Source organism: Labrus mixtus, chromosome 12 (assembly GCF_963584025.1).
Source record: "Labrus mixtus chromosome 12, fLabMix1.1, whole genome shotgun sequence".
Lineage (NCBI taxonomy): Eukaryota > Metazoa > Chordata > Actinopteri > Labriformes > Labridae > Labrus > Labrus mixtus.
Genome location: NC_083623.1, coordinates 8,263,126 through 8,405,999, shown reverse-complemented (window position 1 = coordinate 8,405,999; position 142,874 = coordinate 8,263,126). Strand labels below are relative to the sequence as shown.

The window sequence follows — 142,874 nt, the reverse complement described above, 5'->3', positions numbered from 1 at the left end:
ACTTATGAATCAAAAGGACCTCTTGTATTGTCTGCGGACGTTTGAATCAGCTGTTATTTTTTTTATTTCAGGTCGTTGATGCGGCGAAAGACTGGAAGATTCTCCTTCTCTTTGTTCAGGTGGATCAGCTCTGTCCCTGTGAGCAGCAGCAGGTAAGAAAGATACATGTGCTGTGTAAATCAAATCACTCGTTCTGCGTTTTTTAACTTTCACCAGTCAAATAATGTGCACATGAAGGCAAGTCATGACGGAAAAAGAACGCTTAGTAGCTATTTTATCTCCTTCTTCAAACATTTATCAGTAAACCAAAACTCTGCTTTTGGAGACAGAGAAAACGTATAGAAACTTTGACAACTGAGAGGTGATCTGAAAGGTTGTGTTAGTCACAGACTGTTCTTTGTGTGCAGGTTCAGTCTGTAGTCCGAGCCGTGGTTAAAGACGTGGATGAGGCTCTGCAGCTGTTGCACTCTCAGGTAGACTTAGAGTGACACAAAAATATTTCAGTCACGACTGCTGTGTTTGACATATATTAACACATTCCTCCACATTTTGTTTCACTCCCCTGTGCCACAGCTGAAGAGGACCATCGTCAGTGTTGCATTGTGGGATGGAGAGCACGACAGTTGCCAGAAAAAGTGAGTTTATACATAAATTATCTTGTTATCTGGCTTAACATCAATCCATCAATCATTATTTGTATACACCACAATTCATAACAAATGTTCTCTCGAGGCGCTTTACAAAAAGCAAGTAAAAGACCTTACTCTTTTGTAATTTAATATTACAAAAGAGCAGGTAGAAAATAAAGAGTGTCTCACTTACATCTTTAGCTTTTCGATGAAACGAGGCTTTTACAACAAGCCTTTTAGTTTATGACATTAAATATATGTTTTATATGTGACACAAGTCTGTCTCTATTATTTAGGCAGGTAGGTTTTTTAGCCCCCCAAAAAAAGAAAAAAATCACAAGACAAGCAAAAAACAACAAATGAGTCTCCTACATACATATGCCTTCAGGGACTACAGATGCTAAATCAGCTCATAGCTAACTGTGGTTCAGCTAATTATCTGAACACTGTCCCTGTCAAAATAAACAAAACAAAAAAATGATTTTAACAAAATAAAGAGATTTATAAAAGGTGCAATTTACCTGAAGCTACAGTAAAATCAGAGTTTAAGCGAAGATGAAGATGAAGATGTGTTTCTCTAAACATGAACGTATTGCGTTGTTAACTCTTTCTAACTGACAGGATGTGTCCCTGCATGGAGACGAACAGTGAAGGAGAAGTCAGACTGCTCAGGGCCATGCTGAGTCAGGCTCTGCAGGTTTGTGTGTGCTTTTATTTTTACATAATAAAATATCTGTCTGATGCATTGAGGGCGTTGGTTTTTTTATTTTTACTCTTTGAAACTTTCTGGTGACTTTCCCTCTCGACTGCAGGAGTCCTTGGATGAGCTGCTGGTGAAGAGGAGCTGGTTCAGTGACAGAGATGACTTCACTGTGATCCTGCAGGACACGCCGTTCATCCCAGACATTTCATCTGTCTCTGTGAGTCACAGGCACAAACTATCTCTCTACACCTTTAATTCATTCGTTCATCTTATCTCCACTTAAATGTAATGCTTAATTGTGGTAAATCATTTTTCCACAATGAAAGTGCATAGCTTTAACTCTTACAGTATTTGATTGTTGATCTATTTTCCTTTTTTTTTTTTTTATCATTTGCCTTTTCTTATTATTTATCTCTTTATGCAACAACCCAGACATTACAAAGAAAAGGCGGAAACTAAGATGTTCCCAAATTTAAAAAAAAGACCTATTTCCAGAGACTAAGGCGGGAAAGTGTTCACATTTCTGTAGCAGTCTCGTATCCTCTAGCTGGGAAAGCAAAAAGTGAAAACTGGTTTGATTGTTACTGTTGTGGTGCACCTAGCAGTCTTATCTTTCGCATTTCCCCCGGACACAGAGTTTACTAATTAACCTGGGTGATGTTGGAAAAAGACACAAGCTTCTCTACAATTCTACAATTCTACAATTCACTTAGCAGACGCTTTTATCTAAAGCGACGTACATCAGAGAGTAAGTACAACACAAGCAAGGATCTAGAAAAAAGGGAACAATGTCAGTAAGAGCAAATGATCAGCTTTGAGTCCGATTGGACACACAGGTGCTGACAGGAAGTGACCAGAGGCAGAGCACAACATTGAGGGCAGTTCTTGAGAGCTCTAATCAGTATAGAAACCATCTTATAAGTCATCGTTATCAAACAAAAACCATCATCATTACCATCATCATCATCAATGATATGGAGACCATCATCATTAAGTTAGTAGGTATTCATAAAAGAGCTGGGTCTTTAGCTTTTTCTTAAAGGTGCAGAGGGACTCTTCGTTCCACCACCGGGGGGCGACAGAGGAGAAGAGTCTATTCAGAGACTTAGGACCCTGTTGTGAAGGTTGGATCAGACGCTTTTCATTGGCAGAGCGTAGTGGGGCGGGAGGGAGTGTAGACCTGGATGAGAGAGTTAAAGTAAGGAGGAGCCGTTTCTGTCGCTGTTTTGTAAGCGAGCAGCAGAGTTTTAAATTTGATGCGAGCAGTAACTGCTTCTCAAATAAAGAAAACAGTGTGCTCTACTAAGGTCTCTGCACACTAAAAGTCAAACTGTTGAAGTTGAGACACAAATCACAAAGATTCAAAACAGGGAGTACTTACAGTATTCCATGTGCGCCCCCCCCCCTGGGGGGGACGGATAGCCTAGCGGTCATGTTGCCCACCCCATGAACAGAGGCTATAGTCCTCGTCTCAGTGGGCCGTGGGCTCAGATCTGACCTCTTTGCTGCATGTCACTAACCCTTCTCTCCTCCAAATGTTTCCTGTCTCTTCAGCTGTCCTATCCAATTAAGGCAAAAAATATCTTGTTTTTACTTTTGATACCTGAGTAAAGTTTATTTTAAAGGTGCACTATGGAGTTTCGGTAGAGAAATGTGAAAGCCAGAGAGGTGTACAGATTCTGTGGTATATGTTCATAACTCTATACACAAACTGTCCTCAGAGGAACATTTGGTCTTGCATGATTACAGGGATGTCAATTGGCAAGTTCAATAAAGTTCACAGTGCAAAGTTTATACTGTATAATCAGAGCGTGTTTAGTCTGTTGCTTGGAATCAAGACAAATGCCAAAAAGATAAAAAAGATTGCCTCTTACGAGAGATGAAAACACCCTCATCATCTGAGATAATTCTACATGAGTGTTTGTGACGCTGACAGATGCAGAGATTTGGTTATCGTACTGTAGATGTACTTTCTGTATCTAACTTACGTTTCTTTTTTTTCTACAGAGTGGGAAGCCTCTTTCTGAGTCACAAGTGTCACAACAAACTGATAAACTGCTGGTGCAGATGTGGACAAACCTGGTGAGAAGAACTCTCTCTCTCTCACACACACACACACACACACACACACACACACACACACAAACCAAACGACATACAGAGTTGTTGTTCTCTGTGTTGCAAACATGAAAACAAAGGGTTTTCTGTCTTTCAGCTGCAGCCCACAAATGGCCAACATAACACAGATGACAATGGAAAGATCATCGCACTGCCGTGTCCAACCGAGGTGAGAAACCATCTGTGCCAGACCGTACACACATGCTGTCCAATCAGCACGTCGAAGCCTGAAGTTACACAAAACATCCTTGGAAAATAGATCCCACCTTTCCATGCTAATATTCCACCCTAACTTCTTTCCAATTCAACACCCAACGCTCTCGTTCCTCCTCCTCCTCCTCCTCTCGGTTATCTTCCTCCCTCCCCAAAGGACCGACCCTTCCTGAGGACGGAGGGGAACTCTCCCTCGTATCACCACCATGATGAATCGCCTCTCGACCTTCCAGTGAGTATAGTGTCATAGTGAGCCTGATGGAGGCTTTAGTGTTGTGCGTCTCCTGTTTGGTTCTCAGCGTGGATGTGCTGTGTGTGTGCGCTCAGTTTACAGGCACAGAGATGCCCTGTGAGGACTTCAGCCCCTCGCCCTCCATACCTGCCACAGGTAAGCTGGTTTAGACATGACATGTTTGCTTCTAACAGGCGATAGGGCGACTTTTAGTTGACAGAAAAGGTCAAATCATGCTTTCAGGGAGGCCTTAAATGTACAAAGGTAGACATTAGAGAATTAGGGTTAATTTGTCACGCATAGGTTTTTTATATTCCAAGATCAGCAAATTTATGATAACTGATGAGATTTTTAAAATAACAAACTTATATTATAACAAACTTTACTCTGTTTCATCCTTGTGTTTGTTTCTTGTCTATCACTTCTTATCATTTCATAAATCGTCTTTAAGTCTGTGTTTTCCTCTGCAAACGTTACTTTTTATGTCATTTTATGATGATGAGTTATCCCATAACGAATAATTTCTTCATCCTTTCAAAGACTTTCACTGAACTACTACTTTAAAGTATTACTAGCTAGTATTATTGATAAATCATTACAGTGACAGGCGTTTTATTATCTACTTGTGCAGCCATTTGAATGTCCTGCCATCATATTAATTCTTCTTTGTGTGTCCTCTTTCATTTTCACAGTCCATGAACTGCGACCCGGAGATATCAAAGTGGTTGCTGCTGTGGGAGACTCTCTGACTGTACGTAGATTTGTTATTACTTTCAGTGAATAGAAAACACAGAGGAAGGTGAACAAGAAACAGTTCGTATTGTGTGAGATATCAAATATAAAGTACAATGTTGAAATCAAACATTTACTAATTACTTATCGTATACTGACACTGGTCAGAAAATGCTGTTTATTATTGAATAGAACAAGTGGAAACATAAGGTCATACTCTGTACTGTGAGATGAAGGACTATAGTTCCATAGCAACCAAACATAACTGTACGTTGTATATATTTATACCTACAGTCTTTACTGTATATGTATAAGAGAGTAGATACATGTGGTAACAGAGCGTCTGAAAAGTGATATCGAACAACATACATTTTGAACACAGACACCTTTATTTGATAGGACAGTGGATAGAGTAGGAAACCAGGAAGAGAGAGAGAGAGAGAGAGAGAGTGGGGAATGACATGCAGGAAAGGAGCCACAGGTTGGACTTGAACCTGGGCCACCCGCTTGATGGACTACAGCCTCTTAAAGGTCCCATATTTTCTGGTTTTATATGCTCTTTAGTGTGTTTTCCAAGTGTCCTGTGCATGTTTAGGCACATCTATGTGCAAAAATTCAAAGTCAGCGGAAACGCAGCTTCTCATACGTCCACCTGTTAGCTGTAGCATTAGCTGCATGTAACGCTCGGTTCTAGCCCCCCTCGATAAAAAATTTGTCAGTGCGGCGTCATTGTCAGTGTGAGATCACTGATCTGAGCCCATTGGCTCGTTGTGGCAAGCCCAGCAGCTCATGTTGAAATTTCCGAGACGCTTGCTGAGCAACTGACCAATAACGACAGAGCGGATCGGCAGACCAATCAGAGCAGACTTGGTCCACGTGGGGTCTAACAGTGTGGGCTCAGCAGAGTGCAGCTGACGGATTCAGAGCGTAGAGGGAGCAAGGAGGAGCAGTACATGAAAACAGACACTTTTTTCGGACTTTAGCTATTGTGAACGTACAAAAGATTAAATATACGAACCCCAAAAAGGGCATAATATGGGCTCTTTAAATGGGGCGAAACATAACCGCTAGGCCATCTGCGCCCCACCCAGACACACATTCTTACCACATTAAATTTGAATTTCTATTTATTTTATTTGTTCAAGTTTTTTTTAAGACTGAGCTTCTCGTGATTGAAAGAGAACCAGCACATGAACCAATAGTGAAAATAGTTTAATAAAAGTCCAAAGACTATTTCCTGTAAACTTCCTGTAAATATTACAGAAATGAAAAGAATCACATTTTTCATATCTACAGTAATTTGTCTGATAGAGGTCATAGAAGGTCATGTTCCTAAAACTCTGTCCTGTTCTGTGTGTCAGGCAGGGAACGGGATCCCAACCAGCCCCAACAACATCCTGGGGGTCCTGCAGCAGTACAGAGGATTGTCCTGGAGGTCAGGCAGCACAGATACTGCAGAACAGAGCTCATATATATGTTTTAGCGTTTGTCTAATTATATAGTCTTATTTTAGTTTGAAACAAATGTGATCATCATTTTAACGCTGCTCGTGTGTTTGTACTTTTTGCAGTATTGGTGGAGATGAAAACCTCACAAGTGTCACCACGCTGCCCAGTGAGTCTCTTTGATGATTGATTAATGGTTTAGATCACGTTAAAATAAGTTTCTTTATAATGGGAAAAAAAACCAACATGTGTATTTCTCTTCTCTTCCTCTGCTATCATAGATATCTTGAGGTATTTTAACCAGAACCTGACAGGCTATTCTCTTGGCATTGGTAAACAGAACACTCCTCAGGCTTCCCTCAACCAGGCTGTGACTGGAGCTAAGAGCAAGTATGTTGAGACAGACGTTGTTTATTTTTTGGTTTTGGCAGCTTTTTAAAAGTTTATTAATCAAATAATACAGTTTGTTGAGTTCAGAAACATGGAAACATACATCACATTTGTTAGCAGGCCGGAGGCGCCAGTAGCCTAGTGTTTAGTGCGCACGCCTCATGTACGGAGGCCATAGTCCTCCAAGCGGCCCAGGTTCTTACCTTACCTGTTTCTGACTGACTGGCATAAAAAGCCCAAAAATAAATCTTTTTAAAAAAAAAAAGTTAGCAGGCCAAGACATTAAAAAATCAAATAATAAGAATGCTATTTTAAAATATTCATATCAGGTTTTACTTCAACATAAACAGGAAGGGAAAAACATTGATACTCATGACTTTTAAGAATAGTGTCATCTATATATTTTAAAAAAGTGTGAAAATGAAAGTGCGCACTTTGATTTGGAATCAAAGTTATTCTGTTTGTATAAAATAAACAGAGTTTTTTTGTGTCTGTTTTTGTGACTGTTGATTTTATCTTATTTGTATTTTTGATTTCAGGGATATACCAGAACAGGTGCGAGCCTTAGTGGCAAGGATGAAGAATGACTCAGTAAGTTTATATGTTTATACAGATTCTTTACATATCGCTTATTAAAATCATCTTGCATAACTTATATCCACCTTTGAAAACGACATAGTAAGTCATTTTTGCCCCTAAGACGGCATTTGATTCAGACTTCCAACAAGCAACACCTTATTCATCATTCACTTCTAGCTGGAAAAAACTAAAACTAAACACGACTCACATTTGCTCACAATCTCGTGTCTTTTGCAGACAATCAATTTTGAGTCCGACTGGAAGGTGATCACCCTTTTTATTGGAGGGAATGACATCTGTGACCACTGCTACAACTCTGTGAGTACTAATGTGGAGTAATTACAAATTCATTAGTCATTTTCTTCCAGGGTTAAAAAAAAAAAGGAACACCTAAAGATGCTTTCCTTTTCTCTACAGCTGTTCTACTCTGTGGATAATTATCTTCGTAATATCCGTAACAGCCTGGATTATCTACATAAAGAGGTAAAATTTAACGGACATGCTGCTACCCTCTCAGACACACACTGTTCAGTTTTTTTTTTTTTTTTAATCATCTTGGCCTGTCTCTGCCAGGTCCCCCGTGCTCTGGTGAACTTAATAGAGCCTCTTCATATTCTCCCGCTGAGAGAAATGCACACGGACGCTTCACTTAAATGTCCAACTTGGCTCGTAAAGTAAGTATCAGTTTTTCTCTCAGCCTTTCTGTAAAGCTTTCTGAAATATAAAACATTTTTAAAAGTTTTACAACAGCACAGAAAGGCATCATGGCTATCCATTAACTGTCATCTCATTTATAATCATAAGCTGTGATGTAACAACCTTTTTTTTAATCTCTCCGGTGATTTATAGCATTCTGTGTCCTTGCGTTATCTTACCAAAGACCAACTCTCAAGCTCTGCAAATGTTGGAGGACCTGAACAGAGGCTATCAGGTAGGAAAGACCAAAATATTCAATAAAAACTATGATCATTGAGATACCGCTTTATCTTCAGACACAGACACCTCTCCTTCATTTTTCTTTAAGCATGCACTGTCTGAGCTGGTGGAGTCAGGCCGCTACGATACTCGCTCAGACTTCACTGTGGTCATCCAGCCTTTCTTCAGAGAAATCATCGTTCCCAGACTGCCGGTCAGTAACAAAACTACGTCTCTCACTAAGATGTTGTACATTTCATCAATGAGATGCTGTAGCCAACATATAACCATTAGTTATAGTGGCAGGATTATAAGAGTATCTTGCTCTTGATGTATTTTCCAAACTCTTACAGACTTTTATTAGAACCAGGACATTCACTGATTGGGAAAAAAAGGTGGGTCCATTGGTTCTTTTTTTTGATCATACCTTTTGTCACAGGATGGCCGTCCTGATCGCTCCTACTTCAGCGCCGACTGTTTCCATCTCAGCCAGAAAGCTCACACGCTGATGGCCCGCTCCCTCTGGAACAACATGGTAAGAATCAGACTAGAAGGAGATCTTTCAGTTTAACTTTTGTGTCATAATTTGCGGAGGCGCTTAATTTAACAAGCTTTTGGTTGGTGTTGACTTTGGCGCCCCCTGTGGACATATTTTGTCCTGCCCATGTAAAAACAGTGTTTATCAAATCAGATATCAAGTTTTTTTTTTTTTTTAGTTAGTTAATTATAAAACGGATATTCAGCCATCATGCTCACTTTTTGTTTTCCCAGTTGGAACCTCTAGGAAATAAAACTTCCAAACAGGATTTTTCTGCAGACATTGACATCAGCTGTCCAACCAAGGTAGGAAATCCATTCAAGTAGAGATTTAGTTATAACAATAAAGGGGTTTGTAAATTCTGTGATGACTCGATTAAGCGAGGGAATGTACAACGTCTAAGTGTACAATTCATTTGCGTGTGTTCCTTGGCTTCATCACTTCATCAAAGTGACTTACTGTTTGGTCTGTAGACTTCACCTTACATTCGGACCTACAACAACAGTGATTACTCATATGCTGGCCCCCCTCCAACACCTGGACCTATCCAGGTAAGCACATAATCTGATATCTCACGTCTATGACAAAATAAAAAAATCCATTATCTGTTTTAAAATGATTAAAAACTGAACCTTGTTTGGCTGTGGATTCATGCTTGCACAAACTAAGATGTATAGATGTTGCCTTTCCTTCAAGGAGCATGTTGTTCTCTATTTTGTGACGTTTTATGAACTCAACTATTTACACAATGTGATTTGATGTTTCTTTCACCTTAGGACTGGGGAAGTGACTTCTCATGCGTGGACCTTGCTCCATCTGACTCTGTGCCAACTTCGGGTGAGTTGGAAAGTTCATTTGCGGTTCAATTTCCTCTTTCATTTAACTCATGTCTGATGAAACGTTACAGGCGGTCACTTTTTCCATTCAATTTAATTTAATTGGAGCAACTTCTGGTGTGCGGACTATTCTTTCTCCTCTTGGATGTTTTTCTGTTCACCACCCAGAACTTCAGTTTTTGGATGTGCATGCTTTTTGATATTTTTGTATGAACTTTCATATAACTGCAAAGATAAAAACACCACTGTACACCTTTCCACTTTGAAACCAAAAGTGACGCAGAGGATGAAAGTGCTCCAGATGACATTAAGATTTGCACAATTTTCGACAGACATCAAACTAATTTGAAGATGCTGTAATTACATTCAAAATACACAGATAGTGACTTCAAGTGAGGGGGGAAATGACTACAGGAAGGTGGGGGTGATGGGGGGGGGGGGCAATCAGTGTCAAATATTGCAAAGTAGAGCGAGGATGTTTGTAGTGTACCTTGATTTCAGCAGCATCGTCTCTTTCTTTTATCTGAAGTTCACCAGCTGAGACCAGCAGACATCAAGGTGGTGGCAGCACTGGGAGACTCATCAACGGTCAGTGTCCTGCACAAAAAGATATCCAGATTATTTCTGGGTCAACTGTGAGACGCATATAAGAAAAGTGCACATCTTTCACCCATGTTAGTAATAAAGGACAATGAGTAATTGACAGATAATAATCACGCACATACTAACATATTATACTGCATGTACTGTATGTGTCTGGGAAAGGGGGAAGTAAGAATTGCAACTCAGCCCTTACTGTAAACCTGTAGGTATCAGCTATTTACTGCCATTGAACTATGAACTATCTAATCCATTTGTTATCAGCCAGATAACAAATTGCACCATTGATGATTACACCTTTTATGTAGTGCTGTTCCATCTTTGATACCATAATTATCTTAATCTCACTTTCTACTGCAGCACTTTCATTTGATTTTTTTTTTGTCTTCCAATGTGTCCTCTTTGCTCCCCCTGTGTTCACAGGCAGGCACAGGCGCGAAAGCAAAGACTGTGTTTAACCTCAATAAGGAGTATAAAGGAGTATCATGGAGGTATGAGCTGCCTGCACAATACGTTAGGTTTAAGTGACTCTAACATTAGTTCACATTGTATGTTCCAGGCTGATATGTTGTGGCTTTTTCTTCTAGCATTGGAGGGGATAAATCTCTGGAGACTGTCACAACACTACCAAGTGAGTTTGCTTGGCAAGGAATAGTTTCTCTGAGTCACTTTATCTCACAAGAATTAAAAAATCTCTCCAACATAATTCTGGGGATTTGTGTTTGTTATCTGCAGAGGAGCAGTATTTGTAGTATTGGAGATCTCTCAGCCAGTTGTAATCTTAATTGGGGGACGTTTTTCCAAAACACTGGGCCTCAGGGGAAGAAAAACACACACACACTTGGAAATTGATTAAAAGAAGTGGAAAAAAATATGTTAATGAAGGGAAGCACTTTCGCCGCTTCCATCTGTCTCAACCTGGCTCTACAGTATGCGACAAAAGAGGGAGACCACACACAGTCATATATTTTAATTAGACTATTCTGTTACATGGTTTTGAGCCATGAGAGAAGTCAGTGTGCATGCAGTGTTGAGTGTGTGCGTGTGTGTGTGTGTGCGTGTGTGTGTGTGTGTGTGTGTGTGTGAATGAGTACATGTCTTCAACACAATACAATACAAACACATACTGACAGCAGTCTGCAGGTCAGGGAAGAGAGCGAGAGGACTGAGCAGGTCTGCTTTAGGTTGGGGCGGCTGTGGCTCAGTTGGTAGAATCACCACCTCTCAACCAGAAGGTCGAGGGTTCGATCCCCAGCTGGGCAACATGTCCGATGTGGCCTTGGGCAAGACATTTAACCCCAAATTGCTCCCTCTGCTTCGGTGGTGGTGTATGAATGGCATTAGTTACTTCTGATACATAGCGACCACTACCATCAGTGTGTGAATGGGTGGGTGTGACATGTGATATAAAAGCGCTTTGAGTAGTCAGAAGACTAGAAAAGCGCTATATAAGCTCAAGTCCATTCACTTTATGGCCTCCTGAAATCAGCCTGCTCACGTGTGTCAATTACAAAGTCCTCTCAGACTCCGCCCACATTTCCTGCAACAAGGGAAACAAAGCCAGCAAAGGGGAAGAACAGACAGGTAGAGAGGCAAACCCTGAGGCCGTCACACCTAATAAAGAGAACTTTCTTTTAGGGTACAGATCTGTCACACAAGTTACATTCATATGGGCGTAATCAACACGTTCAACATATAAGTATCTTAATCCAAATGACTAACGAGTTAAAACGACTTACTGTCAAATAATTTGTCTTCATTTCTATATACGGCGCACCACTGAAAGCTGTGTCTTAGATTACTAGTTCAAAAATCTATCCGTTGCAGGAGCAGAAACTTTACCTGCTACAGCGAAAGAAACCAATAGTGTGCTATCTTTTAAGTTGGTCCTCCATACCTTCTTTCCCTTTCTTGTTGTAGACATCTTGAGGAAGTTCAACGAAGCCTTAAAGGGCTTCTCCAAAGGCGTCGGCCCAAGACAGAAGGCCTTCAACATGGCTGTACCTGGAGCTAAAAGCTTGTATGTACATTTTGCTTTAGTTCCTCTTCCTGAGTGAAATGTTTCAACAACCCTGTCTTCCCTCTTACGCCTGCTGTATGTGCATGCTGTGTTACAGAGAGATCCCAGCACAGGCCCAAGCTCTCATCAAGGCCATGCGGGAAAATAAGGTAAAACTGAAACCTACAAGAGACTGAATGGTTTTGATGGTTGCTGCTCTAACAGTTGAAATGCCAACCTTTTAGAAGATGTTTTTCAAAGGTGTCTACCTCCTCCATGCTCATGTTCTGTACACTTATTACACAGGCCATGAACTTTGAAAAGGACTGGAAACTTGTCACCATATTAGTTGGCGGAAATGATCTTTGCAGTTACTGCATAGACCAAGTAGGTGTTCCTTAAACGTCACATCTCGTACATAAATAGCCCTATTGATTTTGTAATGAAACTCAGTAACACCATACTTTTTCATCTCTGCAGAATAATCTGTCACCTCAGAATTATAGTCACAACATCATGCTCGGTTTGGACATGTTACACAAAGAGGTGAGACATTATAAACATGAAGTTATTGTCATCTGCCTTCCTTTGGAGTGCATGGGGGCCATGTTTACTATTTCACCCTCTTCCCCCTCCTCTCCTCGTTTCTTTAGGTACCGAGGCTGCTGGTTAATGTTGTGCAGCTCTTCCAGATAGATACTTTGAAATCAGTTAAGGAGAACACACTTGGCTGCTCTCTCCTGCAGAGGTTTGTTTGAGCTGTTTTTGTGTGTTTTTCATCCTCCTCTCGTTTTTTCATGTGAAACATCAGAAGCCATAGGATATTCAAATCAACATATTTATATTAACATTCACATTATTTTATAACGTTCAACAAGTCAACAGATGTTTGCAGTCCCCTTCAGCTTTCCAGACCATTTAAAGACCTCATGAAACTGAACTCTTAACTGGGGCGTTGGGGCGTATTTCCAACTAAAATGGAATATAACCAGTCACAAGATAGAAGGCGGGACATAAAGTTGGTATTCATGTGATTGGATCTTTAGTGTTGACAAAACTCTTTCATTGGTCCAAACATTAGTAAACGCCCCTGAGTGCAGGATGAGTCATCAGTCCTTTGAAACGTTTCACAGGGAAGAGAAAATACAGTTATTTTGATGCAAAAAATATTCTTTTGCTTTTTTGGAAATGTATTTGGCAGATTATGGCAGACCGGGAACATTTTTTTTTTCCTTTCATGGGGACTTTTAGCTTATTGTTTTTGTTGGTCTGTCTAACATTATGATTTTGGTTTGCTATGTGTTAGTGTTTTAAGCTGCAGCGAGTAGACAACAGAGAGCTCTAAAAATCCACCAGACAGCACACAGAAAAGTGAATCAACTAGTTAAGATGCATAAACTGAAGAGCCCAATGTTTCCTTCAGGAATTAATGAATACCCAAAACAATTGAAAGGAGAGCTGAATACTGGACTCAATACAAGACCAAAAACATCTCCGAATGAAGGACTTCTTGCTTTGTGATTGCTGAAAGAAGCTATTCAATAACAACTATAAAGGTCAAATGTTAAGTCAGGTTAATATTTGTTTGTGCTGCCCTCAGGTGGTTAAAAAAGGAGGAATGTGTTTAACCCACCAAATGTTAAGATGAATTCAATTGGTTTAGTTTGCCCTTAAAGACTTGAAACGAGTAGAGACAAATGTTATCTCATTCACACTTCAATGAGCTTCAGTGGACGTAAAGTCGACATTGCTGTGTTTCTGGAAACACAAGAGTTGCTGCAAGTATCTCTGATTCAACCATTTTTATGCATCGACCTTAGCTCATTAAAGCTCTCATGACTTTTAACCCCTAGAACGGTTTCTTTTAACTTGCTTTCAAGGAAGGTCTTTGCACTTTGACCTTGATTTGAGATCTGATTCCTCTTTGTTTCTTAGAAAAATTGAATAAATGGGAGTTTTTCTTTTACAGGATCAGCTGTCCCTGCGTCATCAACCCAGCTGAAAACTCCCCAGAGCTTGAAGTGATAAAACGCGTCAACTACAAGTATCAGGTACAAGCAAAGAGCTCCTTTAACCATCTTTTTAAATTACAGCGTTCTCTCTGTTATTCTTCTAATTTTCCTCTCTCTTTCCTCCCCAGGCTGAGATCCAGCAACTTATTTCTGGAAATCGTTACGAGGGAAAAGAAGACTTTGCTGTTGTCCTTCAACCCTTTTTACAGAATTCCTTTATCCCTCAAATCGGGGTAAGTTACAAAAATATCCAGATTTATCCAAGCAATTACTTCACATAAATATTAAAGGCATCTATTTTTTTAAATGTGATCTCTTAACAGGCAGGAGAGGCTGACTCCAGTTTCTTCTCCGTGGACTGTTTCCACATCAGCGAGCGAGCTCATGCTGAGATGGCCATTGCCCTCTGGAATAATATGGTGAGCGTGGAGGAATAATGGACCAAACTACAGCTCATTGATAGTTTTTTTTTAGGTTTTACATCATTGATCTTTCTGTCTACACAGTTGGAGCCAGTGGGCAGAAAGCAGGCGTACAATAACTTCACATATGACCGCTCAAAAATCCATTGTCCCTCTGAGGTATGTGTGGAGAGAAGTATCAGCTCGCAACTCTTTTTGTTACAACAACTAATTCATTTTATTTGATCGCCTAAAGTTTTCAATATCACATAATAAAGTATGAGAAGAAATGTATAATGATGGAAGTATAACAGGGCCATTTTGATAATAAGTTACTTGAACTTTTATCGTATCTCAAGTCATGCTGAAATGTAATTTTGCAGTAGCTCTGCTTTATATATTTTTATGTTTTTTTGGCTTTTATGTTTGTGATTTTTTTTTAAACTTTGGATTGCATATTTGCAGAATGCTTTTTTTATTTTTTTATTTTTTTTTGGGGTGGGGGGGGGGGGGGGGGGGGGGGGGGGCATGGGAAAAGGGCGCGATGCTTTAAAACCGAACCAAAAACAAACCAAGACTTTATGAATGCTTTCATCCTGTTTTTTTTTCGACTTTTATGACATAAAGAAAATAAGAAAATATGTTTAAAAAAAATCAATTTTGCATTAACGAATGGTCATATGATCAATCAAATAAACATTTTATTATTGCAGCCCTGATGTTTAAAAGACATTGGATAGCTCTAAAATATTTTTTTTTATAGGCTATTTTAATTCTTTTAATTAATTATTATTTAATAATGAACACTTTGAGTCTTGTAAATACTAAACCTTTATCTGAACAATAATTTCACATACTTGTCTGCTCTGTTGTTTGTTTCCCTTTAGGCTAATCCCTTCATCTTCACTAAAGTCAACAGTCTACCAAGTCCACCAGTGACCATCACCACCACAGCCACCAGCTTTACCAGCCCTGCATCAACAGTCATTGTGCCTTTATGTCCCCGCTCTTTGCCTGTGTGGGTGCCAGTGATTGTGGGACTCCTCTGTTCAATGGCTGGCATTATTTTTGCTTGGCTTCTTCTCTCCAGTCGGAGCAGTCGGAAAAACAAAGTGGAGAAAGCAGTGGAACTGAAGGGAACTGGTTTTTAATTGTTCCTACAACGCTGTATTTATTGTCATCATGATATTGAAGCCTTAAAGCTGCCTCGTAAAGTTTTTGACCACAAGCGGGCACAATGTCCAGAAGAAATACTTAGGGGCAATGCAGCGGCCTTCTTTCTTGCCAATTGTTGACAACTTGACAAATTCCTCTGGGTCTCTTTATCTCTCAAAGAAAACAGTTCTCGCTTGTGAAAAGTCAGTTCTGGTGTTTTCATGTGGGAGTAGCTGTTGTGATTTTGTGCTGGTGTTATAAGCTTTTGAAACCAAACACTTGGGTTAACCCTAACCCAAAAATCTTGAAATTATATGAACAACTAACTTAAAAAAAACACTAAGAGATGCATAGAGTGGCATACTGGGGTGTACATTCGTTTTAGTTGAAGTGCAAATCGCACTATGATCACATTTTAGAGAATAATGTGGTTTGTCTTGAAAATACAAATTTATTGTGCCTCAGGTATGTGAAAAGTTATTTTTTTTACCTTTATAGAATGGTGTAGAATATTCAATACTGTACTGACCTTGATGAATCTGATCTTTTTTTTTTCCATTTCTCTTTACAAATTTTTATTTATTTAGAAAATAAAACTAATTAAACATTGAAGCCATAGTTTACTGGTGTATACTTTGTGAACTGAAAAAGCAAGGAGTCGTGTGCCTTAAACTGTTTCTGGATATCTGATGTCATCATTTTCTAGGTGATGAAAAACCCTCGATACAGGTCACAAATACACACAAGTTGTCTGTAAGCTTAATGTGCAGGAAACAAGGAGATATAGTTTTATACTGAATGATTGTTGCAAATCCAAAGTAGATTACATCGGATATGTCAACAAACCGTGACAAGAAATTATTCAATAAAACCTAAAAAAAAAAAAAAAAAAAAAAAAGGAAAAGATTACCAACCTTTTATTTATCTTCATACTCAAGAGCAGGGGTGGGCAACTGGCGGCCCCCATCAACCCTCAATGTGGCCCTCAGGTCAATTTTTACATATCGATGAATTGGAAACATGAAGAAAATGTGACAAAATCTGCCATGAAATCATGAAAACCAGAAATACGTCCATAATAATATTTGATCACTGGTATATGTTGAGTTAAATTTGAGACATAATTGATTTTTTTTTTTTATAATTGATTCATAATTGATCGTTTTTGTATACTACAATTTGGCCCTTTGGCAGGGAGAATTAATTGAATGTGGCCCTTGCCGTGACCAAAAGTTGCCCATCCCTGCTCAAGAGCATGTCCATCTGGTTTCTTTTAAATTCAGGATCTCAGTTTAACTGTAACATAAAGACAAACAGGAAAAATTCAGCCAACAGATTAAGTTTCCTAGTTCCTGTTTCCTCTAAAATGAAAAGGCCCTCAGATTAAAATAGCTACTTAATGTACATGACTAATAATAATAATAATAATAATAATAATAAAAACTTAGTTAGATCCGACGCTGCTGATAACTTGGGTGATCTTTTAACATTAAAGTCTGTGTTTATTGGCTCCTTATAGGAGGGCCTGTCCTCTTTAAGCCTTACAGCCCGTGTTCAGGGCTCAGTTAGCCTGTTAGCCTGCTAGCCTGTGTGAGCATCAGAAACATGGCGGAGAGCGAACTGAACGTTGACAGCATCATCTCTCGATTGCTGGAAGGTAGGATAGCATTGTTATTTGTGGTCTTTCTGGGTCCTTATTGAACAAATCGACTGAGCTATGTGTTCTTGTTTACATCTAATAACTTCACAAGTTGTTAAAATTCCATTTTAACATTTTATTCCATGGTCTAGAATCACCTGAATGTTAAGCTAACCGTGGCGTTGAAAGCTTGTTGCTAAAGCTTGTTGCTATGCACGTTAATAATGTCCTAGTACATTATAGTTAGATTGTTTTTATTAGTGGTTGATTGTTAGTTAGTTATGCTTATTGAAAGAGAAACAATTCCCATAACGGCACCTGATAGAGAGCTAACTTGGTTAAGTTAGTTGGTCGGGTAACTTACCAGTAAAAAACGAAACTAGCCTAGAAGCACATCATGGTGTCGGTGAGTATTAAAACTGAATATTGTGGAACGGGTCAGAACATTCGAACGTGGTGGTTGCTTAGGAACGTCGAATGTGGTGGTTGCTTAGGAACGTTAAATGTTCTCGTTGGCAAAGGCAGGTAGTTAGCTTAGCTAGCTGCTCGAGCTACCGCCTCGGACACACCCCCCCCCCCCCCCCATTACGCAGGACATCGGTAAATCCTGTGTAATACAGGGGGGGGGGGCAAACTTGTCACCTTTCGGTCAAATTCAGTTTTGGATCCCAAATTTGTGTGATTCATTTAGATCTGCAATAAAAATATTTGGAGGAAGGGGGGGAGGGGGGGCATTTCTAAAAAAGGACTAAAGGTTGCGAGCAAAAAGTTAAAACAGAACATAGATATAGACAAGCAATTGTGTTTTTCTTATTGTTTTGTCACTGCTTCTGTATGCCTAAATAGTTTGTAAATTCACTCTTCAATTCATTTTTAAAGCTGATATTTAAAAAAGAAAAAAAAAAAAACCTGCACCCCTCATAATATGGACATTTTGAAATTCATCAATAGTGTAGTCATGCGGCGAATTCCTTCCAACCCTAGTGCCTCTGTCCCCATCAAAATCTAATTTTAAAAAAATGTATGTGTAAATATCACCTTTTACTTTTTTTAAAATATATTCTATGTTTTTGTTTATTGCTACTTAGACAAATGCACAAGGTCTGCTATTATGATACTTCTCTGAGGTACTTTAATCACCAACATGCAGTCATGCAGCCAAAGTTAATAATACATTACTAAACAAGCATGTGGTTAATTCTTTATAAACAATGCTGACATTAGACTTTTTGTCCTGCTCGGACCACACCGCCCTCACACAGTCACAAACTTCCAGCTGAGCCAACAAGCTGTTCATTCCTGTACTTGTTGCCAGTTCACAACAACTCAAAAGCAAACGCGAGTGCCATCTCTTCTTAATAGAAGCACCATGACGCAATTGTAAACAGAGTGGGAGCTAACCACTGCCGAAAGAGCAACACATGCTCTGACATTAAAGAATCACTTATGTCTTTGAAAGATTTAGATTGTTATGCATCAGTTAGCTTCTTTAAAGTCATTGTGAATCAGGCCTGAAAATGCAGTTATACAGCTGTTATTCAGACTCCTTAAATATACATTTGAGTGTTCTGACAATCTTTCTGGGTCAGGATAAGACTAATCTGTGCTCTTGATCTCCAGTGCGAGGATGTCGTCCAGGGAAGGTGGTACAGATGACGGAGGCTGAGGTGCGAGGACTCTGCATCAAGTCCAGAGAAATTTTCCTCAGTCAGCCAATCCTGCTAGAACTAGAGGCGCCACTCAAGATTTGTGGTGAGAACAGCCCCTATCAACAAAAACACCTCTTTCTTTTGGTTTACATTTCTATGTCCTAGTTTATCATGTGACTGTTGAAGCTGTAAGATGATGAGGTAACATGTAGTAATAATGGTAAGAACCAGCCTTTAGGTATGTGGTTTCCCTCTCACAGTTATGTATGTTACAGCACAATTTTACAGCATGGAGCCATTATTATAAAGCAACATTAAATATATTCCTTATTCAAGTAATATAATGTTTCATCACTTTAATAATTTAGACTGTTAAGATTCAACAATGTTGTGAAATGAGCCGTACATACCTTCCAGGTGATATCCATGGACAGTACACAGATTTGCTGAGGCTGTTCGAGTATGGAGGCTTCCCTCCAGAGGCCAACTATCTGTTCCTGGGGGACTATGTGGACCGGGGGAAGCAGTCGCTGGAAACCATCTGCCTGCTGCTCGCCTACAAGATCAAATACCCAGAAAACTTCTTCTTGCTCAGGGGGAACCACGAGTGTGCCTCCATCAATCGCATTTACGGCTTCTATGATGAGTGTAAGTTAAGGAACAGTTTGCCTCCTGAGTGTTTTGCGTTCGACCAAAGAGAGGCAAATCTGAAACATTCCCTTAAAATCCTTATGTAGCATTAATATTACTCTTGTTTTCTCAGGCAAGCGCAGGTTCAACATAAAGCTCTGGAAGACCTTCACAGACTGTTTTAATTGTCTGCCCATTGCTGCAATTATTGATGAGAAGATTTTCTGCTGCCATGGAGGTTTGTGAAACATTTCTGTCATGTAGCTTTACTGCTGACTAATGTGGATAAGATGCCTGTCATTGTGTAATTAATGTGTGATTGTGTGTGGGTTTAGAATATCAGATTATGTAACTTTAAATGAAATATTCATGAGCATTTAGTATTGAATGTTGGCTATCATTCTGTACGGGGATTATCAGTGTGTGATCTTGTGTCCATATTCCTACAACATTGCTTAACAATTATTTAGACTATGTAGGGAAACATGCAGTTTTATTGAATGTGATGTAAAGTAATTTGTTACATGTTAGAGCTTTGTAAAAAGTACATTTCATTCAATTCAGAACATTTTATAACACTTTGAGCACATCAGATTACAACACGCAAGTCAAGCAACGCCATGTTGCTTTAGGATGAAGAAAGATCTTGTTGTATGGTGAGTCACCGTTAACACAACAACCTGTATTCCTCAGGGCTCTCACCTGATCTACAGTCCATGGAACAGATTCGACGCATTATGAGACCCACTGATGTCCCAGACACAGGTGCAGTGCTTCATTATAAAAGTTTACTCTATAAGATAGAAGATGATCAAACATGCTGTTATCGTCTGTATTCGTGGTTGTGTCATTATTATTTTACAATTAGTTTGTGCTGAAGTTCTTTTGTGTTTTTTTTTTCTGAAAGTTTTTCATTGAGGCTGCAATTGAAAATGAGCCCCCTTGGCTAAATCTGGCACAATGACATCACACCCTAGTGCATGCTCAATTACCTGAACATTAACAGAAAATTCAAAATGAAAATTGAATTCATGCACATTTCTTAAATATTGGTCTGACTTGCCCATCTTGTAGTCTCAGAAAAATAAATGAAATGACAAAGAAGGTCAGAATTTCACAGAGCCGCCAGAAAGAAACTCCTACATTACTCCCCCCTGAGTGACTTCGTTGTGTAACATCTTCACAACAGGGTTTCTGAGTATCACCACAACATGTTTACTCCTCTTACTGTTTTGTTTCTGACTGCTCCATGCTTTTATCTTTGCTGCAGGCCTCCTGTGCGACCTGCTGTGGTCAGACCCCGACAAAGACGTGCAGGGCTGGGGGGAGAACGATCGCGGAGTTTCCTTCACTTTTGGGGCCGACGTTGTCAGCAAGTTTCTCAACCGTCACGACCTGGACCTCATCTGCCGAGCGCATCAGGTAACACGTGTACCGCTAAATTCAAGATATTACTTTAGACAAAACACAGGACACTGATTCCAACAAGAAAAACGACTTATTATGGATGCGGTTTTCAAAAGGTTCAGCTTTGATCGTCTGAAAGCTGAGGCAGAAATTCTTGTTAGTGAAAACAAATAAATACTTACTAAGAATCAAACACACAACAACAGTGAATTTTTGCCAAATTTGTGGGGGGGCGGGAAGACTCCAAGGATTAGTCGTTATCAAAGTTAGTGTGAAAGTTCTATATAAATAATAAAATCCTCTGTTTTCATCTCAGGTTGTTGAAGACGGCTATGAGTTCTTTGCCAAGCGACAGCTGGTCACCCTGTTCTCTGCCCCAAACTACTGCGGCGAGTTTGACAACGCGGGCGGCATGATGAGTGTGGACGAGTCTCTTATGTGCTCCTTTCAGGTACAAAACTTACGGCTACTTCTACCCTACCATGAAGTAATGATTCATGTGTTTGAGTATGGATCACCACCTTTAACCTTTCTTTTTAGATCCTGAAGCCGTCAGAAAAAAAAGCCAAGTACCAGTACGGAGGGGTGAATGTAGGACGCCCAGTGACCCCTCCACGCACAGCTCAGGCCCCTAAAAAGAGGTGAGCAGCTGGTCCTGACTCTCCTCCTCCTCCCCCCCTCCCCCGGCGGGTCACTGGCCCACGTCCCTGCAGGCTGCCTCAAACACTCCAGCCCTCTCTCGGTCAGCTTGTTCATGTGTTTTCAGAAACTTCAGGAGTGTTTTTTGCTTGTTCTGTGGGTATTTTTAATGAACATGTGAGTGGTATCTTTTCTCCATATTTTTCATGCCATGGTATGTATTAACTCGGCCCTCACTTCTAATATCGGTCCATTTAGCAATATGAGAACCAAACCTCTTGTGGAGTGGACAAGATGTATATACAATGCTTCTCTGCTGTCAGAGTAACAATTTCCATAGTGGTTTTGTGAATGCATGCTCGCTTGTTAATTGAGACGGGTTCTTGGACCTAGCCGTTGTACAATCCATACTTACCCTCAGACAAGAGTTGTTTCTTGTCTCTCCTTGATTAATGTTCATGTAATCAACCTTATTAGTGCCATTGCCCCCCCTTGTATATTTGCTAAAGTAGTGCTCTGCAAAAGGGAATACTTTGACATTTCCTGTTTGCTTTCATGCAAAAAGTTTGATGAGAAGATCGAGACAACTCTCGTCTGTCAAATATGAACCTACCACTCGGAGCAGGCTAATTTTAGCTTAGCATTGGCAAAGACTCGAAACGGGGGCAGAAAGCTAGCCTCCTTTTACAAAGGTCACTGCGTTTGACTGTTTCTGTAAGTACCCATCTTTCTCTTAGGTTTACTGTAAGTTATAACACGTTCATCAGATGGTGTTCGAGGTTCTTGAAGGTTTTTTTTTTTTTTGTTACTCTTAGATGAAGCCAGTCTTATCAGTATTTCTTGACGCTAGTAAAAGTGGGCTAGCTTCTTGCTGTCGCTTCCTATTTAACAGACATGTATATCAATCTTCTCATGTAACTCTTGAAACTTTGTGAAATATGCTTAAGTTTCTTTTTACCATATTTTTCCATCAACAACCAACTAGAGGACATAGCTTTTACATTCCCCGTGACTCAAGAATGTTTTTCTCTCCTTGGAGGTACACATATCCTGAGGTTTTAACAAAACAAGTGCAATAACTTGCTCAAAAAAACGTTTCATATGCAGAAGGGAATAAATGCCTATTCCAGCTAAAAACAGAGGACACAGCCGACCTAACGCTGTACCTTTTAATGGGGCGTTCACATTTAGTAGATGCTCTACATCAGATCAGTGTTTTCAGCCTCTTCCATGAAAAGCTCTCAAACTGGTTTTCACCCCTCACATCACTTCGAGAGCATAATTTCATTGAGCAAATAATCAGTGTAAAAAGTTTCATTTTTCAGTTTTGATGTAAATTGTGTGTAAAGCAGAAAAAAAAAGAGTGGAGCCAAAACACCAGGAAGCATTTTGAGTTTGTGTGTTAAAGTCACAGCAGGTGTGAAGAAAAGAAAAGGAAGGACGTGTCCGTGTGAGGGAGGAAGATACTAACTAACTAACTAACGGTACAGGAATCACTTTTCATAAGTTGTTTGTCTTCACATTGAACATGAATGCACTTCAGGTCATCGCCCGACGTTATATAGAAGTCAAACTCATCCAGTTAAGATGATGGCATTTTGTGTGTTGTTGGCATAATGCTAGTTATAATACATTGTTCCCACTAAACGAACAGTTAACCGATGTATTTTTATTTATTGAAATCTTGCCTTTTGCCTTGTTCATCTTATTCGGTCTTCAAGTTGGAAACGGTATGTTACGATGTTTCGAGATTTGTACGAGTGTTTCAAACGAGTGAAATAAATGGAAGTGCTGTTGAGCCTGCTCTCTCTGGTTGATTTAATGTTCAGAAACGATGAACGACGCATGTTTGATGTGACCACTTCAACAAAATCACATGTTTTCAAACATTACAGTAATTTAACATTTTAAAAGTACAAAAAAAAAAAGATTTATTGAATTCTAACACAGAAGTTTTCTCTGCATGTGTGTACAGAACATAATCTCTGTGAAGGTTTGAAAGTATTTTAGAGAACTGAATTCTCTTCATGTACAGTCACAGTCTTTCTACCACAGAGAGACATTAGCGTGATTTGTGATGCAGATAGACCTCACTCAGACTTGAGGGCTTGCAGCACTGACTTTGGCACTCTGCTGATGTAGTACTCGTGGTTACGCAGTGTAGCAAGAACCCCGGCAGAATTCATGTGCTTTACATCAGCGTTGTAGCGGTATGCATTACCATGCATGTCGGTCAGTTTACCTGCATGAGAAATGAAATAATCAAGGGGAAAATTATAGAAAAGCTAGGAAACAAAGCCTAACTCTGAGTTTTCACATGCAGGGTTACATGTTAGTGTGGTTTAGTAACTCCTTCTAAATGTCCACAGGGGTACATTTTTGTTTTAATACACTCCTAACATCTTCTACTAAGACAGAAGTGAAGCTTATTTTACCTCCAACGGCGTGCAGAATGGCTTCAGGAGCGCAGGTGTCCCACTTCTTGCATCCTGGACTTGCGAAGACGTAAGCAGAAGCTTTGCCCTCAACGAGCTGGATGATCTGCACGCAAAGAAATGAACTCATCAACAGGTGTACTGATGATGTCATGATTTAAAGCAGCTTCACTTCCTGTGTTGTGAATGAACGCCAGGTCCACTGTCCACTTTGACGGAATGACAAACGTAGGACTGAAGTGTAACTAATGTACATCGATTATATTGTGACCACCTGTGCAATCTAATGTAATCCAGTACAGGAGTTCTATCACAAATTCTACTTTTGGGACGCTGGCTGGCATAGCGGTTAGGTCCAATCCAATGTACAGCCTCTGAGCGAGCAGCCCAGATTCAAGCCATGTCCACACGTCATGTCCAACTTTCTCTCTCCCTCATTTCCTGCTCTATCCCCCCTCCTCTTATATAACAGCCCCAAAACAAATCTGAACAAAATAATTTTATTTAGACAAAGTTTCTACATTTTCATCTTTCGTTGACATTGTCAGAAAGGGGATAATTCTACTTTATATGAATTATTTTTAAAAAGAGAGAGAAATGTTGTTATTTTAGCTTTACTACATATTTCCATCTACATGAATCCATCTCACCTTGTTTCCTGCACCACCCACTCGTATGACTTCATGGGGCTCCATGGCGTCCACGCAGTCCGTTACCAGCTTGTTACTATGAGAACGTGTGGTGGTAACAATTCGGTTGTCTCCTGGGACCTCCTGCAGCTGAAATCCAAAGGCGCCCAATCCCAGTATCCCCCACATGGTCCTTCCTAAGTCCTCTCCTCCTCCGAGCTGATGGAGGAAACGGTCTAGATTTGAATTTCCCTCGGGATCAATAAAGTATCTATCTAGATCAACCAGAGCATTTAGGAAACACACAGCGGGTCGTTTCGTTCGGTCTGTACCTGGTAGTTGTAGAAAGGCTGGTTGATGACGCCTGCAATAGCTCTGCCTCGGTATGCGATGCCAATGAGCACTGTGACATTATCCAGGAGCCCTTAAATCAGAGAACAGCAGGATGTTAGCCACTAAAAGACTGAAATGTTTCTCTTGTGTCTGACTAAAATGAAGAACAAAACATGCAGTAAGGAAAGGACTATAAGAGCTGTAGGTTTTTAAAGTCAAAGATTGCTTTCTTGTTGGTGCACAATAACAGTTTCTTTCTGTTGCCTTCCCATACAGAGAGCTGTGCTTTGAACTTGAGAGGTGTCCAACCCTTTGTGCGGTATCTGGGCGTCAGTTTGGTGACGGAGACACCTTGATGCTAAGGGCAGCAGGAGAAGAGAGAGAGAGAGAGATTTACAGCAGAAACAAGGACACACAAAGAAGGGAAAGAAAAAAGAAAAGTGATATTGAAGCCCTCGCAGTCTAAAAGCACAAAAGTCAGCGACAGACTAACAAATCAAAAGGAACTGAAGCAATCAGAAAGAAAGATTTCATACTACATAAACTGTGGCTACGTCCTGTTCTGACATTTACAGAAGCTCTCAGCAAACATGCATCCACACATTTTGTTCACTCCATCTCCCCTGTGATAGGGAGGAGTCATTTCAGGTTGTTTTCTCCAGATCTTAACTTGTTTTTTTATTGGGATCTGAGATAAAAATGCTCGTTTTTTTTCCATTATAATGGATTCATTTATCTTATCATCTTCATATAACAAAGCTTTTATTGTGATAAGAGGGCAACTTCCTGCAGATCAAGAAAACAAAACAATAGGCTCGTCCACAGTGATCGACCAGACAGTAATGTGCACTTTTTTAACGTGACTCTGACACCTCGGTGCATTAGCCTAATTGCTTTGCACCTTAGCAGTTGACAAACAAGAAAGACTTCAATATGTAACGGACAACAAACTAGTCCATGTCTCCTTTACAGTATCTGTTTAATTGGTAGTTTGTGAAGAACAGATGACTGTCATAAGAGCTTTTGATAATCAATATAAAATCTTAATTCCACAGCTGGTACTCACTGCACTATGGACATAAAGATTGCATTACTAGTGTGAGAAGCCTTTCACAACAAATCTCATTTTAATAATTAGCCAAATACTTTGTCTCCCAGGAAGCCATGCACATCACTGTTAACACACCCAGTCAGTTTCTGTCCCTTTATAATGTAGTTACTTGTCATAATGACAGATTTGATTTTAACCTTTTTTTTAAGGGTTTTGGTGCTATTGATGCTTTTCTTTAGAGATAGGACAGTGGATTTAATCAGAAATTGGGGCGAGAGAGAGAGTGGGGGGATGACATGAAAGGAGTCACAGGTCGGATTCAAACCCGGGTTGCCCCCCTGGAGGACTACATCCTCTGTACATGGGCCATGCACACCCTGATTTTAACCTTTTGATTTCTGTTTTACATTAGGACGGATCGAACTTCGACGTCGTGCCACTGCTGTTGACTGTACACATAAATGATTAATAAGAAAGCTTCAGGGTCTCGTGTTGCAACATGCTGCAAATCCAGACCGAGCAGATAATGATTGTTTCTTCAATGCCCTGATCAGAAGCAGGAGGAGTCTCTTTGTTGGTAAATGTATTTGTAGCGGGGCTCTCTTGAAGAAGAACTGTATCAGCCAAAACACTGCACTTAAAGCAGAAGAATTTGACGGGCAGTTCCGTAAATGGAGAAGCAAGGTAAGGTTTTCTGGCAACAACTGCACCAACTTCCCAGGTGCATGGAGAGTGAAAGGATTGAAGAGGTCAAAAAGCTCCATCAACACTTGAAGTATGGAGATCGTGTTAATGAACTTTATTAGAGCGACACGTTTCAGCTTGTAGCCTCCATCATGAGTTGAAGTTGATCTTCATACTATAAGTGTTGCGAGGGTACTTAAATTCACACACCCACGCGCATGTTGAGGTAACGCAGATTTTTGAATGTAAAGAGCATACCTTCAGTATATTCCTTTGTACCATCCAGAGGATCAACCCAAACAACGAGCTGAGATTCAGAGAGAAACAATCAGGACATGTTTGTGGACACAGTAAGACGAGACAGTGTGTAACCACTCAACAACACCATGCACACATTCCTCTATTGATACAGCCGTGTTACACATCTGTTAAGAATGTATGATACATATACAATACAAGATTATATTCTATTACTAATCCCAATAAGTTCATTGCATTTCTGATTCTCTGGTAGTTACCTCCTCCTCTTTCAGCCCGCTGTACTCTGCTGGACATGTCTTCTGAAGGATTTCCTCTGAGTGACCGTTTTCAATGAGATCTTCCTTGATCTCCTCCGCTGGAAGCTCCTAAACAAGTGATGCACATTGAACTTGAACTTTTCTTCAATTAAAACGGATACTAGAATTACTTCTACCAACACACTAACCACTGGAACTTTTGCTGCTTTGCTAAAGTGCTCATGATGGATAGGCCGGGTCTTTGTAATATAGCAATAAGTAAGGTCTTTTTACCTGCTCTTTTGTAATGTTAACAGACAAAGAGTAAGGTATTTTACCTGCTTTTTGTAAAGTGTCTCGAGATAACACTTTAATGAGTTGATTGATTGACTAAAGAAAAATCTCCAATACGCTCACCTCCTCTCCAATGATGGTGATTTTGGGGAAACGTCTGGAAAGTGATGCACAAATGCTCTGCTGTGCCAGTCTGTCTGCCAGTGTCTGCAGATCATTAGCTCCGGTCTGTTGATGGGGAAATGGATGAATTAGAAAAACATTGCAGTCAATTCACAGTTACAGCAGGCGATAGGTACATGCTGGTTCATTCATCCAACTAGGAGCAGTTAAATATTTGTTTAAACAACATCAGTACCACCTTTTCAACAATGCCAAGTTCTCCACTGTGAAGGACCTTCCTCACAATGGAGCCGGCCTTTTCAGCAACATTGTAGGCAGATGCCACCAGCCGCATAACCACAGCAGGACTTCCAGACATCGCTGATGGAGAAAACAATCATCTTTACTGGTTGGACAGACACGTTCAAAAAATCATGAATAAAAACAAACAAACAAACAAAAAAGAAGAATACTTGTGGAGTCGATAAAGATGCCTAAATTAGGATTGAGCTACAACAACAAAAAAGATGATCCGCAAACTTTATAACCATGTGACCTGCTTTTCCACATCTACTGTTATGTGAATGTTTTACAGAAAGTTAGAAATTAACAGCAAGTTTGCAACGAATGCATTCAGCTGGGGAACTGTATTGCCACTTGCTTGTATTGTCTAATATTCTTCTAAGTCTTACACTGCCACATTGGTAGGATGTAGGTTAGTCACAGAACTCAAAAGAACAAACAGTAAGAATAAACTACAATCCCCCTGCAAGTCATATGATTAGCTGATATGCTACCACTGAAATCAAAGATGATTAGGTCGGCTTTGTAGAGTTGTAGAAAGGTTTTGGCTTAATATTTACAGTCTATGTTACTTACTGATGTGAACACGCAGATGTAGCCGGCAAACTTGGTCAACTTGAATTTTGCAGATGAGCCAAGAAGAGCAGAAGACCTTTTACCCAAAGAGCTGAAATCAACGTCAGGATATCTACCTTTCCAATCAGAAGACAAGTAGTTAGCTATCACAGCTAGCGTCTGCTGAATATGAGTTTTAATGCATACAGAGGACTTTAACACGAACTTACATTCATGAATATTTTAAAATAAATACACTATATTGACAACAGAAGGATATATCAGCTTTGTGTTCCAAGCTAAACAGTCGAAACTGGTGTAAAAGCTAAAAGCAAACGCGGAAGTAGATTTCAGTGAAACATCTCGCGTTATCAACATACGATGTACTCTTTGGGGAAAAAGTCGTACTCCGGGTCCAAGCGACCGCCGTGTTTGTACAATTTTAAATGAGAGCAAAAGACGGAAAGAGGTCTTCAAAATTATAGGTTTTCTTAATTGTCAGGGTTTCTTTGCTCCTCTGATAATGATCCTCTTAATACATATATGACTGAGTCTGTCAGTAAAGAGAAAGATGGTAATGATTACACATTAGGAAGAGCGGAGGATTTCATGTTCTCAGTTTATTTCACCCATTCAACCTACAGCCTTCTTATCTTGTACTTGAATAAGAACAATTTTACAATTTAAGTGCATTGGAAACACTGTTCTTTCCATCTTTAAATGCAAAAATTGCTCTTATACATCTCTTACAATAAAAGTAAACGCAAGACCCGGGAACAAAGGGATGAACCCCACCAAAAGTCCTCATAAATAGATATTTAACTCTTGTTCCCCTAAAGCCTAATTCCCATCACCTTTAGTAAGACATTTCCTATGAAGAGTTGTAAGAAAAAAAATCTTCAATTTTAAATGAATGTGAAAATTTCATGTTGCACATAAAAAACATCCCTGGTGAAATCAATGTGCGATGACCCATAGTTTGGCAAAAGTCTGCGAATTATATTTTTATACCATGTTGTGTGAAGACAGGCATTGAACTTTGGAAACCATTTATTCAAAAGTTAACAATTTTCTCATGTGGATTAAGCTTTCTTATCTTTTTAAGTGACTGTATAAAGGCTGTTGTTTCCAACTTTCACACCGAAATGTTATTTCCATTTTTTTTTTAACCAAACTAACTTTCAGTAGGAAATTAAGTTTGAATGTCAAAAAATGATAGATGAATTTTAAATCTATAATCATATATTACAATCACTTTTTAGCATTACATCTGGAGTAAAGCTGTAAATAGACCAATCTGAAGTGAATGTGTTACACAGAGAAAATGAGCTGACATCATAGATCTTATTCCCTGGATAAAGTTTACGTCTTCAGAAAACAAAGTGCTTCATCTGTTGGCCAGAGGTCTGTAGCCCATCTCTCCCTCCAGCTGCTCTGCAGTGAGAGAACCTAGCAGAGGCTGACAGTCCGGGTTGAAGACGGAGTAAGCGCTCAGTTCTCCGGGCTCGCGGGCAGCTGGGCTGCGGAGTCCTTCATAGAGCCAGTAGAAGAGGGAGATGATGAAGAAAGGCAGGCCGAACTCCAGTTCAACGAACAGACCGAGCAGCACCAGCCACAGCAGCACTTTAAGCAACGTGAGGTTTGACAAGACTAAGTGTCTCGAAGCCAGCCACCTCCCAAAAGCACTGTCCGCTATCCAGTCAGCGCTGTCCTGTAGGGAGACACAACAGAATGTTTAGTAAGTCCAATAACTTTTTTTTAATAACATAACTTTGTACTATTGCTGTGTTGTGGAAACCAAGCTGATAAAAACTAAAGGTGATTCTGGAGCCGGTGTCCGCTGAGGATTAATAAAGTATTACTGATTCTGAGGTAAGATCAGGTATTTTATACTAAAGTATAGATGAAATACTACCATTATATTATGTATGTTGTTTATAAACTGTTGTTTTATATTTATCTAATAGAGAAGTGTAGTCATCTACAGTTAAACCTGTTCAAGTCAAGTTTCTAAACATATGACTTGATGCATTGTTCAAATATGAATCACGCAGGTGCTCAAACACAGACAGATGTCTCACCTTTTTTGCAGAAGTCAGAGTTGAGTCTCTGTTTTCTTCACTCTGTGTTGTGTCCTGACTGTCTGATGTTTCCTTTGTGTCAGTCTTAGATGTCTCCATTTCTGTCTCTGCTGTGCACTCCAGGTCAGCACTGTTATCCTTTTTAGCAGCCTGGCGTCTGGCTCTGAAATCCGCCAGCTTCTGCTCCATTGATAAAGCAAACTAATGTGTTAACCCTCCTGTTGTTAAGCGTACGTGGCAAAAAAAAAAAAACCTCCTAGTACAACTATTTAAAAACTTCTTGATGGCAGCTTTGTCTTGTTAAACCCTTAAACGATGTATAATACGTTTCCACGCACTGTCCTTAACTTCCACTCCCACTTAAACTACATTTTGGTGAGATTTCACGGCGCTACTAGCTCAGCACAGCTTCTGTTTACCTTTTACATCCGCGTTGGACAGAAAGGAGGAAGTCCTGTCGCAAAACAAGCTTCTAACTGTCGTAAAAGGGTGTGGTGGTTTTCTGGCAAAGAAAATACAGGTCTGCCACTAGCTAGGTTATTTCATTGCTGGTGAGTGTTTAAACCTTTACACGTTCATTTTAAGTTGTTAATGGATTAACGCATCTTTGTTTTTTATCTGTTGTTGCTATTGGTAACCTAACGTTGGCCCTGAGTTTAAAAAAACAACGTCGCTTTACGTTTTTTTTTTTTAAGCTCTCGACGATGTTTCAAACCTCGAAACCTTAATCGATTTAAAAACATAATTCCTCCATCATAGCTCTTGTTTTATGTTGCTGTTTCATCGTGTTACATGTTAGTTAATGTTATCCTGCACTGATTTCAGGTGGTTTTAAACGACAGAGAGCATATTACTGATGTTTAATGGTTCAACTTTTGCATTATTGCACCATTATTCCTACAAAACCTGCAACCAACCACACTGTACAAATCTTAAATCACACAATGACATCTGTTTGTGCATAAATGATCAAGGTACAGTTGCCTATATCAGAATGTACCCCTGAATCTCTTATATAAAGTGGAAAAGAAGGGTAGGCTATTCTAACTATTGCCGATAAAATTCTCGATAAATAAAATAAAATTCCCTTTATTATTTATTTGGGAGTTTAAAATTACGTCTGAAGTTTGAATGCTTTTTAAAAAAAAAAAAAAAACAATGTTCCAAAACAATAAAGAAAAAAAAAACACTTTAACTGTAATATGCAAAACCTACCAAGCATGAAACAAAATCAGTGTTTCAGGTTTATCATAGCAAAGAAGCAAATTAAAACAGTAAATAAAAACTAGGGCTGGGCGATACGGACCAAAACTCATATCTTGATATTGTTTAGCTGAATGGTGATACTCAATATATATCTATATGTATTTTATTAACAGTGAAAACACGTGGAAAAATAAACTACCTGGTTGTGAATTAAAAAAGTAATATTATAAAATAAAAATGTTCCTTAAATACAATAAAAAAGAGAGAGAGGAGGAGCAGGGTTAAGAGGGACAGACAGTCAGTCATCATCAGTGAGATGAGAAAAAGGTGACCTGGCACCTCTACAACGTTATTTTAATGCAACATAAACTATATCGATATTAACGATATTGTCTTACCATATATCTTGTTTGAAAATATATCGATATATCTTAAAAACTCGATATATTTTCCAGCCCTACTAGAAACTAGTTAATGTTTGGGGTTAGATAATCAACAGCCTTTAACAGTTTAAAAAAAAGCTTTTGTTCTGTCCTGTTAGTGTTACTGTAAATATCTCAGTACACATTGTCTTGATGTGTCATGACTGTGGTTTATGTTTCATGTTTTGCAGAACAGGAACCTGCTGGAAACCAGTTTTTTAAACTGAGTCAGGCCCGTTAAACTGTAACTTAATGTATGTTACTTTTAAACTTTCCTGTATAATAAATGAAATGAAAAATTTCCTATTTTCTCTGCAGACATGGCCTCAGCTCCAGCACAGCAGCCCACCCTGACTGTTGAGCAGACCAGAGGTGACAAAGCTAGATTTCATATAATTAAACTGCATGAAAACCTTTATCTCAGACATCCCTGCCTTAGAAGCCTTGAAACTGTTAACACTTTGTTTATGTTACAGTGGTACTGAGTGAGGTGATCCAGGCTTTCTCGGTACCAGATAATGCAGCGAGGATGGAGGAGGCTCGAGAAAGTGCCTGCAACGACATGGGAAAGATGCTGCAGCTTGTGCTCCCTGTGGCCACTCAGATTCAACAAGAGGTCATCAAAGCGTACGGCTTCAACAACGAAGGAGAAGGTAAGCATAACGCAGCATTTTCTACCCCTCGAGTAGAGATTAACTTCAGAGATAGACGCCCAAAAGTATTTTGGGCACATTCACAAATTTGGATTTACTACATGAGGGCATGAGTGTTTTATTCAGGCCTTACCACGCTGTTATAAAATTATGTATGAGAACCTGAGGGTGGCAAAAATCAACCTCGGTGTTTCAGAGCAGATGACACATCTTCCTCATAATGATCTCGGCGCTCCACTTACAGGTGTCCTAAAATTTGCCAGATTGGTGAAGATGTATGAAACTCAGGACCCTGAAATTGCAGCCATGTCAGCTAAATTGAAGTCTCTCCTCCTGCCGCCGCTGTCAACACCTCCTATAGGAGGCGCCATTCCAGCTTCATAGGAAATATTTACATTCACTCAATTGTTCAACTGCAAGGTTACTTTTCAAGTAATGCTTTAGGGATCAACATTTAAGTACTGTTATTCCTTTTTAATTTGTCAGTTACATTACTTTTCTTGAGGAACTAATAGAAAAATACTCAAAACACTAAAACGTTCCAAGAAAGTCAGTCAATTTATTTTATTCAGAGCATTCTTGCAGACTTGTTAAATTATTGCTTTTTTAATGTTTTCATATTTATTCGTTACATGTTACACTTTGACCATACTCTTACGTCATTCAACCTTAAACAATTCCTTTAATGCCTTTTTTTTTTTATCATTAAACCATTTTTATATGCTGTCAAATGTATAAAATGTCATTATTTTGTCTTGTATTAAAAGATTTTACGTGAAACTCTTGTGTAGTAATGGTGTGGTAAAGAAAACAATAACTTGCATATATACATAACTTTATTATTGCAATAAGGCTTTAGCAACAACATACTCATATGTTTACAATGTTTTAAAAAAAAATCTGAAGCGCTAACACATGTACATATATACATTTCTGTAATGATTTTATCTTCCTTAGACAGGTGCAGCAAAATATAAAGTTAAAAGATCCCTAGTCTCATATATAAAATCTGGGATCAGGCCTCTCTCCATCCTTTGTTCAGTGGGCTTTAAGTTAAGGTGCATGCAGACATCATAGCAGAAGAGGTTCATGATAAAACTTGCACGGTAAGTAAAGACAAATAAAGTGCCCCATATTCTTAAACATCTATACAAAAACAAACATGTTCCTAAAGTGCTCCTTATTTATTAAAAAGAAGGCAAACAGTGCAAAACCAGTGCACCCTGCACCTTGTAACAAATGTGAAAGGAACTCATATTCTGTACTTGTGCTGATTCTTCTTGTGTCTTGTACCTTATTACCCAGCAGCTTTTTGGATCTGAACAGATGGTATGTAGACAATAAGATGACTACAAGGTGCAGTTTCTTCCATCTGGGCGTCAGAAAACAATCCTGTTTGTGTGTGATACATAAAAACCATGTCATAAAATCGAATATTGCTTACATTTTCAATCCTGGCTGAGTTCATTATGTGGAGAGCTCCCTCTAGTGTTGAACACTGTTTCAGTCCTTCAGTTGCAACAGGCTGAGAAGAAAGAAGAGATAGACCGAGCTCACATCTCAAAGTGGCGGAAAATGTTTTCAACATAACCCAGGACCTTCTGCCAGTCTGGCCCGTCCGATTTCAGCATCTCCTCAACTGTCTGATACAAAGTAAACAGGGAGAGATCATATTAGACGAACAGTCCGTCGGTGCCAGGGAGTTTTAATGACATTTCTGAATAGGCTTATTAGAATAGAACCAAACATCAGAAGGTAATCTCGTGAATAACTCACCAGTGTAGCTGTGATTCCTACACTCTCTCCTGTCTTAAAAGCCAGGTCGAGATTTTCTTTCTGAAAGAGAAATCTGAGTCAAAACTTTTTTCTATAATCAAGTGTGAATTTGTAATTCTGGTAAAACATCAAAATCACTTTTCTTCACTGTTACCAAATATCTTTCATTCCTTAGACCATCAGATGAAACACAATCTGAGGACTGAAATGTTTTGGAAATATGAAGAATTGATCAATAAAAGGTAAACAGACTTGAGCTTGTATCGTGCTTTTCTAGTTGTCTTCATTACTCAAACTCTTTTTAAACCAAATGTCACATTCACCCCATAATACCACGTTCACACACTGATGGCAGAGGCTGCTTAGTATAGTGTCCATCAGTATAAATAATCCCATTCATACACATTCAGCAGCAGGACTAATTTGGGGCTCAGTGTCTTTCCCAAAGACACTTTGACATGTGCCTGCAGGAGCTGGGGATCAAACCCCCGCTCATCAGGTTGAGAGACAACAAACTATCACTGAGCCACAGCCACCTCAATAGCATGAGGTACTTTTGGTGAAACACACTGGAGGCTAAGTTTGATGTAAATGATGGATTCTTGAGTCACTAGAAATCATTGTTAACTTGTAGGAATAATTTAGCAAAATGAAAAATTATCAATATTTGTGTCTGGATAGCCGTTATATTCATTTATTCACTTGTGCCTTTTTCAAAAGTATTTTTTAAATGCACTTATTACAATTTAAATTCCAATTTACCTTGTCCACCAGGTTGAGGGTGTCATACGGGATGCGATTTGGTAAAAACGTGTGATAAACTGCACAGAACGCCAAGCCGTCCTCCCAGCTGCTGCTGAAGTTTGTGATCTCAATATTCTGCCATAAAAACATACAGAATAAAGACAATACATAGTCATTAATTTTTTTTTTTGACCACCCTGATTTTAACTTAATTTCCTTGATTTCCCTCAATATGAAAAATAACCTTCCCCTCACCTTATAACCCTGGGTACGACTCTGGCACCAGCGCAGCAGGGAGTTTCTTCTGGAGCCGCCATAACGCCTCAACAGAGCGCTGAAACCATCCTGAGGTCTAAGAGGGCGAGAAAATGTTTGATAATGACTTAAACAGAGTTGCAAGTTTTCAAAATAAAGTTAAGACGCTAAGAAAAGTAAAACGACAAATAAGGTTTAAAAAGTGATATACAATGTAAAAAGTTTAAATACAATTTAGCGGATGTGCCAAAGGAGCATGGTGGCTTGATTACTGCATAACGACATGAACGTAGTAGGATATCATGTTTTTTTTTAATCTCCCTAATGCATTTGAAATACAGGACACGCTTAATCCTTTTCTGTTGAACTAATTAAAATATAGGGGGGGGGGGGTATTGAAATGTAGCCTGTCTGAGTCAAATAAGAAAAAGCCATTTAGTTACTTACCTGGTAGAATCTGAGCTTTGGTCCTCATCCTGTTTTCCTGAGAGACAAAGAAAGACTCTGCAATTGCAACACAGTTTCTGACTAAGCTTTCAAACAACATAAAGGCCATTTAAATATTTACATTTAAGCTCACCTGTGTAAAAGCTGGACCAGCTGTCCTGCCTATGAAAAACACGGTCCATCCTTCTTCGGTTCGGAAGCTCTTCTTTCTGGAAAAAGTTAGAAATGACAAGATGTTTTGGTTCTGCCAATGCCTTCTTTGGTTTTCCCCTCGCTAATCATTGAGGTATTTGTCCATGTAATCAAGCTAAATTAAATAACCTTTTAAAATAACTTTAAAAACTGTTATACCTTGGATAGAGGCAATGTTGAGCTTGTCTTTTTGGGGGTCCCATTTTCACTGGAAGGGTCACATGGGAGCGGGAGACGAGAGAGACTCCTGGAAGACATTTTAAAAAAATGTTTTTTTAGCTATCTATTTATAGTTGTGTCTGTGAGTGTGAACTTTCATATAGACTCACCAAGATCTTTCAGACAACATAACAATCCTCCTTGGATCCTTCTGCCCACGTCCCTCGTCTTTCCTCTTTTCCTGCACAGCCAAACTGCGAAGGTATCCCTCCGCAACTCCTTTCCCTTTCAGCAGCTCGCTCCCTGATTCGTTTGCCTCCTCAAGATCTTGATCAACAACTTTAGCATCCAACTCTTTATCTGTTCCGTTCTCCTCTTTCTTTTCAATGTTTTTAGCTTCCACCTCGTCTTTATCTCCCCTGCGATTTTCCTCTTTTACTTTTTGTATTTCCCCCCCCTGCCCCTCATCAGAGTCTTGTCTTTCAGCCTGTTTGTCACAGTTTGCCACATCTTTCACTCTGCTGGTGTTCCTCAGGGCTTTAAGCTCGGCCCACTCCTGTTGCTGCTGCTTTGAGAGTTCAGTCAGTTTGAGGCGAACGTCTCTCTGCTCAGCTCTCAGAATCTCCAGCTCTTGCTCCTTTTCCTGCTGTCTGCTGAGGGCCTGATCCAGCTGCTCCTTCACAGCCCTGTGGCTTTCCTGAAGCAATTCCATGGCCTGCTCCGACTCAGCACGCAGCCGGTCGGCCACAGACACTGCTACCTGCAGGTCACTCTGGAACTGACGCCACTCCAGCCTCTCTGTCTGTCACAGAGGACAAAACAAAGACAAAAAAAGATGAGAAAACTGTGAAACAATGTTCTTAATATAACTCTTAATGCTCTCTTAGAACAACGTTGGCTATTAGAATAATTAGCCTGCAGTGACATATCAGAAGAATTCTTATATAGTTAGGAATAAAATGAAAAATAAAAAGTCACTAAAAAATAATTAATATTAAAAATATAAATTAGTTATCATTATCATTGGAACTTCAGTTTCAACTCACCCTGAGTGTCTCTCTCAGTGCGTCCACCTCATCAACCAGGTCATCCTTTTCTGATATCAGGCGCCTGAGCAGCTCTTGGAGAAGAGTCAAACACAAGTTGAACACAAAGTTGAGTAAAAAAGGATTCAAGATTATGACAACAGCAATAACTTTCCTGTGATACCTGTTCTTATTTAGTTGTGGAGGGTGCTTTTAAGCCTGGTAAGTGTCATTCTGATGTCATCAGGGTTTCCCCAGTTAAGGCTTGAAAATGGCAATTTTGGTATAGAAATCCTGGGCTATCAAGGGAGGCATAGAGCTGGGAGAATATAGGTATTCATCAAACAAGCGTGGTAAGAAGCTGCAATCTACTCCATAGTTCTAAATTGGTATTACGTAATTCCATACGTACCCTGATCATCTGCTTGGAAAATTATGGACGCCCACAGTAAACTGACGTTAGAATGGGAAGTTGTTTCAAATATTATCACCAAATAACCTCACTTTTTTTAATCATCTTACTAATTTCATATTCCTTGTCCTCCATATAGACTGCATATAAATATGGACAATGCATCTCCATCTCAATGGGCACTAACATATTTGGCTGGTCATGTAAAACGGACAGGCTGGTGGGGCCGGGGTATGGACGCTCCACTTCTTTGCTAATTAAAACAGTGTACAGCAGAACAGAAACTTGTGTAGGTTTGAAGCAGACACTTCTAGTGATAAAGTCTAAAGACTCCAGTATTAGTAGTCACTTCATTCCTCTTGCTATTCCTCCTTACTCTACTAATCTGGTAAATAATGATAATGAGCTCTTTTTCACATAAAGTAACTAAATTTAAAGTTGTCAGAAAAGTGAACACTAGGGACATAAATCGCCATGAAAAGAACTTACTATAATGACAGAAATCATGTTTGAGACATTTTTTGTCATGTTTTTATTTTATTTTACTACTCTACTGTAGTCTTTCAGCAGAGGGCGCTCTAAATATTTTGGCTTCACTTCTCTCCCGACCATCTTTATACAGTCCAAACACATTAGTAACAATAAATGCCTTTATACATTTCCATTACTTCAAATTTCTTTCCATTCTCTCATTTCCCTTTTTTCTGTGCAGTTATTACCATCATTATTATTTTACTTTTTTTTCCTCTGAAGTATCTCCCCCCTCTGACTTAGCCTACAGCAGCCAGCCATAAATTTTTGTTATTGTCATTGTTGGTATTCTGTCAACTATCTCACTCTTCGGTTTTGTTTTTTCTCACTGTTTTGTCTTTAGTGTCAATATTTTTCAGGCAATTTCAGTGATAAAAATAAAGTTAAAATTAAACATAGCAGATAGAGGACCTACCTACTGCTCCTGTGGTTACATCAGTGTTGGTGCTCAGGCCTAGAGAGACTCTATAGTGCTCCATCAGACTGAGTAAAACCAGGGTCATCTCTTCTCCAGCTCTCTCTACTGCAGCCTGCGGCTCCACTCCGCTGTCCTGATCCTGCCAGCTCTGCCCTGATGGCGATGCTCTGGACGAATGCAGAGACGAGGGGCTGCCCGGGCTGAGCTCTGCCTTCGTGTGCCTCACTTCTGCATTGCTCACGGCCGCTTCTGAGCTGGTGATGCTGTCCTCGCTTATAACGGCCCATTCTGAGGGAGCAGCCAGCTTCTGTGTCCAGTCTGCAATTGGAGAAGTGGAGGAGGGGGTGGTGCTGCTGCCGGCTGGTGACGGCGTCTGTGCCTTATTAGAGGCGGCTGTAGAGGACAAGGCCATGGCAGACAGATCGGAATCTGAGGGTGTGGTGGGAGGCGTGTGGAAGAAATCTAGGGGAGAGCCTAAGAGGGGGGAATAATTTGTAAAACAGACAGGGAGAGAAAAAGAGACATCAGAGAAGCCTGAAAAATCATCTAATATAGGATGAAAAATGTGCTAACTGCAGAGCCTCTCTCTTCTTTTCCTTGATGCAGATGTAAGCACTCAGTGTCTGCTCGCTTATTTACCGTCCTGGGCTGACTGATGCAGCAAAAAAATCTCTCCTCTCCAAGTCTTGGCAGGCTAATACTCACACACTGTTCCCCCATGTGGCAAGATCCAGGAAGAGAGGTGATTTCACCCTTATCTGCTATCAAACAGCTGCTGTCACTGCAGTCACAAGGCGATTACATGTATCATCTTACTGCAAGTATTATGCATGAAAGCATATACCTTTGAAATACATTTTTGAAAGACATTTAGAGTGAATTTGTTGATTTTATTTGCTTGTTTTTCCATGTCCTAAGAAGTATGAGTATCATCTGTTTATGTGATTTTTAAACTCTGTTTATGGTGTGCAATGGACATAAACGTCATGCTACAGGGTCCTCCACCTGTTCATTTCAGATCTTTTTCTACTCCTTCATCCTCCTTGCCCTTGCGTCGTACTGCAGGATTCTGCAGACTCATCATTTCCCTGCAAGCAGCAGCAGCAGCATCATGATGTAGTCTGTCGGGCCACAGCTGCAGGGGAGCTATTCTCATCCTCTAGCCTGAGCATACTTCCTGCATGCTGACAGCCAAGAGAGGAAAACAAGGACTAGCATTTTGAACAGCTGTAAGTTGGAGTTTAACTGAACAACAACACGCCGAATGTCTACACAACACGGCAAGTAAGGCTGCGCAGGGGAAATTTCACACATTAGCTGAGCTAAATGACAGCTGGCTGTGATCTGAAGGATGCTGAAGGCACGAGAGAGGCTAAATACAGAATCATCTGGGATACTGTTTTTTATTTAACACCAAACTGACTCATCTCCTTATTTGTCTGCCAAGTGATATTTCAGTGTTCGCACAGTAGTCAGCACCAGAAATTCATTCGCACACAGTAGCATCATCTTTGTTCACAAAAACTTGAATTAACATTTTTGTTTTACTTGGTTGAAAAAAAATATTTCTGATTATGTTTTTCTCACTATTTTCTTATTCTTGGTTTAGTGTCATACTTTTGTTACAAAAATGCCTTTGTATTCTATTAGTGTACTTAAGGTAGATATCAGAAGGATATATTGAATGGCCTTTGTGATTACATGTTCTCATAATTCAAGGAACACAATGAATATCACTGCACTCACTGTTAACTCAAGGGTGTTAAAGCCAGCAAAATCTGAAACTGTTATACACAATAATCCTCTGAACTTCTCTTCTTTTGTGTTGACTCTGTATGTTTGTATTCTACAGATTTGTTTCTTCTGATGCACAGAGGAGTTACAACCTCACAGCTTTTCTCAGAATAAAGGATCCTCTGTTACATGTCTGCATAACCAAAGAAGAACTTCAAACATTTTTCTTCTTCTGAGTGTAAAAAGCTTAATTTCACCTGGAGTAGGAAGGAAAAGACAGACACTTAAAAAAAAAAAAGAAACACACACAGCACACCGTCTCCGAAGCAGGGAAACAATAGTCTAAGAATAGACCGTCAGTCCTATGGTATGTACAAATTAAGGGTATCGATTCAAACATGAGTGAAAAACAGACCATATTCACTGCAGCAACCCCAAAAAAACAGATTTTTTCCCCCCCTCTATCATATGTGGAAACATGTAAAATACTTGGGTTTTTTTCAGTTTCTAGTACCTGTAGTGCTGTGGCCGTCTTTGCCATGTTGGTTACCCATGATCCAGCAAGGGCGGGTTATCTGGACAGGCGACCCCTGTGTCCTTCACTGTGTCCCTCTGTTTTGTGAGGCTCCCAGCTGTCTCTGGACAGGAGGGAATAAAATACAAATCTTCAATGATAATCATAACTCAGAGCTGAATCAGCCTACAAAATGAGTGCAACGTGTCAAAACAAACATGACCATTGCTCAGGGAGTGTTGAATAATCTTACAAATATTTTCTCAAACACAGTAAGATAATGGTTTGTCACTGAACAGTACAAAAGTCAATGTGCCAGGAGTGTCACCTGGCTGTCAGACAGCTGTCAGATTTGTCCTCCTCATGAATGAAGTGACTCAGGTTACACAGCATGTTTTAAACTTCACTCAACCTCAGTGTGTCACTACAAGAAGCCACAGATTTGCAGACATCCTTTCCAACAACGTTCACTGAGGATCTCTTGCAGAGCTGGATTTACAACACATGGCCGATGCCTCGTAAAATCAACCAAACTCCATCGTAAATCCCAACAAATTATAACAACTAATATTATTAAGAAAAGACAAATACACCAATCACCACAACACGCTTCTGGAACACATCGGCACAATCTCTAGAAGACATCGGCGTAGATATGATTCTTGTGAAGCAATAGGTGTCAAAATGATCTGGGGTTTTTTTTAACACCACACTTGTTACTGACCAACGCAGATCACGTCAGGTTCAGGTGTCAGGATGACCAACTCGCCAAATCATTAAGCTACTTAATAAACGTGTTGCTTAAAATATTGTAAGCCGTAATAAATAAAAAAATCAAATGTATCAAGATGTGAAATGTTTCCATTTCTTGGCCGTGCTTCAAGCCCCTGTCTTCAATTAGCCTTGAATATTAAAATACCCGTTTGGTGAATGAAGTTTGCGTTCACATTTTCATCCCAAAATTGTCTCCCCCGTCTCGTGGTTGCAGATTCATTTCTGACATACGATTTATCCAACCGACGACACTGCTCGACTCCGACACCCTGCAGTTTCATCCTACCTGATCAGCCGGACAGGGGGACGAGTTCCAGCTTGGTCCCCGACTGTGCGACGGTTTCCTATCCGGGATGTGTCGATCTTAAATTCAGCCTAGGACACTGTCGAGTCACCGAAAGTCATGCCTTTCCGATGGACCATACAGCTACCGTGTGTAAGGCAGCAACCATGTATCACTTGGGGTCTAAACTCAGATTTATGTTCAACTCTGCTTTGCCTTTAAATCCAATGCGACAAAAAGCAGAGAAGGAAGCAGAAAGAAACTGGTTGCGTAGAAGCTGCACGTTGAGACGACGACATAAGTGAATTCAATGACATTATTAATATAATTTATCAGAAATAATGAATAAAACAAATCAAAATAATGTGCTGGTGTAGACCTACTCTAATGGACAGAAATGTGTTGTGTTGCTGGTGTGAAACAGGGTGCGCGAGAAAGCAGCTCAACCGGCTGGAGGCTAATTATTACTGCAGGTGTGGCTGCACGTGGGTGGGTAGGCTAACAGGTAACATCTCGGGCTGGCTTACGTCACAATCATTCTGAAATATTTTGGATGACATAACCAGCATGTATAGGTCCAAACATTAGATTAAACCATTTCAGTTTTAGCTGCAGATATTCAGAGGTCCACCTCTCTTTTCCTGACGCACCAATAGGCTACTGAATTAAAAAACAGTTATTATTACACCAGGAATATTAGATAAGATATTCTTTATTTTCTTATTCCACATAGCCAGAATCATAATAATAATAATAATAATAATAATAATAATAATGCATTTTATTTATAAGCGCCTTCCAAGACACACAAGGACACTGTACAACAATCAACATTTGAAAAACAACGATGGATAAAATCAGCACACAATAAAAGAAATGAAATGTAGGACAGTGTAATTGCAGTTTAAAATGTTAAGAGTGAGTAGGCGATTTTGAACAGATGGGTTTTGAGTCTGGATTTGAAGATGGGGAGAGAGTCAATGTTGTGAATGTCAGGTGGCAGAGTGTTCCAGAGCTGGGTAGCAGACCATGGTGCTGAGGCGGGCAAAGGGCACGGTGAGGTGGAACAGGAATAAACATGTCCCTGTAGTATGACGACATTATAATTACACTGATGATGCCATGTCTGTATCTTTAAACCAATACAATCACACAACAGACACTGCAGCCTGGCTATGGTTTTAAATTATGTAATAAAATGTATAAATAGAAGTTAGTCTACTTCAGAAGCTATACAGCTGACATGATGATCGGGTCTAAACCCCAACAGTGCAGATGCTCTCAGAACCTGTATTAAATAGATTAAAATAAATAAGAGCCACATAAACAAGAATAGGCAAAACAAAAATATACAGTCGTTCAAGACCTTCCTCAGGTATATTTCCTTTGTGTGTGTTGTTTGATTTATTTGATACACAGAAAAGTTGGATGACTTCAGCATAGCATAGAGACATCAAGGATGAAGGAATACAAAGAATGGGAAACTGAAGGCTGGAGAAGATGTAGGCCTATTATGTATTGCCAAGGGAGCATGGTTAACCTATACATACTGTGACATATGTATTCAGATAGTGAAATCATAATTATGTAGATATACAGAGAAGTTGAGTTTTTCCAGCACCATGGACAGAGCTCAGTGAGAAAAAAAAATGTCTCTGGCGCCACCTAGTCCCTAAATTTAGTACTGTCAGGAAAATTGGAAGAGAAAAATATATTTAAACATAAACCTGAGTCTTTTTTAAATGTATTTATAAAGATTTATATTTGTGCTTTTTATACCTTTTTTTTAGAGACACGGCAGTGGACTAAGTCAGAAACTGGGGAGAGATAGAGAGTGGGGGATGACATGCAGGAAAGGAGCCACAGGTTGCATTCAAACCTGTGCCGCCTGCTCTAGAGGATATAAGCCTCTTGTACATGGGGCGCACACACTAACCGCTAGGCTACTTGGGCCCTATGAACGTGGGTCTTGTGTTGTTGCTATAAAAGTTTGGATTTGCAACATAAAGTTTGAATTTTGGTTTCTAAAAGTTTTTACACATTGGGTACATCGATTTTTAAAATGTATATAAAATTGCACACACACTAATATATATATATATATATATATATATATATATATATTATAGATTATTGTTTGTATTTGCACAAAATATATATTTACTTTGTTTTGCAACTTTTGCTAAGTGTTTAAAAAAAAGATTCTATACATTTAAGCAAAATGTGCAGCCTTTATTTGCCGTCACAAAAAAAAAAGCTGCAGTGTGATTTATATTTGATTAATTTGCTTCGGTTTCATTCCATTTCAGAGAGAAACTGTCTTTGTACAGTGTGTGTGTGTGTGTGTGTGTGTGTTGTTTTATTGATTGCGAGGTTAAGTTATCACTGTTAGGTTATGGTGGAAGTGCAGATTGTTTTGCGCTGTGTAAAATCCATTGCTCTCTGCAGTGAGTTAAGATATGGGGGCAGTAATAGCTTCCGGCTGTTCTATGTGCTGAATCCTCTTGAGCTCTTGTTGACCTTTAGACCACACACTGAAAAACCTGCTTCATAAGCATTAGAAATCAATCTCACCAAGTCTCTTCACACCAATCCCACTCACTTTTATTACTGAAACTTTTTTCTCCAAAGCTTTAGGCACTACTGAACCAAAGTTATTGCACTGTAAAAAAAAAAATCTAGTAGCATGAGCTTGACAAAAGTTTGTGTTCAGGCTGCATTACACTTTTAAGTTGACTAAATTTGAGATGGTAAATCCAGATAAATTTATATTCATTACAGAAAAGCTTTCCTTGTGAAATTAACTTGTAATTTTTGTTTTCCTTAATTGTTTACTTAAAATATTTTAAATTAAATATTGTCTGTAAGTCTGTAAACGTCACATGAGTTAAGATGACAAAAAGACAAAATGTTGAGTTATCACAAAATGAACAGAACTTCTAGTTAAACTGACAATGAATGTTAAGGTACCATGACAACGTGGTTTTACAGAGATGGGTTTCTGCAAATTTTCTTTGTACTTTTCTTTAAGAATTAAAAAAAAAAGTTGCATATATTTATTAATTCTGAAGATGATAAAGAGGAACTTACTGAGTCTTCATCGCTCTATGGTTGATTTCTCTCTCATCTGTGAGGCAGCTGCTGCAATTCAAAGACAAAAGAGTAATAGAGAAAAGAAAGGTACAGGTGAGCAGAGGAGATTGGCTTTATAGGTGCAGCTTAGACAGATCAATAGACCCCTTTTTTGCAGTAACCCATGCTAACTTTGTGTTTTTTTTCCAGTACACTGCTGTCAACATTGACCTGTTATGAAGCTGTTTTAAGTAAATGTAGTGCCCTGCCGAAATTCACTCCAGCTGAAGGCTCATAAAGGACATTACAACGTTTTTTTTAAAATAAAATTCAAACTTTACATTTAAAATTTTTCAGTGGGATCATCACGTGCACAATTTCTGTTGTTCTAATCATTCACTATCTATATTTAAATCCCTTCTTATATCCAATTGTAAAACTTTCTCTTTGTCTATTTGCTAAAACATACAAAAGTTTAGTCAACTATCTTGTATTGCTGTTTACATCAGTTAGTTTGTTCACCATTCATTTTTTGCTTTAATGTAACGAACTTAGCCAGTATGCTTATGAGTTAGGCTACTGTTATCCATAAATTAAGGACAAGAAAAAATAATTTATGTGTCACTGTTTGGTTGTAATTTGTGTATGCTATGTACTCTAGTTCATAAAATAGTTTAAATAATTATGATCATGCACGGTTGTTTTGTTTTTCATGGTAAATCCACAGATATTAGTCACCAGTAATTAAGCTTCACGTGACTCATCTTAATTAATCAATTCACTTTTTACTAAGTGCGTCATCACAAACAATTCAAGGTAGCATTCACAAAAAGAGACGCTCGTTCTTTTCAAATACTTTTTCTGTTGAAGTTTGCACGACATTTTGTTGTCAAGTTATATTTTTAATTTCATGCTGTGTCCAAGAAAGTAGGCTATACAATACTGTAGACGCAGACTTTGTCAAAAATGGCGTCTGATATCGGCTGCCTCTACAAGAACAGCTGTGCCATCAGAGGGCACAACAACATCTATGCTTAACAAATTCATCTCGAGAGAATGAAGTGTGTCGCTGGATCTGGGCTCGACGCGGAAAGAAAGACGCACTTGAGTCGCTGTCATGATGAGAAACTACAGCCGCTCTGCTGCAGATGTTTCTAACGAACGTGGCAATGAACATTTTCACGGATACCGGGGGACATGATCGCCTCTTACTTATTTGTCGCCCGTTTACTATCGAAGAAGAAGAGGAAGAAGAAGAAGAAGAAGAAGAAGAAGAAGAAGAAGAAGTGACCTTCTCCGAGGAGGAAGATGTCAGCGCTGAAAAAGGTAAGATAAAGGAAACGTGCACGGTGTTTGTGTGCATGGAGCCTGCAGCTGCAGAGCTTATTGTTGTTGTTGTTGTTGTTGTTGTTGTTGTTATTGACTGTTTATTTCAAGTGCACCTTTCATGAGGTGTGAGGATGGCGAGGAGTTGACCGGACAAACAACGCACCTGGTGGGAGTAAAGGTGTGAATGTTAGAAGTTATGCAGAGCATGAATGAGTCACTCTATGAATGATTTCCTGCACAGATCCTTGAATGAATGCACACACTAATGCATGAAAGGTGTCGGCCTGTGTGCTTTTGAGAGATTACTGTACATGTATTTGGAGGATGAAGGTTCGTGTCCTCCCGTGTTATTGTAGGAGACCCACATCTCAACCCAGTTTAAGTTTCCTGTCTGTAAATTCTCACATGTCCCCATTGTGTTGCTCCCCTTTATACATCCAATGTATATGTGTACTGTATGTGTGCTTGTGGTGACTCAGCTGTATTGTACTATATCTGTCATCCATCTTTTCATCTGTCACAGGTGTTACCATGGCTACTACAGACTCACTGCTGTCTTTTCTTTGAGAAGGACTCAGGTAAGAGGTGGGCTGCGGTGAACAAAATGAGGAGATGTCACTCACGCTAACAGGCAGCTTGTATAATGACTTTAATGGTAAAAAAAACCAAAAAAACGATCAGAAGGTGTGACGGGGAAAGTGGGGTCAGGTTCCTCGCTTTTTGCAAGTGATTTAGTTTCCATAATCAGAACATTTCATACTCCTAAAAAGATGAATTGGATCATATCTCGTGCATGCAGCCAAAGCCTGCATCACTCTTTTTTTTTACCATTGACTACAGAAGTCTTAAGCTGCCAGCCTGCTATATACTAATTTACTCCTTTTTCCCATAAAAAGTAATTTCTGATTGTTTTCCGTAGATCTACACTGATTTATCTTGTTTCAAGATTACAGTGCTGGCTTACCCACAACAACAAGTTAATTTAGTTGTATTCTCAACTTGTTTTACTCGTTATCTCAGGATAACAAAGCTGTTTTCCCCATTATAATGGATCCATGTATCTAATTATATCGAGATAAGAAGCCCTGTTTTCTCCTGATAAAGGGATCATTTTCTGTTGGTCTTGAAAACAATGGACTGCTCACTGTGAATGGCCAGATCACGACATGCCATGCCGCCTATTTCTCCTTCTTTTGTGCACTTGCAGCTCTGAGGATACGAAATTATAAAGTCAGGATCTCAAGAAAACAACAAGACATTACTGGTTATCATGGAAAAATGGAGTAAATACAATGAATAGATGCATGTCCGCCTTCCGTAATAGACATATAGCCTATATATATATTCTTGTCCAAAACTATTAAAAGATATTATTTGCCTTAATACTACACCAGATTACAGCTACAGCTACTTTACTTCCATTAACAAGGGCTGTATAAAATATATTTCACAATATTCTAGCCAATAAGAACACTTGGTACATCTTAAATTTAAATTACATCCAGCTGTGTTTTGAATAAAACTAGTTTAAGAAATGAGTCCCAGAGTTAGAGAACAAGCTATACATTGATTTATTTAGATTACAATACCAACACTGGTTGATCTGTCAAATACAGGAAGTCACATCTCAAGCCAGTCATCTTTGTAGGACATTAACGCTGAAATACTCAAAAAGCTTGACATATCCTAACCAGGAACATACATAAAACATATATCTGTCCTTCAGATACAAAGAAATAATACAACATGTAAACATTACAAAAGCATATTGTACTATTTCTTTGTAAGCTGACAACCTCAGCTTTTTATATCCTGATAACAAGTAGTCAATTCAAATCCAATAATGAATGGGAATGTGGCGCAGATGAACCAATTAAGATCAGTCCAAAATACAGGCCAGGTGAAAAAGGAAAATGGATAGACTCCCAGCAGTCTACTTAATATGTGCAAACCAACTTTACAGAGCATGGTTTTACTCTCCATAGCTTTTATCAAATCCATTGATATCATTTTATTGAACTGTATTTTGTAGTATGTTACAAGTGCCACAAGGGGGCAGAGGTTACATCTCAAATGTGCTAAGACGCCGCGTAGGCCGCTAAATTTTCAATGTTTCAAATCCCTTTTGAGTTTTTCTTGCTTACACTTTGGTGCTCGGGAAAACGTGTATTATTTCGTAAAAAATAAAACAATATATTTGAAAAATTTTAAGATTTACTCCTTTCGTAAAAAAAAAACAAAGGGCAGACAGAAATGTCTATTGTTGGTTTTTTATTGTTGAACTTGATAACACACTACGATAGAATAATATTGGACTGATACTTTACATAATGTACAAACTCACGCTTTGTTGTATCTGTAGGGTGACCTTGAGTGTCCTGAAAGGAATCCTTAAATTAGTATTATGAATCTTAACTTAAATTAATTGATGTTCCCAACCACTTGGGGGGCAGCACAGCTCATAAAAACACAACACAGACATACTACCATAAATGTCTACCACAATTCCCTAAAGGCTAAAATGTATATTGAATTCATGTTTTAGTCAACCAGAACAATGTCAGTCCAATATTTATTCCTTTAGGATTTTCTCTCCACCAACTCTTTGGGAATGATCTAACTCTTTAGCTGCTGTAATCTACACTTTATTTCCCAGCTGGTTGCAGACTTTCTCTGCAGTTTGCGATGTACAAAGAGTGTACAGCAGCTACTGTTATACTTGTCAAATGAGGCTGGAAACTAAGCTGATAAAGCAGTGAGCTGGAACTAAAAGAGAAAAAAACTGAAGGTTGGGAACAGAAGGCTGTACGATGCTAAAATTCTCCATAGATTTGAGAGGAGCTGCAGCACATCTTCCCCTTGTGTTTTTTTCCATGTAAAATTGACCACAAAAAAGAACAGGCAGTTACAGTATAAGACAGAAATGCAACCTCCAATAGAGCAGTGGAGGTGTTAGCTGTTATGATGTGTGGATAATTTGCGCATGGAGCATAAAGGAGGAAGTCGTTAATTATCTAAACTCTGCACGACTGCCTCCCTCTGCAGAGGTCAGAGCATTGAGAAACATCCAAGGCTACAGCACTGTAGGGGTCCTCTGCTTTTCTTCTGGCATTTTTCGGGCTTCATGGTTAATCAAATGCTGGCTCACATCGGCACAAAACTCAAATACTATCACGCTTACTGTGATGCTTAAGCAGCCAGAGGCCAGGAGGATTTCATGAAAGAGTAATAGTACGTTTTTAGAATAATTTACATAGTTATTAATAACACAGATCGGTAGAAAAAACAAGAATTCTCATGATACCTATGATTTGTTGGTGTAAAATTTGCCATAGAACCAAACATTTTGAAGTCTATTTTTACACCGTAGCTTCACCTTTTTCTTCTGCTCATTGATCTTGCAGTACGGTACATTAAGCACATTAAGCCCAACACTAATTGTAAGCTAAGGCTGTTTAGATCCCGCTTTGTTCTAAATCACAACCCCATCTGAAGATAAGGACTGTGGCATCGCAAACAAGGATATATATGTTCCTTTCACTCTGAGAAAGTCTTTTCAAGTCTTACAAATGGGCTGACAGTGGAGTTTCAGCCCAAGCACACTCCAGAGATTATCTGCGAGTTAATCATGTGTTGGGTGCTACTGTGATTTTACAGGCCTCGTCAGCACAAAGGCTCCAGATGAAGTGAACGGGAATATGGGAACGTCTCTGCCTGTTTGATGTGCATATCCTAAAGAATTGTTGGAGGGTTTTCTTTTCTTTTTTTTCTCCTCCCTTTTTTTTTTTTTTCTCTTTCTCTTTATCAGCCAAACGCAGAACTTTCTCTTGATCACACCTTACTCATCACTTTCTCAAGGTTGAAGCAGAATGTTAATGACTGTGTAGACCGGAGCAGTTTAAGGAGTATAAAGCACGCAGGTCATGACACAGGTGCAGCGATGCTGTTTATGACTTTTGTGATTTTGAGCTTGTGTTTTTAAAAATGAGCATGATGATCTCTTTCTGTGGGTTTTAATTAACGCCAGTATTACAACATAAATGTGTACACCTTTGATATTCCTTGAAGCACTTTAGATCACTGTTATAACACTAGGTGGGGCTGTTTACTTGTTAACTCATCCAAAGGCTGCTATGACAAACCAACTGGTGTGTTTCAAAAACTGGCCAGTTCTGAATTCAGCAGGCTACAGACTGATATTATGGAACAATAAGACTTTGTGTAAGGGCGTATCTGCTAGAACTTTGTAGTCTAAAAATTTGGTTTTTACATCATAGGGAGTCGTTTTTCCGGATTGTGTTTGACATCTGCAAGGTAACTTGTTATGACATTTCTGTGTCCATAGTGTGCCACTCTGGGAGAAAGCTTCACTTTTAATCTGAGGAGCTTTGTATCTTTTTAGATGAAACCCGTTTCTCACTTTGTTGCATGTGGGGCTTCTTTTCTTTCTCTAGATCTCTCCCCTTTTAAGAAAACAGAGCAACATCTTTTAACAGTGTCAAAGGAGGCGGCTTATTGCTACATTTTAAAATGTAGCTTGGTACCTCAACACAACAATTGAACTTCTTATGACATGTAGTGGTCGGCATGGCTCCAGCCCCCATGTGACTCTTGAATGGATAAACGGTATTTGTCATGAATGGATGGATCGATGACATATACTGAAATCAATCGTTTAATGATGACTATTTCAGCACCTTTTGCTTTGGTCTCACAGGCCACGTTTCCACTAAAAGTATCCAAGACTTTTAGTTCCAGCGGTCCACAGCTCAGTTTTAGATTTTAACCAAGGAGAAAAAAATGCCAGAAGAATAGGGGAGTAAGTTCACCTGGGAAAAAGCCACACCTGAATTCCATCAATCTGAAATGTTCAGTGCTGCAAGCCAAGGCCCAACCTAAAGTCCCTGTACTTTTTGAAAGTGCTCCCCGTCGAGCAGGCACCTTTTTGGGGACTGAACTAAAGTACGTAAGACTTGTTTTTTTTCAACCCTGGTCCCTGCGGTGGAGTTCGTCCACAAGTCCATTCAGAGAGTTCCTGCGGTAGAAACACAGCTGTAGGAAACCACCAGCTCTGATGTACGGCGTGCATCTGCTGGTTGGAGAGACTATGGGAAACATTTAGAGTTTGCTTGAAATGAAAACAGGTGCACACCTGATTTTCTTATTTCTTTAGCGCAGCCTTGTGTTCACACTTAAACTCCAAAAGAGAAGAACTCACAGTGTCACTGGGTTTGGCAGTGTAGCGGCTGTCAAGAGAACATAGTGGGAAGAAAACCTTTGTCTCTTTTTAAACGTTCAGTTGCAGAGAAGACGAGTAGACAACTACTCATAAAACGATTTTGCACTTGTATTCACACAGCATTTTGATATCTTTGTGTGTTGGCTTTATGCAGCTGTGTCCTTATTCAAACAGCTCCTTTTCCAGCTGCACTAGTTTTTAGTGACATGCCCTTTTTTTAAATCTAGTGGAGGAGTTCTCATACTTCTCTCGAGTAGCACCTCTACTTCTTCAGAATACTAATAAGTCCTTACATTAGGCCTAAAATCAATATGATCCTTTTCAAATCTGTATTCATTCCTCTCTTACATTGTCTCTCAACCTTAGAAGCTCTGCTCTGCCGTAGGACAGAGAGGGAGGCTGGTGAAGGAGGGAGGACGTGAGGGGAATGTGAGGGCGGAGAAACTCGCTGATCGAGTGCTCTGGTATTCAGTTGGAGAAATCTGCGGTTCAAGTTTGGACAACAGGTAGCTTCAGGAGGAAATATGTTCAAGTCTGGTGATGTAATAAACTTGGATCAGCTTGGATGCTTTCCAGAAAATGGAGCCATCGGTTCTGACGTGCTTCTGATGTTTTTTCTGTGTTTTGTGAAACTTTCTTAATGGAACTGGGTGTCATTTCAACACCTGCACATGGCCTGAGAAACGTGCCGGATTTTTGGTGACGTCAGCGGGGTCCCGACAAGACCAGGAAACGACTCCCTCCTTTTTGGTTCTGAGGAGTGATGTCATCGCAGGGAGAGCGTGAGGTTGGCTGAGGCTTTATTGAGCTTGACGTTTTATCACCAAGAGCACCAGACGTATGACCACATGCACCAGTCATTACGGGGACACAGAGCTGGGAAAAGTGAGCGCCAAATGACTTGGGAGCACATTTGTGATTGGTTGTAAACCCCCTAATAGGGAGATGGAGTGTGAGGAACAGACACGCAGAGAGACACAGATGCAGATATAAACCCAGAGGGAAAGAGGGACAGCATGAGTGTGCATGCTGATGGGGATAGGCGCGCGTGGAGCTACAGAGCTGCAGAATCCTGAATCCAGCAGATGGTGACTCCGTGTCCTTGTTTTGCGGTGATCCGTGGGAGCAACATGCAGCTCGCGCCGCTGCCTCGCACTGCTGCAGTGGAGGAGTAAATGCGGAGCCCGACACTGCTCCAGGTGATCCACAGCAGCCCAGCCCGGCAGACTGCTCCCTCCTTAGCCTTCCCTCTCCTCCTCCTCCTCCTCCTCCTCTTCCTCCTTCTCCTCCTCCTCCTCCACCTCCTCCTCCTCTTCCTCCTCCACCACCTCCTCCTCCTTCTCCTCTGTCAGTGCTCCGTTCCTCAGAGGGCTTTGAAAAAAATACCAGGACAGGAGCAGAAAAACAGAGGAGAAATCCGGCTTTCCCCCTCCATTCTCAGATGTGAAACACCTCTGCATGACTGTGAAGACGCACCGCATATGTGCTCAAATGTCTCCGGAACACGGACTAGCTGCAAGGTAAGAAGACTTGGACTTATCCGGCAACACGTTTACAGCATTTGGCTGTTTTATTTGCGTTTTTGCTTGGGACATTTTCCATGTCATTCTAGCGTTTTATGTGTGGGTGAATTTAACAGGTAGATGAGAAGTTGCTACTGCAGATTGGGTGATTAGTATTCCTCTCAATGGAGAGAACATAAAATTTTTTTTTTTTAAAAAGCTCTTGGGGACTGATCCTTTGTCGGACGTGATAAAAGAAGAGAAGAAGCATCTCTTATCTCGCTAAATCACAGTGATCCTTGCAGGTGTGTGTGTTCATGTATGTGTGTGTAATACAGCATCCAGCGAGGAGGGAGGGATTGCTCCTAAACCGAGCTTCTCAATGGGCACAAGGGGATATTAATTTCAACAATGTGGCCAAACAGCTCTCCATTGATCTTCTTATGAACACTAACGTCGCCACGATCTCTGTCTTCAAATAACTGATTAACTGTGTTACTCAATCGTACCAATAGATAATGATTATGTAATCATTTTTATTGATTGTGGTTGGCTATAGAGAGACAACCCCCCACCACCACCACCACCACCCCCTCTTCCTGACAATTTATCTGTTTCTCTTCATGGATTACTTGTACGAGAAAGAGATCATTCAAGACGAAGAGAGGAAACAAAAGGGGAGATAAGGATAATGGTAGATGAGGACAGGAGTATGGGAGGGGGTGTTGGGGGTGCTGGGGGGAGGGAGGGAGGGGGTGGATGATGTAGGATAAGTTACTCTGGTGGTTTCTTGAGATGTGATGGCCAACAGCTGAACACTGATCACTGCCAAAATCCTACAATCTTTCAATCACATGGGGGAGTTCTGAAGACGTAAGCCTGAACCTGTAAGTGACCTAATGAGGGTTCACCACTTTGACCACACAGACACACACACACACACTCTCCTGAATCCAGAAGAAGAGACCAATATGAGTTGGTACTGCAGCGATATTCAAATCCTGCATTCCGCAGTTTGACAAGGCTTCAGGGTTTTTCTATGTATTTGAGTGTATGGACGCATGTGTGTGTGAGTGAGGTGAAACCTTTGATAGGGTCTTGCAGTATCGTATTTGTCCAGAAAAAGCACAGACGTGTTGGTCATGACCTGTAGGACACGAACATAAAAGAAAAATGTCTCGAGCTGTCACAGTAATTCATACAGATCAGATAGCAACGCAAGACTCCTCTGTCGCTGTCCTTTGATTTAAAGCAGAGGATTGTCAGACATTATCACCACAAGCATTCAATCTTGTGTCTTGACATATGCAAACACCCACACAAACTCTTATGCACCGCATTTGCTCTAGCACCGATCCCTATCTTCTAAAATAAACGTGCAATACAGCGAGCTAAGGGCCCACATTTATGCACATGCATACACAGGCTCACACGGGCAGCTGTGTGGACTGAATCAAGCGGCTTTCATGTGTAGCAAAGGTGTCTGCAGATGTGGTCATTTGTCATGTGTGGCATTAGGATGCAGAGGAGAGTCTCAGAGGAGCAGAGTCTCAGCTCCTTGCAGCTCCCAGGCGGTTTCCTACTGCTCTGATTCTCCTGCAGATACACTGGCAATCCTGAAACGCTTCATTTAGCTGCTTAGCTCCGTGCATAAAAGCTCACAGCTCCAAAAAAAGAATAACAGTGGTGAGGACAGCCAGATGCACCTTGAGGATGCAGTGTTTGTTACAAACAGCAACACAAAAATGGATAACATCTTGAGAGATTTTGCAGGTGGCCTCACTTGGACAATGCTTAATAAAAACTTGAACATTTGGGTTCATTGCTGGGACGCAGAAGATAACATTATAACCACCAACCTGTATGTACAGTTATTATGTAGGTGGAAGCAGCAGCAGGTTCCTGTAGCTTTGCAAGGCACTGAAGCCAGAACCAAATAAATAACAACTTACAGGCCGCCGTTAAATCCGGGACCAGTCTTAACAATTTCTCTTACACATTTTTGGTGGTATGCAACCTTTTTTGTGTTTTTGTACAGGTGCTGGAAGGTATATATTAAACATCTGGACTGAGTCATGATTGCTATTCCCTCTTTTTCAAGTCTTTATGCTTAGTTAAGATAATTTACCCAAATGCCAAATAATTACTTTAAAAAATGTTGATCACTCAAGCAAATGAAAATCCAGTGAGCTTCCTAGATCTCTTCAAAGATATAGAGACATCCTGAGTTAATTCAGAGGTAAAACTTTTGCTGTTGGTCAGCAGAAGAAAGAGGCTCTAACAGTCAACATCGTTGAGATTCATACTCTTCAGACCATCAATATTAACAGCAAACTTCAAGGACATACCACTTCACTGGTAGGATTTTTACCCTTCATTGGGTCAAACAAATAGTAATCATCAAAGAAACGATTTAGAGTCGACCTCTGAGGACTGGATATACCAACCAAATTTCATGGGACAGTTGTGGTAAACTTTAAAAAAACAGAACTTGCATAAAGACAAAAAGATGGACTGAGTAAAAATTTTAAGAGTTTATTTTGCCATGTAGTATAATTCCCGTAACTTGACAGTGGATGCCTTTGATTTAACATCCTTTGCTCGTTATCTTAGACGACATGTTTATGATCTCTGTCAGTGAGACTGTTTTTTCATCTGGTGTCCTATTCTGGAAGCTCCACATGTAATACAGTTAATAAAAGGGCTAATTTGTTGATATAGCTTCTTACTCTTTTTTTCTCACGGAGAGTGTGTGTTTGTTTGAAGGATTAAAGCAGCAGTACATCTTGCTGTTGATGGCATCTTTTCTCTTTGTTTTGTTGCTGCGGGGGTTTGAAGGTCAGGATGGAATGATTAACCAGTCATTAACTGGCGAGCTGATTCATTGGCGGGTGCAGAGCAGGACAGTAATATAAATACCAGTGAGTTTTGTTCAATTTTAAGTCATAAGCCCCATCAGTCAGTGCTGTTGTGCATCTGTAAATGCGTGATCAAGACACCAACACATGTTAAAGAAGGTTGGTTGTGTTAAGGTGGCGACATTTCTGTGACCTGTCATTAATTGTGGTGCAGACTTTGGATGCTAACCACAGATCATCCAAACAGCCAAGAAAAAAAAGGACATTTAATGTGCTACTGTCTTTTGTATTTTCGTCTATTTTCACACAGCAAATAAATCAGTGAAAGAAAACTATAACATTACAAAGAGCGAGTGTAAATGACAACATCCTCAGGGAATGACACTTTCTAGAGATCCTGCAATTAACTTACATTTTAATGAGTCAGCCCAACAGGTAAAACTTCACATCTTTTCTTTGTCTTGTCACCATCTTCCATCTTGCTAGTGACACCTTGGCATTTTTTCTTGCTCCATGTCAGTGTCTGTAACACAAAAGGTGACAATAATCGACGCTGTAGTCAGGAATAAAAAAAATAAATACAAGTCTTATCAGCTGATATACCTTCAGTTCAAGTTTGAATTAGAACAGAAAATATTTCATTGTCAATTTATGTCTTCAACCAATCTCTCACAACACGAATGGTAGAAGTAGATTTTTAAAATTGTCAGACATTTCTTCTCATACATATGACAATCATTGTAACAGTTAACTATTCAAACTCAAATGTGTTCTGTGTATCCAGTAAAGCGGAAAGCACACATTTATTTTCTCAATGCTAATAATAGTGTTGAGTGGGGCTACACTTTCTATGAATCATCTGGCTAGACTTGCTGGTCAGTCCTGGGTTTTATTGCTGCTAGATCTGTCAGCTGTCTTTGACTCAGTGAACCAAATCCTCGTCTTCATATCCTCTAAGATTGGTATCTCAGGATCTGCCCTCTGCTGGTTCATGTCCTACCTTTCAGGGAGATCTTTTAGAGTATCTTGGCAGGGAGACGTGTCAAAACTGCACAGCTTATCCACAGGGGTGCCTCAAGGGTCAGTGTGTGGTCCCCTTCTCTTCTCACTATGCACCACCTCACTTGGAGCAATAATCCGCTCCCATTGCTATGTTTACAATACCCAGCTTCTTCCTGTCATTTCCGTCAGAAGACACTACGATCTTGTCAAGGATTTTGTCATGCCTTGCTGATATCGCTTAATGGATGAAAAAAAGCCACTCTCAACTCCACTTATCAAAGACTGAGCTCCTTGTCATCCCAGCCAGTCAACACGCAGATGTGTCCTCCTGCACAAAGTCTGCCCGGAACTTGTTGCCATGATTGATGACCAGCTATCCTTTAAGGTTCACATGGCCTTGATGGCCTGGTTGTGTCAAAGTCCCCTATACAACATCAGAAAGACCAGACACTACCTGTCAGAGCATACAACAGAGCTCCTGGGCTCTGCAACGCCTTACTGATAGGGCTTCTTGCATGCTCATTCAAACCCACTCACTAACCCAAAATAGCACATATCACTCCACTATTCATAATAGCAAAAAAAAAAAATAATTGTAGAACGAACAGATATCTTAATACACATGCAGAATCTGTAGAAGAAAAGGAACAACTTTCTATTTGTAGTTGGTTTGTAGTTTTTGTTGTGTTGACCAATCACATTTCAGCTGGCTCTTATTGCAAGAAGGAAAGCAGTCCATGTGGAGGGAAAAGAGGGAGATTTCATTGGCCTTAGTTTGAGAAAGCGCATCTGCATTTGTACGCTGTGTTGATTGGATTAATTGTAGATGTTGTACCTCAACTGTTGTGGAGTTTTACATCGGTAGTAAGACTGTGACCAATGACTATCACACAAAAGAAGGATTCTTGGCCTGAAACATGTCTGTTTTCTTCTGTCCTCACATTCGCCAATAAATACTTGCCCTCACCCTCAGAGGCTATATCTTGTCCTTTGGTGTATTAAATGAAAGTGTAATGTGATTATGTTTTGTTTCATCGAAGTTATGGTATAGGGCAAAGTATTATATTTATACTGATATAGAAGAAAGAAAAGCATCCATTCTTCACATTTGAGAAGCTGAGGCCAAACGATATTTGGCATTTTTGCTCTAAAATGGACTTGACCATATGCTATTTTCAATCCGCAATATGATTCACAGGTTATATTTTTGTCTACAGTTTACTGGTATTCTTTAACTACTGCAGTGACACAAGAACCCAAAGCGGAATCATTAGAGTTACACCTAAGCTCTGTTGGCTAAATGTTTCCTTGACACCTGATGTTCAGTCCTGTAGCAAAAAAAAAAGAGAAGAAAAACACACAGAGAGCCTGGATAGAAATAACTAGAACCTAAGTTCCCCGTTTAATCCCTCCTAGCTGTGCTTGGTACAATACCATGTTAGGTAGCAAGAGAAGCTGTGTGGGTGTACGAGTGAGTGGAAGAGTGAATATGAGTCGAATATAGAGAGCATTCAGAGGAGTGAGCCGCACATTGGCAGCTAAAAGCACAATTGATACTACGTACTGTGTTGTACTAAAAACAGGAGGAAACACACTCTGCTGATCACATCTGACTTAAGTTGATAACCTTGAATTACATAAATCTCAGGAGATGTAGTATTGCATTTTGGAGGATAAAATACTCAAAAATGATTTGTGTAAACACGTGTATATACCACATCACTTGGCTTGATGTTGGTGTGACAGAACAGAAGTGTGAGCATGAATGTTTGGTAAAAATAAATTGTAAGTGGCCGCCTTACTCCACACTACAACTACATACCATCTTAAATGACATAATGGACAGCGGGAGCCACTGAAGCCCACTCTAGCTTTTGATCTCTGTTGTATGTTTGAGGCATTACATTAACAATTCATATATGTATATATATTTTTAAATCAGTATATCATCTACACTCGACCCTCGAGAATGATTTCACTTTCCGTGTCAGCTGTCAGTGACTGTACACATTTGAGGATACCAAAAGGGTAAGTGTGAGGCGTGAGCAGGAAAATCGATGACTAGCCAGGACGAAACTATATTACTGTGAGCAAATATAATATATGCATGTGTCATCCTCTGGAGAGAAACTCCTAAGTCCATCAAGCGATCTGGAGTGAATTGACTACTTTGAGGAAACCCCTCATCCAGGTGTGTGCGTTTTTTTTTGTTTTTTTTTTCTTAGGTAAAAAAATCTGTTGCGATTAATAATGGAATCATCCGCCTGCTATGTGATGTGGTTTAGCTTCCCTAATGAGGACTGGATACGTCCTCAGTCTCTGACAGAATGCCGAGTGGAATATGCTGCTCTCCAGCCTGTTTCCATGGAGATACTCAGGAGCTGTAGCGTTTTTTTTTTCTCTCTCTTTCCCTTCTGCTGTATGTTGTACCAAACAGTGATGCTTCATAAGAGAGATCTGGGCCAGGATCTGTGTGTGTGTGTGTGTGTGTGTGTGTGTGTGTGTGTGTGTGTGTGTGTGTGTGTGTGTGTGTGTGTGTGTGTGTGTGTGTGTGTGTGTGTGGGGGGGGGGATTTAATGGTGTTTTAACAAGCACACACAAACACGTATGGTGCCATTGACGGAAATGCTTATGCTATTGTGGTAGTATTAAGTGCCATGGTCATGAATGTGCTACTGTGTGTGTAGCTCAGTTTCTCCTTTAGTGCGATTGAACAGTGTGTACTTAGTGTGTGTGTGTGTGTGTGTGTGTGTGTGTGTGTGTGTGTGTTGTATTCTCTCTCCTGGTGTGTCATGCAAGTAGTAGCTACTAATCCTGAAGCTCTGCTGTAGCAAATGTCCAAGTATGAACGTGTATGTCAGCGTGTTACAAAGGCTGAATTATCAGGCATGACTGGTCATTGAGAGTGTGTGTGTGTGTGTGTGCGCATATTGTGTACGTGAGAAAGTGAGTCAAAGTGACAGAGAGAGCAACGTCGGGAGAATGAGGGGGCGAGAGAGGTTAGGAAGGGAGAGACGGCGAAACAGAAGGTGAAAAAAGTGTCCGTCGACTGTAAACCTTGAACGACGTAATGCCATTGAGAAAACGACTTGTGTGCTGTTTTATATGTGTGTGGTTACAGTATGTTTCCCCCTAGACCTGTAAAGCCAAGGCTTGTGTGGTTCTTGCTTACAAGGTGACAAAGGTGACAAGTGATTCCTGGCCATACAAAGAGGCCACCACGGGATGGAGCGTGTCGAAAATAGCTTAAAAAGAAGAAAAAAAAAAAAAAAAGGCTCTTACTGCCTTGGCAGAATGATGCAGTGCAGACCTGAGCAGAGAGTCCCTGCCGTATAAAGGCCAGGGCAATCCCTGTAGCAACAGGATTTCTAATCCTGAGGCTCTCTAGGTCGATATACACCCAGCATCTTTTTGAAAGATTGATCCACCCTTTGATTCAGCAATTGTTACCTGGTTTGTCAGAAGGGCCGGCAATGGGTTGAACCAACTAAAGGGAAGTTTAAATGTAGTGCACTTCTAACATTCGAGGTGTTGCACCAGCTAGGACAGTTTAAAGCTAGGCTTGAGTTGCACCTTTACACACGGCTGTCATTGAGCATTGTTTTAAAGGGTGGGAAAACTTGAAAAATACATGAGAAGAAATGTTTGATGTGTTTGATTTGTAGTGCCACTTGTGTTTTCAATGAGTGGATATCACTTCATCTGTCCAATAGTAGAGTGCCGTGAAATCACCTCAAAGGAGACATATTATGTAAAATCCACTTCCACAGTGTTTTTGAACATATATTTGGCTAACCTGAGTGTCTACAGAACCACAAAATGTGAAATAAACCCATCTGGTTCTTTGTTTGTTGTCTGTATAAGTCTTACAACACAGAGAAAAATGCTCTGTTTCAAATTTGCTCTCCTTGTGACGTCACAGTGGTACATACCTCCCCTGGTATCTCCACCCTTTGACTCCACCCCAAACCTAGAGCAAAAACTTTGGCGCAGGTCCACTATTTTTATTCTCGCTAGCTAAGGAGTGATATCTATAGGGAAAACTTAGGGGGGCTCATTGCATTTAAAGAGACACACACACCAAAACGGAGCGTTCTGACTTTGAGGTCAAACATTAGTTGTGTTCAAACAGCGGGAGTTTATACCCTACAATCAGTGCACGACCATAGACTGTATGCACATACATACTGACATTATGGCGTTGTCTAGCAGACTCTGTTGCTTCGTCTGCCACTTCTATGATGTTTTTTTTACATCATGTCTTGCCTCAGGAGATCCCCCACCCCGCCTACTGTCCGATTGGGATAGTCTATTTTCAGGAGTGCATGTGAAATGAGCTCAGGTTTAACTTTGCGGATGTGGATCATATGACACTTAAAAAACAACCATCAGAAAGCAAACCAGAGCCACATGGTTGAATTATCCTGAAATGCATATCTTGCTCCGCAGCTGCTTGAGATTGACCTGCTGGTTTCTAACTTTGGCTGTCTTTCATTTGATGCTGAGCAGGTATTGGTACACCTATTGTGAGATTTGTATGGCAAGATACAGTTTTGGGTTGAAGTAAGCCAAATAATGCAGAAGAGAGCTGCAGATTCTAGTGTATTGTAGGTTAATGTGTGGATTGGTTCATGCTGAAATGTTATATTATTTAGAAAAAAAAGTTAATCATTGCATCTTTATATTTTCTGTTTTAACTTTATGTCTGAATGTTTGCTGTTTATGAGTCTGCAATTGTGATTGTCTCTTTTAAATTGCTTCTGTAAAGCACAGACCACAGTTTTACTAAAATCCTGTCAACAATACATACCCCCCCCCCCCCCACACACACACACACACACACAAGAGCCGATATGAGATAAAAACAGAAAATGGAATCATAAAGTAAATATGTCCTTGATTCTGTCTTTTATTCAACATTTGTAATTCATAGTACCATAAGGAGATAAAAAAAAAAAGACCAGAATCAGCTTTATCAACCTATGTCGTTTTAATCAGTGTTCCATCAAGCATGAAATTGATTTGAGTGTGTGTGTGTGTGTTCGCCCTGGCAGCATCCATAGTGAACATCTCCATAGCTGAAAGTAGGATATACTGTGAAGAGTGTTAGCCTGTATAGAAGCTGGGTGGTAGCCGTCTTCTCAGTCTATCGCACTCAGGGGAGCGCTTATAGGATCAGTACAAGTCTGAGCGGGAGGAAAGCTGTGTGTGTGTGTGTGTGTGTGTGTGTGTGTGTGTGTGGACGCTAAGGTTAACATTAGCCTTTGCCATGGTACCTGCCGTGCATTAATGGACACCGTGTTTGGACTCACGCAGGGTGGCGATGCCTAGCAGGTGTTACATGTCCACACAGGGATTTCAGAGTGCTAATGCTAATGTGCTAAACCAGCGTCAAGTCAGGCAACGGGGAAGCGGGGGAGCGGGGGCCTTAGTGCCTCATACACGATAAAAGACTGGTAGGGCATGGTGGGGTGCATTGCTTGGCTGGTTTTGCTCAGCTGGAGGCTCACATGCTCTCTGTCATGCATCGTTTGAGTACGTAAGCTCTGCAAGCATACATGCACAGAGACACACAGAAGGTCATCTGCAGGAAAGCGGTGTATTACAGGTGTTCATTGAAAACACCTGTGAGAGGCAGGTGTTTGTAAAGAGTTGTCGACTGGTTTTGACATTTTCTTTCAACCCTCTAATCACTGTATTTTGTGTCCACAATCTATCACTTCAGTGATAAAGTGGAGCTTTATTCTGGGTTGCTCCACCGGCTGTAAAGCAAGAACAAAAAAAGCCTAGCGTAAACACTGTTTTCTACTCCTTTTATATTCAATTTCAGACAAAAAAAATGCTGACTTTCCTTCTTCAACGGTTGAATCAAGTTTGGCAAGTCTATAACAAGCCTTTAATCGGAAGGCTCTGCCCACTTGGAAACAGTGCATGTGAGAGCTTTTTAGTCGACTCCAGGCCGGCTGCTGGCAGGAGCACCCTCAGCCAACTCATGGCTCTTCAGCACAACTTGAACATGGAAGTGGAGTATTAATAATGCTTAATGTTGCTCTCAATTGAGGATCCATCAAGACTCTCAAGAATGATCTTGAGTTCAGTTCAGTTGAATTTGTGGATATTGAGAAGAAAAGAAGAAAGATTTATTTTTTTCCTCGCCAATTTTTGCCAATTCAGCTGGTTAAATGAACTTTTTAAACAATATTCTTTTAAAGAGCCCATATTACGCCCTTTTTGGGGTTCGTATATTTAATCTATGTACCTACTTTTGTACATTCACAATAGCTAAAGTCCGAAAAAAGTGTCTGTTTTCATGTACTGCTCCTCCTTGCTCCCTCTACGCTCTGAGTCCGTCAGCTACGCTCTGCTGAGCCCCCACTGTTAGACCCCACGTGGGCCAAGTCTGCTCTGATTGGTCTGCCGATCCGCTCTGTCGCTATTGGTCAGTTGCTCAGCACGGTTCTCGGAAATGTCCCGCCTCTTTTACCATATTGGGAATGCAGCCACTGGTTCCGTCCGAGTGGAGCAAAAACATTCTAGCACCTTAGCACTACTGCGCTACCGCAGGCTACGGCATATCGTGGGCGTGCTACAGAAGTTAACGGGCGTGCAACATGAGCTGCTGGGCTTAGATCAGTGATCTCACACTGACAATGACGTCGGACTGACACATTTTTATCGAGGGGGGCTAGAACCGAGCGTTACATGCAGCTAATGCTACAGCTAACAGGAGGACGTAGGAGAAGCCGCGTTTCCGCTGACTTTGAATTTTTGCACATAGATGTGCCTAAACATGCACAGGACACTTGGAAAACACACTAAAGAGCATATAAAACCAGAAAAAGCATAATATGGGACCTTTAAATGCCCAATCTGACTTATAACTGAGTAAAGAGCTATCTCAATGATTGCTGGCACACATAGTCCAACCATTTAGTCTAAGGCCATTTAGTAGCCTCAGCATCCCCTAATCCTTTTAAATGCGTTGGATTAGACAGATCTGTGTGCCACCCTTAGACAAGAGGCTTAAAGATCGTGGCCTGTGCTCTGATGTGTCACGGCACACAGAGGTGAAAACTGTGACAGCTCAGCCCTGGCACCCTGCTGGTGCTGACGATTTAATTCAAAACTAATTATGGAAAATTCTGGAGCTTGTCACAGTTTACTCTGAGGACTCCGCATGAGGCGGAAAAGTGTTGACATGTAGCTTTCAGAGGTTTGGACCGTACTGCAGAGCGATTTTAATTCATATCATCACTCACAAGATTTTACGTCGCATGCTGCTGAACAAAGTCAGCGGACAGATCCATTGCTTTGCTGGTTTAGTATTTCAGACATCATTTTAGAAAATAAAAACGGTGATTTGAAGCACTGTTCCCTAAGTAACAGTAAGTAATAGACCACCAGAGGGCAACTGTACCACTCTTGTTGGCACATTTTACAAATATATTTCCTGCCATAAAAGCAATAGATGTAGTCAATGGGAGTATTTATCTGTCTAAAGGGCTTAAGATTTGCCATTTACGCGACTGTCTGTGCTGTGTGTCATGCTGTGTGCTGAAAAAGGGAGAACTAAAAGCACGCACCTTCACTCTAACCCATTATTCCATCAGCCCATTGAAACAAAAAATCAAAGCTCTCTGCTCTTTTGAAACAGAACACTAGAAATGTTTTGGTGCAAAATATGAATATCCTGGGCTCCTGTTTGAGAAGTCACTCACAGCAAGTCAGTTTGGATGATTGTTACCTAGAGCTAGACATGGGTTTGTATGTCACTTTAAGGGGTTTCCCTAAAAGTACTACATTTTTACAAAAAGTTAAGCTATCCACAAAAGAGCAAAGAGTTGGTTTTGGTTCCACCTGCAGCTATTTGTAAAGTAGACGTCAGAATTGCATTGATATTGGTGGCTTATTCCAAATCGAGTTCCCTGACATGGGAATCTACATCTGAAGACGGATTGTTTGATCAAAATGACTGAAGGTGGATGTAGACTGTGTATTGGTCTTGAGTTAACCATGTTGTGTATTTTAAATCACATCCGAACTTGGCCTTGTGTTACCTTATGGATAATAAGAAACCATTCAAACCAGTGATACAGGTTTTGTACATTTACTAAAAGAAAGGACTGATATCCTATTGTAACCAGGGTCCCATTGCAGATTCCCCCTGACTGGAGGCGTTGTGGTGTTAGTATTTGATCTGGGCTTCAAGAAATGTCTCATTAGAAAAAAGTCATGAAAGCAAAGTTGTGATTTTCAGCCATTTAAGCGTTTCAGATATTATATTTCTGCTTTCCCTCCATTCATTTTTTTTTAGCGTTTTTGTTCTTTGTCGCCTAAGATGAAGAGATGCCTAATAAAAAAACTGAAAAACATAACCCCTTTAACGCACTGTCCACCAACATTTAGACAAAACATATATCAGGAAAACGTTTAAGTGGTTGTTGAAAATGTATCGGCTCAACCAAGCAATTTGTCCTGAGTTGCTGCCACCTAGTCTCTCACATGATCAATGGAAAAGCCCACACCTAGACTGTGTTAACTTGAGTTTGACTCACCTGGATTAAAAAAAAATAAAAATAAAGCAATATTATGCATGTTTGAACATTATAATAAAAGCTTCAAAAGTGTTTTGATGGTACCCTGACTTTTTAGAGAAAATTGTGCCGGCTTTTGCTTGGAAAGGACATTTCTCTGAACAATAACAGCCCAGCTTTCTGGCAAAAAAAAAAAAAAAAAGGCCCTGAAGGCAAACATATCCCTTCTTAGCTCAGTATTCCCAATATGGACATCATGGACTGAGTTGAAGAAACCAGTGAGAACGATTGACAGAGAAGAGAAAAAAGGAAAGTAAAGAAACCAGCCTGGATGGGCTCAATCTGAGACTGGCTCTCAATCATTGTCCAGACCATTAACTGTAGGGGGGCCACATTGCCAAATAAAACCAAATCTTGTATCATTTTGGTTTAACAAAGTCTCAATTTAAAATATATAATTATTTGACTTAGATCCCCCTGTCAACCAACCAGGTCTGAGGTTTTTGCCTAGTAATGAATTAGTCTAGTACTGAATTGCTCTCCTTGAAACACATGTAATGATACATGTAGGAACATTGTATCCATGTCAGAAACTTTTACTGTCTTTTGGTTTTCTTGTTCTACATCTCAAGCTCAGTTTCTATTTATTTGTAAAGGGGAAATGAAATTGCTCGAGCAGGTGATTTTAATAAAAATCTTATCTGGATCAGTCATATGAGCTGCTGTTGAATTTTGTTTGAATAAAAAAAAAGAAAAGCAGCCAGCTTTGTGAAATTACCCTCTCTGCTCTTACTGCAAAAAACACATCGTCAAATAGTTTGTACGTTGTACTAGTAAAAAAAAAAAATAATTGATATGAATCATGTAATTCCCTGAAGGGTTCTCATTTGATTTTAGCTCATTTGCCTCCGGACCTGCCATCCATTCAGGAAGCGCAAACCCATTATAACAACAGCACTACCACTCCAGGCACTCTGAAACCAGGACAAAAGCTTTCTATTGTGCCTGCAGATGAGCATAATAAGACATATTGCTGTGTGAAATATCCAGTTTGTGCTCGTGTAATCTCCCTCAACAGCATCTTTATTAAAATATTCCGTCACTGCAGTGTGCTCTGGGTGTCGAAAGAAGACACAGCTTCTGTTGAATGTCAGACTGACTTGACAAATCTAACTTGAGTACGAGAGCCACACTACTGCTGCTTGCATGCAGGGGAACACAGCTGATGGAAACACCTCAGCAGGATACCACAAAGGCCATAATAAGGTCATACAAAGGAATTGTAAAAGGTTGGCATGAATTGTTTTATAAGATATCAGGCTCAACTCACATCACTGATCAATTGTATTCAATCTTATGAGTTAGGTATGCTGCAACTTCACATGAGGTACCAAATGAAAAGTGAAATTTTGTTTGTTTTTTTGCATAAAATGTCCAGTTACTGGATGTGTCCTGTTTTACAGTGGATAAATACAACCTTGACATGTGCTATTTTGGCAGTGTCGTTCTGAAAATCAAAACCTTTAAATTATGCCTGTTCATTCGATTTTCCTGAGTAGTGTAGTTCCAATAAAAAAGCATTGACACTTTTGTATTTAAGAGACTAGTTTGTGTGCAGTTGGACTCTTTGGTTTTGATATCCAGAATGTCGTGAATACATCAGGAGTGGAGCCAGAGGGTGGCCAGGGCCAGCCAGAAATCTGTTTGGCCTACCCAGACATGCGGCAAGGGAGCCACAGGTCGGATTCAAACCCGGGCTGCTTGCTTTTTGGACTGTACTCGGGGTGCACTAACTAATCACTCAGTCACTAGTGCCCTGTTTTGTTCAGTTTAGGATAGTATATATCCTCCTGTCCATTAGGCAAATAGATTTCAGCTGCGACCTCTTCAGTGCAATCACATGACCTACAAACATATGACTATTTAACGTTCTGTAGACTATTTACAATTTACAAAGCAGCTAACAGGCGGAAGACCAAATAGTTATCACAAACTTAGTATTATCATGCAAGGTGAGAGCTCTATGTTGGCTGAAACAATACACACACATACAGAGTAGACACACACACAGACACACACACACAGGATGTCGACATCTGGTTACACGAAGAGACAAAAGGTGGCTAAAGAAGACGTCTTGTTCCTGGGAGCTGATTAAGAAGTCAGTAAACAGAGTTAATAGTCATTTGGTGGCATGACAAACTGTATTAGTTATTAGCCCGTTTGATGCATTAAATGTTTTATTCATACAGTGAAGTTGGTGGATGCAAGCAAGTAGGAGGAGAGAGAGCATAGCATCCTGTTCATTAGCACACTATTTATGCAACAGAGCCAGTCCCTTAAACACTTCCTGCTGCTCTTTATGAAGGATATGTTAAATAACTGGATGCACTTTAAAATAGTCTTTTCATAAATATTCTTACAAATACTGAGGTAATTCAGACTAATAATTTGACCAAATGTTTACTGTGTCAGACTCAAATATGATTATAAATGTCCTCCATAAAATATGAGAATAAGATACAAACCTTACTCTTCCTCGAGGGATTATTTTCTGCTTTATTACAAACTTGGTGTTCTACTATAAGGCAGCGGAATTGCTGTTGTGGAATTGAGTCAAAGAAGAACTAAGCTGCAAAGGTAATACATTTGACTTGTTGCATTACAGGTTTTGATCAATTCGCCAGACTTAATAATAGCGCACACTTTTTCTTGATCGTGCTTCAAAGGCGTAATGTGTAAAATTTCCTCATTAATATGTCAAAAACTAGTCCCACACGTGTTTTTTTTTCTTCAATGATCCAAATTTTCCACGAGCCAAAATGTTCCCTGCAATGTTCAAACGAAACAAATCTGTAATTTTATTCATGATTGTGATCCATTTCATTTGGTCCACACTGTCTTCCAGGGAAGCTCAGTAAATGCCTAAAAGCTGAAAGTCAGCAAACAAGCCTTACCATTGTCCTTTTCATGAGAAGGAAATGTCATGTCAGTGAACCTGACTGAAAACAACAGGAACAACCTTAGTACGTAAGTTTGTTGGTGACTTTAAGTTGTGCCTGAGTCATGTCAGAAAGATTTCTGTTATCCAACTAAGTGTTTTGTTGTTGTTTTATTTGATAGAACGCTAGGAGGAGGAATTACGTGCTGTGCCTTCAAAGCTGCGATGAGCAAGAATTAAATGTTGTAAAAATAACTTGAGTGTTGACAGGATGTTGATCTGAACCATTAAATCAAAGTTGGAATATTCAGTTCTGGGATCTTTGCCCTTATAAAGCTCACTTCCTGTTTTATACAGTAAATACAAAAACCCATTCCATCGAGTTCCGGCAGTATTGTTGGAGTTAAAATAGATCCCCAATAGAATAAACAATAGCCTGTTTTTCTGTTAATAGCATGCAGAACATGTGAAGTGTAATACACAATCACCCTCATGTTACTGTGTGAAATGTCTCTGATGAAGATGTGGAGACAGGAAACACACACACACACACACACACACACACACACACGGCCCTCTGCCCTGTTCTCCATCCTCTCCTCTCGACATGTGAAGCACCCTTTCCACTCCCGCTCACCGCTCGCTAAGCTCAGCTAAGTGTTGCTTTGAGATTAATACATGGGAGGCCCACTCTGCCATATGATGTAATAACTGTGTTGGTTTGCTGTTGCCTAGATACGGGGAGACAGCAGGGCAAAAAAAAACAAAAAAAAAAAACCCTCAGCCAGGTCTTGCAGTCTCTGTCACCGAGACCCCCGGGACTGTTTTGAATCAATCAGATCAGGCAAGCTGCTGCTGACGTTGACTGCAAGTGTTTAAAAAAAGGAACAGAGGAGGAAAAAAAAAGGACTTGACTTAAGAAATAAACTGTCTGCCTTAAACATAATTCATCTAAAAGCTTCACATATTAAATAACGCCTCACACATTCCCTGTCTAGTCTGTTCAAAAATGAGATTTTCTCATTATATCATTTTCTTGAAAGCACTCTGGGGTGTTCTGTAAACTTGTTACGCCTCGTGTTTGCACATTACATTAGTGCTTTGAGGATGCTAAACATCCACAAGCAGAAAACTATCAAACTCCCCCCTCCTCTGTATTACTTTAGCTTTCACTTCACTCACTCTACGTTTGCCTCGGTGTGTGTTTGAGTGCAATTCAGGGAGGTAGGAAGTGACTGGTGCTCTTCCTTCTCATTGTGTTTCATTAAGGGCATTTTCATTCATTTTTGAGCCCAACAAAACTCATCGGTAATGAATTCACACTTTAAAACTTTTTTTTTTAACAGTTACAAAACTTGTGATTGAGCTGTGACTGAATTTGAATTATTTGGATAAACTACAGACGAGGTCTAAGATTGGAGGAAAATCTCCTCCTTGTGATAAATAGACTTTAAAATCCCACGACTGGATTAGCTAGAAAATGCGACGGAACAAAACTGAAATCATGGCTATTTTCAGTGTTTTTTTCCATGCACAGTATGTAAAAATCAGCCGCCAACAACAAAAGATGACATCGAGGCTGGCGGGGAATCATGGGAGTGATTCTCTCTGCCTAAACGTAGAGTGTAGTATCATACACTATACATGTGCGACTTTTTGATCCAGCAGATGTCACCCTTGAGCACCAGCATGAACCTAAAACAAACTACTGTTTGGCGACACCTACACCACCTAGAAACCACAGCTCTCCTACAGCGACACATCTCAACCCCTCTCCCCTGAGTTATCAAATTGGAACACACCATAATTAAGCACTAAGTGGCAGACAAAATTGCATTGTTGTGTAAGCAGGCTAATGGTAGCGCTGTTTAGTAACATGTAGCTTCAAATTGCATGTAAATTTACTTTTACTTCACTTGATTTAAACAGCTTTAATATGCAAGGGGATGAGCCGGCCAGCCGTCCCGTCCTTGTAAACATGATGTAAATACGGCATCACTGCAGACAGCGGGACTCGGACTCATTGTAGACAGTCATGACTCAGAGATTTACAGAGGATATATACTTGATTTCTGCTGTATTTATGTGTAAAATGTCGCACATTCTTCCTTTAAATAGTTTTGAATGAAGGACTTGTTGCTGAGAACTTTCACAGTAAGAATAGCTTTTCACCTGGAATAATGGATCTGACTGCTCAGGCTTTTTAGGCGGGAAATTAACTGTTATGTGTTGTTTCATGAAAATAATACTCTTTATTTGTTGTGACATTTATGACAATATGAGGACTTGCTAGTCTAGCTTCAACAGCCAACTGAGGCGTTAGCATCCATCACCAGCTACCTGGAGAAAACAGACTTATCTTGGCACTGGCGGGCCATTGGAAGCTGTATCTGTGGCACTGATTTGATCATTTTGGTGCCAGATCTCGCTATACTTAAAATGAAAATAAAAACTGAATGAAACTAAAACAAAGGGAATCCTGATCCAGATTGTGAAATGTGAAGATTCGCTGCTTTTCTTTATCTTCTGCTAAGATAATTCAAAACTCATTATTTTTGCAAAATGGACTCTGGCTGGACTAAATTAGACTTTTGATGATTTAATTATAATCTAGTAAACTGTTAAGAACCCTTGAGTATGGTTTGATGCATCAGAGACCAAATAACTGAATCATCAAAAGATGGCAAATTACTGAAATGAAAATATAGTGGTAGCCCTGATTTTGACCCCCCATGTTCAACTTGCGTAATTTAATCTAGGACCTCTGCTGCAAAAATAAGTATGTGATTGATGAAATCAATCCTATCAATCCCTTCAGATAGTTTTTTTTCTGACAAAGAAAAGACATCCCCTCTGTTGGATGAGTAATGATAGGCCCTCATTTTGCCACCATCTGCTGCTCTGGTGCCATGGCGCTGTGAAAGACTGCCTGTGACCTTGGGGGTGGGCTGAACTGGATGGGCTTGTCTGCATGACATGGACTCTTGATGCCAGCTGTCCATTAATTCTGCAAAAACACTGTGATGAGTCAGTGATGCTTGCCTATGACACATCTACTGTCGATTTTAGCTTCTAGATTGGACGTCATCGTCCATTTTTGGTTTCTACTGAAGTATTTTACAGGCTATCTCACTCATTAGGGTTTTGTGGCATAAGGATCAAGAGATAAAACAGATTTGCTTTGATGGTTGATGGGTAATTTCCATGTTGACTTAATCCATTTCCACTGTGAAAGGCGTAATAAAACACTGTACGCCATGTTAGAAGGAGATGTGCTTAAAACTTCCTAGGAACATGCCACAAAGTTGACCAAAACGAGTGTGAAAAGCTCTATTTCAAATGTTTCATTATGAATCGTGAAGCCACCCTCTTAATGTTGGTATGCCTCTTAAAGTGCCTTACTACATCGCATTGCTTGATTGACCAACATCAAATTATGTTTACAGGGGTTTAAGAATTAGCCGATTGGTCACACAAGACCTGAGATCTGCCTTCACAAATTGGAAGTGCAATTAAGTCTTGAATGTGATGATGGACAGTGCAGAGGTACATGAACTAATCTAGCCCAGTAATAGACCAGTGGTAATTAGAACTGAAAATGACTCCTCCTGGACTTGTTTCTGCTGAAACCTTTGTCTCTAACCTGCAGCTGCAGTGTCCTGTGCTCAACACAAACTCTAAGGTAGAGTCACATTTACACAAAAGAGGTGGTAAGGTAGATAATTACACTGTCTTAAACTGTAATTTATCACTTTGCTAAATACAGGAATAGTAAAACTGTTCCGGCAGCTTGAATTATTAGCCCGTGTGGTTGTGTTTCTCTGGTGGTCAGTTAGTTATGGTTCAGCAGTTAAGACGTTATTGTACCCTGAAGACATTGGGGTAAAGGCTGCAGATTGTTTTTTTAGTTTCCCTCTTACAGTACAATAGACAACCTACATACCTACAATATGAGATCAGTTGGTGGAGTCGGTCGTCAACTGGAAGGTCCGAGGTTCAATCCCCAGCTCCTACAGCCACATGTCCAATGTGTCCTTGGGCACAACCCTTTGGGTTAAGTGTCTTGACCAAGGACACTTAACCCCTCCAAGTTGCTCTAGAAAAAGGCTCCATGAGCTCAAGTTCTTTTACCATTTGACCATTTACCTTTTGTTCGAGTGTTGAATTTGTGCATTTTTGGATGAGTCATCATTACATTACAGAGGATGGATTTAAAGGAAATACTTAGTGGCAGATTTGCTGCAGTAAAAAGTGACTACACAGTGGAGAGATACGGTGTAACAAGTACAAATCCAAACTGGATAGAAATAATAGTAAAATAATGATATTAGCACAATATGATTTTACTATAAATACAATTTCCCATTATATAGAATGGCTAACAACGGAATAAAATATTTTATATAATTGCATTAAAATTATTGAAGCATAAATGTAGTCAGCACTTTAGTGTTATATCTGGTAAAGTCAGAAAGGCATATTTTGGGATATTTTGTAGCTTTGATTTGTTAAATATAAGCTACAAAAATGGCAACTAGGATGTGAGGAATTGTCCATGATCTGAGGTTTTTCTCAGACTTTCAGACTGATAAAGAAATAATAACCCATATGTCTGTGATTACATTTCCAAATGCTGAAAATTGAATCATTTGTCCCACTTTTTTTCTGACAAGAACCCCCTTGACCAAACTCTTACTTCGCCTCCCCAGAATTTTAGCTTGCATGACGCCTCTTGCTCGAGTTTGCTGGCCTGCATAGTGCTCTTGTAGACTATCTGACACTGATATGTCGTCATTTAGAAGGCCATCCTTAACTTGCTTACCTCATACTTAATAGGTAATTTTATTAATTTGAAAAACGTTGGAAGCCACAGTCGTTTCTCTGCGACCGAGTCACAAAACATATCGTTATCTGTTCCCAAAGTGCATCTTAAAATGGATTAAAGCGGTTTCAGGAAGCCGCTCTGCAGGAGGATTGGGGAAGCTGGTCTCTAAATCATTTTTATGCATTATGCATCAGGTTGTAGGTGCTTTGACTAATGACTTTCTGCTTTGTGACCATGGATATGTTGAGCTGTGTTTTATCATTTTTCATGTGATGTATGTCTGTAACTTTCTGCCTGTCGTGGCGAGGACACTGTTAATCTTAATGAAGTTTTTTTTCTAGGTAAATAAACTTTAAACACATGAATTGTGTTAACAGTAAGGTTCTGTTGTGTTTTATTATGCGTTGTATAAATTTAACTACAGGTTGGACCAAAGTATGAATGCAATTGTAAAACCAAAAGAAAGATTAGAAATGGTGTAATGCAGCGGCTGAAAAACAATTTCCAGATGACATTAGCCTTTAAGATGTGTTTGCAAACTCCTGTCTGTGTTTTCTTTCATTTCTGAGTCAACAAACAGGCCTGTGGTTGAATATGCAGAATGCATGTTTATGTGACTCAGCGTGTTTTGATTTATTTACTGCGTGGGGTTAAACAGGGCCCAAAGGCACATTTATACCATTTTTTTTAAGGCTCTGTTGATACTCCACACAAATGGTTACATGTCGACCCTATCCGACTCTGCTCTCTCTCTTTTCTCTCCATGCTGTTCTGTATAATAAAGCAGAAACACCTTCAAAACAGTCTGTCACTTCAGGACACAGTGGCATTGCATCTATGGTGTTTTGATAGTGCTGTGAGTAATCCCAGCGTCCATCGCTGCTGTCTGTAAGCTTCCACCGTGTCTATTTTTCCCTTCTCGGGGGGGGGGGGGGGGGGGGGGGGGGAGGAGGGCTGTACAGCTGACAGCCGAGGTCATCGCACTTGTTTTATCTGGGCTGACACTGTCACAGGCTTGTACTTTTAAAAAAATCTCGAAGACAAGGGCTGTAGAGTAACTTACAGCAGAAACACACACACACACAAACCGGCAACGTTTCCTTTGAGGTACCCGCAAATAAATCCAAAACTTTAAATCCGCAGCAGAAGGCGTTTGATGTTTTGGGGGGAAAAAACGTGCAATGCTTAGTTCTTCTGACAAATCCTTATATGGAGATGGAGAGCGTGCATTGGGATGTGAACGACAAGACTTTTAAAAAGAACCGATGAGAATAAATGAATGACAATATGAAGTACAGTCAGGTCTGTTTGATCATAAAAGTCTGTGACCCTTTTATGGCGCGATTAGCATGTTCTTATGGCTCATTAATGTGCCATACGCTTCACTGAACGCTGCAGCAGCGTGAGCTCTAATTATCAGCAGGAACAGGATAATCTGTCATAACGACTGATTTCAACATGTGCTCCTCTTGCAGGATGTATTTAGTATTTGCAAGCTGTAAAATGTACTGTTAATATATTGCTTTTAGTTGCATTCACATCTCACGTTCTCTTGTTTTTTTTCTCTTCGTTCTCTTCATAAGATAGGTAAAAAGTTGTAAGCGAGCACTACAGCAAACCATCTCTCACACACATATCTGTTGTTCCCTAGCAACCACTTGGCATTTATTTTTTTTTGTGAAGGATACCCTTATAACCGTATTCAAAAAAAGCCACGGTGAAGGCTAAGTTCCTTGAACTCTTACTGTGGGTGTTTAAATGCTGAATACATAATGTCCCTCAGCAAACACCAGGAGGAGTATTGTTCAGCCAACGTTGCTGCCGGCCTGGAGTCTCTTAGAGGGCTGCAAACTTATTTTTCTCTCATTGGCTGCAGAGGAGCAAAGAAGTACAGCAGGAGATTACACACTGTCAAAGAGTTCTAGTTAAACTTTCAGTGGGAGATCAACAGGCTGTAATGCCTGGAGGCTAGTTTGAGAATGGAGTTGATAGTTAAATGGAATCAAATGGACGCCGTGTAGCTGAAAGGTCATCTTATCTACTGCCTGGCATTGCTGTTTGTTTAGAGAGCATGTAAGAGCCTGCGCATACTAAAGCAGGCAGAAAGAACACAACACAATGAGACTTTTTTTTTTTCCTCTTTGTACTGTTGTTATTACATCCACATTGTGAGAAAATACTGAACATACATCTTTATAGCTTCCTGTTTTATACATTACCGATGATTCATTCCCTCAGCTGTTGGTCAAGCTTACGGAAACAATTTGAAATTTACATTTTACATTTTTTTTACTGAATACAATCTCACTTGCTGGTGGCAAATAAGACTGATAGGCACTGGAATTGTCATTGTGTGTTTGCACTTTTTTTATGTTTGATGTGAATATTATATTTGAATATATGATTGAATATTATTTTTGTGTTTGTGTGTGTGTGTGTGTGTGTGTGGGGGGGGGGGGGTTACCTTCCCAGCTGATTGACATGGTAATGGATTCAGAACAACAGCTGATTTGCCTTTGCCTGTTATTATCTCCACATCCTGCTCTTGATTTCATCAGCAGTCTGCCTCCATAGTGTGCTAACTGTGAGACAGCCAAAGGAGAACAAATGAATAAGACTCTGGAAGTGTCCCAACTCTCTCGAAGAGAAATGTCCAGCTTATTGTGGAAAAATATTTATCAGTGATAAACAGTGAAAACTTGATAGTGTGTGTTTTGTCTCTGTTGTAGAATATTCAGAGACGAGATACGGGATTCTTTGAGTGTGACTTATTTAATCTCATACTGTGAGATCCACTGACCGACCAGAGGACATGTTTCATGCTAATGCTAATTTGACTTATTTCATTAGCATTTTTGTTCTGTCTTCGGAGTACAAAGACATGATTGTGAATTATAAATACGGTTGAAACGTGAATGGCACATCCCACTCAGTTAGCGGCTTCATTCAAAGGGCGTGCGGGGAAAAATAAATTGGACAAAATTCAAGTCTGCTCCAATGTGTCAGATATTTCTCTTTTTCTGTCTATAGCAGCTGATGAAAAGCATGTGAAATTCACACTTTGAAGGATGCATTGTTCATGCAATGGTTTTATTCTCAAGGAATTATTGGCATTCTTTCGTTTTGAACTGAGACCAAGGTTTGCCTGCAGAGAATTCATTTGCATAATTTTGAAGTTTAGTTTAATTCAGGGTGAAATTTTAAATGGTTTTTGTTAAAAAATATATTAATGGGAGGCACTGACAAGAACTTTTCATTAGTGTTTGTCATTTGTCCGGACTTTTTTGCGTTCCATTTTCTGCTCTTTCTTTCAACATTATTTCCCTGTGAGGATTATTAGCATACTGCAGGTACTGCATGGCATCAATCTCAGTCATTCGTACAGCCATCTTGTTCCTCTCTACACGCCGTTTTATTTCAAGAGTTCTTTATCACAAAAAGGGTTGTTGCAAATCCACTCATCCTAGGAGTAGAAGCTATAAAGTGTGTGTGTGTGTGTGTGTGTCTGCGTGTGTGTGAGTGAAGGTACATGAGAGGAAAATCACTAGTCTCTAAATGAGTGAGTGTATGCCGTCTTAAACGCAGAGAGAGGAGAACTACCAAATGAAATGAGGGCTGCGCCGCCGCCTTATTTATGCACATGGCGTCCGGCATGCTTGAGTAATTCTGATAAATCACTTTCCCTGCGGTAAAATCAATATGTGTGGCGCAAACAGCACTTCAACCCGAAGCAAACCCCAGATAATGCCCCAGATATGGAGGCTGTGTTTCCCTTCTTGAAGCTCGATATGCACACCATCAATAATGCACGAGAGGTTACAGGTTGCTTATTTCTGTAATTAGTTTAGTCCTGACCTCACACTAAGACGCCAATGAATCATTAAACAGAACATGAGATTTGAGCTGACTTAGGTCAGCATGTCAGACAAGGTATCATCAGGGGATTTCAAAACGGTTTTCAGATGTAATTAAACAAGAAAATGTCACGACGCCTGAAAATGTTAAAGCTGCACTTGTCAACATTTTAATGTTAAAAGATATCTTATGAGCCTGCAGTTTATATCACAAGTGTGACAAGGACAGAGCAGATGAGCTAAAGAATCCAAACTGAGAAATCAGCAGGAAGAGAAAGTGGTGATAGGTCTGCTGTCACTTTGTTGAGCAGTCTTGAGTTGTCTTTATGAAACAAAGGCAGTTACATTACAGACAACAGTTCCATAAAAACTTTATTCATCTCCTGACACCTGGTAGTTTTATAGAACAATGTTGCTCTTTTTTTACACTTCAAACAAATGATGTTACTTCCATGTTACTTGAGTGGTAGTGCACTGCTTCATTAACTCTGAGTGAAGTATTAGAAGTTCTTGGTTTTTAAAAGCACATCTGGCGACGGCATATCTCAAAAACCATCAATAAGGGAATCAAAGGAGCATCTATTGGCTTTGGTAGGATATGTGGTGTTTTTTTATTAGTGACATAGAACTTTAACTTTCTTGAACAAGAACAATGACTTCATTGACATGTCCAAATAATTCAGTTTTTTTGCAAAGTTAATTTCTAAAAAACAAAGTCATTCAAGTTCAGTTATTCACCCACAGCCTCACCATCAGTTTTTTATATTCTGCAGAACAGGAACCTGCTGAAAACCAGTTTTAACTGAGTCAGGCGCGTTTAACTGTAACTATTGTAATGTTACTTTTAATCTTTCCTGTATGATAAATGAAATACAATGAAATTAAAGTATATCCCCACATATCTTAAATGGAAAATGATACTACGAATAGGTCCTACCTGGGAATATTTTCTATACATGGCCAGTATAAAGTTACAATACAGTCAGTGTTAACTATTGGGTTAGTCTGCATGTGTACTCAGAGATTCTCCTCCACATAAACTGTGCAATAACAACGATCTTAAAACTTCATAGCTTTTCACAACGTGCAAACTGTGTCTAATAAAGTCCCGGCTAACGTCATCTGATTAGATTGTTTTTTTAAGGCATGTGAGGTAGTATTTCATGTCAATATCAGACTCTTGTGTTTAAAAATGAAGCATTTAAAAATGTTTTTTTTTTTTTAAGCAGGATGAGACTTCTTTCTGACATGATTGTGATCTTTTGTTGGGACATTTTCAGACTTTAAAGAGACTTTGAGGAAACTGTCGGAGACTAAAGACCATCGGGACATTATGTTGTGTTGGATTAAATTTATAGTAAATACTTTTTGAGATCCAAAATGTCAGCTGCTGCGCCCTTGTCTACTGAGAATTGTTTGCTTTTTCATTGCGCACACTGATTAATGAGAATTATGCAAATGTTTCCCACATTTACATATTTGTTTTAAACACTCTAACCTTGTGAAACTCTTTTAACCTTTAGGACAGTCGTCCTGAGTTCATGTTACTACTATTCATTTGCTATGTGACAATGGGGATGAGCACTTGCTAATGTATGCATTTGATTAATAACCACATTTGCACAAGTGCTTTAATTAAAACTGTGCGAGTGATGAAGTGCCTTCTGTAATTTGATAGCACTGCGCAGTATCAGAAAACATATGCAGGAAGGGACGCTTATATACGAGAGGTAAATGCCTCGCTTATTAAAACATTCCCCTAAGCCTGTTTCCTGTTAAGGATGTCCTCCTGTTGACTCCAGTGTTTTCACTCTATTTAAACTGTTATCCAAAGGGAATCCCCGACACCATAACATCACACTCTGCAGAATCACATTGTCATCACCTATAACGCAATCCAAGGAGATGTTTCAAACCCCCGCCTCCTTTGACACTCACGACACCCAGAGGCGCCGCTGCTTGTCAACAGGCAAGGCAGGCGACCGCTTGGGAGGCCCCAGACCAGTAGGGGGCCCCTGAGGGCTCACAAACGTTAAACCGCAGCAGTGGCAAGAAACGTGCAAATTTTGCGATGACATTCAGAAACCTAACTGAGGGTCCCATCTGACGGCCGTCGCTCTTGTTGCCTTGCTGAGCGTTGCGTGAATTATTGCTGTAAAAAACAAAGTTTGTCAATGAAAGTCAACCAAGAAAAAGGAAGAGGAATTATCCATCTATAGGAGAGGAAACAGAAACAGGAAAAAAAAGAGGAAAAGGAGTAAGCGTTTGGGACAATGGCAGACATATTGGTGATAGATGCGGGTTTGTAAGGGCCCCCAATTATTTCTTGCCTGGGGCCCCAACAGACTTTAGAATCACCACTGACGACACCCACTTCTGCCTAACAACAGAATATATTTCCCACTTTGAGAAGCCAAAACAGACAGAGAAAAAAAAAGAAAAAAAAGACGTGATCAAATGAAAGGAAATGTCAACATCCTCTACGACTTTTCTTTGTCACACCTGCCGTATCGTTGTCTCCTTCGCTTCACACACAGCTGGGAATACTGTAATGAAAAATGGCAAATGCTAATAAATAATGTACACGCTTTACACACCGTGCTAAAAATGAGATTGCAAACAAAAAAGTAAATAATTGATGCTGTGCTACCAACAGATTGTTCTCCTATTGCACCATGTTGGACGTATCTCCTTCAGGATGTTTATTGTAAACCGTACACTCAAATCTGGAGGGAAAAAAACCTTTTGCTTTTCGGCCCACCCTGAGGGTTTCATGAAAAAAATACGTTTAGAGAAAAACTTAACTCCCTTTTGATTAATTAGAGGAAACTGAACCTAATCAGAGCTCAGGGCTTTCCTCTTGGTTTCTAGGATCCCGGGGAGATGAGTGAAAACTAGAAGCATACCAGAAAGGAAAAGCTATTCTGTCACTCTTTGGCAACTATCAGCACTCTGCAGCAGCTAAGTCGCTTTATGCAGGGTAAGCTTTTTGAAATAAGACGAACATAACTCTGTCAGTAATGCTCTATTTGCACAGGACTGACAAAATGCTGGGAACTAGGAGATTTGCAACCATGCAGTTCATAGATTATGGGCGATGTAAATCCCTCATACTACATCTAATTCTATAAGTAACCCCTGTATCATAATATTGCTCTTTTTCTTCACTGTTATACATGAGAAGTACCATCAGTTGTGTGTTATATATGCTGGTGCTCTGTCAGTATACTGGTTTTAATTATTAGTACTTACTTTTAAATCGTCTGATCTTCGGATTATTTTCATCAGTTATTGTCTTTGTTAATGAAACTTCAGAAATGTTTGCAAATGAAATAACTACCACATTTTTCCAGAGCCTTTGCTGAAATACTTTTTATTATATTGTTTACATCAGGCCAACAGTCCAAAACCCCAAGTGACTGTTCTTACTTAGGGTTATAAACTTTGTTTTTCTTAATGTGTTTTAGACTTTCCTAAATCTCATCTCCAAGAAAGTTGAACAGTGTCACTTGTTTGACTTGTACGTTTTTTTAGTTTGGTCATAGTAAACCCCTCAAAAAAGGTTGGAAGCGTTATTCCGGTCAGTTATTTCCAATACTAAATGGTGTTGTTTTATATATCGTTGGAAAGCCTGATTTGTCACCTTTTCAACGAGGTATGACTTGTATATATACGATGTGTATTAGTGGAATGAGCAACACAGCTAAACCTGTGGGTAGCGTCCAAATAAAAATATGTGCCAAAAAAAATCCCCTGCAATATACTCACTCCAAAGATATAAAAGTATACTTGGGCAACTGTCAGAGACCACACACACACACACACACACACACACACACACACACACACACACACACTTAAAGAGTATAAGGAACGCTCCAAAGTGGATAAAGAGTAAGTCTCAGTGGGCGAACCTTTTCTGCTGTAGGTGGGATGCTTCATAAACTCTACCCTGCTCGAGATTATGTGCAGGAGAGTCAAACTGACATCTGTTTCTTTCTTTCTTTTCTCGTGGTAATGCTGTAATGCAAAAGGTTTTAAAACACAGATCCTGTTAAAACTCAACCTTTCTGGCCGGACTGGCACATCAGAGCACCGTGTGTTTGATCCAGTTCATGTTAGAAGAAATGACTCAAACAGTGAATCAACACCGTGGTAGTTGTCGGTTATATCTGTCAATGGACTCATCAATAAATCAATTAATCTCTCAACAGACACTGAAGGAAATTGCCTTAGCAACAATATGCTATTCCTGAGTGAATAATGCAGAACAGCGGTGTTTAACGTCAGTATGATTAGTCTTCTGTAGTAACAGTATGACTCATTTACCACCGTCTTTCTCGAGCAGGTGGTAGCAGTTAACATCTTCTGTGTATAATGTAGTAATGCTCACAATAGACCCCTCAGGGTCGTTAGCAGCTGTCTGATCCTTCAAGTGGAAGGGACAACACGAAGATTTAGAGGAGCTATCTGACAGTCATGCAGTTGTTGCTGTAGTCAAAGGAATAGAGTCCAGAGGGGATTTTCTGTATTTCTGTATTTCCAGCGGCAGGTTGAGGCGTCGGCTATATAAAAAGAAACTGTCTTGTAAAACAGAGAGATGGGCATTGGGGTTTGCAACTTGTGGTCATAATTACAGTTCTTATAAACCCTTGTTCATTACTTTATAGGAGGTGTTTAATCCAAAGTGAAATTCTCAGAATTATGGTCAGGGTAAAGGAGGCTGAATTTGTGACTCATTGTTTAGATTGAAGTATGAGTATCTACTTTACTTTTCTCTAATGGGGGTGTGGACTTTAAAGAGAGTTCCTCTCACATAGACATTTAGACTAGTTGCTCAATTTGGTTTCATTATTGATCATTTCTGCTTATTTTATTCAAAGACAAATTATGAATAAAATATAAAAGTTTGAAAAGTAGTCAATCAAACTCTTAAACTGCACGCTGAATGAATGAATGAATGTACAGGACTTTGGTCAACTGGGGTCATTTTAAATGTGCTCTTTGAATAAACTTTGACTTGAATGAATGAATGAAACCTTTATTGCCCTTGGGGATATTCTTTTGGCACCAAGAGCCGTAAAACATAAACGATAAAAGGTGTCAAAAACAACAACAGTGACATTCTGCATTCCTGCAATGACAAAGAAAACAAACTCAAACTTCCCGTATGATGAAGAGAATATATGTCAGGATATGACTTGATTGACTTCAGCCAATACCCATCAAAAATGACTTCATCATAGAGGGACAAGAGCTCAGTTACCTCTCTGACTTAGATCTGCCCTGCACTGTAGTCTTTGTATTTATTTAAATCACAGCTTTATGTTATCGATACATGAGCTCTGACTGATACAGAGAATGCATATGTATTCCCCGGCCTGTCATAAGATACACTGCCAAACAATAAATAAGATTCTCTCTCTGGGCAGGTCGACACACAGATGCTAAAGACTAAAATGTATTGCCTTGTTTTTTAAAAAGTGTAATTCAATATTACCTTTAAAGCTTCCAACAAAAACTACTGTAAAATAAAAATACCCATACAAGGAGCACTTTGATTGGCTGTCCTACTGAGCTCATATTTTAACCCTGCAGTGACTATGAAACAATGAATTCACATATTAGTGAAAATGTAATAATGCAAAAGACTCCATAATAATTAGAGAACAGCACAGAGCCGTACTTCTTCTTGCTGCTTGGCACAGTTTGCATCGAGCACCCTGGAGTTGTTACTGTTCACTGGATACTGAGAGACTTCAGTAGTGGTTGTTATTTACTGCCGTTTTTTAATTTTTTTTATGATGAGTGAAACTTAGCGACGTCCTTGGAGAAAAATAACCATTAACACCCCTCAGAGTGAGAGTTTCTTCTTGTTAAACTGGACTCAATCCATTTACCAGACCTACACTAAGATAGCTTTCTGACATACAGCAGTGGCAGCACTTAATGGAGGCACACATTGCAAATGGATTAGCATACATTTAATGCAAAACAAGTATCTTATTGTGTATTTACCTAAAGAAAAACCACTATCATATATTTAACCATTTTCTGCTTATCTGATCAGGTGGAAATATTTCAAAGGAAATAGTTTCTGAAAGTCACCTTCTCTGCATTCAAGTTTTTTGGGGGAAACATGAAAACACTATTAAATATAAATGATTAACTGCCTCCAAACTAAAGCAGAACACAGTTAACTAGTTACTAACCGGTTACTAAAGCATCGCTCAGACTGCAGGATAATCAGGCTGATTTGAGGTCAGATTCTTCCGTCCTGACAATTGCGGGTTCGCTCCTGACTCAAGGCTGCTCGGGACCGGTTATCTTCCCAGGTTATCGTTTAGTGTGAGTGGTTTAAAAATCCAGTCTTAACATCCCTGATCTGCTCGGCGATCGTAGGGGAAGCCCCGAGTTATTTCAAACGTGTTGGATATTTAGAATTTAAAATCTGTACGGTTAGGTCTACATCATGAAAGGGTCTGGAAGAAGTCGTGTGTGACTACAATCACAGAGAGAGACGAGGGAGGAGGAAACCCGCATAGGTGCGCTTGAAAACTGTTGCTCATAGTTACAATCTGACCTCCAGCTCTCACTGAAGAATACGCAACCCATGTTGTCCGCGTCTTCCCAGACATTTCTTCAGTTTCTTCATTTCTTTATAATCGCAAATTCAATCGCCAGCTCCATCGTTTAACGTTACAGTCACGTGAGGTGGTGTCGATAATCTTAGTAAAATCCTGTTAGACACAAGTTCATTGTTGCTGTCTTCCAGCTCTAACTTATTTGAGTAATTTGAGCAACAACTGGGAAGCTGAGGTAGAACTCTGAAACACTCAGGAGACCTGTCACACAACAGAGAAAGCCACAATATACCTGTTTTTCAAGCAAAGAATCAACCTAAAGTGATGTGATGTGAAATAACTGACAAACTATTAAGTCCTTTGTTCTTATGTAAAATAAATATTGAGTTTGTAAAGGTAGAGAAAAGGTGTGTCTCTTCATTGACTTCGGCGCAGTGAGGATTTTGCAGTGATTAGGAGTCATTGTCTAAAGGCTAAATACTGGTGTACAAAATCAGATGGAGGGGGAGGGGGGTGGTTATACAGCAGATGGTGGCCCTGCTGGGTTTTGTCTTAAAGTCTGTGTTCCAGGTGAGCTTTAGCCTATTGAGACGTTTGGATGTTGGCTTACCTCACCTCTTCCCTCCGAGCAACATAAAGTCAGTGAATGTGATGCACCTGGTGTGTTTAGGTCTGTGCATGTGTGAGTGTGACATGTACACCGGGGTACCCCCAAAGTAAAGGGCACAGTACAGCATTAGTAATCAGTCCTAGGACCTGATGGTTGTCGTTCTCCCTCAGTATCAAGCTGTTTGAGCATCAAAAGAAATACAGAGTCCGGGCTTCTTTAGGTATGGGAAACATTTAGATTTTCTCAGTTCAGTATCATTTTGCACCAGCTATACGTTTTGTCTTAAGTTATGGTGGAAAGTCTTCACTAAACCCTAAATTGGAACTAGTTTGTTTGCAACGTAGGTGACATGACAATGACACATGGGTCAGCCTAACTAGAAGAGCATAACGTCCAAACTAGCCAAACTATTGTTGCAGATTTCAATCAGTGAAAGTGTTTTTCTTAATGCAGTGTTTGTCTCTGAACAGACTAACGACTAGGGTTGCCAACCGTCCCGTATCAGCCAGGATGTTGTTGTTTGGTTGGGCTGTGGTGCACAAATGTGTTAAAAAAAATAGGGATAAATCTGCAAAATAAAGGAAAGGCTTTTCAGCCTCTAAGTACAACATTTTTTCTCTTTGATCAGTGAACCGCATATGCAAAAAAACTACAAGGCATTTTGAAGATTACTCTTGAGACCCAACAGACAATGGTGTTTTAAAGTTATTCCTACAATGCCACAAAAAATTGTGTCTTGCTCAATGCAAGACGGAAATGAGATGGACAAAAATAAAACACAAACATGGCTAACATAACTGATACAGAGAAGTATTTCTTGTCCAGAGAAGTTGGTGCAGTATTTCTTCATTGTGTTTTCACAGGTTGAAATTATCCTGACTTCTTCACAACTTCATACCTGATAAACTCTTGAGGAAAAACTAAAAAAAAAAAAAAACTAAAGCTAAATTTGGTATGTGAACGTGATTAAAAACATGTTTCCCATTGGCTTTGCAAAGCAGCCTTTTCATCACTGTGTCACTGTGACGTTGGTTGCCACAGCAACAAGGTTTTACTGTACTATCTTTAGGTGTTAGACAAATATCTCCACATGGCTCAGGCTTCTCAACAGCGTCCTGCTGCGACCTCAATGACCTGACTGTAATACTGTATGAACAAATGGTGCAACGGGTCACAAATCTCAAGGTTTGGATTCTTATCACAGATCGGATGTCTTTTTCAGAGTGACCAAAAAAAAAAAAGACTTTAATATTATACCGTTTCCACTCAAATCAAAATCCTTCTCTATGAATCTTAATAATGTATCACATCCTCTATCTGTCTTTATTCACTTTAGGCTGCACATATTACTACAATTCCATTAATGATACCAGAAGCAGTCATACAAATGACAGTAATGCCAAAAACTGCATCATTTTAAAAACAATATTTGTAACACCCTCATCAGGGACATCGAAGTCACAAACACTAAACAGGAATCATCTGGTGAATGTGGTGTGTGTCTGTGCACAAGCTGCTCCTGCAGCGCCTGTTGTTGGAGACAAACAACAAACGGGGCTTGTGCGTTTAGGAATGATTATATCTTCAGTTTTTGGACTCAACACGGCGCTCTGTAATGAAGTTTGGCTAAGTTTACGGCAACAGACTACAGCAGGGTGAAACATTAACAAAGTGAAGCTCGCAGAAGCAGCCACCAGCTGATACATGAATGATAAATGCAGACAGGATGAGAGGGAACGGAGAAAAGACAAAGCAGCATTTGAAACCAAGCAACCTTACACAAGGAAATATCAACGTTTTATGACCTGTTTGTGTGTGTGTACGCAACAAATATACAGAAATATATTTCAAAAAGACTCTAATGTCTTCCTATTTTTTAGGCGGGTCTCCATGGCAACACTTAAACGCTGCCTTCTTTTCATTGAGACTCTGCACAGGGATTTAGGGTTAGTATTTATTATAGGCTACAAACATTGTTCAGAATTTTTCCACCAATCCGTGCTGCCCGAACCGTGGGGGGTGGATCAAGTGTGATCCATTTCACCACTAATCACTCATGAGAAGAAAGTGCTGTGACCAAGTTAAGCCTGACTACAGCTGTGGGACTATTTATATAACCGTTTATTTTTTATTTATGATGCCTGTGATGTTAAAAAAAAAATGCAGATGTTCATCCTACTTTCCTGTAATTAAGTGAGGAATGAAGTTTCTGATTTGGTAGCCTCATTTTCTTTTAATAACCTTTATGTTTTTGACAGTGGTAACCCTGCTGTTTGGGTTTACCCTCTCTATATTCTCTTGCTCTCATTGCAGTGTCTCTCTGCCTGTGCTTGATCGACATTCAGGGTCTTTCAATCTGTCGGGCCATACCTCTGTTTTTCCTCTGCTTCACATTTGGTATAGCCATCATTAAAGCTCAACTCCTCAAACTGACTTTGACAATCTGGTGCAGGCCTTACAGGTATTTGGGGAGGAGTTGCCCCCCCCCCCATCCAGCATCCTTTCTCTGCCTCTCTCTCTATCTCTCTCTGCTGCAGTAGGTTCAAGACAGATGGAGCGGTGCATGACAAAACAGCCTAATTAAGAGAGTGGTGCACCTCTGAATTCCCACACGTGGAAACCCTCTTCAGAACCGTGACAGAACATGTTGGCAGCGAGGAAAGAAGAAAACATTTTTCAATTTGCATCACCCGTCTTTGCCCCATCAAAGTGCAAGGCTTTTACTACTACCTGGCAAAGGAGCTCGTTACAAATGGACCATTAAGATGTGCGGCACGTCAACACAGAATGAACATAAATCAAAAATAGTGAGCTGCATGGCTGAATACATTTAGGCGCCAAGGGTGATTTAAACACGGATCAAAATCGCACAAACTGTTGAAATTGAAACTGCACATCGAGGAAGGTTGGACTGTTTCCTTGACATGGAATCCCTGAGTGACATATATATGGTTTACTTGTAGCCAGCTTGACATTGTGCCTTGTATTGAAAGCCTTAGGCCCTCTGCCTAGTAAAAATAAAAACATACTTGTGGGGGGAAAAAAAACAGCAGAAGAAGCCTATAATATTATTAAGTAGTGCCAATGTGGCTGCTGCTCAGTGGTTAGAAAAAAAACACACAAAGCAGCTGTTTCGTTTGGCATATGGAGATTTGACCACTTTACGGTCAATTAAAATGTTCTGCAAAAAAAAAAAAAACATAGCACAAAAAAAGCTGTCGAGAAACTGATTGTTATAAGTGTGGGATGATAATTAACACACAGACATAAAATCTTGCAGGAATCTAATAGTACAATTACATCCGAACAATTAGAGTTGTTTGACACCTAACAACATTTATGGATACTATAAAATCTGAGTATTTCAGCACATTCTAACTCAGCTCTAATTACTATTGCTGCTAAAATACAACAATGACGGTGATAATTGTTTCAGTGTCTTTGAGTGGGAAAACTGGATGACTTTGCTTGAAAGCTTTCTCAGTCATCGTCAGTGATGATGTGGCTGCTAGAATCATAAATGTGAAAATGTTGAAGTCGTGGGTTTCATTGTGTCCTTGCGTGCAGCTTTAAAGGCCAGTGTGAGACACAAAGTGAGCAGCGTGTTGTTTTGTGCAGAGGTACTGGCCGGGGGCCAGGGCAAGCTGCACCATGCTGATGTCTTTTCACACGCTATAATTAACTCAGATGCCATTCTGTTCAAGGTGTATGTATCACTTTGTAGCACTTTTCATTTTCTTTAACAACACCTGAAAAAGAAAGCGGACATCCTCAATGAAACATCTGCAAAGCACAATTAGGATGATGGACTGGCTTGTTCTTTTATAATGAAGTTGTGGTGGATATGAGGTTGTCGTAGTTGGATATCAGGACATTTTATTGAACAAAGTTTATTTGTCTTGTTGTGTCCTTGTACTAAAGAAACAAACATCAGGTAGTACAAAAAGGGGTTTGCCTCTTTTTTTTTTTTTAAGGGGCTTTTTGTGCTTTTATTGGAGAGATAGGACAGTGGGTAAAGTCGGAAATCAGGGCAGAGAGACAGAGAGAGTGAGAGAGAGAGAGAGAGAGAGAGAGAGAGTGGGGAACGACATGTGGGATAGGAGCCACAGGTCGATTTGACCCTGGGCCGCCCCCGCTTGGAGGACTGTAGCCTCTGTACATGAGGTGTGCGCGCTAACCACTGCCCCACTGGCGCCCCAAGGGGTTAGCCTTTTTCTGATTTATTTTCATTATACATTTTTATGTTTGTGAACAGAAAAGTCTTACACCACCTTAACTTCAGTGCACTGACATGTTGTACTGCATCATCAGGAGCACACCATTACAGATAGCCTGAGTATTTGTCCGAGATAAGAATCAGAGGTTAAAAATGTCTCCACTTTTGGAAAGACAATGCAAAACATTTTATTGACTATATTGTTATGAGTTCTCTTGTGTCTTACTTAAAGCTCACCAGGACTACAGTATGAATACAGCTTTGTTATGAAGATTGCTGACATTAATAGCTAAACACAAATGCAACATTATTGCCACTAATATCCCTCAGTTTTAATTGGTTTAGTTCTCATCAGCTTTTCCTACATTTTATATCCAAAAAGTCTCCATTTAAATCTGTTCATATCTTCTGTGCAGAATATTAATTATAGCTATCAACCAGTGTTGGAGTGTAAGTGAACACCCTGACAACCACACAAGCAGGTAGGTCAGAAGTTACACAGTATGTTAGAATTCATGGTATAGGTTAAACACACGTCGTTTTAACACAACACATGTAGGATAGCAAACTCCAAGTGATTCTATATTTCAGAATAATACGTCGGAGGAAATGTTTTTATGCAGAGGCGTGAACATCCCACTCAACTACCAAGTAGAACCAGATGTCTCAATATTCAAACCCGCAAATGCTGTGAGACTTCATCTATGGATAGATATTATACATATGACCAGTTTCCATGGCGATGTGTCAACATCTGCTGCAAACCTGAAACAGTAGAGCCTCCCACACCTGGGTTTTAGGCGTTATTTTTCCTATTGTGTAATCAGCAATGCCATATTTTAGGTGTATTGCCTGAAACAGCTGAAAGGTTAGGATTAGTGCTTGATTCAGAAGGGTAGACTTAGTGTGAAAAAAGGGATTATGCCATTTCTGGTCATCCCACATGACTGACTTGACGAAGTCATGGATTCAAAGGGAGACACTGAAATTGCATCTGACCCAAGATCTGTATGATTTAATTTAGACCCGTGTGAATGTTATCTATCTCCTCAATGAATTTTCCTACAATACCACTTATGCATGACGTGTACAAAGTGTATACAGATCAACACATGTATTCAGAGATACAGTGAGACCCGGAGGAAATGTAGCAGCTTTAAGACTTTATCTTTTGTGTTAAATCAATGTAGTGTGGGAGGCTTAACAGGCTGCTGCACAGTGAGCAGTGATGGACTATAAGCTCCCATATTTGGCATTTTCTTCCGCTGAAGGGTGTACAGGAGAGACTGAGGCTGTGTCCAGGGTGTGTGGCACCACTACAACATCAGCCAAGCGTCTGCTGCTGAGGAGAGAGCAGCAGCAGTGGGAGGGAGTGGGCGGGTATATCAAAAGGTGAAGTGCAGCCTCTGCTATAAAGCTACTTCCAATTGAATATAATTTTTGTCTCAGTTGCAGGGTCTAACTCTGTTTCCACTTATATAATTCTCACTGTTGTCCCTTCATATGTGAGCAAAAACATACCAGTTTAAAAGCGGTTCCAAATGTGTTCAGGCTAATCAGTTTGCTTCCAAAACCAGGGAAGACAACACAGTCCCCACTGTTATTTACTGTGTGTTTGACTGTCCAATCACCAACCTGTCTGCTTGGGTTGCTGTGGTAACCTTCTAAACATTACTAACTAGGTATGCTGATGACACGTTTTTCCACCACTAAGCATAAAATTCCATGTAAGTGTCCAAGATTACTGAAAAGAGATGTATCAGTAAAAATCTTGTTTTCAAGTTCATCACATCACCATGACGTTTGAATAAATATATATATATATATTAACTCATTCACTGACACTCTAGTAAAATCAATCTAAACGTCATTCCTATTGGTATCTCCAGCTTCTTCTTACCTCACATCCATACAAATGGCAACCTGATATTCTTTTCATAATCAGAACTTACTGTACAACAAAACTCGTCCATGAGACTTCATTATTTCACTCCCGTTCCTTTTAATCTGATTAGAAATTAGTTGGCAAAAAAAGAAAGAAGTATTTGTTAAAAATGAAGAAGGTGCCTGATGTTAAATGCAATGCAATTTGCTTCTGCGAGTTGTTCTAGCTGTAGCAATCTGTATAATTATAATGTGCCAATCTTTTGAGTCATGGCAGAAGGAACACCAAATCAAAGGCTGTGAAAAAGTGGCCAATTACATTGTTAGTCTGTAACGTTAGCCAAACTTTATTATAAAAAGACTGTTGCACTTTTCTATTAATGTTGAGATTATTTATTTTTTACTCCTTGACGGTTCGCTCCCCAAAGCTCTTCACTTTTTCAACAGCTTTGTTTGTGGTACCACTTGCAGTTCAAATACGCAAAACTTATACAGCTTTGGTTCTGCATTTTATAAATATTCAACACTAAAGTATTTGTGCTTGACTCTGCCTTCCAGGGTGAGAGACTGAGGTTGATCAAAGCTGGCAGTTCTTGCTTGTGATACTCATGTCAGCTCCCTGCTGGTATTGGGTCTCCAGGATTTCATGTGGATAAAGGCTCGTGTTTCTCCTGAAAATTGTGAGGCTATGATGTTAAACTTAGGGGGTTAGAGTTAGGCAACAATCTGAGCAAGATGGAGATGATTGATTTAAAACGGATGTTTTGTCTTCATATACAAACTATCAGAAGGATATCATTTTTTAACAGCATGATTCATACTCTACAGTTTGGCTGCCTGTTGCTCTTTTCTTCCCTGCGGCATTAGCTAGATGCGCATTGGTGTGGAGGAGGAAGGCCTCATTTATTCCATGTTATGCAACCATCTTGGGAAATGCTGGCCAGGCGTCGACTGTAGCATAGCGGCAGAGATTTAACTTAGCAGCCAGCAGCTCAATGGTTTCCCAGAGAGCAGAGCAAGCAGAGAGGCTTTCCCCGCTCTCTCTTTTTTTTTCCTCTTCCACTCCATCCCTAATCCCTCCTCCCAATGTGTGAAAATGAAAGATTTTACAGGCTGCATCAGGTGCTGACAGAAGCACATTTAAGGGAGGAAATAGCCTGTTGATCATGCACAACAATAGCTGTTGCATAAGCAATGATACAGGAAAGCTCTCATCAATGTTTCATGGACTCCCAATGTGAGGTCTTAAAGGGCTAGGAGGGAGTATTTTCATCTTTCTGAACCCATTGTTCTACTGAAGAAAAGCAAAAATCAATCATTACAACACAAAGCATTTCACTCAGTATGTTTGCTTCAGCATAGAGTGTTACCTTAATAAAAAGGTTTTTGTTAATATTTAATTTCTGCCGACAGTGTATTGACTTAAACAGTTTGATTGACAGTCACACCATGACTGCATGTAATCTTCTCGACTGGAAATGTAATCTTCTGAAATGTTCCCAACATCGTAGAACAGTAACAAGCTTTCTTGCTTTTCTCGAAAGGCCTTTCAGAAGCTTAATTCTCTCCCCTCTGAAGTCCATCAATCTTTTCCTTTGCCTCTGGTTCTAGCTCTTTTTGTACAGCATGCTAATCAGATTGTAAGCAGACGTGTTCACAGATGTGCAAATTAGCACAATAAGCAGTTTTAACCTATATTGAAGAACTGCTCTTTCTCACAGACAGATTTCTTATACATATTGTGAACACTGGAATGCAAGACAATCTATTGGTCACTGATAAGATTGGTAAAAGTGAACCTACTGTACACTCTTATCCTAACGTATTGTTCTTGAATGCCAAATTGCCCTCCTTAAGATTTGAAATAATCATCCAATCTGGCCATGTGAAGAATACAGGTATCGTTTAGAAAGGCTGATGTGCAGGCCAGTTTTTCTCTGTTGACACTTTAAGCACTAACTGAAACTGGTGATATTGTAGAATCAGAAGTAAGTGCTGCGTGGTCACATAGAAGTCTGTTCAAATAAGCACTAGAAACACTCCATAGTTCACCTCGGGCGGATGAGCTGGAGGCTAAAGGTGCTCCGTAGTTGCATCAGCTCATCGTAGGGAGAGTGGGTGGTATTGTCCAAGATAGAGTATCCTTCCCTTTGCTATTGCCTGCAGGGGATCCAGACTCAGTCCGATGACACAGCTTGCTTTTTTTTTTTTAACCTGATTGTTGAGCCTGCAGGCATCCCTTGCCTTGATGTCATCTCCTCCGAATGCAGAGAACTGTGCATTGGCCTCTATGTATTAGTTGGAAATGCAGAGCATTCTGTAGCAAATATTGATTTATGTTGTAACACTTAAACCAAGTTGATAATAGAAACTCGGATCACTTGATTGCACTATTCACGTACTTATTATGGATTGGTGGGAAGTGTCACTGGCATCATGATCTGTAAGAAAATCGGCAACAGCATTTTACTCAAATTCAATATGCAAGAGTACAGTAAAGTTTAAAAGTGGCTTGATCACAGAGTTTATGCATGTTAAGTTGCACGTTTCGCTCTAGAAAGTGGAGATTTTTAAGTAAACAGTATTTGTCAGCACAGCTCACATTCCCATTGACTATCACTTTGGGGCTGAGACTGCTCCAAGAGCATAAAGCTTTTCAAAAATGATGTTTTGGGATGTTTTCAGTCACAGGTAAAAGGAGTCAATCAATAAGCCATGTCCAGACAAAGCTAAAACAATATTTTAAATGTTCATTTATGTATACAGGAAGCTTTAAGTACAGTACACAGTTTGAAAATGATTTGCCTTTAACTTGAGTTTTATCACCTTTAAAATATTTTTGGATGGTCTCCCTTGTACTACATTTTAAAAACAAATAACTTCATGACTTTTATACAGTATGAGATGCTTCATCAAAAGTCATAAAGTTTATTTCAGCAACAAAATCCTGGAGTGGCTAGATACATTTGTAATGAGGGGTGGTGCTAGAGTAATGGTCAGCCATAGTCTACATGTACCGATTTATTTATTATTTATTACCGATTTGTCCAAGTGACAAAATTTGAGCATTTTCTTGTTCGTTTTTCAGTCTTCTCGCTATTCCTTAAAAAATGACTTTTGCCAAATTGACTCTCCTTCAAATTAATTAGTTGAAAGCTAAAGAGCCCAATCTGGGTTGAAAGATTAGTCTCCGTACAGCTTATTATGGAGTAATCAAACCTCCTCTAGAGAGTGTATGCAATCAGAATGCTGTGTTGATTGTAGGCAAAAAATTAAAAAATGCTGATCAGGCTGACGGTGATACAGAAAGTACTTGGAGGGGGCTGCAGATGTTTTGTGTTTTTATGAATGGTAACTTTGGATTCCAAAATAGTCACGTTGCCAAAAAAGGAAGTGTATAGGCAATGGCTGAACCTACATGATTCAAATTGCTATGATCGGGGGGGCTGAAACTAGAAATGGAGCATCTGCCCATTTGTAACAGTTCATCGAGGACAGCAGTCTGCTTCACATAGCATACTGTATACATCTTTTTATTGAGGCCGGGATCCAGCCCCGAACAACCTTGAAAAATCCCACTACAGTTCTTTTTTTTTGCAGCGGTTACCATGACAACTGTGCATTTCATTCCTGGCTCCTTTGAAATGGTGTGTGAGATCTGAGATCCCAAATGTTATGTAAGAGGATGTGCACTGTTCCAGACTGGGGTTTCCTGCTGCAGAGAACTTAAAGTAATTAATTACAGGGGGATGGCAGACACCCAGGGCGCTTTGCACATTGTCTCCCTTCTTACCTTACAGCTTTTATCACTCACTGGCAAGATGTCGGCTGTAATTGGTATGCATGAAGCTTACAGGATGACAGATGCTCTTAAAGAAGCTTCTCATATTGGGATATTAGTTGAAAATTCTGTTGGATGTGTCTTCTTGTATCTTGACACAGGAGAGCAGAATGAATGTTTAAGATTTGTTGGTATGTCATAGAGGAGGAAAAATAAAATAATACACGGTTATAGTCATTCAGCGACTATCAAAATGTGTTTGAGGCTAGGCTCTTGTTTTGAGTGTTAGAAAAATTCAAAAATGAAAATGAGAGGTCAGACATTTCCACACCAACCATCAGTCCAACCTAGTTTAAGTTTTTAAGAAGATAAAGCTTGCAGATGGCATAACTGCCCGAGTTGTTATTTATTATTCGTTTTTGAGTCTCACAACATTACCACTGAGGTATTACCAGCTGCAGAACAGATCCGACTGGCTCACATTATCTCTCAAATACTAATTATAAAAATCCTCTGTTGCATGCAGACACTGTGCCCTCAGAGCTTTGTAACTGGAAGTGCAGGTCTGTTGTTCATTTACCACAGATTATAGTGCCCCCAGTATTACTCAGAGGAATTGGATAATTAAACTCTCTTTCTGTACAACTATACATTCTCCACGCTCAGAGGTGACGCAATCAGAATTGATGCTATTATAATATCCTGGGGAGGGGAATGACTGTAAGGGAAGTGTATGCATTTTGTACCGTGCATTCTTCTCCAATTTGTATTGTTGAAAACAATAAACTAAGAGCTTAGCATGCACATATTAATGCAGTATTGTTCACACATCAAAAAGAAAATATAACAGAAGCCTGGGCAGCATTCAGTGTGAAGCTTCTCTTGGAGATAGGCAAAGTAAAAGGTTTTTTGAGGTTATGCTGAACTCTTTAACCCCTGAGATAAAAGTTGTGAAATTGTCTCTCCTTAAAAGTTTTATGAAAGTGGTACAAATTTCTTTTGTGCTCTTTGTTTTCACCGTCCAGTGATGTGCACGGCTCATCTCAAGTAATTAGGCATATAACTAATAACAACTGGTTTACCACTGCAGGGCTCCAGAAATAATACTCTTATCACAGATTCCAGAGCTGTTAGCTCAATTTGTGAGATTCAGACTCCCAATTTACGAGACTGCTTTGGGTTAGGTTTATGAACCTTGTCTTCCTGTGAAGGAACGTCTTGGATGCTTGAAGCAACTGTTGTTTGCGCTTTTCAAAGTGGTAGCCTAATGATTTTTCGACGAGTGTAACATACAGTAGCTACTTGGCAGAGTTAGCTAACTCTTGGTGTTAAAGTGAATTAATAAAGTTAAGATAAAAGGTGTATGGTGTCTTGATTTGTCCTCTGAAATAGCTAATATAAACTTAAAACAGAATGTTTTAGATATCCAGCTCCATCCAGCCTCCTTTAACTGTTTTACTGAAACCATGTTTCAGTGTTTAGAAAATCTTCAGATTGTATTTGAGTATTTTCTATTCTGTCCATTTATTTTAATTAGTCTCTGATCTTACACTTAGGAAATATTAACATAATCTTATTAACACTGTTCATCATTCATGTCTATCAGTGTCTCACTTTTAAACATCTTCAGTATATACCCATTGACTCTATTGTATTTCTCTGTGGTACTCTCTGTCATCCTTCTTAGAGATGAAACTCCACTATACCCTCCACACAACCAATAAAAGCACTTGAGTGTGAAAACATTCCAATAGATTATTCAGGTCACTGTAGCTTGAAAGAGAGAATCAGTAATCTATGACAAATTATACATTACAAGTAAATTCTGGTCCACTGAGCCTTAAAATCTCCAACCTGTTTTATGAGCAGGAATGAACCACTTCTCTTCTGATCAGATTTGAAACGTAGTGTGTCATTAAGTGTGAATACAAACGCCAATGCCTGTAGAAGGGAAAGGATTTCTACCTGACTATGAGGATCAAATGCATCTCTCTGCCTTCATTTGATATTAATGTAACACTGATCGTTGTTCTTCTTTTTGTGCTGCAAGTGAACCAACATTTCTGATTTAATAAGAGAAAGGGACAACCTCAGTTAGCTCCAAAGCTCTGTATGTAGGAAATAGATTTCTTAGCTAAAAACCACGGTACTGTAATGTTGTAATAACTTATCACCTAATATAGTTTCTCCTTTGCAAGAGTGTTCATCACTACAGGTCCCACGGTGTTAACTGTGCTGAAACAGCAAAGCGAAAGTGTGAAATATTTACATCCACTTACATGCACATATCCGCATCTTTGGACAGATGGATTTGAAGAGTCTCCCATGAGAAGTCTTAAACTGTCACGTTCTTGCTTGTAATAGTATAGAGAACCACAGTAGCAATTTCAGCTTATGGGGATTTAGACAGGACACAGGAATTACTCTTCAGGATTTTTCTGAAAAATTGTCACTCACCCGGCTGTGTCTCATTACTTTATTTTCTGCTTCCCCCCCCCCCCCCCCCTTCTCTGCAACAGACCAGAAGTTTCCACATTGGTCCCCGTCTCGAAAGTTCAATGAAGGCAGACGCGTCCCTCCAGCCAGGAACATGAAGGGGTTATCGGGCAGCCGCTCCCAGCACCAAATCCCTTTACCCTACGGCTTGGACTATGACCCGCACGTCCATGACGTCCACGCTCACCATGGCGCTGAGTCACGTCACTCTTCCTACCTGCTCAGCCCCACAGAGAGCTGCCCCATGGACTTCCACCACCGGTACTCCCCGCGGAGCTCTATCCACTCTGACTGCATGATGATGTCCCCCGTCATGATGCCCCCAGCTGCTACATCTGACCACATTTCCAGCAGCACCTTCCCAAGAATGCACTACAGCTCTCAGTATTACGACTCGGCCACAAGGGACGACTGCGCTGCCATCACAGCCTCTGCCACTTCCCCAGCTGTAGCTGCCGCCGCCGCCGCCGCCGCCGCCTCCTCCCACCTCTCTGGCACCAAGAGCAACCGCCTTCCTGCTAACCTACTAGACCAGTTTGAGAAACAACTGCCACTTCATCGCGATGGCTTCCACACGTTACAGTACCAGCGCACCTCCACCACCACTGAGCAACGCAGCGAGAGTCCTGGCCGCATCAGACACCTTGTTCATTCCGTCCAGAAGCTCTTCACCAAGTCCCACTCCCTGGAGGGATCATCCAAGATGAATGGCACAAAAGGTGATATGATGGGAGGTGGAGGAGGAGCAGGGGGTTATCACCATCATGGCCACCACTCCGTCAAACATGGTAGCAAGAGGAGCAAAAGCAAAGAACGAAAGCAACGCTCGGGTGGCTGGTGGAGCTCCGACGACAACCTGGATAGTGACAGCACCTACCGCACACCCAGTGTCATGTCCAGACACCACGGGGAACACGTCAGCCACTGCTACCCTGATTCCATGCACAGCCACCACTATGGAGATCTGTCACTCAAGACCTCTAAGAGTAACAATGATGTCAAGTGCTCTGCCTGCGAGAGCATGGCCATGGCACCCGAGGGCAAATTCATGAAGAGGAGCTCCTGGTCGACACTTACAGTCAGCCAGGCAAAGGAGGCCTATAGGAAGTCATCGCTTAATCTAGAAAAACCCATGATGCATACAGACCTCAAGCCTTCCATGCGTACATGTCACTACCTGCAGGTGAGTGGTACCTTCTTTTATTCACATTTTGAATGGAAGGAAGCTCTACCAAACAGAAAAAGAATGACTGAGTGTTTTCAAAAGTTGGATTAGGGAACAAATTGTTAAACTGTGTGTGATTGTAGACTGAGAGTTTGGAGCAACTGAAATTAACATTTATGCATGTGTCAATGTGTACACCACGGCTGGTTTAAGACACCATGATAAAACCATGAATACCCATTGTGTTTCACATCTTATTATGATTTTACTGAAGATGAAATTGAAGATTTTTTATATTATTTGAGAGGGATCCCCTTGTCTTAGCAGGTCAACCCATCTACTATATTTATAGGGATATTCCTCATGGGCCATTCAGCGGGATTCTTGTCATTGTTCAATTGTTTTTAAAAAGTGAGAATAGTTTTTTAAGGCTGAATATTGGTGGTGACCTGAAGATAGTAAAAGCTGACAGATAACATCTCCAGTCAGAACTATAACAAACAATAATTACCATCAATACTCTTTCATCCATATTGATGTCCTTCTGAGGAAAATGTAGTGATTCATGTATTGACGAGATATCCTGCCAGGGAGCTCTTTCAGATTCTAGCTTTTTTTCACCTATCTTTGTTCTTCTAGTCTCCTAAGGGCAATTACAGTGTCCGGTATGAGAAGTCAATAAATCTAACCAGGATTCCCTTTTGTGTCGTCACCTCAGGGGGGCTTTTGTCTATTAAGGTGTAAAGAACAATTGAGTGGATCAATGCCAGAGTGGAAGACAGTTAGAATGAACGGCTACCTGAGATAAACTGCAATGTAGACACTTGTCTTATATGATGTTCATCCTCAGCCGATGTAAAGGGGTTAGGCACTATATAGGGAAATATATTATAAAGCTTTATAGGTCTCCGTCTTTATTGTCACACAGATACATCCATCCATTAAGCTGAAGGTTCAAGCTTCAAAGTATACTAAAAAGCAAATTGTTTCAGGTCTCATTGATTTAATTCTTCAGTTATTCATTCAGAAAATGACAAATTGTCTTATCTGGACCGACTTACAGTTAGTGCAGAACAATAATATTGTAAAATAACTGTAATGTCATGATGGTAATTCAAGACATTCAAGTCAAGCAGGACTTCCAGGATTTACAGGGTTACAAATATATATATACATATATATATATATATATATATGTATATATATATAAAGATCGAAGCAAGATGTGAAAAGGATATTGGCCGATATATTAGTATTGGCATTTTTTCTCTCCCATACATCGGTATTGGCCCTAAAAATCACATATCAGGCCCTAGAGTTTAGCCTTTCCTGTTTCCCAAATATTCCCAAAAATCTCTTAAGGTTATCCAGTGTGTGCCGTGTTTTACAGCAGACACCGAAACAAATAATATCTCCTTGGGCACCCTGCATTTACAGAGTGCAGTAATGTATGCATGCCAATATTATTTCAGCCCAACTGTCTCATCTTGCTCTTGCTTAATGAAGTCACAAAAAGTAAAGTAAAGGTAGAATTTATCAGATTAAACTCATTATCACAAATCACACATCTGACCACTAAACACAAACATTAACAAGCACACAGCGGGGAGAGGTTAGGACTCATTCACTTTGAAAAGCACGATTATTTGCTGCTCTTACAGGCCAGTATATCTGTTTGCTGGTTAAAAGATGCTTTGGGATTTTGTTATTTCCACAAAGCAGTCTTTGGGATTAGTAGCATCATGGTGTAAAGCAGCTTGTCTGTCTAGCTGCCTGGGAGGCACTCCTTAATATATTCTTTCAGGTAGGGCATCAGATGGGAATAGCAATAAGGTAATGCTAATGAGCTTGTGTGATGCTTTCATGAGTGACGGCTGCCTTGCTTACCAAAGCCCCAGATGATCAATGGTGGTACATTAGGAGGAAAATGATGTTCTTAGGCTTGATTAATTAAGTTTCCAAACAATAGCTATATATCATTCCAGTCATCTAGCAGAGGGGACAAATGTACGCCCAACTGATTGGAGGGTTTGATTACTAAGATAACGAACTAACTTTTGTCGCTGCGCTCTCAGTTGCAAACTCAGTTCAACTTTTGAAACAGCACCGCGCTCTTCAAAGTCACTTCTCCTTCACCGACCAATCAGAATCAAGACACGGCGGGACTTACAACATCAGCTTTCTCGACAACAAAGACGCATGAGGTGATAGTGGTGTGAAGCTGCTGCTGATGCCAGTACATGACTCCTTTACATTGTTTGCATGTTTCCTGGGGGATATTTCCTTGAATAAAATCAAATATTAAGCACACAGAGTTATCTAAAACAGACCTGACAGACATTACCGAGGGAAGCGGAAGCCCATTTAAACTTTTCTAAACATACACTAATGCACAGTGAGCCGCATTACAGCCCTGCTTTACGTCAGCTACGGTAACTCTCAAGGGCCACTTCACTCCACAAGGCGAGAGCGTAACCAACACAGAACAGTCTGTTACACATGCATCGTGTCAGCAGTGACCCAAAAAAAAAGACAACAATAACATAAAGTGCAAGATATGTGCCGTTAAACTGGCTAACAAAGAAAAACAAGTTTGATGTTTAACCAAATGCACCGAAAGCACAACGAGAAACCATAAGGAGAAACCAACAAAGACAGAAAACAGTCAGTCTCGCACCACAGTATTCAAATTCAAAGTGCTTTATTGTGACTGAAAAACAAGAAGAAACATAAAATAGTGACAGAACAGGGTAGAAATAAAGATGGATTTAGACGTAGAGAAGTAGAGACTAATGGACAACAATAGGAAAAAAAACGTGTATATGTGTAGTTAAAACAATAAAATATATATATAATTATATATAAAACCCCTACATAGTAAAAGCCAGACTGAATAGGTATGTCTTTAGTTTATGTGTAAAAGTATCAATATTTTCAGCTCCTCTCCTCTCTACATGTTGGCATGTGGGCAGATTAGCCTGCTAATATCAAAGACAGCCCTAATATTTAGCGAGTAATGGAGTATTCATCCATAAGGTGATGAGAGTACTCACATTTTAATAAAACTGTAAACGAATATACTTCTTTCTTAACATCACAGCATAAGCAAACTGAGTGATATTCATTGGGTTTCCTTTTCTGCTGTTTGACGAGGTTCAGTGCTGCAGTGAGCCATGTTACCTAAAAGAGGTTCATTTGTTTTATATTGTAAGGAGAGCTCGAGTAGCATATGGCCTATGTGCTTCAAAACTGTTTTCTACTCGACAACAGAAAAACATTTTGGGGGGGATACATCAGAGGGAATCCACTAGATGTATGATGGTGGAAAGCAATGGCTGCTATTATTAGCATCTCTTAATCTTCTATGCTTTTCTTTTTTTCCATCATTTTCATGCAAGAGCCTAATGCTGTCAAGTCCTTCTCGTGTGTGCCCCCGCTCAAACACACAATCAAGTCACAAATGTTATTTGGTGTAAAAGGAAAGACAGAGAAGGCAAAGATGAAGACAGGAGTGATATTTCTCTATGGGGGTAAAAAAAAAAAAAAAACGAGGGGTGGGGGTGGTTAGCCAGCCTAGTTTCTGTGAGTAGTGGCAGATAAACAGCTTTTTGATGGGATGTAGTGAGTATGAAGAAAATCATTTCAGACAGCCTCGAGCTTTTGGCTGTTTGAAAAGCCAAGGCTGCCATGTGCATTGGGACAACTGTTAAAACTGCAACGCACACTGACATAGTATTGTAATTAGCACATTCCTGATCTATACAGTGGCAGAGTGCACAGCCTGTGACACACTGCCATCGTAAATCTTACTCGTCAGGATCATAAAACCCCAACGGGACACTGATTTTTAACCTGTAAATCATTTGATCTGTGATTTCTGATTGTATACTTTTAGTTAAAAGTAAAAGGAGTTAAATTACAAACATTAAATTTGATGTGAAAGAAAACAAAATATTCAAGATAATTGGTTGGAAGTAGTTAAACAGTATGACATGTACCTTGATTTCTATCAAATTAAAAAACAATTAAAGCCTGCTGGTTTTCAGTACACAAGCACTTTGCAATGGATAGACGTTTGTAGAAGAACACCACACGGCGTACAGTAATGAGTACACAATCTCTTAATTACTACGTTAATCCTGTTGCTGTAATGTTAAACATAGTCACTGTGTGGTTATTAAACTGTTACTTTTCTGTGTTCATAAATTGCACAGATTTACATCTTGATTCGTTGCAGTTTAATCATTCTTAAAATTGATTTTAAAGCACACGAAAACATATGCTGTGCTGCATAGCATCGATATTGTGAGGTGATTACAAAACGACACCCTGAAGCCTCAAGGGTGAAATTGGCGGCCTTTGCTGTGCAAGCATTAAATACATAAAGTTCCTCATCACCACGAGTGTGAGGCATATTCTATCGTTTTTTTTACAGAAATTCTTGAATGGAGTAAGCCCACATTCACGAGTATGATCGTCAACGTTTGTATTTCCCATCTTATCTGATTGTTTTGATGACCCTGCAGATGTAAAGTAGTATTTGTCTTCTGCCAAAATCATTGCATTGTGCACAGAAACCTTGAGGTGGAAAGTCCAAACATTGTGTCTACAAATGTGCAGATAATTTTTTTCCAGTACTTAAGCTAGAGGTGGGCACGGTATTTGTATTTGTTGAAATCAAAAGGGATTGAGCACATGCACACATATTTACACACTAAGACCCTTTTCTCTCCATCTAACTAATTTCTGTACGTGAAAATAGAGAAAGATGTTTTCAGAAGTCACTGTGTGTTTAGATCTCAGTAGCTTCTTACTGAATATGTTTGGTTTTAAGTTTTGTTCGATTCATGCAGAGGCCTCTTAAGTGGCTGCTGAAAACACCACACTTACCTGATATGACTCTATCATAGTTAGAACATCCCAACAGCTTCAAGAGTGGAGACTTTTATTGTGAATGATTTTGCAGAAATAGAACGTTTATCGTTAAAGCGCTAACGGAGCTTCAGTTAGCAGAGATTTTCAACAACAGACTTAATACATGCGAGACATCGTTTTAAACACACATCTAAACTGGTAGACCTGTTGTTAGTCAGATGCAAATCCGTTCCAGCACACAGCCTACAGCATGTCAATGCCACAGACGGAGGGAAAGAGATGGCTGCAGGTGAGCACACCCAAACAATGTTGCTACTAAATTTGTTGAAACTTAGAAAGGGTGGAAAACAAGTTCACCTCTGTTGCCACAATTCACTTCCATTGTAAACACTGACACGATGAGGAGGCGGTGCCCATTGATCAGTAAGCCGCTGGCTTTGCTTTGAGTGTCAGAGCGAAACAGGCAGAAGACTGGGGGACTCAATCTGGGCTGTTGTCTTTCACAAATCACTATTTTACACTCCTTTTATTTACCCGCGACTGTGCCTGGTACGTTGAGCAAATAGGTGATGCCTCCTGCAACCAAACATGTGTCTTTATACCGGTAATTTGAATGTTCATAAAAAAAGTTGTTTTTCATCCAAATGTCACAAACATTTCAGCAATAACGTTGTCAAATCGTATCAATATTGCTAATTTTCTCAAAGTGAAATGTCACTGATTCAGTTAAATGGGTAGTATCATCTGAAGTCAATCACAGGCCACTTAAACAAATCCAAATCGTTTTGTCTCAGAGTTTGTGATATCGTCAAATATCGTGTTGTTGTACAAAGAACTGATATACTGTGGTATTGTAATTAAACTGGTGACTTAGACCCCTAAGGACTACAGGAGCCTTACTACATAGGTCCTGCTGTTAATTAAGTTTTCTTTCCTTTCTGTGTAAATCAAATACACACTACATGACCAAATCCCTCTCAGGATGTAGAGCTCCTTATTAGAACCACCCACTAGTAAAAGAATACAGAAGGGAAAGAGCCTTACTCTTCCCCCACATGCATCTAGCCAAGTTTTGTGTTTATTCCAGACAAGCTGCCGGAAGTGTAACACTCAGTGCCCTTTGTGCGGCACAGGATTTTACAGAAAAGACGAAGCTGACAAAAGGTGTTTAGAACAGCAAAATATAGAAGATTCAATTAACTGGAGCTAGCTTTATTTACTGGCATATTGCACATCATTACTTAAATGTGCAACAGCACTCTTTTATTAAGCATCACCCAAAGGAGGCTTTAAATTTTAGCATCAAATTTAAGCTGGATCTTCATGACAGTAAAGGGAAGCCAAACACACTTTCACAAGCGTTCAGAGAGCACAGTGATGTGACAGTGACAAGAATAACAACAGGCAACAAATTTAGATTTATTACCTGACCTACCCGTTTCATTACTTTTCATTATTGTTTTTATTCTATTATATGTTGTATTATTGGGCCGTTTGCCTTTATTGTATGGGACAGCTGAAGAGAGACAGTAAATGTAGGGAGGAGAGAGTGAGCATCACATGAACAAAAGGGCCAAGGCTGGAATCGAACCCACGGCCACTGCTGTGAGGACTATAGCCACTGTAGATGTGGCACGGCACATAACCAAGAGCCAATAGTTAAAAATGCAAACTGTATATTTAATTTCACTACTCCTGTTCTTAATAAAAATCACCAATACAGTAAAACTTTCTTTTCTTTACTGTCAGCCCTTGGGGTGCACACATTTTGGCTTCTGGAGAAATGTAGCTGCTCCTTGTGAAAAGTTTGCATGTGCAATAGTCACATCGCAGGCTGTGCAATGTCAGGTCAATTACCATGAAAAGCTCATGCTGTTACTTTTTTTCTGCTTGATGCAAGAAGAAAACTTTCTAGGTATCCATTTATTGGCAATAGGAACATCTGTCCAGAATGACAAGTAGAGCCATTCAAACCAAAACAGACAACTGACCGTTGTGCATGCAGTGTTTGTGTGTCACCTGCCTGCATGTGATGTGAGAGTGTGCTTAGTAATCCAAGGCCCAGTTTTGATCTTTGTGAGGTTTATAGAGTAAGGTATTTTACCTGTTCTTTTGTAAAGCGTCTGGAGATGACATTTGTCATGAATTGAAGCTATAAAAATAATGACGGATTGATTGAACGAGGATAAAACCCAAGGATTCGGAAAAAAAAAAAGTTTTCAGACTCTGACTTTTCATTGGATAATTTCATTTAGAAAACAAGTTAATTGTAAGAGACAGCAAGAAAGATCAACAATATGAAGTTAAGCAATAAACTACTCCTCTCTGGGGCGCTTAAGTTATACTTTTATGTGCTGACATGTAGTTAGGTAGATCATTTGTTGTTAGAGTTTAAGAACATAGCCTTACATTTTTACACTTATTTTTGTCCGTCCAGTGTGCGTGATGGTCTCTATTGAGCTATTGTGTTTTGAGACCTCGAAGGGTAATAAATTAAAGCTGGAGCTTGACACCACAGATGCGAGGCAGCTTTATTTTCTGTTTAGGGAAAAAGCATTTAGAGCTAATCCAACTACTTGTCTGATACACGTCTCATACTTGATGGCTAATTGGGCCTCATTGGCCTGCAAGTAAATTCCCCAGTGTCTTCCTGCACTCGCTGAATATCTTATTTCAAAACAAAATATTAAACACTACTAGCTTAAGGGAAATATCTTGAGTGTATTATTGCCTGATGTTTGTGAATATGTTTGCAGCGTTCAATACAGGGCTGTTGTCTCCGACAGGTGCCCCAGGACGAGTGGAGCGGATACCCAGGTGAGAACGATGATGAGATACCATGTCGGAGAATGCGTAGCAGTAGCTATGTCAAAGCTATGGGAGAAGTGGATGATGAAAGTGGTGACTCTGAGACCAGCCCTAAGACCTCCCCACAGAAGTCCATACGGCCTGATGCTCTCGTCCTCAAATCAGCCATGCAGAGACCCCATTTAGACTCCCAAAGGTAAGCCTAGCTGCCTAGCTCAACAAGTCCATGCTTCATCTTTAAGTACTCTCAAAAGTTTTAACTCACAGCTTAGTCTTTATTGTTACAAATCTGAACCATCTAACGCTGGCTCTTTGCACTGGTATCATGCTGTCCATGTAAAGCTGCTGTTTGCTGATGCTGTTTTTTTGCTTAGTTGTCCCCACGAGGTTTGAAACTGTTTTCCAGTGTTTGATAACTCAAAGTGAAGTTGCTTAGCGACACAGTGGAAATATACGTTTTTGTTGCTTTATCTAAATCATTTTATTAAACGTCTAGATAATTTTGTTAGCTTAAGATTTACAACTGGCTAGTTGTGTCCTCGTTGACCTGTCTGATAACATTACTATCTTGCGCAAGCTACAAATTTGATCAAGGATGTTTCAAGGGATCAGGTAATGCACTGCTCTGGGGTTTTATGCTTGTGACCTTTTTCATCTGCGAGGTCCAACATCTTACACAAATATGCCTCATCAAATCAGTGTTCTTGACAACGAGAAAAAGATGTTAAAAAGTAGCACAGCAAGACTGGTCTATGTGGCTATGTATCCCCACAGTTTGCAATCAGCTGGCAATACAGATTGAATGGGAAGGAATTTTCAATCGCGTCAGGTTGCAGCTGCTTTTTGCTCTAGTGATTGCAATTTATACTGGCATATTGTGCGCACTGGTATATAAGACGCAGCACACTGATGAAAAAATAGGTATTAAAAGTGTGTCTTATACTCCAGATTTTACGGTAAGTATTGGTTCTATGTTGATCCAAGTAGTTTAGAAACCAATGTGAGAAAATCAATACAACTTGCACTCATTTTGGAACCAAAATGAATTTCACCAAAAAAAGACTTCTTCCCATAGATAGAAGTAATAAGCACAGAATCACCAAGAACAGTTCCATGTCCTGCTTTTGAATTATGCTATCTATCCCCGCCCCCTGTCCTTGTTCAGCCAGGGCTACCACTTGCAAACCAGGGATATGCGGCCCCACCCAAGTGTCACGCTGGACCCTGCCACTTTTCATCCCCCACCCTTCCGGTCTCGCAACCAGAGCTACATGCGTGCCGTCAGCACCCTCAGTCAGGCTAGCTGCGTCAGCCAGGTGAGTCTCAAACACACTCATCACATCAAGGAGCACCTGAAAAGCCTAAATAAAAACATTTATTATGCTGTTTTGTGTAGCTTTGTCCAGATGGAATGACATAAAGACAAAAACATAAACAGGTGTCCCTATTGGAGGTCCACAGCTGATTTTTTTTAAGTAGACATAAGCTTAGCTGTCACAAGACAACAAGAATATTTACTTAGTTTTGTTTAGCACAAGTTATTAATGCTTCAACCTATCGTCTACCTTAGCTTCAGACAGGATACAATGTTATAAACAGTTTTTTTGAGGAAGGGTTTCTTGGTTTTGAATTTATTGAATACTTAGTTGAGAGTAACTAACTACTTGAGAAACTGAGATACCAGTTTTACATCAGAGTCTGAGGACTTGATTTTTTTGGCAATAATCTGTCGCTGTCCTGTTGTTGAGGCAAGCCAATGTTGGGCAGTCATATGTTATTTTTTGTCAAACTACAACTCATGTTTTCAAAAAGCGATAAGGCACAGAAACTAAATGTCTGACATAACTTAACACGGCAACTTTTTCAGGTTTCTTCGTTTCTCATACCATGTTATGTATCTATACAGTTGGATCAGTTGTTCAAGTCTGTTTTGGACCTCCATGGTGGCACAAGACATGGTTGAACAGAGGAGTTGTGACACTGCAGTAAAGGCTCCATATTGAGAAGGAGTAACAAGAGGTCTGAAACAAAAGCAGGACTTGTATGTTTTATTACACAAGTTAGTATGTTATACACACAGCAATAAGCGGGAGGTGAGGTTATGTTAACAAAGTGCAGGAGGGGACACGACAGGATATGGAACTTTATATTCAGCTCATTTTATAGTGAAAGGCTTTTATTGCATGATCTGAATGTTAAGAATTCATTTTGTGTCAGCTAGTAGATGTTTGAATACTCCGAAGATACTGACAACTGCTAGAGGATAAAATAAGCATATTTTACCTTTTTTCCATGTAGCATATAAATACAGTATACAGTAGAGTACATCTTTTTCCTGGCAAATGTGGTGAATGAAATGCTTTATAACATAAAATGAATATTTTTCTGATTGCTATTTGTTGTCTTTTGCCCTTTTCTTTCATTTGATCTTGACATTTATTCAGTTTAAGGTCGGAATTGACAGTGGCATTTCCTTATGCTAACACTCCTTCATATTTGCTGTGCAAAGGGGAAGAATCAAAGTGAGAAAGAGAAAGGAAGAGGAAAAATTAAGGACTGCTATTCCTGTTTTTGTCTCTCAGGTGAGTGAGACTGAGATCAATGGCCAGTTTGAGTCAGTTTGCGAGTCCGTTTTTAGTGAAGTAGAATCCCAGGCCATGGAGGCTTTGGACCTGCCTGGTTCGTTCCGCACTCGAAGCCACAGTTACCTCCGTGCTATTCAGGCTGGTTATTCCCAAGATGACGACTGCTTGCCTTCAATGACATCCTCCACTGTCACTTCAACTCTCAGATCCACAACAGGTAAAACAATTCCCCCCCTAAATGAGAGAGGGCTTAGACAACATATCCTCATACATCCTATACATGCGCACAAACTTGACATACCTACATATGTACAGTGGGGAACCCTTGAGCTTCAGAGATGCCGGGCTGAATGACTCCAGTTATTTTCCTCAGAGGCTATGATGTGCGTGTGTTTGTTTTTGCCTCTGCATACGACCGATTGTTTGGATGGAATTTGCTTGTGTGTTATTGTGCACGATTCATGCATCATTAGCCAAGCTTCTGGTTGGTCACTTGTGTTGGTGCCAAGCTGTAGACCAGGACAAGGGTGGGAGGGTCACAGTAACACTCAGACAACAACATAATCTCACCGTACACCAATTTGCAACACAGCACAGCCACATTTCAAAGCATGCCTTAAAAAGGAACAGGTCCTACCCTAAGCATGTTAAACTGTGGTGTTATACATGTGTTGTGCCAAGCGTACGAGTTACTTAGGGAGGGATGAAGACAGAAACGGGCCAGGGGTAGGGCAGTAGTGGTAGGTTATTTACATGTTTGTGATTGGAGGATACAGTTGAAAACCTTTCCGCCTGTCCTTCCCCTGCTCTGTTGAACCAATAAACTAGCATATGCTTTGCCAATGACATTGTGATTGATCTAAAAAACAACATCTATCTTGATACCAATTTAAGGTAAGTCAACAACCTCTAGGGACTGGAACACCTGCACACACACACACACACACACACACACACACACACACGTGTGCTGGTTGCACAAAGGAGCTGTCCAATGAGGATATACTCATGAAGTTTTCGTAGAATAACCTAAACTATTGTTGTAGTGTGTTGCATAAAGCTTGAGAGCTGTGACCTCAGTCAAAATAACTCGTGAATGGCATGTACCATTTATCGCATGACTTACTGAAGTTTCTCAATCACTGTCCACTTAATTTGCAAGTTTCCATTGAGCAACACTACTTTAATGGTCATATTTCATTTTTAACTAAAACAACCACAAAGTAGACATGTTTTGAAAATGATTTTCCTGAAAACAGCACATTTTGACGAAACCTTCACATATTAATTTGTATCAAATGCTGGTTTTATTACAAAGTGCAAGAAATTCAAGGTTTTATGCGACACAGTGCGATCACTATATCCCTAGGTTCTTTGTGCAAGCAGAGTCTTTGCAGTTACTCCCTCACTAAGTCCATTTTGGTGTTTAGATGCAAGAGTAAAGCTATGAACCCTATTGAAACCTTTTTTTAATAATGCATTTTCAAAAATGTATGACCTGACCTGGATTTTTGTTGATCTTGAACATTTTTCTGTCAATTTAATATTGGAGACAATTGCTCTTTAATTCATTTTGTGGGCTTTATTTTCTTGTGCAATCTGGACATTTGTTTTTGGAATCCCCTCATCTTCAGTTGGGTTTCCATCTATGATTTCTTCGATGTGACTGAAGTACTGAGGATATAGGAGTGTTCTCCAATCCCACTGTCTTATTTGCTGAACTCTACTCATTTAGCTCTCTGCTCCAAATCTATCATCTCTATACGGACTAAAGCAGTTGACTGTAAAAACAATGTTATTAAGTTGTATTTTTCAATACTGGCATGATGTATCAATTACATTTTTAAGATAAGGCTTTAGCAACCTAGAATAAGGGTTCCCTAGATGGTGAGTAGAAATAGTATATTGTCATCTCCATGTTAAGCCGTACTGTAAGTAATATCTCTCCTCTGGTGTAATCTCTGCATTGTTCTTATGAAATAGTAGGTTCAAGTTATTAAGTTTAGCAAGTCATCCCAGCTATCTTGACTTTGAACAAAACAGATTAGAGAAATCCTGTTTAAATGGTAGAACTCGCTAGTAGTTTTAATAAATCCTAACCCAGTGTGAGGCTAGTGGCCGCTTGAGCTGGTAAGGGATCCCATCATGCTCCGTAGGGCAGACAAGCAGCAAACCCCTCTCCATTTGACCATCCATCTCTTGAAGGATAACCAGGGGGAAAGAACAACTGGAGGCATCAGGGATGATTGTTGCAGGTATTTTAATGTTGACACGCATACATATATCTATGTATATGTGTGTTTTTGCACTGCCTTCTCAGTAAGAATAATAGATAGAGTATCATTAAAGTCGGTAGACATATCTCATTGTTATCCTAAGTAGCAAACTTGGTTCAAAGCAACTCACAAAACCTCCAAAAAAAATTATTTCTTAAAACCTTGATACCCCTGAAAATTGATTACAATGCTGAATGTAAAACTGGCTTTTGTGAGTTGGTAACCATGTCTCTATTTTAAGTGTGTTTCAACCACATTGTAGGTGTATATGTATAACAGACTTTCTGGAATGTTTTCATATCGTATCCATAAAATAGCATTAAATGTTGTTACATTGCCACTGTCTCCAATCATCTGTGAGAGCAGCATACGTCTGCTATAAATGTGTGAACATTACTTTTTCTTTCCACGAAAATCTGACTTCTTTTAAAAGGCCATGTGGCAAAAGTCTAACCTTTGGTTTTGAGTCTGTCAGCTGTGTTTGACTGTGGGATTGCAGCCTCTCCCTGGTGCAGCCCTGAAGGGGGAGTGAACCCTCCCCTTACCAGGTTACTTACTTTACAAGGTCTAATTAGCCACCTTGGACCTGATATGTTCAATAGGGTTCATATCTGCTTCTTGGCCCAGTAGGTTGTGATTCCTCTACTCCCTTTACATCTTTTCTTTTGCACAAAATGGCACAAATTTTGAGTCACTGAGAAACATTTTGATATGTTTTGAGAAAAGGGTTCCAAGAAAATGGATTTATGATTTGATCATCTTTGATGTATGTTTCAATTAATTCCACTCTTTGCTGTGCTGTGCGGTGAAAAGATGGAAAGAAGCCTTGAAATGACTGAGAAGGCAGTGTAAAAACATTGTGAAAAGCCTACAGTATGTGAGTTTAAAAGAAAATCATTGTCGTCTTAGTTAAGCTGAGGTATGCAAGTCTTGTTTAAAAAATATATATTGGATTTTGTATTGGCTCTGGTAAAACGCACCATATATTCAATCTGACCTTTCAAAGCAACTTCCAAAACAATTTGGATGATGTCCAAAGAACAAATCACTTCAAATTTACCAAAACTGGACAGATGGGTTCATCTTCTTTTATGACACTACTCAGTTACCTCTTGGTTTTGTACAATACATGAGTCTCAATTTAACAGCACCAGCCCATATAGTGTTCTTACCATTAACCCTTTAACCCTTAAATATTTTGGATATATAAATATCTTTGGACCTGATTTTCTGTTATTGAAATTCCTTGCTACTCACATACTGTAAGTGATCCATAGATATATGTTATACTAGTTCAGAATCCAAAACAAATATTTTACTCCAGCTGTTCCTTTCACTTTGAATGTCCTTCTGTTTGCATATTCAAATTTTTCTTCCAGAGGGATATGATCTTTTGGATGGGACCTCTTTACTAAATGAAGACATGATAGAGGATGATGATGGTGCTAGCTCCTCTGCATATGCAGAGCTGGAGAGGCTGGAGAGAGAGACTGCTGCTGCTCGCAGCCACCACAGTACTAGCTCCACCGTAACAGCCATCTCTGTCCCACCGGCATCCCCGCCTTCATACAGGGTCCCTTCTGCATCACCCATATCCTCTGAGCCACCGGTCCCTCAGGCCATCCAGGCCTTTAAAGAGTCTGCCAACATGGTTGCTGCCTTCAACCTGCAATGGAAGGATGAAATCTCGGCAATGCGTTACGAGCTGGCAGAGCTGCGTAGAGATGTCTGTGGGGAATTAAAGACTTTCAATAGCAACTTCTTCAACTTTACTCAGTGCTACAACATGTGGACTTTGTGCCGGGAACCTTGCAGTGACAGCATGACACAAACAGATGACAGAGTCTCTATAGGGATCCAAGCAGGCTCAAGTTGGTCAGTTCGACAGAATAAAGAGGACAAGTCAGTGATGTGCCAACCAGAGCCAGCACCATTCAGCATTATGGATTTGATGGAACCCCCCCGAATTGAGATCATAGAGGGAACCCCTGAGACCACCCCAGAGGGGTCCGGCAGCCCTGCCAGCCCACTTCCAATAGAGGACTTCCCATGGGAGATCATCAAAAAGCAAAAGCCTCATAAGCAGCCAGAAACAGGATGCCACACAGGTGGACACAGGAGCGCCAGTCTAGAACTATGGAGCAGAAAGTATACAAGTGGGCCCATGTCATATCTGTCTATGTCATTCTAATCATTCCCATTCTTCGCATACGGTAAAATGAGATGAGGAGGCCAGGGATAAAACCTGACCTTTACCAAGAAAGACAGGCCAGTGCTGTTGTTAGATGTCCCTTTACTCTATGCAGACACATAGTCTGTCATCTCTTGAACAGGTTAAAAATGTTGTTCAAGCAATCTTTTAACAAGTGTCTTGCTTAGCCATTGAATAAAAGCGAATGGTTCGTTTACACCTGAGTGAGGTGGAGAGAATGTGAAAGAAATAGTGGCCGATGTACAGATCCTCAAGTGCCAACAAGGGCAACATCATGTTCCCTCCATTGTCTTAAACATCCCACCTTCAGAAGAAGTCAATTTAAGCAAAATGGTCAGAAATCTGAAGGTCTTTCTAAAGAAAAACTCAATAATCAGCCATTGTAAGATGGGGCATAAGTCTGTCTGTTTCTGTACGATAATTTGAATAGCTAATATTCATTCCAGTTTCTCGTCATGATGGAACATTCTCTTAAGCACCTGAGTACACTGAAAAAATACTGTGAATAACTTTATAAACCCTAGTTTTATAATGAATGCATAAAAGAGGACTTGAGCATAATCTATGAATCTATTGTCATATCATTTTGTTTTTAGTTATTTCAATTTAAGCATTCCTTTGTCATGGCCTTCATACATTTCGTAGCCAGTTCCAGGTGAAGTGGCCATTTTGAGAAATTCAATTAAAATGTTTTTCAATGTCGTACTTGTGAAACAGTATAAAGCAGTTACTGTAATAGTTTTTTTTTTCTTTAAAGATAGTACTGACAAAACTTATAATAACCCCTATTACATTTGGTACAGCCAAATCCACTGGAATACTGTATGGATGACACTGTCTCAAGGCTTTGAGGACATAGTCCCTGGCTTAAATTGTTTACGATGAATAGTTTGTGACTGACTTCTTAGTCTAACAGCAAATATATGGAAAAAAAAAGTAAGTAGATAAACAGTGGTTGTGAAGTATGAATGTAATGGCTTCAATTCATTCCTGCACAAACTGATTCATTTTCAAATTCTGTATATGTATATAAATGTACCATTTTGTATATATAGAAACTTATATTCAATTCTTGTACTGTTTGCTGTGATAAACATACTGATTTCTGACAGCACGGAGAGGGTTAATAGTACTAATTTTGGTGGTAAACCAAACACAGCACTTTTTCAGAGTCTTTGAGGTCTGGCTCCATTTCTTCATCATGTTCATCACCAATTTGTTAATGCACCTCATAAGGAAGTTGGTAGTTCGTGCCAGTGTTTCACCTATTGTTTTTCATGCAGTGGTGAGTGACTTGAGTTTATTAATTGGTTGTTTAAGTTTCTATCTTATTGGTTTCTATCCATTCATTTTTATGTTAGGGGTAAAAGTCCAACAAAAACTGTACCATAGTCATCATTCTGGTAAATAAGAGATTTGGACTAAGTTCTAGTATACTGATCTTTATCAATTCCATATTCTACCTAGTATTGGACACATTTCATGCTGGTTTGGTTCATCACTGCTGAAAGACAACAGAGAAACATTGGTCTATAAGTAGACAATCAGAGCCACAGAGGGCCACTACCTCTCCGACATGTCCCCTGAGTTGCAGTATAGTACCACTGAATGTACTAACACCGCCTCACTAGTGATGGCTTAGCTGGGCTCCTGTTGAACCGTAATGGGTCGGAGCCCTTACTCATGTACTATATTAAGCTAATTACTCTTTATACTGTTCAAATTAAGTAGCTGGTTATGAACTGGCATTCCCTTCAGCCATTCATTCACTCCATTGTCCCAACATTGCATACCAAAGTAAATACACAAGCCTATGGAAATGAGGCCAACAGCAAACATCTCCCAGCTTGAAAGCACTTGTCTCTGGATGATCACTGCAGCACAGGACCATGGAAAGCCTGTATGTAACAGACCCCTGACTGAAATGTGAACCTTTCAAGAGGACTTAAAAAAAAGGAAAGGCGTCATCTCTCACTTTCTAAAGTGAGTGAATCTTCTTGCCCCTTTGCACGACCAAAAGACAACACTTGCAGAACAAGTGGCACTTTGAAAAAATGGTATTTATACAAAGGTTGAACAAGAGGTAAGGTCAAAATTGGTGTTAAAGCCACAAAAAGAAAAAAAGACAGACATTTCCTTTTCAGGTATTGCATTGGCTCCTTCCCACACACCTGTTATTGTTTCTCAGTCAACCTGATCCAAAATGCCTAGCTGAAAATGTATTTGCCTTGATAATCTTCTATGTGTGTAACAGAGAAAAGCTATATCGAGTTGTTTTGCTGGTAATTTTTCACAGCAACTCTATTACTCAGAACAACGTTTTGAGGTGTTGGTAGAAGTTCAAATCGATTGTTGCCCTTATCCACCATTTGCAATACAGATTAAGATCTTTAAAAAGCGTAATATCTATATATTGTCGTTATCATTCCAATCAAAAGAACTTTAAGTTTTCCATCACAGACCAGCCAAAGGCTGGGTTAGCATATTAAAATGATTTCAGAGAAAGGCATATGACTGTGACAACATTTAGCCTATACTTCTTTCATATACAGATATATATATACAATATAAATAAAAAAAATATTTGGAAAGGCTTGTATTCATATCTTTTGCTTTTTGAATTATTAATGGAATTGCAGAGGCATTCCTTACGTACATACAGTATGTTCCCATTATTTCGGGAATGCAAACTAATTAAAAGGTGCTGAAGACTGGCTAATCATGATGTCTCCAATCTACATTCATTCATTCTATGCAAGTCCTTTGTTCTCCGTTTTATTTTCCTCTAATCTCAATATTTGCAGTGATAGATATTAGGTGTTTTTGTTAAGCCTTCATACAAGCCATCAATGCAAGGAATGGACTATTTCAGAAAATACAGGTGGCTCTTTTATTTTACTTAAATATTTTTGCATGAGCCACAGGGCACACTGAGGGTTGTTTTGGTGTGTAAGTAGTGTCATTCACGTTTCGCCCATGTCAGGTTATATGTACACCAGAATCAAAGAGTTCTTTGGGGAAATTCTTAAGATTCCTGCTTGGTAGTAGCATCTGTGTGCTTTGTGACGAAAAAAAAAAAAGAACAAACATGAGTGTAAAACTCACTGACATTTCATTTACGGACCACAGAAAAATTAGACAACAAAGCCTGTGACAATAGAATTGGGAAAGCTGTACAAATGCTTGACATTTTCTGAAATCAGATCCAATTGCACAGCAAAGTAGTGATTAATTAAGCCATGCTACTCACCCATGCTTCTGTATAAATATGTTTATAACAGTTTTGTTGTTGTTAGCATTTCATCAGTCAGCCCAAAGAATTCAACCTTCCCTTAAAACGAGTTTAAATGTAGCAAAAATACAGATCTAAGTATAATATACACGTGAATTATGTACATTCAACAGAGAATGAAGAAGACATAGAAAAAGGGTATTTACAATTATTTTTGAACCATGCAATCATATTTTGTGAAATGAAATATATAATTATTTGTAAGAAATTCTAAATTGTCTATCTAATATGTAACAGAAATATGTAGTAAAACACCCTTTGACTTTCGTTTACATTGTTATGTTAACCAGAGATCTGATGCAACAACTGTGCCAACTCTGTGACATCCAGCGATTGAAATCAAAGGTTTTTGGATGGATTCAGATCTCACCTGAACCTGTAACACAGCGTGATTATAAACCCTTTTCTACCCCTTTGTTCTATTCCTGCATTTCTTTGTTTTGGTTCCTTTTTTTTTTTTTTTTTTTTTTTTAGAAGACACGATACTCTGTTTTGCATCAATCATGTTGCAATTTTCAGGGATCTCAGACAACATTGTTTAGTGATTCAGATTTTGTCAAGTTATAAAGCATTCTTTTGAAAACCATGGTTGAGCCTGCATTTGTTAGCTTCTGCTCTTTCTGTTAAGTGGATGATGTGATGCTTTTGGGTTTTTTGTTTTGTTTTGGGCTTCTTGTGGTGTTTCTTGTGAAATATGATTTAACTTTTATTGGCCTTATGTATTTTTCATAAATTGATATAAAACAATGGATTAAATTGTTTACGATGATTATGTTTTTGACGATTCAAATCTCAAAAAATGGGGGTCATAGCTTTACAATAGCATCCAAAGAAAAAAGTCACTTAAAGCATCAATGCTAGAACTTCAGTCCATATAACTACACCCACACAATCAGACCACAAATACACAGCATGGGCCAAGGCAGTGTCTTTTACTTTGACCCTCTCAATATGCATTGCTTTTATACTAAGCTATCATCTTTTTGTTTTTTGTTTGTTTTCTATTTTCTATTTCCCCCCATTTTAGGCATCCGTAGCTTAGCTGGGGGGCGTAGAGAGTACGGTAGGTCTGGTAGGGAACCGTTTTTATTATATCTTTTTTTATATGTTGTTTCTAAACTTTTTCATACATTTTGTCTCACTCATTAACATTTCCCACTAAAATAAGCTATAGCGATAAAACCATTGTACTCACTCAGTATGTATAATACATGTAAATGTTTTTCATCTGTTTCCACATTGAATCCAGTGGGATTCTCAAGATAATGTTCATAGCACTGAGATAAGGAGTTTAACGAACAAAGAAAACAAAACATATTACTGTCCTACATATGTACATGTTGGCCTTGTACTTGTTGGCTAGCACACTGGCATTTTTGTACAACATCTACTGCATTTGAACAGAGTGAGTCACAAAAACAACTGTTCCATTTTAACACACCTGGAACACAGCTTAACTGAGAGGTCTTGATCTCTACACAGTCCATTCGATGATTTATTTGATTTGTTTTGAGTTATTATGTTTTAATATTACACTTCTGTTCAAATTCATTGGTATTAGTATTGTTTCAACCTCTTGCTTTAACCATTGTATACATTGTTTTAAGCGAACAGAGGGGCATAAACTCAGCATAATGTAGTGTCTTTATTTTATGTATCCTAGCATGTGGCAAGGCAGGTTATGGCCAACATAACAGCTTTGTTCTACAAACCACCGCAAATCAATGCTGCATGTAGTTCTAGTAACAACCTGTTCTATGTGCTCAAATTGAAGACACATTTCTGGCGTATCAAAAGGCTTCTTTTAATAAGAGTATTGTTATACTGTTATTAGTAATGTGATCCAACAACGGGAGCATGATTCAGCAAGAAAGGAGAAATACAATCCTTCTATAAACTCACATTCAAAAAAGGTGTTAGGTGATGGGCTTGAATTTAAACCAAGCACATGTTGCAGATTTTAGCTTCCAAGAATGTGTTCATGTGTTATTTCTACGTATGAAGTAATTGACAAGTTAATCTACACAGACTCTTACATACAGTAGTATTCTTCCTATGTATTGGGTATTACAATAGTTCTAAGAGAGCGGTCTGTCTCACCTAATCTGGACAACTCTTTAACCTGAATTGTATTTTAAAAAGGTCTGTTCACAAAGAAATGTTCATACTTCTTTGTACAGTTTCAGCTTGCACTTCTGTTTTGTAGAAAGATCACTTTAATGGCAGCTGCTAGCAGAAAAGCTCATTAATGGTGATATCCAGTGGTGTCACAGTTGTTGTTGGTTCAAAAGTTACATAGAAAAGACTGTTTGAGATCTGAACCCTACATATCAATCTATCATTTTAATGTTGAAGTCATGACCTTTCCTGTAGTGCCACCATCAGGCCATGACTTCCACATGTATTTAATGATTTGACAGCTTTGCTTGAATGTTCTGAAAACTTGCACCGGGGGAATTTAACAATCAGAATTGCATTTTCAGATTCAATTTATTCAGGAAAATCTTGTTTGGTTTAAAGACCCTTTTGCGTCTCTTTTTGGTTGATCTTAAGCAGATTTATTTGGGATGCTAACCACTACTTTATCACTGGTGTAATGGCAATGAAAAGAGATTTTGTAAAAAATATTGTCAGTACATTGATTTGTATTGGTTTGTTGCGATGTATCATACATAAAAGGTTAATCCACATTGCATCCATGGGGGCATCACCACTGTATGTATATATGTATGTGCCTATAACAAACATGCTTGTTTTACTGTACAGCTTTTTAAAACAAAGCTACACAAACCTACTTTTTAAAAGTATGTAAATCCAGTCCAATCAGCTGGAAATACTGACGTACACATACTCAAGTTCTGCTAGTTGTCCTATGTCAAATCACACATCCATGAACTCATCCATTCATCAATCCATGCTCTCATTGATCTATGCAAACCACTAGTGCCATGCCAGAGCTCAATCCTCGACCTGAGGAAATATCTTCACAACTGTTGGGAAATATATGCTAATAATGGTTGGTAGGTATTTTACAAAGAAGTGATCTTTTTGATAAATTAAGTAATTAATAATCCCTGAGGCCATGCCTGTTGTCATAGCATACACTAAAGAGTTCAGACAGAAAATGTTCAAACCAAAAGCCATTTTTTTTTTTTTTTTTTAAATCTGCACATCAGTAAGACTATCGTTACTCGTTTGCCTGGAATATATCTCTACTGTATACAGGCAATTTACTAAAACAATGGATAACTACAGTAAGTAAGAAAAGCCAAGCTACTTTAACTTCATGAACTTTACTTTAATGCAAGTTTCTTTTACGTAGAACTGCTCAGACAGAATAGAAACTATTCAAAGAGAGAAAAGTGATCATACTGCAACAAGAAACTAGTTATGATTGAGAGCAAGTCTGTTTCCATGGTGATGAAGTCAGGAGTCAAACAAAACTTAGTGTTACAACAAGAGCTGTTAAAATCCACATTCACTTCATCACATCTTCAGCCCCCATGCTCATGTGCACAGCTCGTCAGTCATTGCACGTCATTAAGCCTCGATCTACCCTGATCCGAGTAAGAACGGCATCTCACCAGCCTCTTTGCCAGTCTGAGTCCACAACTATATCAAGAACAGCCTCTTGGCACAAATGGAGGGAGTCGTTTCGGAGAGAAGACGCTATCAGAACTTTTCTGAAATTTACGTGTTGACCACAAAGGAGCAAAAGGTTTGAGAGGCCTCTTTGAAAAAGCACAAGAGTGAAGGTCTGTTAAAAACTTTTCTAAAATGATATGCGGTCATGCTTTACATTAAGTCTGTATAGAACTTTTTTTTTAAATCAAATTCCTACATTTATTGCTCTGAAAGCTCAGCAACAGGCTGCGAATTCTGAACATGTGAAATGAGAAAAAAATATATAACTTATCACGTAATTACCACATTTGAAGTGAAGTGGCGCACTTGCACTTTATGTAAAGCATAGCTTAATCTCATGCCCTCTTATATTAAATGTGGTTTTAAAAGAAGTACATTGGTTTTAGAAATATGTAGGTTGGTCGTGCCCATTCGGTATTAGTGAGTTTGAAAAATGGGAATGTTGAAAATGTTACCTTAAAAAAACTCCACGTCCTACAATCAAGCATGCAATGGTTATCCATATACTAGACTGTGACATCATCAGAGGCAGTCCACAAATGTCTTCCTCTTCGGTTAAAAAAAAAAAAAAAAGAAAGAAAACATGTTCTGGGTCGCTTGGCACATCTTTTTCTTATTCACTTTAACTACTGTTTAAGTTTCATTTCTGCTATCTCTACAAAAAACGCCATTCGACCCGCACTGGAATTGTTCCATTGAAGCTCCTGTTTGTGGCGTTTGATTGTAGAGTGTCTTATTCAGCTGTTGATAATTATTGTCTTTTGTCTCTACATGACATTTTTGTTGTGAAAAAAAAAAAATTACAATTTTCTGTGCCTCTCTCAAGAGACACCCTGTACTGCAAGGAGACTATGCTTAAAATTTAAATATTCTTTTACGTTATAACTTTGTTAATTGGCTTTATTTTATGTAGTTTTATTAAATCCCAAATTCTAAAATAGACTTTGTGTTCATATTTATGTTTTTATGATTTCTTCATTGTGTCCTACTTGTATTTATGTTTGGATAGATGATAAGGCTTAGCCCTATATGTTCAGCTTCAGATAATGTACGTTATCTCATGGTGAATGTTTGAGTATAAGAATGACTTACCTGTTGAGCCCAGCCTGATAATTAATCATGATACATGTCAACAGAGGAGGGAAATGCAGATTGGCAAAACATTTCTGGCAAATATTGATTTTCAAAACCTTCATCCTTTCTTGTTGCTTAACACTACCGAGCTGAACTTTGCTATTCCTGTGTTGATCTCATAATTCAATGTTTAAAAAAATAATAATTGGAAGGTGCAAGAGAAGACACTTTGAAAACTATTTAAAACTTGTTGCCAGCGATCTTTGACCATCTGTATCTTAGGAAAAACACAAAGTAGGTGCTGGATTTACGTTGCCCTGGAATAAGAATTAGAGATGTTGTTAATTGTAAGAGAAGAAATGTAAATGTAGTTCACTCAACTGAAATCATAAGCTTGTGCGTTCAGTGATGAACATTAAGCATTGAGGAAAATGTTAATACTGACAATCCAGCATATCTGTGTTTCTTTCCTTCCCTGCCCAACCCTGATTGACTAGATGAGCTAAGAGAAAAAAAAAACATGTTTTAAATAAGTTGTATACCTCTTGGAGTTAGTTGTGGTAGATTTGGTAAGTCAATCAAATGGAAATGTGCATTAGTGTGTTGATTACCTGGGTCTGTCCTTCTAACACAAGCTGCTTGCTCCTTGCAGGGATTCAGTTTCGTCTCCCTACTTCGTGCAGTGTGGACCGCGCTCAGCCACCTCCAGGTACCAGCCGGCCTCCATCTCTTCTTATTTCCCCCATGCAGGCTCTTCTCTTTGCAAAAGCATTTCAGTTGCAGTCATACATCCATGGGTGAAGCAAAGGGGTTCCAGCAATGTTACTAAAAGACGAGAGAAGGAAAAATTCAATCAAAGTGTTTTTCTCCTCGGTTAGTCATAATAAGCTGCAGGAGGATTCATGCTAGAGCTGTTAGCACAAAGGCTATTGTGCTAACAGCTCTTGTGTCACACATTTTATATTGCCTATTTTAAAATAAAGAATGAAAACACTTTTCAAAAAGTCAAGCTTAATAGTAAAACAAATATGGCATGATTTGAAAAGCCTTATGTTGACGTCAGCTCGATACATTCACAGAGCTTGACTACACAGCTTCTGTTTGTTGCTAACGTATCTGCGCCATTTCACATTTTAACAGTTGCACGTCTGCGCCAGAAATACGTCTTAATATCAAACGTCCTATAAACTCCGAACAAAAACTCTTCGACCTCACCTCACTCTCCATTTCTGAGCTCGGTGTAAGTGAAGCCTTCATTTTAATAAGATTCAACTCTTAACTTCTAAGCTGAAGCTGACTTATACCAGCTAAAATTGCTAAATATGATTGCTTATTTTTCAACCACTTGCGTCGTTTTGTCTCCTGTAACCGTGGGATTGGCGCCAACATTACAGCTTGACGTAGCTCACGAGCCGCCCACCGGAACACGTATGTACTCCATAGGTTAAAAATATTTGATTTTAACAGATTTACTTTCATGTGTTCGCTTATTTTTTGTAATACTCAGCAGGCTGAACAATATCGTGCATGTTTTGTGCACCTCGACCTCCTCAGTCCGCTCTTCAACATCTCAAGGTTTTTCAACGTTCAAGCGCCATTAATCGATTGAGGCTCAACTCTGACACTACGAAGGTAAAAAGTCCCTGACTCACTTCTGTTGTATCCTTCATCTGTATATATAGGCAATTAATTCAGCTAGAGCCAGCATGCAGTTTTTGCCACTCAATGTCGCGGTTGTGTTTGATTATATTTATCAATCAATTGATATCATAGATCTTAAAAAGCCCAGAGGACGCATATAGGCCTACGTGTAGGCAAATCTAAAAGAGGATGGTGTGGCTGTGGGAGGAGATAACATGAAGATAAATTGTGCATATGTTGTTACTTCTTTTTGTCAGACACAGAAGCTCGTTCCTGCCTCTGAGCTGCAGGTGCTGATGACATGTCAACATGCTGAATGGCATTTAAACAGGTTCCTCACTGTTTACTTTGAGCCACAAATACATTTTAGCACAGCAGCAACACATACTCAAAGCATGACATTCAGGGCCATCTAGTCTTGGCTGCGCCTCCACTGTGTGGGTTTGTTTACTGAACTGCCCAGTGCAGCAGTGCTAAGCCAAACATTCAAATTCAAACACAGGAAGCCAGCAACAACTGACTCCACAAAGGACAGGATGCTCCCCTGCGCTAATATATTCCAGCCAAACTTTCAGCCAATTGGTTGTAGATTTCAAAAGAAACCCTGGCATCTGCATTTCTCCATGTTAACTTTCTCTCTCAAGTTGTACATCTTCTCAGGAATTGATTGATTTGATTGACGGGCCGTCACTGTATGTTGATTATTATGTAGCAGTGTCTTGAACTCTGGGTCTCATATGTAGGTGGGGAGAGTGGGACGGATCTTATGATTGCATCGCGTTATTGATTATTGAGGGTGTAGTGTCAGTGTCAAGACGGGATTTTCTTCCTCTTTTGCATTGTAATTCCCTGTGTAATGTTTTAATGTCAGCGCAGAATGTTACAGTAAGTCTAGACAAATGACCTTCAGCTTTAATCCGATAGGAAGTTATTTTACATCTTTTGGTTGTGCACTGTTCTGGAAATATCTTCTTTTTTAAAAAAAAAAATATATTTACCTGAACTCAGATATGAAACCATAAGCTAGTATGTGTTGTTTTAAAGTCTGGTATGAGTTAGGAAAGTTTTTCTTAAATCCTTTGGTGCAAATACAAAACTTTTCCTGAAAGTTTAAATAAGTTAAAAGTCCTCGAGGTGCAGAGATGTTTGACTCTGTTTTTGGAATTAATTGTGAATTCCATTATTAATTGAAAATTACAATGCTTCTGTTGGAGCAGATACAACATTTATTTTTCAGAACACAGTCGTAAGTAAGTCACATAGTACTAGATGACTTGTCATTTTAGTCTTGAGATTACAAAACACTCACTGTATAGCTTTCACTTGCCATTATCACACAACCCCAAATGTATATGTCTTCTGTATAAGCCTACATGAAGATGCTTTCGGCCGATGGTCTGAAAATTCTGTATAGTTGATGAAGTTTCCAAAATAATTGACTGTACAGATAGAATAGTCGTACATAAAATCAAGGTTCTATTGAAATGTATTTTAAGGAGGTGTTTGCACGTCCAACTGTCTCATAAGGAAGGTGCGTAATAGTACAAACTATTACTTGAAAAGAAAAAATCCTGCACACTACTCTTGCTAAGTATCACCAATTTATTAGATAAATCACGTTTCGGTCCCTCTGAATCTTTGTCAAGTGTGTTTGAAACATATAAAAAATCATTAGAAAAATGCATTTTAGGAAAATGTTTGGTAGATCACCTTTACCCTGAAGAATATGAATTATGCCTTTTATGCAAAACTAACTGGCAGCTGTTGATGTCAAACATGATGTTTTGAAGGAAAAAGTACTACACTGAACATCTCTCTGGAAGGATTAAAATAGAAATAAGTATAAGATTGTATGAATAAAAATAAAAATAAAAATGGTTGTTGTGTTAAGTACCAGACTACATGTGACCACTGCTCTAATCAATGTCCACACTTAGTTGTGTTCAAAATTACCCTTCCAGCACTTCTTGCAGTTTCAGATTAAAACCTAGAAATTAACTTTTAAATAAAGAGAGAATCATTAAAAAGGCACATACACTGAAATGCCTTATCTTAATCCACTGGCAAAACCCAGTATTGCCTTAAATACACTCTGACTATCTGATTCTATAGTCTGTAGGAGGACATCTGGTGTCTAGTAGATGTAATGGCAACTCATTGAGATTTTTCTTTTTCTCAGATTGAATCAGGCACTTCTCTGAGAAGTATTTTATGTGTTGATATGAGAAGTCAGCATATTAAATGTCTTCCCTAAACATCATTAACCTTGGCAAATAATTGTGTAATTATGCAAAGGACCTAAATGTAGGCGTGTAAGGCACCAAATGTGTTTACAAATGCCAATCCATTTAGAAAGCATAGAAAAAAAAAAGACTGGATAGCAGAAAACTGTGTGCTGCTGACTCAACTTCCAGTCTGATAATGGGCTCATTTAGAGTCATTACCCTACTGAGCAAGTACAGTCACATTCATTACTTCTTCTGCGATGTGACTGTTCACTTTTGGGTCTATTAGTTTCACGTTGTGACTCATTGTTATTCGCTGAGAACATTCATGCTGTGAAGACGAGTAGAAAGCTCGCGAGACCCCATGACATCAACATCGTAGCGCCAACAAAAGTTCACATTTTTCGCTGACAATCTCTTTGAAGCATTAGCTTTTCATTGTTCTGCTGTCACTCCACTGTGACAGATGCCAGCAGGTGTGCAGCCCCGGCCTCTTCTACAGAAGAGAACCAGAAAAGACAAAGATATAAAGACAAATCCTTTTTTATAAAATAGTTTTATTCTACTTATCACCACCATCTATTTTAGTATCTACTTGATATGCTATGAACTACCATTGTTATTTACATTCTTTTTATTTCATTTGATACATTAACACTAGGGCTGGGAATCTTTGGGTGTCTCACAATTGGATTCGATTCTGATTCTTGGCGTCACAATTCCATTTTTGATTTAAAAAAAAAATCTGGATCCATGGATTCAAATTCTATTTATGCATTAGTACATACTTCAGTATCTACTCCAGTCGTCTGTCGGACTGGCAGAATTTCTTGCTGCTCCATTTGGCATTAGCACTTAGCAGGGAGTGACTGATTGGCCAAAACAAAAATAAATCGATTTTTGGAAGGAATCGATTTAAAATCTCAGAAGATAATAATCTTGATTTTTACATAAAACATTTTTTTCCCCCTCCTCAAATTACCACTGTCAAAATAGTAAGTGTGTCAAACTTCCCTCCAACAAATGAATGAACAGCTTGATTAAAAGTAGTATGTTTTGCATTATCTGTAGGTGACATATAAAGTGTCTCGTCTGGACTGTCAAAGAGAAGAACTCAGTTATTCTAAATCAATTATACTGAAATGAATAAACTTCATGGTAGATAAATATAATTCAAATGTTAACTCAGGTACAGAATGGATGTTTTAAATATATAGAATAACAGCGTCAGGTAGGCTATATCTTTCACATGTCTTTAAATAGACTCTATTAGGAAGCAAGAGTGTACACAAATATTTTCTTAACTTTTTTTTGTAGTATTTTCTGCTCAAAAAGATGCTTATTAAAAAAAACAGAAGCCATGGACAAAAAAGAAGAGTATGAGAGGTTCTTGTCATTCAGTGTGCATCTGGTAGCAGGCAATCTGTAGCGTTTTCAGTTTTGAATGTAATGAGTAGAAAGTGTAAAAATAGATCGTGTGGCGTTGCTTGTACCGCCTGAGTCACTCTGCTCTTTTCATTTCAGTATCCACCCACTGTGTCTTGCAGAGCTGCAGCCCCTTTGAGTTGGAAAGAAGTCAAGTCTGTTACTGGATTTAGCTTAACACCATTCCCTGTGGTTGCTTATTTCTTATGCATTTAATTACCTGTAATCCAAAGTGGTTTATGTGTGTGTGTGTGTGTGTGTGTGTGTGTGTGTGTGTGTGTGTGTGTGTGTGTGTGGCTCTGCCTGCACCTGCTCATGGCAGTATACAACCCCTGTCTGGGTAGATAAAGCACAACAAAGCTTGTTATAGGAAGTCGTGTATTTAGTTTGTTGAATATTATCAATATGTAAACTGAACTTTAATGAATAACAGAATCAATTGCAGACAGCACAAATCTTGAATTAACTTATACTTGTATAGAAGGTTTGTACTTTGATACATCTCACAGGTTTGTTATTCTCTATCTATGCAGGCTTTTTCTTAGATAACATTTCAATTGACTTTTTGTTTACTTTGTTTAAAAAGTGGACATTCGTAGATCGAAAGGGAAGCTTACACTTACATCTAGGGGGGGGATTGTTCCCTGGTTGCACAAAAAGGTTCCAATGTAAGGAAACAGATGAGATATTGAGCCTACATCTTTGTTGATTCTTTTTTTACATCATTAAACATTTCCTTTTACATTTATGGTCTCAATTGTCATTTTCATGTCTTCCTCACCATTATCTCTGTTTAAAAAAGATCGGGTCTAATTTTGGTTAAAGGTCACATATTATTCAAAATACACTTCACCATGTTTTTCTAACACTAATATGTGTCCCTAGTCTGTTTACAAACCCCCCCAATCATGAGAAAAGTCCATCCTCTCTGTCTTTCGCCTGCTCCACTTTTCACAAAATGTGTGCTCAAACAGGCTGTTTGGAGATTTTCCCTTTGTGACATCACAAAGGGCAGTAACCCCTCCCTCAGGTGGATGACCATCACACAGCTAGGTGTTTGTTCTGCCCTCTGAGTCTGCCTTCTCACCATCAATATTAAATAATTGGGCATGGTGCAAGAAAGCCCAAGCCACCCAATCCCTTCCAGAGAGGGGGCGTGGTCAGACACAGCTCATTTACATTTAAAGCTACAGACACAGAAACAGCCTGTTCTGAGCAGGGCTGAAATAGAGGGGTTTATAGGCATGATCAAATACAGGATCAGAGTGGATTTATAACAAGAAACTTCACAGACATGTTTTGGGGAGCTCTGAGACTGGTTGAAAAGGAGGATAATATGTGACCTTTAAAATAGACGATAAAGCAGGTTATGCGTCAGGTAGGGCTGGGCGATATGACCTCAAATCGATCTCTTAGACTTCTTTATTGTCATTCGAACTTGTACTTTACAGTGCAGATAAGAACTAAATTTCGTTGCATTTGGCTCGTTGTAGTGCAGGATAAAAACAGCAGCAAGTATATACATAGAATATCACGATGGATTGAACATTTTACTTTTATTACAATTAATGAACGATTATTTCATTTTTGTCATGGGCAAGATTACGTCGGTTAGAGGTAATTAGTGTCAGTTTCGATTATTTTTCCCGATTAATCTCCCAGCCCTAGCGTCAGGGCGCCTGAAAATGTCTGGCTTCAGTAAAGCAATATATTCATTCAAGAAGTAATCACGTCTACAAACAAAAAATAGGAGTCCATCACATCCACTTCTTACAGGTTCTATTTAATAAAGTCATCTATAGACAGATGCCAACATTCTTATTGAAAAAAGCAAATGTGCTTAAGATGTAAAAAAAAGTTTTAAATGAAATACTCAGACAGATTTTAATTGATTGATTCCATTCTTCTTGAAATCAATTATTTCAATCACTTAAACAAAAGTTTGTACATTAACTCTTTAATTCAGCTTGACAAGTTTAAATGGTTCAAATTTAGACTATAACACTAAACCTGAGAGTATTGTCTGTGAATTCATCCATGGCATCTGAACTCATTGATAACCCAGATAATCAAATGTATGAATCTAAAGCTCTGCTCACAGTATCTTCCACAGTTGAGGATGCTGGTTGACTGCTCAGAATCAAAACAAACACAATCTATATCTTTTATGTCCTATTTGCTTTGTGCAACAAAAAACAAACTAACATTTGACCTTCAGTATATTTTTCCACTACTTATTTACCCATTAATTTACTAGGACACTGTTATCTTCCCCAACTTAATGGGTTTTCTAAATGTTAAAAAAGGAAGGGAATCTTTTTGGTTTCCAACTCTGCTTCGAGGTCCATCTTGGTGATTTTCCATCAGATTCTCATTTGCACTTGAAAAACCCAAACTTCTCTCAACCCTTCATTGCACTCCCTTAATAAAAGGCACATTTTACAAAGCTGCTGCTGGTTTTCACCTTACTGACATTACTTGTGCTATAAGTGCTGAAGTGCTCTAACACATACTATAAACTCCCCTCATGCTCTGATGCTCTTCAGTCACACCAGGTGTGATCCAGGTGAACTGCAGCTTTTGGCCCTTGTCAGCTTTTGGCCACGTTTTTCATTCTCACGTTTTATTTTATCCTCTACCCTTGTCTTGCCTTGTCTTCGTCCTCTCATCCTGCTTGTGCTATCCAGCGGTATCATTTCCTACCAGTTACAAGAAGACCCCACCTCCTGTGCCCCCGCGCACCACCACCAAGCCTCTTATCTCTGTGACAGCCCAGAGCAGCACAGAGTCCACACAAGATGCCTACCACGACGGCAGGCATCCACGGGGCGGCCTGTGGACCACGGATAGCCTTGGTCGTCCCATCTACAGCTCCATGGACAGCCTGGACAGCACCAAGGCGGTCACCATGGCCATGGAGTCGGCAGCAGGCAAGAGGCACGCGTCTTTGGGCAGCCACACCTCTGTCCAGACGTGCGACAAAGCAGTGCTGGTGTCCAAGGCCGAGGAGTACCTCAAAACCCCAAGATCCTCTATTGGTATACAGGTAACAACTCACCTGACACCTCTCTCTCTTTTCAGTCACTACTCTGCCTTTATGATAATAACACCAATCCAGTGTGTCTTCTCTGTCTAACAATTTCTGAAGGATATTTTTTTTCCTCACTTTTATTTTGAGAGTTAACACAAAAAAGAGCTGTCCTATAAAATCCAGTCCCAGTAAATCCGTGTCTCAGGGTTCTCTTAAGCAGCTGTCCTGTCCTCCACAAAAATGGTCCAAAAAAAAGACTTTGTAGATTTGTCTTAGTCTCTCTGTTTGTTCTGTTTGTGATATGGATGGTGTACATTGCTGTTCGGTAACAGGAAACTCTAGCTGGTAGCATTGGCCTTAACCTGAAAAAAGTACCTCCACCACAAAATCGAGGATTGTGCGTTTTGTGTTTGTGCATGACTCACTTAGCTAGCCTTTGCTTCTCCTTAAGGCATGTGTCTTCAGTTGTTAGGTCTAACACTGTGTCCTGTGGCTGTCTGTGTGGACCCTGCTTGTTGCCTACACACATCTCCTGTGAGCAATGTTGGCTATTTTTTAACTAAAATGTGGTCCTTGTTGACATCCTTAGATATCACTACATTTATATCCCAAACCATGTGTCATTTCATACCGTTACAAAATTGGTTTTGTTAGTGATTCAAATGTGAAAGTACCAGTTTCAGAATACAGGTGCTCCACCTCCTGCTGAGCATGAAGGACACATGAAAGTGGAGATTGAGAGTGAGACATGAGAGTGTCAGACATGAGAGTGTCAGCCTTTTGTATGTTTCCTGTTTAGCACTTGAAAAGGCACCTGTATTTTTGGGTATCATAATTAAAAATCTAAATATAGAGCAGTTTTTTGGATGTTTGTTAGAGCCCCTGTCCAAGCCAACAAAGCACACCTATTACATTTCTATCTGAAAGACAAACACGGAAACTTGAATCATCTGTGCAAAGTAAAAAAAAAACATCTTTCTTGTAAACATGTGGCAAGTTTCAAAACCTCAAGATTTGATTTGAAGACGATTAGATTTGTATGTACTTATTTGTTTCTGTACATTTTAGTTGTGAACAACACAATGACTAGCACGTGTTTGTTGTTTGTGTTTACCAGGTAGAAAGTGTGACGGACTCTGAGACTGAAACTAAAGGCCTTCCTCAGTTCCATTCTATAGGGATCCAGGTGGAGGATCATAAACGGTATGTTGCTCAGACACAAGACGTCACCGTGTTCTACATACAGTGTGTAGCTGCATTCCTCACATCATGTCTCTGTAACGTGTGGATTTCCAGGCATGGGAGGTTCAAGCGCTCAAACAGCGTGACCACAGCGGTACAGGCAGACATGGAGCTGGAGGGCTTCCCCTCCATGGAGGACAAGGGCCTGCAGTTCGGCGGCGGCTTTGGTCGCCACTCTGAGCCCAGCACGCCCACGCAGTACGGCGCCATCCGCACGGTGCGCACGCAAGGCCTGTTCAGTTACAGGGAGGACTACCGGCCTTCCAGCGGACCCCCCAGCCCTCAGCCTGAACCCTGGCTGGTCGAACCCAGTCTGCAGGGCGCGGAAGCGGGCCGAGTCTCTCCCCTCCGCAGGGACGGCAGCTGGTTCATGCAGCTCCTTCACAATGAAACCAAACGGCTTGAAGGGTGGTGCAAAGAGATGGAGAGAGAGGCAGAGGAGCATGACCTGTCAGAGGAGAGTGAGTGTCCTGAGGGAAACTACATTCATGTCAAAGCAGGTGCTGTTTTTGTGTTCAGAGGTCCATGATTTTTGTATATTATTCTGTGATCTTTCATTTTCTGCAGCATGTGCACAGTCACAGTATTAGCTGGCATGTGGTTGATGAAAACACAGAATCTTGATAGGCGTTCTGTGAGCAGATTGGATGCTTTTAAAAGAGTGAAAGACATTTTTTATCTCTGCCAAGCAGCCAGTGAAACAACCAGAATCTCTCTCTCTCCCTCTCTCTCTCTCTCTCTCTCTCTCTTTGTTTTTTTGTGTGTGTCCATCAGTCCTCGGGAAAATCCGGAGCGCAGTTGGAAGTGCTCAGCTACTAATGTCTCAAAAGTTTCAGCAGTTCTACTGGCTGTGTCAGCAGAATCTGGTGAGTGCTGTACATTTGTGAACACCGTATCGACCCCACACGCCGTTAATATTCTAAATAGAGACACCCAAAAGATCAGAAGCAAAACTTGTTGATAGGCTACTCTTTCCCCGAGCCGCGAGGAGGTGCTCGGCCTGACGCTGCACTTGTGCGCATTCCAGAAATAGACCACAGGGATCAATAGTGAAGCAGTCCCTCTGCCGGTATTGACCCTGCAGTAAACGGAAGGGGAATTCCAATAGGAAGCAGCACCAGCGTCGAGGCTTTTCATTAATGCAGGGAGGCAGCGTTTTGAATGGGATCACAGGGGTTGAGTAATGGACTGCCAAACTGTCTTTCTGTTTCGCTCTCATGCCACGTTGACTGAAAACTCATACCTTTTCTCTTACCAACTATCCACTCCAATAGTCAGCTAATACGAGAGGATCATAGTTTCATTAGTGGGAATGATTCGGCAGATATAGGAGAAAGAGACGGGGACAAAAGACAGCCAAGAACTTCATCACACCTTTTATGAAAGCGTATCAAATTTCCTAAATGAAATGCGAAAACCTCGCGGAGGTTGTTGAAATGTGCCCGCTCTCTCCGAGGCCACAAGCGCGTGTCTTAACTCGTGTGTTGCTCTCTTACGGATGGCTTCAGGCAGCCCTCTCTCCATCTCTCCCGAAAAGATAATAGGATGATGAATTAGGTCTAACATCGGTAGTGACAAGCCTTAGATTGCCCTGAGCTTTAAGACGTGTCTGAATGAGAGAATGACTCTTTTTTTTTTTTCTCTCTCCCTGCTGGAAGGAGGGTGAACTGCATGGCGTGTGTCTATAGGGTTTGATTTTAGAGGCCTGTCCTTGTTCAAAGATCACACTCGTCCTCTCATTCTGTGGAGATGAAAAGATGGCTGCCTGATTGGGTCATTTATGGTTTGCAATTTCCACAACATCAGTCAACGACATGTGCATCACACAACAACAAGCAGCAACTATGAGCACCAGGTAGATGTAATTTCAATGTCATACCATAGTGATATTACCATAATATTATGTTTTGGTAAAAGAAAGGAAACTTCTAAAGAGGGTTCATTAGTTTACATCTATGATGCTTGGAAAACAAAGTGTGTTTTCCTTCTGGATGTATTCTTTCCCTTCTGCATCATGTGATCTCTAACATGGACTGTGATGATTTTTAAGTGTACACCAATAGACAAATGCATTAAAAATATATATTAAAATGGCAAAAATGATGTTCCCAGGCACTGATAGTGTCGTTTATGAACCAGTGTTAGTGCTGTGCTGCCACACAGTGGTGGGAACAGTAAGGTTCAAATATTGAGGTGTTTAGTTTTCAATATAATTATTTAGATAAATTGTGGAGGGCTGTTTGGTTGTTTATTTTAAAAACATTTTTTTCAGAATTATGTTATTCTCTTGTCAATAAAAACACACAACATAAGACAATAACAAGTGTTTACAATTCGGGTTTAACCACATTGTTAAACTATTTGTCTTCTAATTTTGGAATAACAATTTATTCTATCTTTATTCGATGATAGCACATCGTTTTAATCACTCATTATGTCTGCTCTGATGTCACCTTATAACCATATCACACACGTCCAATACAGCAGGCACACACACACACACACACACACACACTGACGGCCCAGTGTGAGCGAATCAGACCAGAGAGCAACAAACACGTCTTCAAACTTACCATTTCAAGATTAACTGAACTCTCCTGATCACAGTAATCCACCAGACTGAGTCCCCACGATTTAAATCCAGTAGAAGATTTAATCCAAACACGTTACATCCATAACGATCCACAGAACTGTTTAAAAACTCCGCTGACCTTTCTGACCCTTGATTAGCAGTTTATAACAGCCAATGGGAGCCTTTGTGAAAGTTGAAGCCGCCCCCTGTTCTGACGGCCAATTGTAGGCAACTGTGCCGATGACTGACATCTCTTATAACCAATGAAATGATCTAAACATGGACCATGCTGCTTTTATCAATTAAATGATATGTCCTAATAAATGAGCAGGGAACACATCTTTTGGACAATCCCAATCCCATGTTACATTTTTATACTAAATGTATCATGAAACAGGTATTGAACTGCATGGTTTCGAACTGGTAACACAACTAAAGGTTATTTTCTCCAGGACCCCAGTGCCATGCCCAGACCCACATCTCAGGACCTGGCTGGATTCTGGGACCTCTTGCAGCTTTCCATCGATGACGTCACTGCCAAGTTTGATGAGCTGCAGCAGATCAAGAGCAACCAGTGGCGGCTGGTAGGGAGCCCAGAGAAGAAGGTAAAACTGGGAGCTGTGTTTTTTTCCCCCCCTTGGATCAACAGCCACACACACACACACACACACACACACACACATACACACAGACACAGAATTGGGATCATTAGTGTTAATGGGCTACAGATGAACTTGCAGAAAAATGCAGTAACAAGATTTGCCCTTCTTTTTTTAGGCTCGTGACCAGCAGGAGGTTAAACGTTCTTATCATAACACTGCAGGGACAATGTTATTAGACAACAGCAGCTCAGCTAAAATAAGAAGCAACATCCTTTCAATTTATTTTCTGTTTGGGATGTGTTTGAACACAGTGTTTGAACACAGTGTTTGAACACATAACTGGCTATTTGTACTTTATTCTTTGCTTAACATTTACATATAACACGGGTTAAGACTCAACAGGTGTCAAGGTGAATCAATGGAGGTAAGTTCACCACTTTTTTAAGGTCCTCTCATATCACAACAGAAGTTTGACTCCAATAAGCACACGGCATGATCACCAGTGCCCTAACAACGAGATTTAATAGAATAATGCCATATCTGATTAAATGTTTTAGCTACATATCTAAGGGGGGGGGGGTCAAAATATGTAGAGCAAAGTCTGAGTTCCAAGAAGAAGAATATACAAAATGATTAGTTGGTTATTGCTAGATCAAATCAAATATTAATGGTCAGCAGTTTAAAGAGCCAGCAGCATTTTATAAGAGTGGTGCTTGTTGATAAGAGAGCCACGTTGGTTAGAAGCACATTTAGACTGTAATGTGTTCTTAGAGATAGACGAGATCCTTCAGGGCACTTTGATAATTATCTTCATGCTACACTTGTAGTTGTAGAGGACTTATTTACCTCCAGCAGTTAATGGGCACATTGCAAGCGCCATGAAGCTGAGCTCTAACGGTGACACAGATGCTCTTCTCAGAGCAGGCGCAGTTTTACACTAACACCAGAAAGAACTTGTCCTGCATTCACATTTTACTCATTAAGAGTTTTAAAGTTGAACGTTTTCTTTCTCTACAAGTTTTCAAAGATGTTAATGCTCGGCAGTGTTCAGGCTATATAATCAATACTAGTTTGCTGTGGATTGAGCAAACTGCAAAAAGCTCCCGGGTCAAAATTAGGCAGATTTAGTCCAGACAATATTTTTCTGGCACACTAATACACAGCGCTGTACTGACAGTGGGAGCTCTGATTATGAAGTTTCATACTTTGGACTCTGGTGGACCATTTCTATTCTCAATCTGTGACACCAACGTTTGGGCAAAGTGTCCCAAAACAACAGGAGTCCATGCGTACAGTCCAGTTTAGCCAAAGCAGCACGCTTCAACATTTATAATCTTTTCAGCCCAATTTCCTAATCAAATTATTTCTGCTTCTTTGGGAGTGCTGAATATTGCTATTTTCTGCCTCAAACCCACAATTATGAGTTCTGGGTCTGAGCTGAATAAATTATCTCTTGTTTATCCAAAATGAGATCATTTTTATTTATCAAATCAAATAAGAACTTTATCAAATTACCATTTCTAGAATGAAAAATATCGCTGTTGTGTGTTTTGTAATCTACCATGAAGGGTGTGTAAGTGTTGAGCAGTTTATTCAACATGACTGATTAGAGTAACAGTTCATAATCCATTAGGTTTATGGGTTTGATATATCCAGAACAAATCAATACTGATCACAGTTTTTTTTCTCATACTTAATGAATCCCTGAGGGGAAATTCTGGTTTACACTCTGTTATCCAGATTCATGCTTCAGTTCACACACACACATAGGCCAGAAGACACACGAGTGGAAACAAACAGCACCAATTGACTTGCATTCCTGCACAGGGGGCGCAACAGAGCAAGGCAGGGCACCTCTGCATTACTCAGGAAGCGACATGGTACCTCTCCAACCACTAGACTGACTTCCACACTCTTGAACCAGCGTTTTTTCAATGGTTGCATCTCTAGAATCGAATGTTCTTCTTGATGTTTTGCTTAGTGTATGACCCTCATGATTGGATACCTTGTTTTATCATGTCATCCTGTTTCCTTAGGAGCGAAAGTGGCCCCCACCATTGCCAAAGCGGCCATCCAAGGGGCGTGGCAGCATGATGCGCGAGCGATCTCTGGACCTTCAGGACCGCCAGCGACAGGAAGCTCGCAGACGCCTCATGGCTGCCAAACGAGCAGCTTCTTTTAGACAGAACTCAGCCACAGAGAGGGCAGACAGCATCGAGATCTACATCCCCGAGGCCCAGACGCGACTTTGAGGTCCACGGACTCGTCCTCATCTCCCCCCCCCCCCCCCCCCCCCCCTCACCCACCCACCTCAACCTTCATCCAACACCAGCTTGTGATGTCACATCCAGCCTCCCCCTGCTGTCAATCGACTGTCACTGCAATCAGCATTCTCTGGTTTGTCCCTGCTGCAGCTACACCCGGCAAGATTTACCAAATTGTTATAATGTGGCACTGCCAGAGGGAAGAGGCCCCCGTTTTTGTTATCAAGAGTGACTAATCAGGTGAGTCAAACATTATGAAAGAAATTTGAGAAAACAGGACTCACCAGAATTAGACCTTTATACTTAACAATTTGGTCAAAACTGAACATAGGCCAACAAGGTAAAAGTGGCACTATCTAACATGTGAAGTTGCCTGGTGTAGCTTGAAAGCAACGAGGAGTCTCCTCTTTGCCCCCAGGTCCTGCACCACGAGAATGAGCTGCTATACTCCAGATTAAACATTTCACCAGCTTTTTATTTGAGCAACACTTACTCAAGTCAGTGTTTGAGTGGGTCATAGCCATTACTGGTAAACAGTCAGTCCTCTCTAGACAGGGCGACGCTATTCTTACCAGATTACCACAAAATGTATCGATTAAAGAGTTTCTCACCAGCAACAATGGTCCAGGGCTAAACTGGCTACCTGTGTGAGGAAACGGCTGCTGAAGAGATTTGTGTTTCCTGCTGTCTTTACAAAGTTTTAACACCTTTAAAAATATGAAGGTTATTTACTGCTTACAGAAAAAAAAAATATATTTTTGTAAGGTGCAGCAGTCAAAACCTTTTTACAAGTTGGTTGGTTAAACTTGGTACTTTTGTTGATCAAATTCTCCCAAAATGTCCTGCTGATTTGTTGTCAAAAAGTTAATCAATGGAACCATAATAAATATTGGAGGTGCACAACAAGAAGAAAACACTACCTTTCTAACTGTGCATCATCTGTTTTGAACCAGGCATGCTGCAGCTGTTGACCAGTGTTGCTGTTTGAGATCAGAAAACAAGGCTAAAAATCCTAAACCATGTCATCAGCATTTAGTCATAGTCATTTTTGTAACCCCCCCTCTCCCCCCCCCCCACCCCCCCCCGCCCCTTAGGACTTGACTTTTTTAAAGCTATGTATGTTATTTGCTGCTGGATACATTTCCATTGCAGAACAAATATGAATTATTAACAAATGACAAAAGATTTTTGCGCAGCCTGGAAGAGGTGACTGTATCGAACAATGCATTTTGCACCTTATAATATTCATGTTTGTATTTCCAAGGGAAATGTAGTTTATGAAGCTCATGTGATATTGTTGCAGTTGAATTGCAAGGACAGACATGGAAAATTTACTACAGAATCTCATGTTACTCTATAGGTCATATAAACTGCACCTTTTGTTCTTCTGTTTTCATTTCTTTCTGGAGCCGTTCAGGCCTTTTAGTATTACGATATAGTGATTATGACACTTTTAAATATACTTACAGTATCTATCATACAACCGTCATCACAATCTACAGTATACATTTAGTATTTATAGTTGAAACAGTTGTGGGTTGATTTGACAGTGCATTTGCTTATTAAGGGTTTTTTTTTCTCTCAGCTATTAGAAACCGTATCTCATAACACACTGCATCCAACCTTTTGTTCCAAGTGGGGCATATTAAAAAAACACTCCTGTTGTTACTTTGATCTGCTCATGTAGTCTAGGAAAAACAGGTGCAAATGACACTTTAACAATATTCAGTTACTATAGTAAATGGTGCTGCTTTTTACTCTAAAACTGTTGTCCTTTACCCAGTCCTATGTGCACGCACACACACACTCAAGGACTTTTTAAAACAGAGATTTATTAACATGGTGCCAGTCCTCTCCGAGACGACTTGTGGTAGATTGTGACTCTAGAAAAGATCATCTTTGCAATGCTCTTGCCCTAATGAGGAGAAGGTCAAATGGTTTCACTTTCTTTCTTAAATGCAAAGAGGTCAGGGAAGTTTATTTGAGCAGACGAGAGAGATTTCAGGCTTTGACATTCAACCAACTTTAAAGTTACATTTAAGATGCCTAACCTGAGCCAAGGGCAAAAAGCTACAGCTTGCTGCACAAACTGTATCGTACCGCTCCATCATTTGTAAAACCACAACAATACATGCACATTTTCCATTTTCATATCTAACCCCAGCTTACAAAAACAAATGACATAGGGCCACTTCTAATGCTGCAGTACAATGTTTGATGTTTCCTATTTTATTGTAATGACAACAACACTCAGTAAGAGATTAGTTCGCTTGCTTTAAATACTAAAGCAGTGAGTCGTTGCGTACATTCTTCTGACCAATACCTGAATTATTTTACTTTGTGTAACTGTGTACATTAGTGCTAAATCTGAAACCTTTAGCTACCTTACCAGACAGCCTTACAAAAATACTAATGAATGTAGAGCCCCTAACCAAGCAAAAAAAAGTCAGCGCACACAAACGAGCCGATGCTAAAAACCCGGCTGAATTGGACACTTTTAATTTAACAGTAACTGAACTCACTTTATCGTTAAACTGCTTTCTTCTATTTAAAAAAAATAATGGAATAATGGAAGAGAACAGCTAAACTTTCAAATGTTTTATTTTGGCCTCATTTCTACAGAAGTCGTAAAGAAAAAAATGATTGTGATGTATTTTAAACTAGATTCCCCGTAGGTTTCATAAATATAGGTTTAAATGAAGCGCAGCCCTGAACCGTTTATGTTCACAAGTCCTTGTCGTTTATAATGAGAATACAGTTAAAGGAACATGCTGTTTATGAACCATATAACCTGTTTTTAAACTGAAAGATCTATAGGTTGTGTTTTATTTCTTACTGTGCCCCAGTCACTGTAGAATATAGGAATATAAATTAAAGGTAAGATTAGTTTTCTTTAAAAAAGACATTCAAGTGCATTTTATAATGGAGGCTGGAATCAAATGGCAAGGGCTCACTTTAGAGTTCAATCAATTCTTTTTTACTTGAGGGGCTTTACCTCCAACATAAACACATTAATTGTCTATATTGCAGAAACACTTTTAACAGATTTTATGCTTTTATTCTGAAAACAGAAACTCAGTTTTCTGAAACTCTTTCCTCTTCTAGTGCTTAAAATTTTATTTTTTGGTCTAATTTAACCCTCTTAACATTATTCAAACACGCCAAGGATGTAAACGTTTTCATTCATAATTACAGTTAATTTAAGTTATAGTGACAAGTGTCACCTGTTTCGTCTTCCTCACATGACAATCGTCAGTCAAGTCTTTTTTCTTTCCATTTTTTCACCTTCAACACATCTTTTCGAAAAGTGAAATATTCAATATGTTTATAACTAAGACTTTATCTATGAACCTATTCTTGGTATGGTTGGTCAAAGTTTATTTATTTATAATTATATATCTATATATGTATTATAATATCTATTTTATACAGGCACATTTTAAGAGAAAATCCTATGGAAACATTTAAAAAGCTGAGAGAGAATTTAAATCAATCTATGAAAGTAGAGCTATTTAAGGCTGGCTTAAAAGTATAAATAGTAAAAATACATTTAGTAGATTTTAATTAGTGCCACTGTTGGGTGGTCAAAAATATACGTAGGTTTTATATATCTCATTATCACCATCTCACTGGTGAACCCATAAATGTTGACACCTTCACTCGTTTTCTGGCTATTGAGAATACTTAGCTCTGAAATAATAAAGTCCTCATTTATTGAACTGGCTCCTCCCTCATTTAAGTCCGACAACAATTTTCTGAACTATTACAACATTCGATGGGCTACTTTAACAATCCAAATGCTCTTCCACTTCATTGAAAGTCATGCAAATCAAGTCTACTTCCCACAGACTGCAAACTGTGACAAGATCATGTGTAGTACTTCATGATTTGGTATTCAACGGCATCAATTCAGGCTTCAGAAAAATAGGACACACAGTATGTTTCATGTAACCTTTGAAGCTTTGGCTTGATCTTTTAGGTATTTGTAATAATGAACCATAAATAAGCTGTGGCCATTTTCCCTCTGACATCAAGATTTAGGAGTGAAGCTCAAATGCTGTTTAATGCCAAATGTCAAATCTTATGAACACGAGGAATCTGACAAATCCTTATCTCAATGCTTCTAAACTGGAAAACACTGAAAAGACAATAAATAATTATTTCAGGTAAAACAAATACTTGATAATAAATTCATATGCGACCTAGTGAAATCTGAAAAACTTTGTTAGCACCCAACCAATTCTGGGCTGAAATAACTGTTGGCTAGCTAGAAGTCAACTGTTTCATAGAAAACTGAACAAAAGTCTGTGTTGGCATTACTAACTGAAGGCCATATTTTATGTTAAAACAACAAATTCCTTGCTAACATGGTTAGCTAGCTGGGATAAGCAGTAGCTAGCTAGAATTACTAATAGCTAGATAATGATTAGCCAGTTAACATAACCATTAGCTTGTTAATATTACTGGAAAGGAGTAAATTCCTAGCTAACAGGAAGCTAACGATTATGTCCGGTAGATGTAACCATTAGCTAAGTAACATACCTTTACCTTGCTAATTTACTGTGGGAACATGCACTTCTTGTCATGTTGTACAAAAATATAAAAACTATCGTTTGGTAGAAAATGGTGGGTTGCCAACATTAGCTGTTGTAAAGCCACGGGCGTGTCTCCTCGTGCACTGACTTATGCAGGGGTGGCAAGAACTTTGTGCACACATGCAAATTGATTTAATTTATTTACACTTTCTATCTCCATTAATGATCTGTAATTGTAGGTAACAACATTTTGCAACATAAACATCTTCTAAGCTTAATTCTTTGAGGACTCAAAACAAAGATGCACAAAGTAATACTACACTGTCTAATTTGCAAAAATACATTTATTGGCAATGTTTCGGTACCCACACATTGCTACTAAGTGCTTTGCTAGTTAGACAGTGTGCAAGACTTTGCTTGCAATTTTTTATGGACTCATTCCTTTTCTGACACATAAAGAAAACTACCAGCAGCCTGTTGCAACACAGCCAGAATAATTGATTTTAACTTAAAGTCTCGGATAAGGTAAATAACCAATGATAGTTTGGGGATTTTGGGATGGTGCCCAGGGTGGCCAATCAGATTCCAGGGGGACAATTCCACCCTTCTGGACACATCCCTGTGTATTACAGCAGCCAAGAGTAAGGCCTACCAAACATTTTGTTTTACCTTCAAAAATGTGCCAATTAACTTTTTCATCCATTGTGTTTTCAGTTTGGGATTAAATGAGATTCAAGTCTTGAAATGATAGACATTATAAGTCCCTAAGTAATGTGTATGTCTTGCAACCTGAACACCAAATTGCCCCAGCATTGTATCAACACTCGAGCTTTCCACCATGATTGTGACTTCAGAGGTAAACAGCTGCAGCGAGACTACGGTGAATGAGATTGGTTTAGCACACGTTAAACTCTAATTTACCTTTCCTGATTTGTCCTTTTGTCACGTGCCACCTTTAAAGCCTGACTGAAACTGAAAGGAGAAAGGTAAAGGGGGACAGATTTGGGGTTGAAGGATGAACAGGAAGTGGAATCACAACCTTACTGTCGCTGGCATTATTTTTAAAATGATGTCACTAGAGCTGTTTTTTGCACCAGTCACCTATTAGTCAGACATTAGGACGTCCTCAAAAGTCACAGGGACACCAGCTTCTGCAACATTAAAATACACATAATGACAGAATTGTAGATATTAATATTTTTGTGGTATCATGCGAGGCTACTCTTTAATCATGGTTCCAATTTTCCTGACGTTACGTTCCTAAGGATTTAGCATGCATATCTTAAGATTTTTTTTTGTTTTTTCGTCAGTGTGACATTATTATCCATCATGCTATGAGGGGCTTAAGAGTTTGGCAATTATGTACATGACAAATCCTCAGGTGCCTTACAGTTTGATTCTCATAGTACTCTGTGAGGGAATGTTTTGGGCTAAGATACGTGAAAGGACTGCAACACCTCTTAAAGTGCGGGTTTGTCCGTAAAACCACAACAAAGGGCTGAAAAATGGACTGGTCGGACTGCAGAATTTAAAACTTTACCTACATATATATAAATATATAAATATATAGACTAAGTCAAACGTCCTACTGAAGTAAACTTTAGCACAATACAGTCTAGAGGATATCAAGGGAGGATTTGCTAACTTTTGTTTCCTCTTGCTTTCTTATCGCTTAGATTTTCTGCTATAATTCACCATAATGCAGTGTTGTTAGAATTTAATTCATTTGCTATGGTGTCAGAAAAAGTCTCAGTGAAGAGAAAAACAAAATAATTTGCAGAAAATCTGTGAATTCTTGTCAGTGGATTTGACTAAACATCTTGTCACATCCTCTTCAGAAATTCATAAAAGATAATTTATTTAAAGCATTTTTCTCTATTTTTCCTACTTAAGCTTTGACATTGTAATCTTGTAGTGTTTTTTTGCCTTCTGGGCATCGACATTACAGAATCTGGAGACTGACAAAACTTGACCAGCCAAAAAGTGCAATAGTGTTTTCATACAATGACAGGCAGGCTCACCTACAGCTATTTACCTCACAGATGAGTGTTTTAGTAGATATGTTATATTAGAATTAATACCCACAGGATCCCTTTTTTCATGCCTGTGTACTGTACTATGCAGCAGTATTTCTGTGGGGCGGCAGGACTTGCAGGCCCTGGTTTCAGATAACCTTCTTATGCTACAGGAGCAAAAACATGTGCTATCACTGTCATCCAGCACTCAATCCTACAAAGCTCATCCATGAGCATTTAGCTACTTTATGCTGATTTGATGAATTAAACATCTACTGAAAAGTCTGAGATTATTAACACGGATGAGATAAATCGTGTTCTTAATCTTGTTAATACACAAGACATCTGCTCATGCTTTATACAACACAGTTTGCAGCCCCATACTTTTGACTAACATCATGTATTAGTTGTCCTGATGATAAACCTCAGAGAAGTCTGTATAGGTGCTGAATCAACCAGATTCTCTTCTCCTACTTTTTCCAAAAATCTACTTTTTTTAGAGATTCATTCTGACAATCAGCACATACCAAAAGCATCAAACGCACACACATACACACCACAACAGCAGTGTTGTATTTTATCCTCAATATAGAGCCCTTGAGTTGCCCTTGTGCAGATGTTGAGGATTTCTTTACAATCTATTGAAGTGACACTCTATCAAATTTTCATTTAAAGCTTTTCTCCTTGTTTCTG

The 142,874-nt window shown here is 39.5% G+C and overlaps 8 protein-coding genes across 12 annotated transcripts in view; 5 read left to right on the top strand and 3 right to left on the bottom strand.

The window, feature by feature from the left end:
• The window catches only part of LOC132984799 (phospholipase B1, membrane-associated-like), an 18,814-nt gene extending 2,694 nt beyond the window's left edge, over nt 1-16,120 (top strand). Inside the window, exons 7-42 of one of the 2 annotated variants that reach the window (XM_061051776.1) lie at nt 72-152; nt 408-473; nt 574-635; nt 1,251-1,326; nt 1,442-1,549; nt 3,340-3,414; nt 3,548-3,619; nt 3,821-3,895; nt 3,991-4,051; nt 4,588-4,646; nt 5,989-6,062; nt 6,198-6,241; nt 6,354-6,462; nt 7,002-7,053; nt 7,279-7,359; nt 7,459-7,524; nt 7,615-7,715; nt 7,891-7,972; nt 8,066-8,170; nt 8,396-8,491; nt 8,728-8,799; nt 8,968-9,045; nt 9,271-9,331; nt 9,860-9,918; nt 10,354-10,421; nt 10,518-10,561; nt 11,851-11,950; nt 12,048-12,099; nt 12,236-12,316; nt 12,410-12,475; nt 12,583-12,677; nt 13,899-13,980; nt 14,070-14,174; nt 14,265-14,360; nt 14,448-14,522; nt 15,230-16,120. In XM_061051776.1, the coding sequence (XP_060907759.1) occupies nt 72-152; nt 408-473; nt 574-635; nt 1,251-1,326; nt 1,442-1,549; nt 3,340-3,414; nt 3,548-3,619; nt 3,821-3,895; nt 3,991-4,051; nt 4,588-4,646; nt 5,989-6,062; nt 6,198-6,241; nt 6,354-6,462; nt 7,002-7,053; nt 7,279-7,359; nt 7,459-7,524; nt 7,615-7,715; nt 7,891-7,972; nt 8,066-8,170; nt 8,396-8,491; nt 8,728-8,799; nt 8,968-9,045; nt 9,271-9,331; nt 9,860-9,918; nt 10,354-10,421; nt 10,518-10,561; nt 11,851-11,950; nt 12,048-12,099; nt 12,236-12,316; nt 12,410-12,475; nt 12,583-12,677; nt 13,899-13,980; nt 14,070-14,174; nt 14,265-14,360; nt 14,448-14,522; nt 15,230-15,493 (2,943 nt within the window). In that variant the 3' untranslated portion in view covers nt 15,494-16,120. Of the gene's footprint in view, nt 1-71; nt 153-407; nt 474-573; nt 636-1,250; nt 1,327-1,441; nt 1,550-3,339; nt 3,415-3,547; nt 3,620-3,820; nt 3,896-3,990; nt 4,052-4,587; nt 4,647-5,988; nt 6,063-6,197; nt 6,242-6,353; nt 6,463-7,001; nt 7,054-7,278; nt 7,360-7,458; nt 7,525-7,614; nt 7,716-7,890; nt 7,973-8,065; nt 8,171-8,395; nt 8,492-8,727; nt 8,800-8,967; nt 9,046-9,270; nt 9,332-9,859; nt 9,919-10,353; nt 10,422-10,517; nt 10,562-11,850; nt 11,951-12,047; nt 12,100-12,235; nt 12,317-12,409; nt 12,476-12,582; nt 12,678-13,352; nt 13,468-13,898; nt 13,981-14,069; nt 14,175-14,264; nt 14,361-14,447; nt 14,523-15,229 lie in introns of those variants that run through there. The other variant, XM_061051777.1, reaches the window with a different exon arrangement.
• Nucleotides 16,121-17,008: 888 nt separating this feature from the next.
• On the top strand, nt 17,009-23,259 carry LOC132984805 (serine/threonine-protein phosphatase PP1-beta catalytic subunit-like). The gene is made up of 8 exons (XM_061051784.1): nt 17,009-17,154; nt 18,757-18,888; nt 19,203-19,433; nt 19,549-19,653; nt 20,109-20,180; nt 20,686-20,837; nt 21,139-21,273; nt 21,363-23,259. Exons 1-8 carry the CDS (start codon nt 17,103-17,105, stop codon nt 21,465-21,467), a joined length of 984 nt encoding a protein of 327 aa, XP_060907767.1. The 5' UTR covers nt 17,009-17,102; the 3' UTR covers nt 21,468-23,259.
• Nucleotides 23,256-28,729, bottom strand: bpnt1 (bisphosphate nucleotidase 1). 3 transcript variants are annotated; one of them, XM_061051782.1, is made up of 11 exons: nt 28,575-28,729; nt 28,366-28,477; nt 27,746-27,867; nt 27,508-27,612; nt 27,112-27,219; nt 26,852-26,900; nt 25,133-25,216; nt 24,858-24,949; nt 24,547-24,744; nt 23,897-24,002; nt 23,256-23,703 (listed from the first exon to the last, which is right to left on the bottom strand). In XM_061051782.1, the coding sequence occupies exons 3-11, from the start codon at nt 27,863-27,865 to the stop codon at nt 23,552-23,554; spliced, it is 1,014 nt and encodes a 337-aa protein (XP_060907765.1). In that variant the 5' UTR covers nt 27,866-27,867; nt 28,366-28,477; nt 28,575-28,729; the 3' UTR covers nt 23,256-23,551. The 3 variants fall into 3 exon arrangements, with proteins under 3 accessions (XP_060907765.1, XP_060907764.1, XP_060907766.1); XM_061051781.1 differs by having other exon boundaries at nt 28,366-28,481; nt 28,575-28,723; XM_061051783.1 differs by lacking the exon at nt 25,133-25,216 and having other exon boundaries at nt 28,366-28,481; nt 28,575-28,722.
• A 218-nt stretch (nt 28,730-28,947) lies between these two features.
• saysd1 (SAYSVFN motif domain containing 1) lies at nt 28,948-30,614 on the bottom strand. The gene is made up of 2 exons (XM_061051785.1): nt 30,426-30,614; nt 28,948-30,055 (listed from the first exon to the last, which is right to left on the bottom strand). The coding sequence occupies exons 1-2, from the start codon at nt 30,612-30,614 to the stop codon at nt 29,732-29,734; spliced, it is 513 nt and encodes a 170-aa protein (XP_060907768.1). The 3' UTR covers nt 28,948-29,731.
• A 275-nt stretch (nt 30,615-30,889) lies between these two features.
• On the top strand, nt 30,890-33,590 carry grcc10 (gene rich cluster, C10 gene). Of its 2 annotated transcripts, none has more exons than XM_061051788.1 (4): nt 30,890-30,976; nt 32,372-32,425; nt 32,530-32,706; nt 32,951-33,590. In XM_061051788.1, exons 2-4 carry the CDS (start codon nt 32,374-32,376, stop codon nt 33,088-33,090), a joined length of 369 nt encoding a protein of 122 aa, XP_060907771.1. In that variant the 5' UTR covers nt 30,890-30,976; nt 32,372-32,373; the 3' UTR covers nt 33,091-33,590. The 2 variants fall into 2 exon arrangements, with proteins under 2 accessions (XP_060907771.1, XP_060907769.1); XM_061051786.1 differs by lacking the exon at nt 30,890-30,976 and adding an exon at nt 31,980-32,280.
• LOC132984801 (cytospin-A-like) lies at nt 33,525-42,423 on the bottom strand. Its single transcript, XM_061051779.1, has 13 exons — nt 41,974-42,423; nt 40,914-41,037; nt 38,663-39,139; nt 37,326-37,399; nt 36,450-37,081; nt 36,280-36,367; nt 36,062-36,137; nt 35,929-35,965; nt 35,482-35,578; nt 35,245-35,361; nt 34,483-34,542; nt 34,264-34,349; nt 33,525-34,098 (listed from the first exon to the last, which is right to left on the bottom strand). Exons 2-13 carry the CDS (start codon nt 40,951-40,953, stop codon nt 34,086-34,088), a joined length of 1,797 nt encoding a protein of 598 aa, XP_060907762.1. The 5' UTR covers nt 40,954-41,037; nt 41,974-42,423; the 3' UTR covers nt 33,525-34,085.
• Nucleotides 42,424-52,495: 10,072 nt separating this feature from the next.
• dlgap2b (discs, large (Drosophila) homolog-associated protein 2b) lies at nt 52,496-113,732 on the top strand. Its single transcript, XM_061051778.1, has 6 exons — nt 52,496-53,130; nt 96,721-97,880; nt 105,524-105,741; nt 106,711-106,861; nt 108,128-108,347; nt 111,786-113,732. The coding sequence occupies exons 2-6, from the start codon at nt 96,792-96,794 to the stop codon at nt 112,595-112,597; spliced, it is 2,490 nt and encodes an 829-aa protein (XP_060907761.1). The 5' UTR covers nt 52,496-53,130; nt 96,721-96,791; the 3' UTR covers nt 112,598-113,732.
• Nucleotides 113,733-119,077: 5,345 nt separating this feature from the next.
• LOC132984802 (disks large-associated protein 2) lies at nt 119,078-135,872 on the top strand. Its single transcript, XM_061051780.1, has 7 exons — nt 119,078-121,338; nt 128,608-128,966; nt 130,069-130,154; nt 130,248-130,654; nt 130,968-131,059; nt 133,218-133,370; nt 135,404-135,872. The coding sequence occupies exons 1-7, from the start codon at nt 121,212-121,214 to the stop codon at nt 135,617-135,619; spliced, it is 1,440 nt and encodes a 479-aa protein (XP_060907763.1). The 5' UTR covers nt 119,078-121,211; the 3' UTR covers nt 135,620-135,872.
• The last annotated feature ends 7,002 nt before the right edge of the window (nt 135,873-142,874 follow it).

Coding starts and splice junctions, on each gene's coding strand:
- grcc10 (XM_061051786.1), top strand. CDS start 32,214: ATGACTGTGGTTTATGTTTCATGTTTTGCAGAACAGGAACCTGCTGGA. Junction 32,426..32,529: donor GACTGTTGAGCAGACCAGAG/GTGACAAAGCTA, acceptor TTTATGTTACAG/TGGTACTGAGTGAGGTGATC. Junction 32,707..32,950: donor CTTCAACAACGAAGGAGAAG/GTAAGCATAACG, acceptor CTCCACTTACAG/GTGTCCTAAAATTTGCCAGA.
- saysd1 (XM_061051785.1), bottom strand. CDS start 30,614: ATGGAGCAGAAGCTGGCGGATTTCAGAGCCAGACGCCAGGCTGCTAAA. Junction 30,056..30,425: donor CTCTGACTTCTGCAAAAAAG/GTGAGACATCTG, acceptor GTCTCCCTACAG/GACAGCGCTGACTGGATAGC.
- LOC132984802 (XM_061051780.1), top strand. CDS start 121,212: ATGGAAATGTGCATTAGTGTGTTGATTACCTGGGTCTGTCCTTCTAAC. Junction 121,339..128,607: donor CCGCGCTCAGCCACCTCCAG/GTACCAGCCGGC, acceptor TGTGCTATCCAG/CGGTATCATTTCCTACCAGT. Junction 130,655..130,967: donor GCATGACCTGTCAGAGGAGA/GTGAGTGTCCTG, acceptor TGTGTCCATCAG/TCCTCGGGAAAATCCGGAGC.
- bpnt1 (XM_061051782.1), bottom strand. CDS start 27,865: ATGTCTGGAAGTCCTGCTGTGGTTATGCGGCTGGTGGCATCTGCCTAC. Junction 27,220..27,507: donor TCACCATCATTGGAGAGGAG/GTGAGCGTATTG, acceptor TCACTTGTTTAG/GAGCTTCCAGCGGAGGAGAT. Junction 24,003..24,546: donor TGGGTGGTGCAGGAAACAAG/GTGAGATGGATT, acceptor CTTTGCGTGCAG/ATCATCCAGCTCGTTGAGGG.
- LOC132984805 (XM_061051784.1), top strand. CDS start 17,103: ATGGCGGAGAGCGAACTGAACGTTGACAGCATCATCTCTCGATTGCTG. Junction 19,654..20,108: donor GATTTTCTGCTGCCATGGAG/GTTTGTGAAACA, acceptor TGTATTCCTCAG/GGCTCTCACCTGATCTACAG. Junction 20,181..20,685: donor CACTGATGTCCCAGACACAG/GTGCAGTGCTTC, acceptor TCTTTGCTGCAG/GCCTCCTGTGCGACCTGCTG.
- dlgap2b (XM_061051778.1), top strand. CDS start 96,792: ATGAAGGGGTTATCGGGCAGCCGCTCCCAGCACCAAATCCCTTTACCC. Junction 105,742..106,710: donor CCCCATTTAGACTCCCAAAG/GTAAGCCTAGCT, acceptor GTCCTTGTTCAG/CCAGGGCTACCACTTGCAAA. Junction 108,348..111,785: donor AACTCTCAGATCCACAACAG/GTAAAACAATTC, acceptor TTTTTCTTCCAG/AGGGATATGATCTTTTGGAT.
- LOC132984801 (XM_061051779.1), bottom strand. CDS start 40,953: ATGGGTAACCAACATGGCAAAGACGGCCACAGCACTACAG. Junction 35,966..36,061: donor CTGGTCCAGCTTTTACACAG/GTGAGCTTAAAT, acceptor TTTGTCTCTCAG/GAAAACAGGATGAGGACCAA. Junction 34,350..34,482: donor TAGGAATCACAGCTACACTG/GTGAGTTATTCA, acceptor ACTTTGTATCAG/ACAGTTGAGGAGATGCTGAA.